Source organism: Euprymna scolopes, chromosome 6 (genome assembly GCF_053919585.1).
Source record: "Euprymna scolopes isolate OS-2025 chromosome 6, ASM5391958v1, whole genome shotgun sequence".
In the NCBI taxonomy this organism is placed as follows: Eukaryota; Metazoa; Mollusca; class Cephalopoda; order Sepiida; family Sepiolidae; genus Euprymna; species Euprymna scolopes.
The window spans coordinates 143,669,031-143,779,677 of NC_136487.1; the positions used below are offsets into that span (position 1 = coordinate 143,669,031).

The 110,647-nt window shown below is 33.9% G+C and overlaps 1 protein-coding gene and 1 pseudogene across 3 annotated transcripts; one reads left to right on the top strand and one right to left on the bottom strand.

Moving 5' to 3' along the window:
- Window positions 1–2,575: 2,575 nt before the first annotated feature.
- LOC145278022 (monocarboxylate transporter 9-like) lies at window positions 2,576–91,795 on the top strand. 3 transcript variants are annotated; one of them, XM_080130226.1, is made up of 10 exons: window positions 2,634–2,691; window positions 30,185–30,565; window positions 35,307–35,578; window positions 38,827–38,973; window positions 60,294–60,560; window positions 66,432–66,517; window positions 70,713–70,899; window positions 80,899–81,168; window positions 83,192–83,317; window positions 90,267–91,795. In XM_080130226.1, exons 3-10 carry the CDS (start codon window positions 35,320–35,322, stop codon window positions 90,392–90,394), a joined length of 1,470 nt encoding a protein of 489 aa, XP_079986352.1. In that variant the 5' UTR covers window positions 2,634–2,691; window positions 30,185–30,565; window positions 35,307–35,319; the 3' UTR covers window positions 90,395–91,795. The 3 variants fall into 3 exon arrangements, with proteins under 3 accessions (XP_079986351.1, XP_079986352.1, XP_079986350.1); XM_080130225.1 differs by lacking the exon at window positions 30,185–30,565 and having other exon boundaries at window positions 2,576–2,691; XM_080130224.1 differs by lacking the exons at window positions 2,634–2,691; window positions 30,185–30,565 and adding an exon at window positions 6,105–6,247.
- An 8,735-nt stretch (window positions 91,796–100,530) lies between these two features.
- Window positions 100,531–100,649, bottom strand: LOC145278602 (5S ribosomal RNA; annotated as a pseudogene).
- Between the last annotated feature and the right edge of the window lie 9,998 nt (window positions 100,650–110,647).

Below are 110,647 nucleotides of genomic sequence, written 5' to 3' on the forward strand. Positions count from 1 at the left end.
TTTTGTTTTTCTTACCACTTTCCGGCAGCCCACTTTTTTCCAGATACATTTATACTTATTTGTGCTAACTATAGCATTCATTTTTTCCCCATAAAAATTAATTTGCTGTTTCCTTTTTTTTTTTTTTGCGGTCAATCTTATTTCTACATTTTTCTCCCAATAAATTTTCTTTTTTCAACTTTCACATGCATTTAGAAATTGTACGATTATACTTTAACAATTCAAATAGTTTTTACACATAAATCCTTCTTTCAACGTTGTCCAACAATATTTATTCCTTACCGTTTTCCGGTGTTTTGTGGGGGCATTACTATATTGCTATTGCAATTATTTCAATTTTTTGATTCCTGCTTTTTCTACAGATTTTTCAAACGATTTATTAATTATTCTTAAAATCTTATAACATTACAATAAAGATTACATCTTCTTACAAATGATTTTTGCTTTTTGTGTTATGGAAATCAATACCATTTTCTTACTCACATGCATATAGCGTACGCTCCATCTGTTTACTAAAAACACTTGGCCTTACATAATGATACAGCTGTTGACTGGCCAAACAATTGATTATATTGCGATATCTATCAAGCATATGTTTTTCTTCAGTCTCCTCTTTTTTCAGATTGCTTAATTAAAAACTTGCAGAAACAAAGAATCAAACTTACTTGGATGCAAACAAAATTACAGAATTACCATAAAAAGAATTGGCATTACTCGGCCATACAGGCAAATAAATTGAGAAATCACTCAAGCAAATATTTTTTAGACTTCTCTTTCTTCAGATTCCTCAATTAAAAACAGGCATTAAAACATAAAACAATTTTAAAACTAAATCCATTTCTCCAAATCTATTTGGACACAAAGAAAACTACAGAACAACATCGAAATCTAAATTGGCCCTAATTGACCATACAGCTCAATTACCAATAAGCAAAAAAAAAAAAATATATAACAAAATAAAATTGCTCCAAATCTACTTTGAAGCAAAGAAAGGATTTTCAGATTCCTCAATTGAAAATAAGCAAAAAAAATAAAAAGAAAATATTTCTACAAATCTATTTGTAAGCAAGGAAAATTACTGGACCATATGCAAAAAAGGCCTTAATTGACCATACAGATCCCGACAGATAAATAAATTGAGAAATCAATCAAGCCAATACTTTTTTGCAAACTTCTCTTTTTTCAGATTCTTCAATTAAAAATCTATTTGACCGCAAATAAAAAATTGGCCTTATTTGACCATACATTTGTCGACAGGCCAATACATTGAGTAATAAATCAAACAAATATCTTTTTCAGATTTCTCTTTTTTCAGATTCCTAAATTAACAATAAGCAAAAAGAAAATTTAGGAAAAAATTATTTCCAAATCTATTTGGATACAAGAAGTACAGAACTACTAATTGGCCTTATTTGACGTTACAGCTCAATTAAAAATAAGCACAAAAAGGAAAATTTTAAAAAATATTTCTACCCATTGTGCTTATTTGAACATAAGTTCTCAATAGGCTAATTATTTGAGAAAACAATCGAGCAAATATTTTTTCATACTTCTCTTTTTTCAAATTCCTCAAATTAAAATAAGCAAAAAATTACAAAAAATCATTTCTACAAATCTATTTTGACGCAAAGATAACTACAGGACTAAAAACAAAGAAAAAGGAATTGCTCTTAATTGACCGTACAGCTCAATTAACAATAAGCAAAAGAAATAAGAAAAAAAAAACAAATAAAAAAAATATTGCTTCAAATCTATTTTGAAGCTATATAAGGAGTTTTAGATTCCTCAATTGAAGATAAGCAAAAAAAAAAAAAATTACAAAAAAATCATTATTTCTTCAAATCTATTTTGACACAAGGAAAACTACATGACTACAAACAAAGACAAAGAAATTTCTCTTAATTGACCATACATCTCAATTACCAATAAGTTAAAAAAAAAATATATATATAACAAATTTTAAAAAAAAAGTTGTTCCAAATCTATTTTTAAGCAAAGAAAGGATTTTCAGATTTCTCAATTGAAAATAAGCAAAACAAAAAAAGAAAACATTTCTACAAATCTATTTGTAAGCAAGGAAAATTACTGAACCATATGCAAAAAAAGGCCTTAATTGACCATACTCATTAATCATTTCATCAAACAGAACCACAGCAATGCGTGGCTGGGTACAGCTAGTATATATATATATATATATATATATATATATATATATATATATATATATATATTAAGTTATGAAATTAAGCTATACAGAATTTTCTGCATTTCATCCTCATAAGGATGCGTCAGGCTAAAATTCTGTGTAGCTTAAATGCCATATATATTTTTACTGACTTTTTTTTAACAAACATGCTGTATAGAAATGGTGTGTTTAATGTCTCTGGTGTTATTAAAATATACCTGAAACACAAATTTGTTGCACTTTTATTTTTCACACAATAAAAATAGTTTATCTTTAGGTGACATGCAGCTGTTTCCATTTTAGGTCAACGGATGGAAGAAAAGATATGCGAGCTACATTGTCAGATGAACGGGCTAATTGGATAGTTATAAGTTATAAGGCGTGTCTATCACTCCCATAAAATAAACACCTCAGATTTCATGACATCACTAATGTTATTCTACATAAGCTTGGATGATGTAAGCGTTTCAAACTGCAACTCGGACAAAAACATCTTTAATCACATTGTGAGTACAACAATTCCTTTTTATCTAGATTATTATTAGTTATATAATATATTATATAATACAGCCTTGTTCATTTACACTTAACCTATTGTATGATTATGTCTTATCTCTACAATTATATAAATACAACTTTGTGTGTGTGTGTGTGTGTGTGTGTGTGTGTGTGTGTGTGTGTGTGTGTGTGTGAGAGAGAGAGTTCGTTCCTTATAGACTCTGAAACGGCTGAACAGATTTAAGTCTGGGAGTGATCTTAGTTAAGTCATGTCCCAGAATACCTCCGATAATTACCAATAATCGATAATCTAAACTGTTATTTTAATTTATCTATCATCGGTAAACCCATTTTTTTCCATGTCATTGCTTAGCAACAATGATAGAAAAACGTGCCTTGAAAATTCTACTTTTTTTAAAAATATCACAAAAATGTACTTCATGCGTCTGGGAGTGTTCTTAGTTGATAGCGTGTTGTTTTGTTTTTGGCATGACGTGGTCTGTAGGTTCAAACTTCGCACATAAATTTCTTAATATTTTTTTTGTTAACCGGAAAAAAGTTTATATAAGATAATTTTATGAAAGAAACAGTAGGTTCTCTAGAGTGCAATGTAGAATAACATATATTTTGGACTAAGTCACTGCATGGAGGCATGTGAAGCTTCCTCCCGGGCAATTTCACGGATTTCAGGAGTATAAAATATTCGGTGATCATCATTCAATCCCAGGTAACATCGGATCACCCTGCTAGTAATGTTATAATGCAGCCTTTTTCATTTACACTTAACTTACTGAATAAAATATCATCATCATCATCATCATCATCGCCTTGAGCCCTTGGAGGGGCATAAGCCATCCACAACAGTCCACCAGCATCCACAATCCTGAGCGATTCCTTTCAGCTCCCTCCGGGACTAGCCGGTCTACTTGGCATCTGCCTTCAGGTCTCTTCTCCAGGTGTTGACCCCAACATGTCTAACCTTCTTCAGGTGTAGGACCTTCCTCTCCCAGAACCAGAGCCTCTTGGGTTTTTGTGGATGGTTTTTTGTTTTTGTTAATTTTTTTTTTTACATAGGCATCACCAGTTATCAAGGCCCAGAGACCACTTGAGGATAAGGGTTAAGAGTGTAGAGTAGTCAATCGAACAATATAGTAATTGGTAGTAATAGAAATTCGGTAATTTGGAACGGTTCATCAAGAATTTGTTTACGTTGGACTTGAAGACAATCAAATTATAGTCAGCTGGAAAGCAGGAGAATGGAAGACAGTTCCACAGGCGTACAGTTCTAAGAAAAAAGCTTACGTTTAGGTTTAGGCACAGATAAAGAGTGGGGAGAATTATTGATAGTGTTTTCAGCTAGACGAGTGTTTCTTGTGAAAGTTTGGTGAGGGGGACCATAGATTGAAGCTCAGTCGAGCACTTGCCATGAAAATAACGATAAAGCAGAGACAAACTCGCAACATCTCTTCTGTGAGATAGAGGTTGCAGAGAAGAGAAAAGGACATCTCCTACGAGGCTACGAAGTCTATTTTGAACTCTATCAAGGCAGGACAAGTCCTTTCTAGCAGCTCCTGCCCAGATGTGGCAACAGTACTCCATCCTTGGACGTACCTGGCTCTTATATAGATAGAGAATTGCATCAGCAGTGAGATATCTACTGGATCGATAGAAGGATCCCACCATTTTTCCAGTGGCCTTGGCAACAGATTTAATGTACGTGTTCCATTTCAGGTCAGAAGTAAAGGTCAAGCTCAGAAGCTTGTCAAAACATGACACCTCCTCAAGACGAGAGCCATTCATTTTAATTGATGCCAGATGTGGATCAGAATGTTTATGATGTAAAGATAGAAGTTCGGTTTCAGATGCATTAAAAATAACCAGCTACTCCTTTCCCCATTGTAACACGTGCTCAAGATCAGAGGAGAGAGAATCGGAGAGAACTTGGTCATTTATGGTCTTAGATGTGCTACCATAGATAGTAGTGTCATCAGCATAAATGTCTACAAATGATGTAAGGATGTGATTTGGAAGATCATTAATGTAAATCAGGAAGAGAGTTGAGCCCAGGATGGAACCCTGAGGGACTTCAGCATTAATACTGTGAGCTTCTGATTTCTGCCCATCAACCACTACTCTTATGAATCTATCAGTGAGAAATGATTTAATAATTGAGAAGACATTTCCAGCTATACTATAGCTGGAGATCTTGTGAAGTAAACCTTTATGCCATACTCTATCAAAGGCCTTTGATATATTAAGAGCAATTGCCCTAGAAAGGTTGTCCGCTGTCGAGCGATTCAATAATTAAATTTCATATAACTGTAAGCACATCTGCTGTAGATCTAGCAGAACGGAAACCATATTGTGTGTCACTAAGAAGGTTATTTTTGCTGAGATGGTTGATTACTTCTCCATTTAACACAGATTCCACTAACTTACTCATGACACACAGGAGACATATTGGCCTGTACTGAGAGGGAGATGAGCGATCACCTGAATTCTTAAATACAGGGCATACTGATGAGATTTTCCAGGGTGATGGGAAGCTATTCTCTTTAAGACAACGTTTAAACAGTTTTGTAAGTATGGGTGCTAGTTCTGGTTGAAGTTTTTTGTAGTGAGGAGTTCTTTTTTCGGGGTGAGGGTGCTGGCGCCATGCCCAACCTTCCCAGAAGATAGGCAGAATGCTCTTAATCTGGTCCCTAACCGTTGATCTGTTTGGCATGGGTGGCCCTACCAGGACATGAATCTCCCGCTGGCCTAGCTCTTGGGATCACTAAGATGCACAAGCTTCCCAACCTGTTCCTGTACTTTAATGGAATGTGGTCTGATGAACTCACAGCACTTGTGCCCCCTCGACATGCATACCCCTGAAAAACCTGTTTAGCAGCAAAATCGCGACCCTTCATTGTAAAAGTCTCTAGATGCTGCAAAATCTTTTATTCTAATAGTTTCTTCCCTCAGACTGCAAAAGTTTGGAATTCCCTCTCTCCTTCCTGCTTCCCTGACTGTACTATCATGCAGAAGTTTAAATGTAATGTGAACAAACATCTCGCACATTTCCTAACATAGTCTTCTGTAGACATGGTCCCAAGTAGTAACTCCTTATGTACGAGTAGCAATATGCCATGTTCGAGGTTAAGAGTAAAATTAAAGAAAAATCATAATAGAAATATTTATCTTAATTCAAAAAGTTAATTCATTAAACTGATGAAATGGATAGTTTACGACTAACCTATTGTAACAAAGATGCTGCCTATTAAAATGTTTAATGTCTCTGATATTAATAACATAGTGTATTTTAAATACAAATTTGTTTCAGTTTTATTTTCCACACGGTAAAAATAGTTTAGTTTTAGGTTATATGAACCTTCTGCCAGAAGGTCAGCAGATCAAAGAAGAGAAATACAAGCTATCTTGCCAGAAGTGACGGACTAAATACTTTATCATGCATTGCAAGGCGTATCTTTCACTCAGAAAATAAATTCATTAAATTTCATGACATCACTAAAGTTACTCCATGCCTCAAGCTGCAACTTGGGTCAAAACATTTGTATTTATACTGTAAGTATCACAATTCACTTTTTCTATATAATTACTAGCTGGCAACTCGGTGTTGCCTGGTCATACATTACGCTTAAACATGATATTTTAATTCATGCAGATTGCATATGTATTATTATAGAATCACCTCTCTAATGATTATTATATATTACTAGGAATAATTTGCATGGGGGACTAATTTGCAATCACCAGACAAAAATAATAATTCCAATGTCGTTCATGAAATTCTGTCTGTGTTTGTTTACAATATCACGTCAGCTGATATTTGGGCTTGACGGTGAATGCCCTGGAAAAGTCACTTCTGATTAATGTTTTGTTTTAAAATATGCAAACGAAGAAATGATTTGTGGCGATTTTAAAGAGGACCTCTTTTAACATAAATTGAACTCATTAATAAGAAAAAAATTAGAATCAAATAATGAGGTACACTCGGGCTTGTACAGGGGATCATTTAATCTGTAGTCAAATGCTCTACCACTAAGTTATATCTCTCCAGATTATAATAAATCTGTCTTTTTTTTAAAGAAGAAATGATTTGCTGAAATTTTATTATCTCCCTTTGCTGGTGTAGCGTAAAATATTCCCCAGTAAAATTTTTTTTTATCTATAAGAGAAAAAGACTATTTTTAAGATAGGATCCTTCCAATTTTCTATACTTATTGGATGAATTTCTCTACAAAACATATCTAAGAACACCGCCAGGCATGTAAATTAGCTTTGTGTAAAATTTGCAAAAGATAGGCTCCGCTGTTTCGAAATCTATGAGGAAGGAATTCACACACACACACACACACACACACACACACACACACACACACACACACACAAAGTGATTTTTATATAATAGTTGAGATCAGTGGCGGCTCGTGCCTAAGATTAGTGGGGGTGCTGTTTTAAAGAAAACACCTATTGTTTTAATATTGTGTAAAAATAAAACAAACATAAAAATATAATTTATACGTATGCACACGTATAAAAATACAATAACTTAAAGGAATCCTAAATAGATGTAAATATTTTAAATATTTTATTACATTCATTTGAAAGTAAACTTCATTCTCCTTGTTTTAATTTGTGAGAAAAGATTGGTAATTTTCTCCTTAACTTCTGAATGACTGCTGAAGAACTTTTTTATCAATTGAAAGCACTGCAAGTTCATTTAGTCTTTCGCAACCCATGGTGTTCCTTAGAAAAGTTTTTATTCTTTTCAGAGTTGAAAAACAACGTTCTATCTCTTATGTAGTCATGGGAATTTTCAAGATAATTTTTATGAGTTTTGTGATTTCACTAAGAACATCGTTTAAATTGTTTTCCAAAATAAATTTCAGGATATCAATTACTTTGCAATATTCATGGATATCTGACCTACTATAAAATATTTCTAGCTCAGTTTCAAACTTTTCTTTGTCAATCATGAGATATGCTTCAGTTGTCAAGGATATCTCTTCTGTAGGCAGTTTTTTTTCTTAAAACTAGCAAAGCTTATCGTGTAAAACAATTTAGCAAGTATTAAATGTTTAGTTGAAGAATATCTGTCCGTTATATCAGCAGATATATAGTCACACAGTTGTTTAGCTTCGCCCTTGAGTGTTTGTGAAGGATTTTCACAGTATTTGGTGTTTTTATCTCTAAAATAGCAGTTTTGAAATTTGTTATGCATTCATTGACTTTATATATGCTAATTTCCCGAGAAATAATTTCAACATAAGACATAATTTTATGAAATAGCTCAAACCAAAATATGAAATTTTCATCGTTCAAATATTTCAGAATTCCTGTCGCTTCTGCAACGGTTTCATCTACATATGATGTTGACTGAATTTCAGTGACAATTTTTTTATGCTTGAACATTTTCATGAACTCTATTTATGTATGTTAAAGTTCCACCTTGTGGCGGATACACGTAGAGTGCTTACATCTAGATGCTTCTTGAAAAATGGACAGACGCTGTGGTGATCTAGAAAAGAAAGTCGGAATAGCCAAAATGTTAGAGATAAATATTCTAGCATTTCGTGTAATGCTTGCTGCATTCCTTATTAAATTAAGTTGATGCGCATAACAGTGAGTGAAATGCGCATTACTATAAACTGCTTTTATTTTCGCCTGAGCACCAGCTTTTTTGGCTTTTATGACATTTGCATCATCAAATGTCTGAGCTACCAGTTTTTGGCGATTCCCTTGAAGGATTATATCTAATTGTTGTAGAATACATTTTGATATCCCATCAGCGGTTTGGTTTTCTGGAATAAAGAATCTCCAAATGCGTTCAAGTATTTTTTCATCCAAGACGTACTGTAAAACAATGATCATTTGTGTATGTTCAGACACATCTGTTGCATCGTCAGCCATGACAGCTACAAAGGAAGCTTTGCTAATTTCTGCCCTTATTTCATCACGGTATATTTATAAAAGACAGTCAAGTATGTCATTCTGAATAGTCTTCGAAACACCTTTGAAGACATTACTGGTTTCTAAGTGATTCTTTAAATCTGGATCTAATTAAGATGCAAAATTTAAAAATCCTCTAAATACACTTGGATTTACTAAATCATCTTTTTCATCATGTCCTCGTAAGGGAGTTTCAAAGTTCCCACAAAAGAAAATACTATCTATTATTTTAGATAAAATTTCACGGTTCTTCTTAACATTCATGTTATGATGATTGATTGAAAGTCTGTAAGCCTCACTAAGTTTTTCTTTAACATTTATGGTCCCCAAAATTGATAGGGAAACTACGCTGTCAACGTGCTTCTCATGCTTTTCAGTTCTATATTTCATTTTGCTAATAGTTCTGAAACTATCTTTTTTCTATATTATATCACCCCTTAACAACAAACAAGGAAAGCAGTTCACAGTCACAAAGACAACTTTTCCGTTGGTACCATTAAAGCTACGAATATACACTTTGTTGTTGCTAATGCCTGGCTGAGATATTTGAATATCAGGCGTTGAACGGCTTCTTTTATTAATTTCAACTTTATCATGGAGAGACTGCTGTGAAAACTCAATCTGTTGAAGTTATTTCTTGGGGATGCAATTCTTTTTATATCAATTGTATTGGGAAAGGTAAGTACTAGGTAGTCTATTAGTAGAATATCAATTAGGGTAGAAGGAATACAATGTTTACGTGATCCTCTTGCGATTCAACTGAACCGGAAGTTTTAACTGAGTTGAATCATACCTTTATAACTTTTAGGTCACAGATTTTTATTAACGAAAAAAGTTTTATTATTTAACAACGGTTTTATTTATAAAAAGCTTTTTGTTAATTAAAAATAGGCGTATAACAAAATAAGCTTGTCATTAAAATTGCTTTTTTTATACAAATATTTTTAACTTTGCCATTATAAGCCGTCGAAAAGGGGGTAATATGTAAAAACATTTTAATTTAAAAACACTATTTTAAATTGTGTACACTTTACAGAGTAATAAAAAAATATACAAATATATTTCTTTTAAACTTTACAGATTAAATAAAATTTTACGGGCTTTTTCCGCAGGCAAACAAACGAAAAACATTTTTTAAATATATTTTATTTACAATTTTTTAATAATTTTTTTTTTTCATAAAAACAAAATCTTTGAAATTTTCTTGCCTGCAAACGATGGTAAAATTAGGAGTTTACCATTTAAAAATAGTTTTATTGGATAACAGTTTTATTTAAAATTTAAAAATGTGCGTTCATAACAAAAATTGTAAATAAAATATGGAATAAAAAAGTTTACATGTTTGTACTATGAGCAAACAAAAAAAATTTAAAGATACATAATTTTATTTACAAATCTTTTTACAACTTTTTATATAAAAATAAAAGCAAACTTTGCTATTTACTAAGCTTATTATAAAAACGGTTTTACATACTCGTCTTGTTATTGCACATTTTAATTAAAAAAAACTTTGTTCAAAGTGTAAAACTTCTTGCTTTGTCCTCGTGGGAGGTTAATAAATGCTAAAGCTTATATATGTATATATATATATATATATATATATATATATAATGTGTGTGCATATATATGTGTATATATATATATATGTGTGTGTGTATATATATATGTGTGTGTGTGTGTATATATATATGTGTGTGTATATACATATGTGTGTATATATATCGTGTGTGTACATATATATATAGGTGTGTGTGTATATATATGTGTGTGTGTATATATATGTGTGTATATATATGTGTGTGTGTATATATGTCTGTGTGCGTATATATGTGCATATACATATGTGTGTATATATATATATATATATATATATATATATATATATATATATATATATATACTAGTTGTACCTGGCCACGCGTTGCTGTGGTTCCGTTTGGTGAAATGATTAATGAGTATGGTCAATTAAGGCCTTTTTTTTGCATATGGTTCAGTAATTTTCCTTGCTTACAAATAGATTTGTAGAAATATTTTCTTTTTTTTTTTTGCTTATTTTCAATTGAGGAATCTGAAAATCCTTTCTTTGCTTCAAAATAGATTTGGAACAACTTTTTTTTTTAATTTGTTATATATATATATTTTTTTAACTTATTGGTAATTGAGCTGTATGGTCAATTAAGAGCAATTTCTTTGTCTTTGTTTGTAGTCATGTAGTTTTCCTTGTGTCAAAATAGATTTGTAGAAATAATGATTTTTTGTAATTTATTATTATTTTTTGCTTATTTTCAATTGAGGAATCTGAAATTCCTTATATAGTTTTAAAATAGATTTGAAGCAATATTTTTTTTAATTTGTTTTTTTTTCTTATTTCTTTTGCTTATTGTTAATTGAGCTGTACGGTCAATTAAAAGCAATTTCTTTTTCTTTGTTTGTAGTCCTGTAGTTATCTTTGCATCAAAATAGATTTGTAGAAATGATTTTTTGTAATTTTTTGCTTATTTTGATTTGAGGAATCTGAAAAAAGAGAAGTATGAAAAAGTATTTGCTCGATTGTTTTCTCAAATAATTAGCCTATTGAGAACTTATGTTCAAATAAGCACAATGGGTAGAAATATTTTTTAAAATTTTCCTTTTTGTGCTTATTTTTAATTGAGCTGTAACGTCAAATAAGGCCAATTAGTAGTTCTGTACTTCTTGTATCCAAATAGATTTGGAAATAATTTTTTCCTAAATTTTCTTTTTGCTTATTGTTAATTTAGGAATCTGAAAAAAGAGAAATCTGAAAAAGATATTTGTTTGATTTATTTCTCAATGTATTGGCCTGTCGACAAATGTATGGTCAAATAAGGCCAATTTTTTATTTGCGGCCAAATAGATTTGGAGAAATATATTTTAAAAAAAAGTGTTTTGTTGTTTATTTTTAATTGAAGAATTTGAAAAAAGAGAAGTCTGAAAGAAAAGTATTGGCTTGATTGATTTCTCAATTTATTTATCTGTCGGGATCTGTATGGTCAATTAAGGCCTTTTTTTGCATATGGTTCAGTAATTTTCCTTGCTGACAAATAGATTTGTAGAAATATTTTCTTTTTTTTTTGCTTATTTTCAATTGAGGAATCTGAAAATCCTTTCTTTGCTTCAAAATAGATTTGGAGCAATTTTATTTTTAATTTGTTATATTTTTCTTTTTTTTTGCTTATTGGTAATTGAGGTGCATGGTCAATTAAGGCCAATTTAGATTTCTATGTTGTTCTGTAGTTTTCTTTGTGTCCAAATAGATTTGGAGAAATGAATTTAGTTTTAAAATTGTTTTATGTTTTAATGCTTGTTTTTAATAGAGGAATCTGAAGAAAGAGAAGTCTAAAAATATTTGCTTGAGTGATTTCTCAATTTATTTGCCTGTATGGCCGAGTAATGCCAATTTTTTTTATGGTAATTCTGTAATTTTGTTTGTGTCCAAGTAAGTTTGATTCTTTGTTTCTGCAAGTTTTTAATTAAGCAATCTGAAAAAAGAGGAGACTGAGGAAAAACATATGCTTGATAGATATCGCAATATAATCAATTGTTTGGCCAGTCAACAGCTGTATCGTTATGTAAGGCCAAGTGTTTTTTAGTAAACAGATGGCTCGTACGCTATATGCACGTGAGTAAGAAAATGGTATTGATTTCCATAACACAAAAAGCGAAAATCATTTGTAAGAAGATGTAATCTTTATTGTAATGTTATAAGATTTTAAGAATAATTAATAAATCATTTTAAAAATCTGTAGAAAAAGCAGGAATCAAAAAATTGAAATAATTGCAATAGCAATATAGTAATGCCCCCACAAAACACCGGAAAACGGTAAAGAATAAATATTGTTGGACAACGTTGAAAAAAAGGATTTATGTGTAAAAACTATTTGAATTGTTAAAGTATAATCGTACAATTTCTAAATGCATGTGAAAGTTTAAAAAAGAAAATTTATTGGGAGAAAAATGTAGAAATAAGATTGACTGCAAAAAAAAAAAAAAAAAGGAAAGAGCAAATTAATTTTTATGGGGAAAAAATGAATGCTATAGTTAGCACAAATAAGTATAAATGTATCTGGAAAAAAGTGGGCTGCCGGAAAGTGGTAAGAAAAACAAAATAATTTTTAACTCGTATAATTTGAGATAAGTTCAAATATGAAGTTATTTAGACAGATTTACCGAAAGAAACTTACCAAAGAATTTGTTGAACAATATCCATCCAGAATCAGTTATAATTCGTAATGGATGTAATCTTGGAATTTAACTAAAAAAAATCGAATATTGGAATGCGAGATGCCGTAAAAAAAAAAAAAATGTAGAAATAAGATTGACTGCAAAAAAAACAGCAAATGAACTTTTATGGAAAAGAAAGAAACTTACCAAGGAATTTGTTGAATATCCAGAATCAGTAATAATTCGTAAAAAAAAAAAAATAAATAAATAAAAAATAAACGGAAAGAAACGCCTGAAACACGTGAGGAAGAAAAAAAATCAGCGGGGGACAAAAAATGCGGTAAGTTTTTACAGCAAATGAATTCTATCGAAAAAAAATGGATGCTATTTTTTATTTATTAATATTTTTAAAAATTAAACAAATTTATTTTAGGTAGGCTTGGTTTTAATCAAAACATTTGGAATTTAAATTTAAAAAAAAAAATGTAATCTTGGAATTTAAATAAAACAAATGGAATTTTGGAATGCAAGATGCCGCAAAAAAAATGTACAAATAAGATTGACTGCAAAAAAACAGCAAATGAATTTTTATGGAAAAAAAAGAAACTTACCAAGAAATTTGTTGAATATCAGAATAAAAATAAAAAATAAATAAAAAATAACGGAAAAAACACGTGAGGAAGAAAAAATGCGGTAAGTTTTTACAGCAAATGAATTCAGTCGAAACAATTTTTAAGAATTAAACAAATATATTTTAGGTAGGCTCGGCTTTAATCAAAACACTTGTAATTTAAATTTAAAAAAAGATGGAATTTTGGAATGTGAGATGCCGTAAAAAAAAAAAATGTAGAAATAAGATTGACTGCAAAAAAAAAAAAAAAAAAAAAAAGAAACAGCAAATGAATTAGCACAAATTGCCGGAAAGTGGTAAGAAAAACAAAATAATTTTTAAATCCTGTAATTCGAGATAAGTTCAAATATGAAGTTATTTAGACAGATTTACCGAAAGAAACTTACCAAGAATCACCTGTAACACGTGAGGAAGAATAAAATTGGGAGGGAGGGGGCAAAAAATGCGGTAAGTTTTTTCAGCAAATGAAATCGATCGAAGCAAATGGATGCTATTTTTTATTTATTAATATTTTTAAGAATTAAACAAATTTATTTTAGGTAGGCTTGGATTCAATCTAAACACTTGAAATTTAAATTTAAAAATAAATGTAATCTTGGAATTTAAATTTAAAAAAAATGGAATTTTGGAATGCGAGATGCCGTAAAAACAAAACGAATAAAACTTATTTTTTGATGGATGAAATAAACAAATGAATTATAAATGTAAGTTTTGGATAAACAAATGAAATAAAAAATGTAAAAATAGGAGCTGCCTTATATTTAGCGATGTAACACTGAAAATGTTGTCATGCGAAATCGTCAAATCGTAGTGAAATCATTCCAACGTGCATTCTACCAGAAATAAAATTTGACCACAGGTTCGCATTTAAGAAAAATATTTTTATTTTATTTTATATATTTTTATAATTTGGGATGTTAATTTATTTTAATAACATATAGACTGTCTGAAGCTTTCAAATAAATTGGTAATGTACAAATATGGTTTTATTGATAATGAATGAACCAATAATTACATTTTTAATTCGACATTCGAAATCGTCAAATCGTCGTGAATTGACTGCCAACCGGAAATAAAATGGAACATAGTTTTGCATTTACGAAAAATATTTTTATTTTATTTAATATATTTTTATAATTTGCGATGTTAATTTATTTTAATAACATGCAAACATTCCTTGACTTTACAGATAAATATTCTGAAAATTTCAATTAAACTGGTAACATAGAAATATGGTTTTATTCACTTTGAACGAACCAAGAATTATATATATATATATATATATATATATATATATATATATATATATATATATATATATATATATATATATATATATAAGGTAAAAAATTTCTAACTAAAATGTATTTTAAAAATAAAATTTTCTTCGCTTTTCTATAGAAAAAAATGTAAATATTTTTTATTCTGTAAAGTTTAACTACTACAAAATAAATAGATTTCAAACTACTTAAAAACACAAACAAAATAAGCCATATAGGTAAAAAAATAAATAACATTAGTCGCGTAATTAAAAAAAAAAGTTTGGCATATTTTATATTTTTGTCTGCTTAAATCGCATTTTGAAGTGTGGGAATTTTTTTTTTTAAGTTGGAGATTTTATTTACAATAACACGTTACACTTTTTAATAATAATAAAAAGAAAACATTTATAAACAAGCCTCTTAAAAAAAAAATAAGCGAAAACGTGCAAACACTGCGTTTGGAACTGCGAAAACTACAGTTCCAAATTGGCTCATATCGGCCGTTCTAGATCGGGCATGTGCACAAGCGAACTTCACTAAGAATGTGTAACTGTGAATTTCGCAGCTCCAAGCAAAGTATTGCTTTTATGCTTATATGAGTATGGGGACAATTATCGACATTAAGCTTCAGGATTATATATATATATATATATATATATATATATATATATATATATATATAGTTATTAGAGATTATGTTTCACGGTTTATATGTCTTTTTCGCATCCATGTTCAGATATTTTCGTTATTCTCATCTTTTGTCATTCTCATGAATCTTCCGTGGAGTTGTTTCTCTTCCCATTTCTCTTTTCTCATTTTGTCGTTTGTCTCTCTGTTTTCTGTTTTGTTGTTTTTTTCGGTGTCTCTCGCTGCCATAATTATCCTTTCAGTGTTTTGCATTATGTATTTTTCTAGTTCTTTTTTCGTATCCTTCACACAGTCTTCTATAGAGATCAGTCCCCTCCCACTGTCTTTCCTTTTCACATAGAGTCTGTCAGTATCGTCCTTTGGGTGTAGTGCATTATGCATGGTCATGAGTTTCCTGGTTTTCTGATCGAGTTGTCTCAGTTCTTCTTTTGTCCACCCTATAAACGGTCCAGAGTATCTTACTGGTGATACTGCCCATGTATTTATACCTTTTATTAGGTTTCTGCTATATAATTTCGTTTCCAGGAGTTTTCTTGTTCTCCTGAGGTATTCCTTTCCAATTTTCTCTTCCATTTCTGTTGCTTTGATGGTGTCCGCTTTCAAAATTCCCAAGTATTTATAGTCGTCTTCTTCCCCTAGTGCCCTCATTTCTGTTTGGTTGGGTAGTTCCATGCCTTCTGTCGTTTCCAGTTTTCCCTTTCTTATAACTAGTTGTGCACACTTCTCCATTCCAAATTCCATTTGGATATCTTGGCTGAAGATTCTGGTAGTGTTAATTAGTGTCTCTAGCTCCTTTTCGGTCCTTGCAAATAGTTTCAGATCGTCCATGTACATCAGGTGGTTCATTTTTTCTTGTGTATTGGAGAACTTGTAACCGGCTTGGCACTTTCTCAGAATACTGTTCAAGGGCATCATGGCTATGATGAACAGTAGTGGTGATAGTGAGTCTCCTTGAAAGATTCCTCTTTGTATGTTAATTTCTGTTATGTGTTATCCATCGGCTATCAATTCCAGTCTCCATGTTTTCATTGCCTTTTCTATTACGTTGGTGATCCCGCTTGGTATTTTATACATTATCCATGCTTGGGTGATCCTGTTGTACGCTTTTTTGTAGTCGATCCATGCAATGGCTAAATTCTTTCTCCTCCTTTTTACCTCCTTTAGGATCTTTTGATCTATATATAACAGGTCATGTGTTCCCCTTTTTCCTTGTTAGCATCCTTTCTGCTCCTCGGGAATGAGTCCACGGTTATTCAGGGAGTGGTAGATTTGTTCCCTCAGTTGCGCTGTCATTATCTTCCACATAGTTGGTAAGCACGTGATTGGCCTATAGTTGGTAGGGACGGTTCCTTTCTCCGTGTCCTTCTGTAGCAGTGTGGTTCTGTCTTTTGTCATCCAGTCTGGTACGCTTGCTTCCTATATACATCTTCTCAGGTTTTGGGCTAGCCTTTCGTGTAAGGTTGTGAATTTTTTGAACCAGTATGCATGTATCCCGTCGTGCCTTGGTGTTCTCCAGTTTGACATTTTTTCTATGGTTTTCTTTAGGGTTTCCTTGTTGATTTCATTCACTGTTCCTTCTTCTATTTGTTCTAACTCTTCTTTTATGTCTTTCAGCCATTCGGCATTTCTATTGTGATCTCGTCGCTCTTCCCATATTTTACTCCAATAGAGTTTTGTTTCTGTCGGATTTGGTTGTTCTATTTTTGTTTTTCCTCCGATCACATTTTGGTAGAATTGGCTTTCATTAATTTCAAATGTTCTGTTTTGTTTGCATTGTCCAGGTTTATACCTATATCGTCTCAATCTCGCTTCTTTTGCTTTTATTTTTTGGTCCAGTTCTTCATGTTTCTTGTTTAGCCTCTCCCTGTCAGTTACATTTCCAATGTTCAGTTTTCTACACATTGCTTTCTTCCTGTTGATCTTTTTGGCTTCTTTTTTATGTTTGTGTATTTGGGTTTCTAGTTTTATTTCCCATCCAGGTTTTGTCAGTCCGCTTGTCCCCGATTGTTTTTCTGATTTGAGATTCATACTTACCATTTTGGTGCCCGCGTAAATTAGGTTGTTTAAGTCTGTGATTGCATTTGTTGGGATATGTGGGAGGAGCGTGTTAACCTTCTCTGTTTCTGTTTTTAATCTCTTCTGTTCTTGGTTCCGTAACGATGGGAGCTTTGTTTTTTCCTCGTTCATGAACGGTGTTATTTTATTTATTTCATTTGCTTCATTCTCTGTTAGTTCTGTTTCATTGTTCTCGGTTTCCACGTTTGTGGACTTCGTTCTTTGTTGGTCGTTGGCCTTTGGTGTTTTTACTTGTTGGGCTTCAACTTGTGGTGTTGCTTTACGTGCGGTTCCGTTGGGGGATGCTTCTTGTTCAGTTTCATCATTTATTTTTCGCTGTATTTCTGTTAGTTCTAGTTTAGAGAGCCAACCTTTCTTGAGTATTAGTCTTGCTTGGTCCGCAATTCTTTGTTCTGTCATATGGAAGTCACTGGATAGGTCCCATAGTTCTTTCATTCGTTTCCGATAACCTCCATATCTATATTAAGGATGACTTCTATAGTAGCATTCCATTATGAGTCTATTCTCTTTCGTTGTCAATTTCTTTCTTCGGATTTTTTCCTTTGATGATTATCATGGCTGTGCTGTCTTTGTTCGGTATCTTTTTGTTTTCTGAAATTAGAGGTTATACTTACCTGTTCAGCGTCTATGTTATTTGAGTTTCTGAAATTAGAAAGTTGGCCAACATTCGCAGGATGATGACCGAGTCCCCCATGCTGGCTACCGAAGGAGCACCTGCTGATCATGACACCCAGATCTTTCTTCTGGGTCCCACGGTTTGGATTATTTGTAAGTGACATTTTTCATATTTTGATGTTTGTAGCAACACCGGGCCCAGAGTTGTTTTACCCGTGGTTCTGCTGCAGGGATAGTGTAACGCTCCCATATATACATGACGTATCGTGCACTATCACACATACATATGGGACATGAACAAAAAAAATATTTAAAAAAAATAAAGAAAAATAGATAAAAAATAAAAAATAAAAACATGAAATAAAATAAAATGAAAAAAAAAAAATGAAATTAAAATTTGAAAAATAAAAATAAAAAATTAAGGAAAGAGGTTCAAAGGACTTATTAATATTTACTTAGTATAAGTTCGTGGTTGTAATTCGAAATTAGAGATATTTGAAGATAGATTCCCCTCCCATATTTACAAGTGCATTTGTATTGTGGATTCGTCGTAATACCGTTAGATATAGTTACCGATTTTTTTTTCCCCTTTCTTCTTTCTTGGGCCGGGGGTGATATTTGAGGTCCATTTGCATTTGACCACTGACTGGAATTAATATTATATTTGGCAGAGATTTAGTCAAGATAAAGAATTTTAATAAATCGACAATTTAGCACCAAAAAAATACCGCTGGGAAAATACTTTCTTGGCAGGATATTTTTCTCCAAACGTGTCAACTCGAAAGACGAGAAAACCTTACAGAAGCGGCGGTTGGTTTGACTTCCTTGTCAGTGAAAAAATAAAAAAAAAATACAGTAAAAACAGGGATATGTTACTATAATTTGTCGTTTAAAAGGTATCAAACATACATTTTTCTACTTATCTGACACGTATCCAACGCGTTGAAGGCTTCCATTTATTGAACACGTTTGCCGGGGTGGCTGTGCTGTTACAGGCGGAAGTGGAACCAATGTGGCAGTTGGGCCCGATTATACTTAAAGATATACTGATAGTCCTTACTTTTTATTTATTTTTTATTTATTTATTTTTTCCCCACCTTCCTTTCTTCTTTCTTGGGCCGGGGGGGGGGTATTATAGGTCCATTTGCATTTGACCACTGACTGGAATTAATATTATATTTGGCAGAGATTTAGTCAAGATAAAGAATTTTAATAAATCGACAATTTAGCACCAAAAAAAAAAAAAAAAAAAAAATACCGGTGGGAAAATACTCTCTTGGCAGGATATTTTTCCCCGAACATGTCAACTCGAAAGACGAGAAAACCTTACAGAAGCGGCTGTTGGTAATGCTATTATTGTTAATATTATCATTATCATCAATTAATCTATAATATAAAGCTGAACATCTGTGTGTGTATCTGCTTGAGAATAGGCTCCTCTATGGTTGACTATTATAGAAAACTGATCACATATAATGATAGAAGATGCATCGAGACACAGGAATGGGTATGTTTGATCTGGCATAATGATGATTCATTTAAATTGTGGGGTCTGCGTTCGCGCCTGGTCCACAAAGTATGGAAATAAAAAATTAAAAAATTAAAAAAAAACAAAACGTTTACAAGTGTTTTTGATATAGATGTACATAATAATACTTTGATAAGTATGTTTTAACTTAAATAGGGATGGTATAATAAAATTGTGGGGTCTACATTCGCACCTGGCCTCCATAGAATGGAAATAGGCACAAACTTTAATAAAGACTTTTCATATCTATCTGCGTAAGTATACTTTGATAATTATGTTTCAGTTTGAAGAAATATGGTATAATAAAATTATGGGGTATTCGTTCGCGCCTGACCTCCATAAAATGGAAATATGTCACAAAGTTTAACAAGGTTTTTTAATATAGATCCACAGAATATTGTGATAAGTGTTTCAGTGTGAACACGTATAGTATAATAAATTAGTGGGTTTATCTATTTTATTTTTACTTTCATCATATTTTGCTTTGGTTTTGATACCCCCAAATTCGAAGCTATCTCTTTACAACCCTTCCTTTTCATAATATATCATACTTTCATACATCAGAGTCCATTTTCTGTAGGCTGTTTTTAAACCCAGTCAACGACAGGTACTTTTGCTAGTTAATATATATCTTTATATATATATCTTTAAACTTTTTTTTTTATCCCTAACAAGCCATAATTCATAATGCATATCTGGATTAGACATTGCATTAAATCCAGCCTTCAGTTTTGTTTCATCCAAGTTCAGCTCTAAAATCTACGATAAAAATTACTCCCCCCCCCGTCCCTTTGTGATGGCTTAATAATATGCTAGATATTTTTATTACCCAATCAGTTATAAGTAGGCACCGCCAAAACTGGGGGGGGGGGCAGGTCAGTACTTTTTGACGGACCGTCTTTTTAAAAATCTACCAAAAATCAGGTAATTATCCGATCAATACGAGATTTTCAGCGATTATTAAGAGAAGAATGAACTTTATAACAGTGTCCTTATTTTTCATAAACGATATTTATATATATATATTTTTATGCTTACAACCCCCCCCCCTTGTTTTGAAGTGGGAACAAATATGCTTAAAATAATCATCTGAAACTGAACTCAACATATTGTGTTGTTGTAAGGGACAGAATAATAGATTAAAAAAAAAAAAAAGATTGTTTGCATACCTTATTTTGACGTCTGAATATCAGAACTTCGATTGTGTTTAATTATCCCGCTTTTGAGTTTTGAAGTGTGAAATTCGGTGAATATGGTAAGTAAAATAATTAATTTAAGTTAAGCAAAACAAAAAAACAATTTTTTTTAATATTTATACGAAAAAAGCCATTTTAAAATCTTTGATAAATAAATTAACAATTTTTTTTTAGCGAGCCGAATAATGCATGACCATTATTAAACAGGGCATGCTTTGAAGAATCGATACAAAAAAAAATTCGATAAATATTGTGCCCTTTGTGTTAAAAATAGCATCATTTTTTTTCGATCCCGTTTGAAAACGTTTGCCGCCTTTGGACTACGGTGGACCAAACGCGCTGAAATAATTTGTTTTTATTCTGCTTTAAATTGCCCCCCCCCATTTTGGGGAGCCTGGCCCCCACACACATACACATTAAAAACCAAACTCATACAAATGGTCACCCATCTGGTACTGGCAAGCCTCAGCTTAAAAATACATTGAAATTTTCGTCACTGAAAAATAAGTTATTTTGGCCTGTTTGGTCTTCCATAGTTTGCTTCTTATCAAACGCAAACGTAAACAGTGTCGATCTAGACTCTAGATCGACGCGAAATATCTGGTTACCTATATGAATAAGTGGAATTATTTGAAATTCAGGTACTTATATTATAATATTTTTGCATATTCTCTTAGAAAATCATCCTAAATCTTAGTTAGACAATAAATAAATAAATTAATTATTCCAAAAACCTTTTTTTTTTAAATATTTATGTACGTTTTTTGTGCAAGACAAAAAATGTCAATTGTTAACTTTTTGGGAAAATTTAACATTTAAAATTTAATTAAAAATAGTAGAAAAAGTTTTACGTTATTCTGTTTTCTATATGATAAAATTCAGGGTTTTATCTTTCTGGAAAAAAAAAAGTTACTCAGAAATAATGGATTTTAATAAATGTAATTTCGTTTAAAAAAAACAACAACTTGATTTTGCGGCCATTTTTGGCGGTGCCTAGTTATAAGGAAGTTGGGGAAAAATAAAAAAATGTAGGCTGCCATTTTTACTATATTGCATGATACAGCTTTTTCGTTTTTGTCGGAAATTTATCTTTTAATAATAACCTGCAGAAAATAAAAGAATGAAATAAGGGGGGGGGCTAAAGAATAAAATAAAAAGGTCTTGTTTTAAAACGAAGAAGAGATTTTATTTACAATAAGTTTCAAATTTTTCCCTTTGCAGGCATTAAATACAAAAACAAAGAACGCTAGGTAATATAATATAATACAAAAAACGCTGGTTCTTATATCGAAAATGTGTCAATGAACGAATACAGTATTAAAAAGTTTAAATAACAGTACTTCCTAATCACTTTCTCAATATTCAATACATTTTAAGGAAGATACTCACAAAGTTGATGACAAACAGCACATATGCCTTTTTGGTCTATTTAAAGTCTTTGAACTTATTCGAAAATTACTTTCCTTCAATATATGTGCATACTGTAACCATGTATATAACGTTCAAAGAAGTTCACCTCATTGCAACCGGATATTCTGTTGCCGGGTTGTACTTCTTAGAAGGAAAGGCTCGAGAAATCCCTCATTCATGCCAGGCAATGAATCCACGTCCAATCTCCTCGCCGTAGGAACCTAAAAGAGCTGATTTTCGCGCTGGAACCAGTGATGTCATTATGGGATAGCTAGCATTGCCCATTTATTCAAATTAAAGGGTGTTTCGTATAAACCCAAAATATACGAAACTAAGTTCAATAAAATACAGAAAATACAGAAAATCAAAGATGAGAACCAAAATAAAAAATATAACAAATGTGTACAGGGGGATGCACAATTGTTGGTAAAAAAAAAATCTAATATTTTCGCTTCACTACTGTTTAATATAACGCGTATCACTTACTCAAAGAAAAAAGAACCTCCAGATTTTATAACATTGTCAAAGTTACTCGATATACGTTTAGGTTATGCAAGCATTTTAACATACAACCTGGAGGTAACCATTTTTAAATCCAGTGGTACCTCGGTACTCGACCATAATTCATTCCAGATATTTATTCGAACACTGAAATGTTCAACAACCGAAGCGATATTTCCCCTTTTAATTAACTGAAATAGAATTAATTGGTTCCAGAGTTTAAAAGCCCTTTTATGTCTGTAAACTTTGATGAGGATTTTTACATTTAATTGCACTGCAAATCACCATTAAACATATATTAAGATGATTACAAGAATATAATCTATACATGCACTAAAAGAGTAAAATGTATGTAATTCCAATGAAACTGTTTTCATTTCTTAGCTGATCAGCTGATGGCGTAAGTGGGTGGATGAAGGGAGGGTTAGGGTTACTGCTTGAAAGGAGAACCCGCTTCCATCAAAACAGAAGGCAAATCGTAATCTGGGATTCTCTCTTTGGCAAATTTCTTCGATGAAGATGATTCCTGGACGGGATGTTTTTTACATTTAAAATATTCATCCAATGAAACTTGTCTTTTTTTTGTTTTTTATTATTGTCCATCACTTTGCGAAAATGGCACATTGATACATGAAAGCTCAAAAAGAAAAGCACTGCAAGTGTCAGAAAGACATTTTTTTTTCAGAACATAGAAGTTTCCAATTTTTTTTTTTTCATTGGCGCACAATATAAAATTAGAAGAAATAGTTGTCTAAAACAAAAATAAAACAAAATTCATTATAGCACTTTTTTGGAGGATTTTATTTTTTTGTCTTAAGTAGTTTTTAATGCATTTTAATTGATCTAAAACAAAGTTTTCATAAGCGGTTTACAAAAACATAAGCACCAAACATTTTTATGTTTTTCGTTCTTTTTGGGGGGGATTCAATTATAGAACTTGTGTGGCTTAATAGGTGCTTCTGCAGTTTAATTTATCGTTTTTCCATAAGTAACACGCCAACATTTACCAATTAGAATACTATTTAACATTTTTAGGAGATTTTACTGTTTTCTGTTTACATTGGGGAAGAAAGCGAGGGGGGGGGGGAACGCAAAACATACAATTTAGTCGTCTTCAAGTCCAACGTAAACAAGTTCTTGATGAGTCGTTCCCGTTAAGTAATCCAACTTATCAAATTAACACTACTAACGATTTCTACATTTTCTCATTGACTACTGTACACTCATTAACCTCTATCCTCAAGTGGGCTCTGGGCCTTGGTAAATAGTGATTCCTATGTAAAAAAAGAAAAGATGTCTGTTTACATTACATTTAAACTTCTGCAGGTTAGTAGAGTCAGGAAAGCAGAAAACAGGGAGGGTATTCCAAAGTCTAGCAGTCCAAGGGAAGAAATTTTGGAGGTTTTCCAGCATTTAGAGACCTCAACAATTACTGCGTTTGTATCACCGATATATAAATACACTTTACAAACAAAACTAGAAGCAAATTTCCACCTCTTCACTCTATCTATCTATCTATCTATCTATCTATCTATAAAAGTGAACGTGTCTGTGTGTATTTGTACATTTCCCTACGCAATAACTCTGTCTATTTTAAGTCTACAGACTCGAAATTTGATATATAGTGTACTGAGATTTTGAGAAAATCTTTGGGATCGGTTTTTGGACAGAAATTTGGCTGTTAAAGGATCAAAGTTCAACAATTTGACTTTTGAGAACTCTACCAAACTCCTCCGACAATTTTGGATCTAAACACTTTAAATTTTAGATATAGGTTACTTGGACATGGATCTAACTTAATAACTTGATTTGAGCTCAAAACAATAAATTTTAAGGGGTTATAATAGGGGTCAAAGTTTTAAAAAAAATTGACCTCTGCGGTCTCTACCAAATTACTCCAACATTTTCTGGTCTAAATATTTGAAATTTTACATAAAGGGTATTCAGAGATAGGACAAGCTTTTTAATCAGTTTGGGCCGAAAATTTTTAATTACCAATATATAAATGTATGTATGTATGTTTGCATGTCTGCCTAAAACTTTTGACAGAGCTAATGGATTTTACCAAGATCAGTATCGTTTTAAAGTTCGACCTTTCAGACGATAAATATAAAAAAATTGGCTAAAACTATTAATATCTTCACCAACTGGGAACTTTTCTACAAGGGGGGTCGCTTTTTTCGACGATATTTTTGAAAGTCATCCTCTCCTTTCGATTGTCTAGCCGTAATTAAAAACTACGTCACTTCTGGTTTGGCAATGGTCGTAACAGCAAAGACGTCACATTTTTTTCCCATTCTTTTCCTCCTTCGTGGTACGGGTTCGAGCCTGCCTTCCTACTACCACTTTTTTTTTTATTTATTTTTTATTTTGCTCAACACACACCTCCAAACAACCGGGCAAGGCCGGCTGAAATGCTAGTATATCTATAAAAATAAGAATGTGTGTGTGTGTGTGTGTGTGTGTGTGTGTGTGTGAGGACACTCCTCAACTTATATACTCAACGAATTTTTATCTACAGACTTGAAATTTGGTATATAGGGTATTCAGATATGTGGAAAACTTTTGAACTGGTTTTTATCCAGAAAAAAGGTCTTCGAAGTGGTCAAAATTGAAAAATTGATACATGAAAGCTCATTGGATTTTTATCTGTTTGTCAACTGTTTCACGAGTGCGCATGCGTAAATCGTTCATGTAACAGATTACTTATGTTAAGAATAAGTAGATTTGAAAACACTTTTTAAAGATCGTGTAAAGCTGGCCTAATGATTATCGTACTTAACTCACTATCTTTAGGTTTTGATTTCAATCTCAGCCTGAGTATCTTTTTACTTAAAAGAAGTGAACTGTTTAAAAAAAAACATAAAATTGCATGCACATGTTTCAGTTTATTTATTTATTTTTTCTTTTACTTCATTTTTTTAAAAGGAATTTAACGTTACGTTTAATACCTATAGTAATTCTGTTTATAATAAATAAGAAAGCCACATAATTAAAATATGATATTTATGTGTCTTTTACGACCGGGCAATGTCGGGCGACTTGATAGTAGGTCTGCAAATGCAGGAAAACTTAACTCTGTTTCTTTCCCTTGATCGCTTGCCCTTGGAATTCTCTCCTCACTTCCTGCTTGCCTGACTGTACCAACATGCAGAAGTTTAAATGTAACGAGAACAAACATCCATCTGCAAACTTATTGACGGCACCTCATATTAATTAAATTAATAATAAAATTGCTCTTAATGAATAATATATCTCTGAATATCTGCCTATCTTTCACTATTCTAATAAACAAGTAGGGACGAACTAATAAGTTTTATTACGTTGTGTGACTTGTTTGATTTGAAAGTTAATTTGCATACTTGTGTAAATGTGATAGGTCTTGAGGATGTATACTTTTTGATGCATGTAAGTGAATATGAGCTGACTTCAATAAGTTTCCAGACTGTTTTTATATGAGCACTTTTATCTATTTATTTTTTTTTTTTTTACATAGACGTCACCACTTATCAAGGCCGATAGGCCACTCAAGGATAAGGGTTAAAGAGTGTAGAGTAGTCAAAAGGCCAATATAGTAATCAATAGTAATGGAAGTTCGTCGGTAAATTTGTTAACTTAAGTGGAACGGCTCATCAGAAACTTGTTCATGTTGGACTTGAAGACAACCATATTATAGAAAGCTGGAAAGCAGGAAAACGGAAGAGAATTCCACAGGCGTGCAGTTCTAAGAAAGAAGCTTTGATCATGGAATCTATGTTTAGGTTTAGGTACAGATAAAGAGTGGGGAAAATTATTGATAATATTTTCAGCTAGTCTAGTGTTTCTTGTGAAAGTTTGGCGAGGGGGGACCATAGATTGAAGCTCAGTTGAACACTTTCCATGAAAATAACGATAAAGCAGAGACAAACTCGCAACATCTCTTCTGTGAGACAGAGGTTGCAGCGAAGAGAAAAGGACATCTCCCACCAGGCCACAAAGTCTATTTTGAACCCTATCAAGGCAGGACAAGTCTTTTCTAGCAGCTCCTGCCCATATGTGGCAACAGTACTCCATCCTTGGACGTATCTGGCTCTTATATAGATAGAGAATTGCATCAGCAGTGAGATATCTACTGGATCGATAGAAGGATCCCACCATTTTTCCAGCGGCCTTGGCAACAGATTTGATGTACACATTCCATTTAAGATCAGGAGTAACGGTCAAGCCCAGAAGCCTGTCAAAACTTGAGGCCTCCCCAAGACGAGAGCCATTCATTTTAATTGATGCCAGATGGGGATCAGAACGTTGATGATGTAAAGATAGAAGCTTGGTTTTAGATGCATTAAAAGTAACCAGCCACTCCTATCCCCATTGTACAACATGATCAAGATCAGAGGAGAGAGAATCGGAGAGAACTTGGTCGTTTACTGTCTTAGATGTGCTACCATAGATGGTAGTGCCATCAGCAAAAATGTCTACGAATGATGTAAGGATGTGATTTGGAAGATCATTAATGTAGATCAGGAAAAGAGTTGGGCCTAGGATGGACCCCTGAGGGACTCCAGCATTTATACTGTGAGCTTCTGATTTTTGCCCCTCAACTACTACTCTTATGAATCCATCAGAGAGAAATGATTTAATAATTGAGAAGACATTTCCAGCAATACCATAGCTGGAGATCTTGTGAAGTAAACCTTTATGCCATACCCTATCAAAGGCCTTTGATATGTCAAGAGCAATTGCCCTAGAAAGGTTGCCTCTGTCGAGAGATTCGCTAATCCTATGAGATATAACTGTAAGCACATCTGCTGTAGATCTAGCAGAACGGAAACCATATTGTGTGTCACTAAGAAGGTTATTTTTGCTGAGATGGTTGATTACTTCTCTATTTAACACAGATTCCAGCAACTTATTCATGACGCACAGGAGACTTATTGGCCTGTACTGAGAGGGGGATGAACGATCACCTGAATTCTTAAATACAAGGCATACTGATGAGATTTTCCAGGGTGATGGGAAGCAATTCTCCTTAAGACAATGTGTAAACAGTTTTGTAAGTATGGGTGCTAGTTCTGGTTGAAGTTTTTTGAGTACTATAATTGGAATATCGTCAGGGCCGGTTGCTTTACTGGAATCAAGGTTTTTGATTAGCTTAGCAACATCACATACAGATATACGTATATCACATAGTGTGTTTTCTGATACAGGAGGAAATATTGGGGGTTGGCAGTCTTGGTCGCAAAGGGTAGAATTGGCTGCAAAGTTCTTGGCAAAGAGTTTGGCTTTGTCTGATGCTGACGAGATTAACTCAGGTCCATTGATTGATAGTACACACATGAAAATCTGGATCCTTTTGAAGTAATCGACTCCAGCTGCAATGCACTTGTACCGTTCTAACAACTTCTAGGTCTCATGGAAATCCTCTTGTGTGATTGTGTCGATGATTCTCGTCACAGCCTCTTTCATTTCCTCAACTGTCTGATAACGACAGCCTCTAAGGTTTTCCTTGAGTTTAGGGAATAAGCAAAAGTCACAGGGAGCAAGCTCTGGACTATATGGAGGGTGAGGAACTGTTTTGATGCCTATCTTGGTCAAATAGTCTTTGACAATGATGGAGTTGTGGACTGGTACATTTGCACAAATCTTCAGTTCCTTGTGAATAATTGTGTATACAGTTCCCACACTGACATCAAACTGTGCACTTATTGTCTCTATAGACACACTATGATTCTTATCTTTGAAATTCTTTATTTGGCCAATCAACTCTGGTGTTCTTTCCTTCACACCTCTCATCCTCCCTCACAAACTTCCTGCCTTCCTTGAATTTCTTATGCCACTTAAAAACTGATGTTCGATGCATGCACAATGGTCCAAAAGCAGTCTAAAGTATTCTATACGTTTTTGTGGCTTATTTTCTAAGTTTAAAATAGAATTTTATTGCATTTCTAAACTTCTAAAGTGTCCTCACGTCCAGATTGCATTTTTTAAAATTCACCAGCTGTGACAATCAGGCTTTAGTAGGGTGTATTCCAATTTCTGCTGTAGCTGTTCATTTGAATCTGAAATCATAAAATTTTTTATAGCAATAAGATACTGAATTTTCAAGAGTCTACGACAATTTTAAATACCTGTACAAAAACAGTCTGGAAAATTATTTAAGCCACTGTGGTAGGTGTTAAGGTTCAAACAAAACTACCTACCACCATAAATAAATAGTAAATTTAACACAAATACAATAGACAAATATTTATTGACAAACATGAACAAATGACAACACTGCAATACCGAACAGCACAATTAAACATTACTTACTTCAATAGTGGGTTTACCGGCTGAGTGGGGGGAATCACTCAGTCTAGAGTTCTACTCTGGTTTGTCCGACATTGTTTCACGAGGGGAGAATTTACGTGCAGGCTCTACACGTGTCCAAACTTTGTCTCTCCCGTGGGCGTTATGCCCACGGGGGTTAACACGTGTTCTCTTGTCGATGCTCAAACTCGTTCTCTCCCGTCTCTTTTCAAGGGATATCACTCCTTACTCCACACCGTAACCCTTGTTGTTCCTTTTATCCCCCCTACACCGCCTTATAGGTCGGGAGACAATGCGACACATTGAGTTAGATTAAGTAATAAAAGAATGAAGTATAAAACCAATAAGTTTACTTAACACTAATTAAATCTCCTAATGTACATGAATTTATTTATTAAACTGAAGTAATAATATAATAAAAATTCAAATTGTTTTAACCGATTGTGTAATTTGAGATATAATTTCATCAATTTGAAAGCATAATTAAGTAAATGTGGTGTGTGCATTATTGCAAATTGTTTCTCTATAATCTATGTATGTAAACAATTAATACATGGTGCGATGTATGTGTATCATTGTCTACCCATGCTTGGCCAATAAAAAAATGTGTGTGAATGCAAGTTACGGTTCCTTGCTTGCGTAATGTCTAGATGTGCTAGGGTAGGTTGGTAGTAGAGCGTTGCGCACGTATATGAGTTTTGCAATGTGTATGGGCTGTGGGTAGAGGTTGATGTCAATTATTTTCAGTAAATGATGCTTTTAAAAGAGGCCACAGTTGTATAGATACGACCTTATAAAAGGTTGATTTTAAAAGTGAAAATGTTTTTATTTTCTATGTTGGCCAATTTATTTCAGTCGATTATTTTGTGAACACTTTAAAATTTTATATCCAGTTGACTTTTGGGGGAGGGGTTGAATTTTACTTGGGATAATGATGCGTTTAGAATAGTCTTAACTCAATAATAGTTAGGACCTTGTAAAAAGTTTTCATACTGGTTAATTTTTATTAGCCAATTTTTTTTTCTTTCTGATTTCTTTTGAAAAAGTGTAATATTTAGTTAATCTTGCAATCCTGTAGCGATCTACTAACATCGAAACATAATTAACTAACAGAGCATGTTTTAATCTCTCTCTTTCTCTCTCTCTTTACATATATATATATATGTCTGTCTGTCTGTCAGTTCCACTCAATATGTTTTTTCGAAACTACAGGCCGATCTGACTGAAATTTTGAAGACGAGAAGACAAAGATTCCATGGTGAGCACCGCCAAACGATAACTTCAACCGCACATACATGAACTTTCCTTCTCCCACAGAACTATCTAATCTTTTGTCACCGTCCATATTTAACATAGTGCATATGAACGTGTGTATAAAATATCAGCAGCAGTGAAGGATGGCTGGCTTGTGAAGAGATTAGCAGCAGCAGAAAACCGCACATATGCAAATTAGGAAGATTGCGCGAGAAAAAAAAGGAAACAAAGGAGAAAAAAATGCACCACGTGGTGGGGAGAAACGAAGTCAGCATAAAAGAAAATGGACATAAAGTCGAAGACGAGAATGGGCCGGCTGTGACTGGCATGTGGTCAGAGGTAAAATGAACTTTTTTTTAAATGGTGCCAAAAATAAGGTAATGAATGTTTTTTGTTAAAAAAGAAAAATGCTGTCCCGGATTTTTATTTATTTCTTGATGTTTTCTTTTTTTTGTTTTTCTATTTTCTTTTGCAAAACTTAATTATGTTCTGCAAAACAAAAAACCAAAACAAAAACACCGGACCACCTTTCCCTCCTTTTCCCTTTTCTCTCTCTCTCCCTCCCCCACTTTCTGACTGGTTTCCTAACTTAAAATATACCAAACATTAATACTATAACCCTTTTCCCTCTCCCATTGCAAAACTCGTCCATGTTCTGGAGGGCAGGAAACAAAAACAACAAAATCCACTACAAGACAACCAAACCAAACCAAACACTACAAACTAGTAATTGAAGACACAAAGAGCTTGAAGAATAAAAACCTACAAAATAACTGGATGCAACATGAATAACCCAAAGGGGTTGATGTACTATACTGGATTCGACATTAAGTAACCCAAAAAGGGTTGATATGCCAATAAACAAAACAACCAACCAAACTCCCCCCACCCAAAGATAATACTTGAGAGGTGGCATCATTAATACACTACCCTCCCTAAATTAAGCATTGAAAGATAGTACTATAGTATATAGTATTAATCAAAGTAATGGTAGACTCTATCCACTTCCCAACTCCTCCACCACTTTCTTTTCACCCACACTTGGATCCCACTCCCATTTAGAGATTGACCTGCTTGTTTTTGGCAAACCGAAAAACAGTGGGTGGTCTATTATTTAATAACGGTTGGGAGGGCTTTATTGACCAGTTTTTGTTTCTTCTTGTTTATTCCCTACCATTCCCTCCACCAATGAAATGTTATTACTGTAAATAATTCAATAAAAAATTTTTTCCAAATGGGTTTACTTTAAGTAGGACAGCCCCCTCCCCCAGGGTGAATGTGGTATTGTGGTAACTGAGATTCTAGTTAAGAATAGGTTGGTTGGTTGTTTTTGTTTTATGGCTTATCAACCATTTTCAGGTTATTTAATGGTGAATCTAGTGATTTTGAAGAACAATTTTTAATAGAATATATTTGTTTTTTTCAAGTCAGTTTCTAATTAACCCATAGTTGGGACCCTAACAGGTACTACCACTCCGGGTCAGAGTGGACCTAGGAGCAATGGTAATTAAAGGGTGGCTCCACACTCTCCAAAGCCTGCAAGCTTGGGCCTCACCATCGGATATAGTTTAAGGTCATATCCAGGACCCAGTTAAGAATAGGGCAGACAATTTTAAGTATTGGAGACCAAGGATGACCAACGAAATTCATTACTCCCAGACTTTTGAATGGCCGTGTGCCTAGTTTGTTCATAATGTGTTTTTATATTTTGTACAAATAAATATTTTAAAGTAATTGTATTCGATGGAAGCTTTCTCAATTTGGATCTCTGGACTTTGAAATAGACTTCCAAGAGAGGTAATAAGTGCACCAACAATTTAGACAGATACTGGGCGACTGTATTCTCTTCTGCGTAAATTTCTACAAAATTTTTCTACATGGCAACTGAAGCATGTTTGTTTCATTTTGTTTGTATAGGGGTACATATTTAAAGATGGCCGGAGTTCATATTGGGGCACACATATATATATAACGATGATGATGACAATTCTGATGGGAAGACATTTATATATGTTACATCATGACGACGACTGTGACAATTCTTGGAGGTTTCATATTAATACGGACTGGGAGATATTGATACAACAGTTCTTAACACAGAAGAGGGGAGGACACATAATCTTGGAAGGGGTTACAATTGTTCGTTAGAAGATGATGATAAAAACACATTTACCTTTTTGTTGTAAGGAATGACGATACGAGACAAACAGTTACAAACATGGTTGGTTTCTTTATTCTTTAATCGACCAATCGCTGATGTCAGCAATTAAAACTTTGATTTACATGGTTTATTTTCCTCCCTTCGCTTCTCCTCTCCAACTGACTATCACCGTTTGTGATCTACCCTGAATATCTGATCCTCATCAACTCTTGACTGACTCTAACTTCGACCCCTCAGATTCCTATATTAAGAAATCTCCTTTGTTTATGACGTCAGAAGTGTGTTTTCCAATGTGACTATATCACGTTTTCTCCACATGTCCGTCCAATACACTTTTGGCAAACAAAGAATCCTCAATTCTAATTCTAACCTATTTTTGAACAGTATATTTTAACTTGCATAGTTCATTCATTTAAATGACATATTTAATATCCAGATTTCTAAAAGAATGGACAATTGACTCTTTTTTTCGATATAAAACAATATTTAAATATTTCTAATAGAATTAACAATGGACTTAATTTCTAACATTCCATTTTCCCATTATCTTTAACACTTTCCTACAGGGTTCGATTCTAACCTTTTCCTAATATCATTTTCACTTATCTAGTATATCTTCTTACTTACATGAAAAGGGGAGAGCTCTTTCATGCAACACTTTTTGTCAAATTAATTGAATTGATATAATGAAGTGGAATTTGGGTTTATTTTCGATAAATCTCTCACTTCCCTTATTTTTGTGGTGTACCCACGGTGAATGCTGGTAGTTTTTTGTCAGCCAGAAACAACTTGCAACACAAAATTCATTTATTATAGAAATATTTTTTTTTTTTGTGCCTCGTGTGCGGGCGTGCCGAAGCTGTAGATGGAGAGGAAAAGCAGAAGGGGGCGGATTCAGTCTAATGTCGCTTTCTTGCTGCTTCTGACTGCGAGCTTATGGTTCGCTTCTAGTATGTATATGACCTGTTCTCTAACAGTTGTTTGGATCATGGCAGCTAGGGAGGGGGGATTTAATTACTTGACTTTTTCATTTTCAGTGACATCAGTTTTGATAGCTCCATCCCCATATCTCGGTGTGTTTTTGGCTACCGACTGTCATGCATGCGTGTGCACAGTTTCAACGAGCAACGTTTTGTCCTTTGACCCTCACATTCCATGAGTGATGTTTCTGACAAAGGGGGAAGAATTACTGTTTTCTGGGTTAGAATCTATCCATATAACATTTAGCGTTGGGTAGTTGGTAACCTTGAAGTCGTATATATATATATATATATATATATATATATATATATATATATGTTTTAAGAAAAATAGAAAAACCGAATGAAATTATTAAAAAATCAACGTTTCGTCCTTATTTCAGAGGACATCTTCAGGATAATTGAAATAAAAATGTAAGAAAAGAAAAAGTCATAGATCATGCAAAAAAGACAGTTTTTGAATCCTACCCATGTCGGGAAGGACAAATATATATATATATATATATTTTAACTCCTTATATAAAGACTTCATTCTTTGTCTGGAGCGATTTCCATAAAAATAATTGAATCTCTAACCTTTATTAATTATAGATTATCTATATATCAATATCATAGTACCTTTAACGTATGTATGTGTGTCATGGTTTCCAGATTATAAATTATTTCATCGGGAGATCCTATTTATTAAAAAGGAGGATAAAGTGATGACATACTATGAATATAAAATTAGTATATAGATATGCTAATTTAATGTTCATAGTATTTTATCGCTTTCTATCCTCCTTTTTAATAAATAAGATCCCCCGATCACCGAAGACGCAATGTAAAAAAAAAAAGATTAAATTAAAAGAAAAAAAGTTGTTGCTTTTCGGCTGTACGTGAAACTAAAATCTTGGTCTTCTGGCTAGGATCCAAGAATAGTATCTATTCTGTCTAAAGATGGTATAATGATATCGTGGGGTTTCTGTTTGCACCAGATGTCCATACAATGGAAATATGTCACAGACTCCTATAAGGTTATTGGCGATAAACCATAATAACCAGATATATTCTGACACTCGATTAACCAGATTACTTAGATAAATACTTTTACAGTGTTAACAAAAAGGCTACAATAATCAAAGTGTAGTATCTGTTCTTCAGATGCTGCACTTCTATTTCTTGTTCTCTTTCAGTGGAGGAGAAATCCTTCACGACTGAGACAATTTTTATTTTTGTACCTTTTCTCCACGTTAAAAAACGACCCTGGTGTCTAACTCTGTCCCGTGGGGAGGCATAGTAAATAGGTACAATAATATGGCAGGGTCTCTATTCACACTGAGCGTCCACAGAATGCTCTGGAGTAATACCACTGTGTAATTTCCACAGGTCCTGCTAGTTATTATTATTATTATTAATATTGTTAATATTATTATTATTATTATTATTAGTAGTAGTAGTATTGTTTTCTCCATATCATACATTGCACGTTGTCAATGATACTTCATGACAATTGTGATGCAATTCTGTCATATAGTTTTGAAACCTATACTTGTCCAATAGACAAACAAGAGATAATGAAGAATCATATGGATTAATAAGTCCTATCATGGTATTTATTTGCTTCCCCACCAAAGCAAAATATGTCCCAAGGTCTTTTTTAATGTGGGGGGAAAAACAGCTCCCCTGAAAAGGGGCACTCTGGTAGTTGCAAAAAATACAAATTGCTTTAAAATAAAAGGGTTTCCCCTAAATTGGCTAAGGACAAATTAAATTAAGTGTAGTATCAGAACAGCTACTACACTTGGATCTTAACCCGAAAGCCAGATATCTTATTTCTTATTTCGGCATCTCCTATTATTCTTGAACTTTCTCCCAACAAAAGTTTAAAGAAAATCGACTTGTTTAGCTAACCCTTTTTCCACTTTTTAAAAATTGTTTTCTTATTATCTCTTACCAGGTATACATACAAGATGCTTTTTTGGAGGAAAAAAACAGATATGGAGCCACCGGAAGTTGAAGCTTTTACCCAACCGGAAACAGAAATATGGCCTCCAGATGGTGGTTGGGGATGGGTAATATGCCTTGCAGCTTTTCTGACAAATTTTACAGTCCTGGGAATGGTTGGAATAGGCGGCATTTTACTCATAGAACTGCTCGATCTTTTCAACAAGTCACTTTCTAAAACCACGATTATTTTTTCAGTTTTTAATGGTGCGACAATGTTTGGTGGTAAGTATTTTTGCCAACTATACAACATAACATAGTATAGACACGACACACGGACATAACAAAAAACAATTACCAGCTGAACGTTATGTGAATTGACGAAGGAAAAAGCTTACCAGGCATGTGTACGCTGTGTAATCATGAATGGAAGTGAAACTTGGCTAGTGAGGGTTGAGGGCATGCGTTGCATGGAGAGAAATTATATGACAATTTGTTGCAACATTTTTTATAAAATGAGGGCATGATTAAAAAAAAAATCGAAGGTTTTATTTATAGACACTGGTGATAAGGAACTGACCAATCAAATGAAGCCATGTTCTGCTAGCAACCAACCAGAAACTAGAATGCTCCATAAAAATATTGGATCTTTTAGAATTCCTGCACATAATTTTTTGTTTCCACACAAAGAAAAATCTTTGATCTTTGCCTGCAATATTTTAAAGTTCAAAACTTATACAGATCAGCTACTCACTGAAAACGCTTTTTCATCTCCAATATACTCTCTTATACAGATCAGCTACCTACTGAAGACTTTTCATCTTCAAGAATTATATAGATTAGTTACCTACTGCATCTCCATTACGTATAAAGAAGTTTGCTCTATTATCTAGGAAATATTGTCATTGGCTCACCTGTTATATTTAAGTGCCAGACCCCTCCATATAAGTGATAGGAATTGAACCTGAAATGTAATACAGTTTCTTTAAGAGAAAAATAAATTGAATTGGAGAGAAAGAAAGAAAAAAGAAAAAGAGGATTAAAGAGAGATATAGTTAAGATAGAGAAAGAAGAGATTTACAAGAAAAGAAAAAAAATATAAAATAATGGGATAGAGAAAGTAAAGAGTAATCTCTGGAGAGGAGAAATAGTCGTCCCAAAAAGATGGGAGGGGAAGAAGCTGATTTAATAAAAACTATTGTGTTCTGAGAAACAGAGATTTGGTTGGCCGGCATTGAAGAGAACACATCACCCTGGGCTCTTGCCTAAGGGCAGAAACCCCATAAGAGCTAAGTTGAAAGGCTCTTGTTCCTAGTTGGGAAATTGTCAAAATAAACTTAAGTGAAAACGTCCTGCATCAGAAAGCTGTTAACAACCCAAAGAACTTAGCTTTCCTTGTACAAAGTTTACCGTGATGATTTTTATGCAATAATTATTGTTGTTCATTAGAAATGATCTCCAGAGTTATTATTGATTGCATATTGGTTTGAGAGTAACCGAGTTGATTTCAGTTCTATTCTGAACCCAACGCCAAGTTGTAGCTGAGAAAATCAGTATGCCAGCCAGTTACCAGAGCACCTACAAGGGATGAACTCAACCGTAGTATCTGACAATGAATGGCCAGCTTGAAATAAAAGTGTTTCCACGCAGACTTAAGGTTTGCCCAGAGTATCAGAGCGGTAGTTTCCAATAACCAGTAAGCGTCTGGTTACATTTTAAGGGGTCCACCACTAGACAGTTAAGAGTGTAGCCACTGGGACTTAGGGTTAGTGCACATACTTTTTTTTTCGTGTGTATGCCTTAGTCCTGCTGTGTTACATCTTTGGTCTTTTGAGCACGGGATCAACAAACACGACCAGGGTTATATCACAAAATAGCAAACTCGCCAAATGATCAATAGGAAAAATATAAGTCCTATTAACACAGTTATTCAGTTAAGAATTCTAAGAGCTCACATTACCTAGAAAGGCACATAGGCTCACTATGAGCACTCAAAAAAAACCCCATTTACCTGTGTCTTGCTCAGTATGTGCAGTCAGCACCAACCCTATTCGGGTTTAACCAGCTTCCTCTGAAGGAGGAAGTTTCATGGGAGTATGAAATTCACAAGCGGTCCACAGTCGCATGTATATCCCCATTTAGGGGAGATGACGACATTAGGTTTTTGCAACTTTTGCAGGGAGGTGTCGATGTCCTCCTACATACAGCACCTGTAATTGCCAAATTGGTCACCCATTTTAGCAATGGCCAGGCTCAACGTTGCTTAACTTTGGTGATCTAACAAAAACCGGTGTGTCAACATGATTATGCCATGTCTTGCTCAGTGAGCAGATACTAATTGCCTCTACTTCTCATTTCCTGAAATTTTTCCATCCTTCTCTAGAAATCTTAGACTCTGACCTTTTTTAGTAGATCACCCAGAGGCTGACTACCCGAGTTATCCACTGGAGATGATAATGGCTAGACAATATCCATGCAGATGGGTTTATCTTGAGTTCATTTAGGAAAATTAATTTTCTTCAATCAGGTTGGTTTCCGCATGATTCTCCATTTCATGAGATGTCTATTTTATTTCAAACAACAAAAAAAAAACACCTCTTGGGTGGTCAGACTTCATACAGAGATATTTTCTATTCTCAGTGCCCCTCTTTTTTCCTTATTTCAATGTTTGTCATTCGAATATACTCCTAAAACATGCAGTCCAGCTCATGTTTACACAATGTTGGTACTTCCATAGTGTTCTTAGTGTTCTTCATTTCTTGGGGGGGGGGAATATTTTTTGTCTTATTTCTCTTGAACTTAATACTTGGTACCCCCCCTCCCCAAATATCCCTATTTATCCAAAGTTAAATGCAAAACTGTTCAAAATCATATTTATTTATTTGTGGATCGTTATCCTCCTCTTCATAGTTGTTGTTTCATGACATTTCGACCAATTCTTCCTCAGGCCTTCATCAGGTGGTTGACCGTAATGAGATAGGGATGCTGAGTTTCTTATCTGTATCCTCAGTAATTACTGCCTTCCATAGTTGTTATTGTCTCACCACGTTTTGGCCAGCTTTAGGTAGGATTGAAACGGCTATCCTTAGACAATGCTCATCTGGAACCGTAGAGAGTCAACGCCTCTATCCACTGCACCACGGGCCCCAAAGGGTGATTAAGGGTGGATTTTTTGGTCTCATAAATCCAAGTTTTTCGTTCTTATCTGGTCTTCCATTGCTGAGTCTGTATCGAATGGTATATTATTTTATTATTGGAATCCTAATTACTGAGGATACAGTTAATTCCTATCCTATCATGGTTAACCACCTGATGAAGGCCAGAGAAATAGTTAGGTGAAACGTTGTGAAACAACAAGTATAAAAATGAGCATAACAGTCTGCGACTAACTAAATATACAAATTACTCATCTCAAAGGATTGCAATATTAAAATAATGTTTGAAATCAACTTACGATATTTCTTAAAAGAAAATTTGTGAAATTATAGTCTAATACCAATTTTTTAAAAGAGATAATCTGATATATTTTTCAGGTCTGTTCGTATCAATTGCGCTAAAATTCAAAGCAAGTTATCGTCAGATTATGATGGTCGGAGGAATAATTGCTGCTGTATCAGCTGTTGCCAGTTCTTTTGCTCCAAATATAGAAACGTTGATTTTCACATATGGCATCTTAGTAGGTAAGAAAAACAAAAAGATTATACTTTTTTTCTGTTTTTATTTTTTTTTCACTGTGAAACCATGATTTGTAATTAGTTTTGTAGTAATAGTTATTAGTATAACGGTCTAACACCCGAGACTCGCCACTTCCGGTGAAGAATTTGTTCAGGAGAAAACGGTGAAGGGTGAAAATCAATTTCCTGGAGACTTAGTAGCTAAGTACAACTGATAACAGAAAGTCAAAAACATAAGCAAAACAGGTGCAAAAGGCCAACGAGACACAAAGTCTTGGGAAATAGTTACAATGAAGGAATTCTCTGATTTGTGATTTTTTTTTTATTGTTAACTAGTATACACCCTCGGCATTACACGAAAATGAATGAGGATCTATAACTCAGATTTAAGAAGCAATAAAAAAAAAATCGAATATTGTATAAAGACCGACTCAGGTTTTGAAATATACATATCAATCAGTTAGCGACCTGGGAAATATATGGTATAGCAATGCTCAAGAAAAAAGATGTTGACATAATTCCCACCAATTGCTAGAAGCCAATAAAAACGCCTTATACAGGGTGACCCAAACAAAACGGGCCCAACTCTAATTAGGTCCCCGTTTGTTAGTGTTTTGTTCGAATGAAATGAAACTTTGGTCATGACTAGTTTATTATATTCAAAACATCACATCAAAACACTAGGGTCTTTGGCCGTTTTTCTCCGTTGACTGTAAAATGCTCAGAAAAACAATTGAATGTACTGTTTTTTTTTGAGTCACCCTGTAAACTCAATGCTCACTTGAAAACGTCAGTTTTGTCAAAATATTGTCTGCATAAAAACACACAACCAGTTACTATGGCAGCCATTCAAGACCGGTTGAACTTCTACTTATTTGTCCAACTGAGACGACTTTTTTTTTTTTTTTTTTACATGGGGGTCACCACTTATCAAGGCCTGAAGGCCACTCAGGGATAAGGGTTATTGCGTGTACAGTAATCAATGAGATAGTATTGTAGTAATCATTAGTATTGGGGGGTTTGATAGAGTGTCTTACTTAAGGGGGCGGTTTGTCAGGAGTTTGTTTATGTTGGACTTGAAGACGTCCAAGTTTTAGTTAGGTGGGAAACAGGCAAGCGGCAGAGAGTTCCACTGGCGTGCAGTTCTAAGAAAGAAGCTTTGCTCATGGAATCTACATTTGGATTTAGGCACAGGTAAAGAGTGGGGAAAATTATTGACAGTAATTTCAGTCAGACGGGTGTTTCTCATGAAAGATTGGCGAGGGGGGACGAGGGATTGGAGCTCAGACGAGCACCTGCCAAGGAAATAGCGATAAAACAAAGACAGGCTTGCAACGTCTCTTCTGTGGGAGAGAGGTTGCAGGGAAGAGAAAAGGGCATCCCCCACGACTAATTAGTATTAAACAAATTGAGAGGAATACGTGCACACGAACAATTGGATGCAGATGCATACAGCACAATATATTGCTAGGGCAAAGTATTTTCTTTCAGGGCCAAACAATACGTCTTTTTTCTCTTCAACATGATATCTTTTTAAAAGTTAATGACTAGGGCTGTTACAACAGCATACTCTTTTTATTGTTTTGACTCTTGAGTATATATCTGTTAATATCTTATACGTTTTTATAGAGACTGATGTGGTTCTCGGTTGATTTACTGTGTCTTACTGTGTCGGATATATACTCGAGAGCCAAAACAATGAAAAGAATATGCTGCTGTCATACCTCTATTAATGACATATTCGAAATAAAACTTGTATATATTTTACACTGATTGTCTTTGTCATTTATTTGATTATATGTGCACCCGTCTGCAGATCCATATGTACCCCTGTTCTGAACTTGATTATGTCAGTTAAAAAAATTTGTTTAGAATACAGTAACTGCTAATCAAGATCGTGAGGCAACTCAAGGATAAGTGTTAATATGTAAATGAGACAGCACTGTGATGATGATGGAAATTGGGTAGAAATGAATTATTTAAGAGGACGGCTTAACAAGAACTTGTTTAAGTTGGACTTGAAAACAAACCATGTTGTAGTCAGTTAGAATGCAGCTCTGCAGTATTGTGTTCCACAGACGAGCAGTTCTGGGGGAAAAAAAACTGTGCTCATGGAATTTTCGTTTTTAGTTTTAGGCACAGATAGAAAATAAGGGAAATTGCTGACTGTAGTTGTAGTTAGACAAGTGTGTGTTTTAAAGGAGGGAATCAGAGTGAAGCTCAGTCGAGAACCTGCCATGAAAATAACGATAGAGTAGTGATAGGCTCGCAACGTCTCTTTTGGGAGAAAGAAGTAGCAGGGAGAATAAAAAGACATCGCCCACTAGATTTCGAAGTTGTTTTTTGTTTTACCCTGTCCAGAGAGGAAAAAGTGTTCTGAGCAACTCCTCCCCAGATGTGGCAAGAGTATTTGACTCACATAATTAAATTTTTTTTAAAGTATTAAATAAGTGAACACTTTATATTGACAGAGCAAATGCAAACCACACAATATCATTGTAAGAATATAAAATTTTATTACAAAAGATAAGGCGTTGTTTTTAATCACATTTAGAAACACCACATGTATAATATAAATTCGAATCTAATAAAAACGGAGGCGTTTGTTTGGCATAAAATGAGACCAATAAAGGCGAAATCGCCCATCTCATCTGATAATGGTCAAGCTACATACTTAATGGTTTCTCCTATAAAGTTCAGCAAGTGATATATTATTCAACTAAAAAAGGCACAGATTGAGCTACAAATTAAAAAATTTGAAGTTGGTTCACCATGGTTATTGTCAAATGTTGCAGTTTAGATAGACAAACTCTGTTTGTCCTGAAAGATAAAATAGATCCCCTCTCAGTAGATGCCTAACGTCTTACAATTAAATAGGCGAGTTCATTGCTATAGATTAGGATGTACATGGCGAAGAGAACGTGATGGTAGCTGACACAGTAGCGTGACTGGACCAAATGCGAAGCTTGTACTCATTTGCATATGCGTGAGCCACAGGGGCATAAAAGATAGTAAATTTTCTTGCGTGGGTAGTTTCAGAGTGAAGCAGAAGAGGAAGAAGTAGAAGATGACAAAAAACAAAACAAAAAAAAACAAAACAAAACAAAACAAAAACACAATAACTCCGTATTCACATGTTGTCCAATTTCACCTTGGGTTAGCGATTCCTCCACGACTAGAGACATCTGCACTTAATATTTTGCAACACTAAGTAGAATAAAAAAAGAACCTTTTATTGACCGTATGGTGGACCTTCCTTCCTGCCCAGACTATGGGTTATTGTTTTTTAATTATTATTATGTTGAGAAATTATCAGAATGTTGTAGCCTCAAATTTCCCAGTGACTGTCCCCTTATTCCCTTCCCTAGCTAACGTCACGTTTATTTTCAGAACACGGTAGAGTCGAAATCACTTTTAAATGCACTCGCTGACCTGATGACCTGTGTATGTATTGAAGTCAGAGATGAAAACTAGCAAGCTTACTAACACGTTTTGTATGAATTTCTTACTGCCATATGTGTTGATGTTGACTAACGTTACTAAAGGAGACAGTCCTGGAAAAGAATCAAGCTATACATAACTTTCCTTCTCCTATGTGGTTCAATGGTTATAAATTAATTATTGAATTAATAAAAGAAGTTAAGCTTCAACTTTAATACAAATTGGAATTAAAATTTGCCACCGTTGCGGTAGAGTAGTCACAGTTCAGATACACAATATCTTGCTAGAAGTTCTGACACAGGTCATCATCACTGGCAATAACCAACGGCGTTCCCTGGAGTTTGAGTGACAAGTTTCCACAAATTTCCAGTAATTTCCAGCTCTTTTGATCACCATTGCAAATGATTTTGCATTATCACAACAGCCGCTTACCATTGATTATTCACTGGTAATGATTAGTGGTCATCTCTTAGGTTTGAGTGTCAATAAATCTTCATTGAATCTCAATACTCTCTACATTTTCCAGTTAAAGTCTGGTTAATACTATCTTTGTTCGTCTTTCCATCCTCTTTGATCCTTCATGATTTTTCGGTGTAGGGCAAGGTCAGCTTATGAGATTTTGTGTACTTTTAGTTCTCTTGGGTTCATGTGGTGCTTCTTCTTTGTTTTTGCTTTATTCTGATTCCTTCCCTGTGACTGGTTAGAGTTCATATTTATGTGGGTTGTTTTCCGCATTATTATCGTGTACTGACTAGGAGTTCACATATAGATGTTCATTTGTGATTCTTCACTGATAACCCATAGTTTTTCCTGGAGTTTAAGTGATAGTATTATTATTATTATTATTATTATTATTATCATTATTGTTGTTATTATTATTATTATTATTATTATTATTTTTATTATTATTGTTGTTATTATTATTACTGTTGTTGTTATTATTTTTATTATTATTATTAGTATTATTATTATTGTTATTATTATTGTTGTTGTTATTATTATTATTATTGTTGTTGTTGTTATTATTGTGTTATTATTATTATTGTTGTTGTTGTTATTTTTATTATTGTAAGTATTATTATTATTGTTATTATTATTATTGTTGTTGTTATTGTTGTTGTTGTTATTATTATTATTATTATTGTTGTTATTATTGTGTTATTAGTATTATTATTATTGTTGTTATTATTATTATTGTTATTATTGTCTGGTGCTACCAGATCAGGCGGCCTATTGGCTTTCTGAGACGACATGCACCTCCATCGATATCTGTTTTTGTTTTCTATTCTCTTTTGTAAAACTTAATTATGTTCTACAAAAACAAAACAAAATCAACAGCCCCTTCCCCTCCCCCCTTCTTTTTCCTTCCCTACTTCCCGGTCCTGGATATGACCTTAAACTATATCTGATGGTGAGGCCCCAGTTTTCGGGCTTTGGGGAGCGTGGAGCCACCCTTTAATTGCCATTGCTCCCAGGTCCACTCTGACCTGGAGTGGTAGTACCTGTTAGGGTCTCAACTATGGGCAAAATAGGAAAAAAAAATACATTCTATTAAAAAATTATTCTTCAAAATCTGATCAGATTCCACTTGGCCTTGTCGGCAGGGCATCAGAACATGCCGACTACCCCCCTGCAGAGAGTGGAAGTCCCTCAATGGGGCTACTTGTTGGCCGTAGGCAGCAATCTGTAATACCTTTAGGACGGGATCCTGGTGGTTGAGAGACTTGGAGGTCAGGTTTTAGTACCCCCACTTCCCAACACACCACTTTGGCCCTTACTGGGCTAGACGGGCGGTTGGAGGGGCCCGATCTGATCAATTGGCTGGTCACATCAAGCCCCACCATATATTGCCCACCCCATAAACATATCATTAACACAATATGCCTATCCCTTCCCTACAAATAACTATTTCCTAATATATGATGGAAAGCGGTGGCTGAGGGTCAATCGACAAAGTGAAATATCTATGACATGGCTGCAAACCCTTTAAATTACTACGTATCCCAGAGTAAGATCAAAGGAAAACAGGTGCTCATGAATGATATCACGTAAATCGAGTATATCATCTTTGTATCTTTGTTGAGCCTGGGCGAATGGGTTTCCCCCCAGGCACTTCCCAGATAGGGTTCCGAGGTGGGTGGGAAACAAAGATGATGAAAAACAATCTTATTTTGATTATGGCTTTTATTACCCCCAAAACCTCCCCAAAAAGAAGCTTTTCAGATGTTTCCGACATTTCAAGTTCAGAGAATGAACAGAAATGCTCAATCAAAGAAAACTCAATATTTTTAGTAATGGGAACACTGGAAAAAAATAAATAAAATTTCACCTTTTACAATGGAAAAAATTTTCTCTCAAAAAATAAAACCCAAAATGATAAAACGACTGCAAAATAACACCATACTTATCAAATTGAAACAAAAAACACAAGCTAAAGAAATTCTCAAAGGGCAAACCTTTAACAATATCAAAATTAAAACTTATCCCCACCCACACATAAACTTCTCAAAAGGAGTCATTAGATGCTGTGAACTATCAAATTGCTCGACTGAGGAAATTTTATCTAATCTATCATCCCAAAGTGTTACAGAAGTAAAAAGAATAAGAATAAAACGAAATGGAGAAACTATATTGACAAGATAGGCTCATAAGAGTAGTGGTTGATGGCAGAAATCAGAGGCCCACAGTATTAATGCTGGAGTCCTTCAGGGGTCCATACTGGGCCCAACTCTCTTCCTGATCTACATCAATGATCTCCCAAAACACATACTAAAATCTTTCGTTGACATCTATGCTGACGACACGACCATCTATGGCAACACATCAAAGGCTGTAAATGATGATGTTCTCTCTGATTCACTCTCCTGTGATCTTGAGCACGTGGTACAGTGGGTAAAGAGGTGGCTGGTTACCTTTAATGCATCTAAGACCAAGCTCCTATCTCTATATCATAAACGCTCTGATCCCCATCTGGCATCAATTGAAATGGATGGCTCTCGTCTAAGGGAGGCCCCAGGCTTTGATAAGCTCCTGGGTTTGACCTTTACACCTGATCTTAAATGGAACACATACATCAGTCTGTGGCCAAGGTTGCTGGGAAAATGGTGGGATCCTTCTACCACCCCAGAAGATATCTCACTAATGATGCAGTACTGCTGCCACATCTTGGCGGGGGCTGCTAAAAACAGCCTATCTTGCCTTGACAGAGTACAAAATAGACTCCGTGGCTTGGTGGGGGATGCCCTTTTCTCTACCCTGCAACCTCTTTCCCACAGAAGAGACGTAGCGAGCCTGTCATTGTTCTATCGTTATTTCCATGGCAGGTGCTCGTCTGAGCTCCATTCTCTGGTCCCCCCTCGCCAATATTTTTTCAATAAACACCCGACTAGCTGAAGCCACCGTCAATAATTTTCCCCACTCCCTATCTGTGCCTAAATCAAAATGTAGATACCATGAGCAAAGCTTCTTTCTTAGAACTGCACGCCTGTGTAACTCTGTTCCGCTTGCCTGTTTCTCTCCCAACTTCAACCTGGATGTCTTCAAGTCCAACACAAACAAATTCCTGATGAACCGCCCCCCCCTAAGTAATGACACCTCACAATTTCTCCAATACTATTGCTACACTATCTCTTTGATTACTGTACACACAATAACCCTTATCCCTGAGTGCCCAGTGGGCCTTGATAAGCGGTGAACTCCATGTAAAAAAAAAAAAATACATGTATACTCTCCTTTGACTCCACAAATCCCCCAAGTGAGATTAAAATTGGATACCTAAAAGTGAACGTTGAAAAATACATCTCAAACCCTCTAAGGTGCTACAATTGTCAACAATTTGGGCATCACCAATCCAAATGCACCAAATCACCAATCTGTGTAAGATGTGGTGAAAACTCAAAACATAGTGACGGCGAAAAAGACCCCAAATGCTCAAACTGTAGTGAAAACCATTCAGCTGACTTCAAAGGATGCAAAACATGGCTGGCTAAAAGAAAAAGAAATAACAACAAAGTACACAAAAAATATAACCTTCTTGGAAGCCAGGAAAATTATGAACGCAAGATACTCAGAAGTAACCAAGAATGCTAAAATAAACACAAATCAAAGTTGTCAAAGCTATACAAAAAATCCTCCAGAAATAAAAACTGAAGAACTATCTCAATTGATAAAAGAGATGAAAGACCTAATGAAAGAAATTAAAACCCCAACCTGAACTCTGGAAATAATCAATCTATAAAAGAGAGTATAACGAAAAAAAAACAGAACAACAAACCAAAAAACTCAAATTAAATCAAACAAAGAAAAAAAAAACTCACCAAATGAAAACAACCTTATAAACAAATCAAATGAAACAACACCATCACCCAATAAAACGAAAACTAAAGAAAAAACAAACAAACCAAGATCTAGATCCCAATCAACCTCAAGAGGAAACAAAATAGGAACACTGGAGGAGATGGAGGTAGAACACAAAACACCCCCAGACAAATAAAATGACAGACCACAATAAAAAAAACTCAAACTATCATTCAATGGGACTGCCGAGGACCTAAGGCAAACATAAAGATAACTAAACCCAAAACACCCAAATAACAAACTAAAATACAAAACATGACACACAGAATCATACCGGATAGAAATGAAACAAATATAATCCAGTGGAATTGTCATGGTTTAAAGGCAAACCTAAATGAGCTCACTATTCTACTCGATAACTTTCTTCCAGTAGTAGCCTGTCTCCAAAGAAACCTTTATGAAATCGGATGACAGTATAAAAATTAAAAATTACAATCAATTACAATTATAACTATATACACAATACTGGACTCAGAGTCTGTGGAGGTACATCAATCCTTATTAGAAATGACATACCCCAAAGTTAAATACAACTTAATACTAAACTGCAGGCTACTGTAATAAAAGTAACACTCCACAAAATCATCAACATTTGCTCACTATACATACCCCCCAATGAAAGCATCTCAGAAACAGATCTGAGCAAACTAATACAGCAACTTCCAAATCATACATCATTATGGGAGACTTAAACAGCCATAATGAGATATGGGAAGTGAAAAAAAAAACAAGCAAGAGGGGAAAAATAGAAAATATAATAAATAACGAAAATTTAATGATAAAACACACACTTATTTACACTCAGGAACTGGTACATTCACATCAATTGATTTAACATTGTATGATCCAACACTTGCCTTTGATTATAAATGGAATGTACTAGAAGAGCCATATGGAAGTGACCACTTTCCCATTACACTTGAAAACAATGATCCAATGCCAGTAAATAAAATACCCCAATGGAACTTACAGAAGGCTGATTGGAAAAAATTCCAAAATTTATGCCGGACTAAATTAACATCTGATAATAACCCAAACCAAAATAATATCACACATTTTACTAATACACTGTATAATATTGCAGAGGAATGCATTCCAAAAAGCTCTACCTCCCCAAAACATAATAAACCCTGGTTTGATGAAAAATGCAAAGTAGCCATCAGAACTCGTCGAGCTATGCTGAGGAAATTCAAAAAAGAACCAACTAAAGAAAATCTCGATAAATATAAAAACAGTAGAGCTAAAGCTCGTAAAACCATTAAGGAATCAAAGCGAACATCATGGAGAAACTATGTATCAAAAATAAATACAAAAAGTAAAAAGGTCTGGGACATGATCCATAAAATCTCAGGGAAAAGTAACAGCAACCCTACTAAACACCTGATCTATAATAACCAAAAAATTACTAGCAAGAAAGAAATAGTAGATTGTCCTGCTGAAACTTTTGCAAAACACTCCTCCTCCAAAAACTCTAACCAAAAATTCCAAATTATTAAGGAAAAAGCAGAAAAGGAAAAACTCTAGTTTCAGACAAATAATACAGAAAAATACAACCAGATATTCTCTAAAAATGAATTGAAAGTATCCCTAGGCAAAGCTCATGACTCAGCTGTTGGCCCTGATCAAATCCATTATCAATTTATAAAACAACTTCCTGATACGTCTACAGATTACCTACTACAAATATTCAATGATATTTGGGAAAGTGGCAACGTCCCTGAAATATGGAGGCAGGCCATAGTAATCCCTATACCTAAATCATCAAAGGACTCTACAAATCCCATGAATTACCGACCTATAGCACTCACTAGCTGTATTTCCAAAATAATGGAAAGAATGATTAACAGCAGATTAATATGGTACCTTGAGACAAATAATCTGATTACAGATTATCAGTCAGGATTTAGGAATGAAAGAAGCCCCATGGACCACCTGATCCGGCTAGAAACCTTCATCAGAGAAGCCTTTATCAAGAAAGAACATCTTACGGCAGTCTTTTTCGATATTGAAAAAGCATACGACTCTGCATGGAGGCATGGCATTATAAAAGATCTACAAGAACTTGAATTAAAAGGCAGAATGCCCATTTTCATCACAAATTTTATTAATAATAGACAATTATCCATCAGTAAAAAACAAGAAACGGGGGTATCACAAGGAAGCATCCTGTCTGTCACACTTTTTAGCATTAAAATAAATAACATCGTTAAAAATATAAATGTAGGAACAGAATGTGCCCTCTATGTGGATGACTTCCTGATCTGTTATAGATCAAAATATATTACAAGAATAGAATGCCATTTACAACTGTGTCTAAACAAAATAAATGAATGGACAACAAAAAATGGTTTTAAATTTTCAAAAGAAAAAACAAAAGCCATTCATTTCTGCCAAATCCGGAAAATGCACCATGACCCAATACTGAAACTGGATAATGAAATTATACCTATAGTTGATCAGTATAAATATCTGGGCATCATCTTCGATAAAAAGCTAACATTCATTCCCCGTATTAAATACCTCAAATAAAAATGCAACAAAGCCATCCAACTCTTAAAAGTAGTAGCTCATACAGACTGGGGTGCAGACAAAGACTCAATAATTAAATTATACAGATTCCTTGTCAGATCCAAGTTGGATCATGGATGCTCTATCTATGGATCCGCAAGAAAGTCCTACATAAAGGAATTAGACACAATACATCACCAAAGGCTAAGATTGGCTCTAGGAAAAAAAAAAAAAAGGAGCTTTCCCCACCTCCCGTGGAAAGTTTATATGTAGAAACAGATGAACCCTCATTATCACTTAGAAGAGAAAAACTAGGACTACAATATTATACAAAATTGGCTTCATGTCCAACTAATCCTGCCTACAAATGTGTCTTCCACCCCAATACAAAAACCTCTTTGATAGAAAAGAAAATTCTATGAAACCATTTAGCCTACGTATGGAAGAATCCATAAATAAAGCCCAGATGGATATTGCAACAATACACGAATCTGTAAAACCTAAATATCCTCCCTGGCTGACAAAACAACAAAATCTTGTATCAGACCTAATCAAATACCCTAAAACAAAAACCAATCCAATCATCTATCAAGAAAAATTCCAAATAATTAAAGTTAAGTATTCCAAACACTCAAAAATTTATACAGACGGTTCAAAAGATGGAGATAACGTTGGATGTGCAGCCATACACAATAAAACAATCCTAATCAAAAGATTACCAGACAAAGCATCGATCTACAGTGCCGAAGTATCAGCCATTGGTATGGCACTCAATTTTATAGAATCTTCTAAAGATAAACAATTCATTATCTGCTCAGATGCCAAATTAGTACTCGAAACACTGGAAAACAGGAAACCAACGAACCCGATAATCACCAACACCCTAAATAGATTTGATGATATTCCTAATGATAAAAACATTCTCTTTTGTTGGATACGCAGTCATATCAACATAAAAGGTAACGACAGAGCTGACAAAGCAGCAAAAGCAGCACTAAATTTGACCATAACCAATGATAAGATTCCTCATTCCGATCTAAAACAAATCATTAACAAATATATTAGAAACACATGGCAAGAGTCGTGGAACTCCTGCACTAAAAACAAGCTATACCAAATCAAGGAAACCATAGGAAAACAGAAACCAAACAGAAGAATGACCAGAAAGGAGGAAGTTATAATAACAAGACTCCAAATAGGTCATACCTCTATAACACACTCCTACCTTCTCAAAAAAGAAGAAGCCCCACTTTGCACACCCTGCCAGGAACCATACACAGTAAATCACATATTAACAAGATGCGAAGACTTGAAAAGAAACCGACTGAATCTATATAATGAAAAAACTGTAAAAGACATATTTACTCATGTAGACCAAACTACTCTTCTCAAATATCTGAAGAAAACAGGGTTACTCAACAAAATTAAAAACAAAACAAAACCCAAAAACCTTATCTAACTATATAAACATAGACACTGAACACCAGATACATACATAAAACCTATAACTATTAATGTATATAAACGACTCTGGCATTAAATGACCACATAGATTGATATGCCATAAAACCAATCAATCAATCAATCAATCAATCATATTTTTATTATTATTATTATTATTATTGTTATTATTATTATTATTGGTGGCGGCTATATTTATGTTATTTTTCTAAACAATTATTTTAAAAATGTTTTTTTCTTGATGGAAAAGATTACATGTCATCCCGAGAAATTTCTGCTTTTAAAAATTATCTGTAAAAATATTTCTTCATATAGAAGAATATTATAATCTTCAAAAAACCTAGTTCGTCCCATAGAACCAAATATATAAGCATTTTAATATTAAATTTGGCTGCCAGTATAGATATATTCATATATATATATAGATATAAATATACCACCTTTTTAAGCAATTCTATAAGTTCCACATCTCAGCGACTATTGATCAGAATTAAACAAATGAAGGCTCGTTGGAAAGGTAATAACCTGCATTGTGTAGTCGGTTATGTGACATTTGCCCTTAATATCGCACATTAAAAGGATCATTCATTTTTGACGCTTTTTTTACAGCCATAAAATGTTTCAATCATAGTCAAATGTTTTCCTAGTTTTACATATGATTTACAAAATATCTGATATTCCCCAAAACGAGCAAAGTGAGACTTGATTTCAAATATTTCTCATATGTTATACAAGTTAGAAAAGCATTTCATCGAAGGCATGAAAATTGTTAAACAAAATGTTTTTACTATAGGCTTTAAAAATAAAGGTACAAGATTCAATTTGAAATTCATTTACCCTCAAAGTGCACTTTTATAAATTTTACAAAGTAAGGTATAAAAATTTAATTTAAATTAAATAAAAAAATTACCTTGGATTTATTTTATGTAATGTTCATTCTGTTGCACTTTTAAAAAAAATCATTGATTGCTAGATGAAAGATAATGTTTTTAAATTGCAACAATGATCCCCCAAACAGTAGGACTTGGAGAGCCGAGGTTGCACCCATCCAGGGAAGAGATTGTTGACTGGGGTGCGTCAGATAAGAGAGTAGGGGCGGGAGTGAGTGAAACCACAACCCCCTGAATCTTTTTGAGTACTCTGGTATTGAAAGTGTGTATGATAATTTTTACAAGAGTCTAAGGTGAATTGTTCTGATGCTTGAGATGATGTTAAGAGTAATTTTGTAGTAAATAAAATGGAAAATGTTGTTTTGAGAGTGTGTTCGAAATGCAATGGGGAGTGGTTAAATTGAGTTTTAATTAAGTAGTTATGGTAACACTCCTGTGAAGTTGTAAATTGGCTTTTCTGATTTGGAAAACCCTGGAGTTGTCTGCATGTGATGTCGTTTCTTATGAATAATATATGTTATTATAGATACGTTCTAAGCTGTTCCGCCTTGGCAATGAATTAGAAAAGATTAAGAAAGGGGTTAGAGAGTTTGGTGCGAGTAAATACGGAAAGATACTTGATGGTAACTGAATCAAGCATGTTGCTGCAAGACTTGAAGTTATCTAAAGTCGAGGGAGTGATACTATAATTAACCATTATAGATCCTGAGAAAGCAATGTGAACGTCTTCGGTGAGAAGAGAGACTGAATTATTCAAGGAGATAGTAACTAAACTAATTAAGAAGAATTGCTTCAGAGATACGTCCTCTGAGTTATATGTGTTAATCCGACTAATGCTGATGAAGTAGTCCAGAGTTTTATGGACTGGACACATAGCAAACACCCTGGAGTTGAGACACTTAAGTACCAAGTGTCATGGGACTTAAGCAGTTGTGCCAGAAGTGAGAAACAAAGCGAGCAGGGGTGGCTAGTCGTGTAAGTCGGTGTGTGAGTTTGAAGAAAAGTCGGGATGCAGACTAAGGAAACCCCCTATATTATATTAAACATCTCTGGCTGTGTCTCCACTTCTGTGGACACGCCCAGACGAGATTTGGCATTAAATCACTGAGTAGATTGGGGACGGATAGATAAAGGGGCCTTGAATTGCCAAGAATGAAAGAAGGAGAGTGAGAGTTCAAGAACCTATCGAGTTGATTGAAAAAAAAAAACATCGCAGACTAAGATAGGAGGTAAAGATGTTAATGGGTCATGCGTCAACTTCCATAAAGTAATCATAGTGGGAAACTAGATAAGCTCGATAACAGTTCTAATTGCGATATGGGTGACAGTGAAATGACGTGTGAAGAAGCGAGTGGGAAAGCTTGAGGAAAAAAGAAACTCATATCAAGGTTGCCTGTACCGATAGTATGGGGAGGTAACTCTGGTCAAAGCTCACCTGGAATTAATGTGATCCCAGCCGAAGTGGGCGTGGACATTGATGCCACCCAAGTGAAAGAAGGTGTGCTGATCACCAAAGACCCTGAGATGAATTAATGACGTACTTAACATTGATTAATGTTTTTGTGAATTCTTTTTATAGGCAAGAAATCGAAGATCAATCTGGCTTGAACTTGACTCCAGAGAGAGAGAGAGAGAGAGAGAGAGAGAGAGAGAGAGAGAGAGAGAGAGAGAGAGAGAGAGATTATAAGACCGAGTAAGTTAATTAAAAGTATAAGAAAAAAGTAAAAATAATAATAAATAGAATAAAAGAAAGGCGAACACTCGCCTCTAGTTTCAGAGACAATGAAATATAAGAACTTATTTTGATTATGAAAAAAGAAAGGGAAATGTGTTTACCCCTACCGACAATAGTCAAAGGGAGATAATTGAAAAAAGAAAAATAAGTAGTACACTGCATGTTATTTTTTTTAGAAACAATGAAATATAAGAACTTTTTTTGGTTTTTTTGGGGGGGGGGAAAGAAGAAAAATATGTTTACCCCTGCTGACAATAGTCAAAGGGGAGATAACTGAACATGATATATATATATATATATATATATATATATATATATATATATATATATATATATATATATGTGCTATATATTGTTTTCAGATACATTGAACTATAAGAAATTTATGAAAAAAAAAAAAAAGAAAAATATATTTATGAGTTAGACTGCGTGTTGTTTTCAGAAACAATAGACTATAAGAACACTTTTTTTGTTCAAAAATATATATTGCATGTTGTTTTTTCAAAGACAATGAAACATTAGTATCTTTGTTTAAGTTATGAAAAAAAAAAGAAAAAAAAAGGAAAATGTATTTACTCCCTTCGACACTGATCCAAGGGGAAATACTCTTGAAAAAAAAAAAACTTTTAGTAGAAAGCGAATAATCGCCCCTGATGAGAACTGAACTTTTGTTTTATTTTGTTTCGATGATGAATTATGGGGACATATAACCTTTTCTGCCTTTATGAGAAGGACATATAATCTTCTGCGCTCTGCAGTGACTATACTCAAGGACTTGTATAACTTTTTCTGCCTTTATAGAAGGACATATAATCTTCTGTGCCCGTAGTGAATTATGGTAATCGTGAAGAAAGACAGAGCCTGTTTCCTCCGTTTGACTATAGGTGGCGTTATTTTCTGTCCACCCAGCTACGGAAGCACAAAATGTGCCACCCGTGAAATAAAAATAAATGTTTTTGTTATATTTTAATTTTAAACATGTTTTTTTTTTTCTTTTTTGCAAACATATTTAAGTTTGGGGTTTTTTCCTCAAACATATTTACGTTTTTTTTTTTTTTTTGCAAACATATTTAAGTTTTATTTTTCCAAACATTTACGTGGCTTGTTTTTTTTTTTTTTTTTCAAACATTTAAGTTTTTTTTTTTTTTTTTTGCAAGCATAAACTAAATATTTTTGAAATATTTTTCTTTTTGAAAAGTTTGCTTATGCACTTATTGTACCGACCGCGCTATTTTTAAATTGTAGTTTCAAGTAAGATTCAGGTTTTACAATATCCTTTTTCAAATATATATATATATATATATATATATATATATATATATATATATATATATATATATATATAAACTACTCGCGGAAAAGGTAAAATAAGTGCAGAAAAGTAAGAAAAAAAGGGAGGGGTCCATAAAAAAAAAGATTTAAAAAAAAAACGTTGATTTTTTTTTTTTTTAATCATAAGAGCGTAAAAAATACTCGCGGAAAAACGGTTGTACCCATAAATATGTTTAAAAGAAAAATATAGCAAAAACATTTAGTTTATGCTTGCAAAAAAACAAAAAAAAAAAGTAAATGTTTGAAAAAAATAAAACTTATATGTTTGCAAAAACAAAAAAAAACGTAAACATGTTTGAAAAAAAAAAATAAAACTTAAATATGTTTGCAAAAAAAACAAAACAAAAAAAAAAACGTTTAAAATTAAAATATAACCAAAACATTTATTTTTATTTCAAGGGTGGCATTATATACATTTTGTGCTTCCGTAATGGGGTGGACAGACAGTAACGCCACCTATAGTCAAACCGAGGAAACAGGCTCTCTCTTTCTTCACGATTACCGTGAATTATACTTAATGACTCATTAGGTGTATCATCAGAATTTGGAGGGAATTTTTGACACCCCTAACACGAAACTACGAATAAAATATAAAAAAACTCGTAATTTCTCTTTTTAAAGTGGGTTGTTTATTTTCTTTATGGAATATACTTCCAAAATAAACTAATAAAGTTGTTTTAAAAATAATAGAAATATTATTTTTATTATTTATAAAACAGTGTTTACAAAGTACAGGCGCGTAATGAAATCAATTGAAATTTACAAATTAAATATATCTCAATTTTTAAACTTTAAAAATCTATCAAAATTTTTCTAATGGTTCAATTTTTACGATATTTTTAGGATCAATGTAAAATTGTATGCTCTTTCTAATAAACCAAATTTAATATTTTAGACAAACGTTTTTTTTGTGAAATGCACCGCACCCGCACCCCCCCATTTTGAAATGGCTATTAAAATTTATATAATTAATTAACTCACCAAAGTTTTATGTATCACAAATTGAAGATAAAAGATCAATAAATAAAATATTCAAATTTAAAACAACAAAAAAGAAGTGTTTTATTTTTTAAATAAATTTACCTGTAAAGTTCAAATTTTAAAACTTTGTTTTTTTTTCCAAAACCACGTTGATTTTCTCGTTTTTTTTTTCTTGTGTGGAAGCTTATTTTTAGGTTTACATAATTCACTTAATATTGGCCGATGACAACATTTTTTCCTATTTTATCCAATGTTTTTTTTTTTCGAGATTAAAAAAAAAAAAAATCCAGTCGCTAAATAAGAATTTAAATATATTAAATCAAGAATTCATGTATTTCTTTAAGAGATTAAAAAAAAAAAATGGAAAAGTTGTTGATCCACGGAGCTATGAGTGGTCAAAATTCATGAATGAAATGTATGTATTTCGTATGTATGGCAGCCTGGTAGCAGCAGCAAACAATTCTACTCAGAGTGGAAATCAAATATAAAAAAAAAAAAAAAAAAAAAAAAAAATAGCTAAAGAGAATTAATGTTTAGCAATTATCAAAGGGAGATAACCGAAGCTCAGGAACATGATTCTAGTTTCGACAATAAAGTAGTGGGTTGGTTGGGTTTCTATTATTGCTGTCTGTACACATAGATTCAAAGAAGTTGTCAAAAATCAAATATATAACAAATAAATGTTATCAAAGACAACATAAGTTACTTTTCTACCTACCTGGATAATTTTCTAATGTTTTTGGTAATGTAACATGTTTATTCAGCTCGAAAAACATACTGTGTTTACCGATGTAAAATTTACGGTTTGTGTACACATAGATTCGAAAAAGTTGTAAAAAAAAATATATAACAAATAAATGTTATCAAAAGCAAGATAAGTTACTTTTCTACCAAACTAGATATATTTTTTTGTGTTTTCATTCAATGTAACATGTTTATTCAGCTCGAAAAACATACAGTGTTTATCGATCAGAATTTTTGTAGGAATTTTTGACACCCTAACACGAAACTGCGAATAAAATATAAAAAAACTCGTAATTTTTAAATGAAACCTTGGTCCTTGCTCCTTTAATTGAAGAATAATTAGGGTTTGAATTACATTTTTTGAGTAGTTATAAGCTTGGAAAAACAGGGGGTCGAAATATTAAATATTTTTCACAAAGTTTCTTTTATTCTGAATTCAAAACATTCATTTATTTTATACACAACTGAATAAAAAACTTATGTAAAAAAAAACGTGTTTTTGTTCGTTATTATTGCATTAAATGTTCGTATAATATTCATATAGGTTAAATATGAAGAATTACTCCACCCTCGAAAATTCCTTCAAAATTTCCACTTTTAATGGTTTTCGGAGGCGCTGAAAACGGGAATAACCTTTAAAATTACGGCAAACGAGTAGTTTCCAAGCTATGAAGAAATATTAGTGGTAAAAAAGTGGGGGGTCACCTGTCTATTATAATTTAACGTAAAATGGGCACCCACTTTATGGCCACACGGGGGCAACGTACAATGAACACAATTTAACAGAAAATACTTTTAATGATTTAACATTCCAGGGAACAAGTAGCTTCCATGAAGAAATGCACAGTTAATATCGGCGCGCTAACAGTTAATTAAGCAACGTTTGGGAAATAGTTATTTTTTTTCCACTTACATGCTTCCATAGTTAACAAAGTGAGACTTCCTTTAACATCTGGGTTCTTTAATGGACAAAAAAGTATTATCGAAGACGCAACAAGCCATTAATTTGGTTGTAAAATCCTTTCATTTAAAAAATACATGGATTATAATATATAAATATTGATAAATTCTCATACAGGAAGAATCGGAGCAAGCCAATCTTAGTAAAAATGGAACCGGAAAGTGATTTTTTGGCAGTTATATATTTATATAAGAATTCGACTAGTGTTTGTTTTTGGCTTTCCGTGAAAACTTTCTCAAACAAAATCGAGGAAAAAAAATTGTATATTTCTCGATTAAATCTTTCATGATATTAAAATTGGGTCTTTGCTCATTTTATTGAAATAAAAATTAAGGTTTGAAATTACATTCTCATTTTGTTATAAGCTTCTATACATTGGGGGGGGGTCTATTTGAACAGTCCTTTGTTATGGCAGATCGGCTACAATTCTGATACACTTAATGACTCATATAACCTTTATTGCAGGAATATATAACTCAATAGAATAGTGGATGATTTGGATTCTTTTACAGATGAACTGGTGCTTAAAGCGATGGTCAGTATGAATATATCTATACTTGCAGTCGAATTGAATATTGAAATGATTTGGTTCTATGGAACGAAACCACATGGAAATTCACAGGCTTTTTGAAGATTATAATACTATTCTATGATTAAAATTTTATGATAATTGGTAAAAAAGGAACCTATATTTTAAACCAATAAAATATGCCCACATTTACCTACATTTGTTTATATAGTGTCCTGGCAGGCTAGCTTCAGTTCTGCTGCTTTGGGATGAATTTTGCTTAGGGTTTTCCTTTGCTTAATTGTCTCCCCTGTGGCCTTGCCAGGCCACTAATATATATATATATATATATATATATATATATATATATATATATATATATATATATATATATATATTATGTATTTATTATTATAGACGCAATTCGTAATTGATTATTATATTGTACCTAACATATAGAGTGATATCAAAAGTAAAAAATAAATGACTTGAGTGCCATCTGCTGGAATCGAAACCAAAATATACAACTCACTAGTTTCATTCACGCCCACATGTATATAAATAGTTTTAAAAAATAACATTTTTTAATGTATGAATATAGATTTGTGCATGTAAATAGATTCGGTTGACTACTTCTGCAATTTTGACGATTTAGCAACGATTATTGTCGGATAAAAACCAAATCGAAAAGTGTGCTACAGGTTCAAATACATTATATATTCAGAGAAGAGTTTGGTAGAGATTTTTTGTACATAGACTGACAAGGCCACTTATATATATGTGTGTGTATGTATGTGTGTGTGTGTGTGTGTGTGTGTAGATAGATGGATAGATTTCTGTGTGATGGAACATTTTCATCCAAAATTCTACATAATGTAGAGACTATGAATAAATAGAATTCATTATAATAGTGAAATGAAACCAATCATTTAATAAGAAACATAAAAAAAATTGATTAATTGATTAATGCTTGTTTTTCAAAGCTATATGCAAATTAGTAAACCTTCATCTAGTCACTTGCATATTTATGACTGAGTACATTAAGAAGTTTGTTTTAATAATATTTGGATAGAAAAAGCAGACTTTTAATATCAATGATAAAGTGAGAAAACAAACTTAACTTTATGAATAAACATTCCAAACCACTTCCAAAATATCTGCTCTGAAAGTGTAAGTTCATTTTTATTGAGCTTAATTAATTGTGATAATTTGGAAAAACATCTTATCGAACATATATATTAAAATTATATATTTCTTTATAATCACACACACACACACGCACATATATGTGTACATACATAAATTTAATATATATATATATATATATATATATATGTATTATATATATTTCTGTGGAAATATACTTTATTTCTTTATAATATATTCCAATCCTTATTTAAGAAGCTCAGTGTAATTACAGAGCAATATAGTGAATAAATGACAAAAGTCTATATTCCAAAGTTCATAGAGTTGACCATCTTCCAATTTATTCCTTTAATTCAGTTGACATTTACAATTCTTTATTTCTTTTTGATGGATTGATTGTTGCTATTTCTTCTGATGAGTTAAGGGCAAAATAGATTCACTAATTGATATAATAATTAAGTTATTGATTTTGTGCTACGAAACAGATACTGTCGAGAATTGTAAATGTCAACTGAATTAAAGGAATAAATTATAAGATGGTCAGCATCATGAACTTTGGAATATAGACTATTGTCATTCATTCACTAACTTTACATATAAATATTAATTAAATGCGAAGTGCTTTCATAATTTATGAATGGAAAAGTATTAATAAAAGACTTGATACTAAATCGGTTTGTCTAAACCGGTTTTGATTTTGTTAAGAAAAGCATAGCATTGTGCGACATCACATATGGTGTCATGTTAAAGCAGTTTTGGCTGTATATTTTATTTTCACTTGTTCTTTTATCTATGCTAGCATTTCAGCCTGGCGTTGCCCGGGTGTTTGGAGGTGTATGTTGAGCAAAAAAAAAAAAAAAAAAAAAAGAAAAAGAAGCAGTCAATTTTTTTTAAACTTTGACCCCTATTATAACCCCTTAACATTTAGTTTTGGACTCAAATTAAGTTATTAAGTTAGATCCATGTCCAAGGAACCTATATCTAAAATCTCAAGTGTTTAGACCCAAAATTGTCGGAGGAGTTTGGTAGAGTTTTCAAAGGTCAAATCGTTGAACTTTGACTCTTAACAGCCAAATTTCTGGCCGAAAACGGATTACAAATGTTTTCCCAAATCTCAATAACCTGTAAATCAAATTTCGAGTCTGTAGACTGAAAATTGACAGTGATTGTGTAGGAAAATGTACACAGACAGAGACACGTTTACTTTTATATATATATATATATCTATATTATTCACTTTTCTTATTTCTTTTTTTCTTCAAGGTTTGTCTTTGGCAGTGAACTATTTTGCTGGAAACGTTATGCTTGGGCACTATTTCTTGAAAAAACGTGCACTTGCACTTGGTATAGCAAACAGTGGTAGTGGATTTGGTATGTTTTCGATGAATTACTTAACGACTAAAATCATCCCCTTCTACAGCGTAAGAGGCACTTTTCTATTACTTGGTGGCCTATTACTAAACTTGACTGTCTATGGTGCTTTGTGTCGCCCGCTCAAACCAGTCATCAAACAAAGTTCGGATATTTCACGTAAGTATTCGTTTCAAATCTCAATTTCTTTTCCAACCTCATAATACTGTAAGGTAACGTGGATACGCATATGTATACGCAGGTGAAGTGAAGTCACCAGTGGGGAAAAAGGACTATAAAAAAAGGAGAGAGTATGATCACAGGAGAGAGGAGATAATGTTTGAGATCTTGTGAGAGATGTGGATAACGTTCGTGATCACATGCAAGGCATGAAGGACGCTCGTCACAGCATTAAAAAGAAAATGCAGAAATAAATGTTTTCGCTACAAAGAACAAGCGAGTTGAATTCATTTCCTATTTTTTTTGTTTTGGTCTCCTTGGAAACTGAAACTGGACACAAAGTGTGTTGGTCTGCAGATAACGTTACAATACTGTCTCATAATAAAATTACTGTTGTGACATAAGAACAGCAGATTTTGTTAAAAAATATTGATCTCAATTGAACAAGAATTCAATCAACATTTTCTTTCAGCTCCGAAATATTTACCTCCACATGTTACAATATTTTGTGTAAAATATAAAACCAGCCTCAGTAAGTACATGACAAATGCAACAAGTAACTGCCACAAATAACTGAACACACAACGACAGCATATACACACATACTCGCGTACACACAAGTTAATGCATATAATCTCATACTGACTAAATAAAAGCAAGCATGCATACACATACTGCCTATTCCTTTTCAATCACACCATTGACTAGATTTTAAAGTAGAGACTAACTGACGTTTCAAGTGTACATGTTGAGCATAACTTTAGAATCACTGATCTCAACTCGCTAATAACATTGCAGCACTTGATGGTATCAGTGGTACAATTTCATAGGTTGGTATGAAAATTAAGATTCTTTTGGCTAACATCCTTCTGCCATATTGAATCACTATGACCCTTAATGGGGAAGTAGTCAAAGCGATTGACGACTTCAAATATCTCGGTGCCACCTTCACAGCCATAGAGCAGGGGAAAGATGAAATCTCAATTTGAATCCACAGGGTTGACTTTGCTTTCTGTCAGCTCCATAATTGCATAGGCTAATGGAAAGAAATCCAGCTAATGATCAAATGTTGCATCTACCAGGCCCTTGCTAGCTTGATTCTTCTCTACAGGTGTGCAACCTGGCCCATGTGAGTAGTAGCTGACATTCAAAGGCTGGAAGTCTTCAATCAGTAACGTCTTTGGGGCATTCTCAGAATGCGTATCTCTGACCATAAACCAAATACCATAATCCATGCATGCTGTAAGCTTCCTAGACTTGAGGAAGTACTTCTTACCAGAAGGCTCAGGCGGTTTGAATATGCCCTTCGTCGTCTGTGAACTAGCCTGATTCACAAGTCAATAGCGCCAGCATCGTTACCAGGATGATGCAAGAAGCTATGACCGACCCTCACATATTCGGTGTGCAATGATGAAATTGCGATTAACTGAAATATGCTGAGGAGTCAGTAGCAGACAAACCTAGATGAACTGCCTTCACTCGTGATGTGGTGAATTCACTTAGAGCTGGCTTAACCCATCCCAGGTGAATGCTGTCACAAGGACAAGTACATGTGAGCACACATGCACATACTGTTTATTACAGGGTGGAACGATAAAATTGTCGCCCTAAAGAAAACAACACTACAGCTTTATTTTAAAACTTTTATTGAAAAAAAAATCAATTCAGGTAACTTGATTACGTAGTAGAGTTGACATATATTCAATGTAGTTGCCTTTAGCCTCATTCACTGTCTCAATGCAGGTTCAGAACTGAGAGCATGCCTTTTCCACAAGCACCGGCAGGAGCTCGACAAATACTCAGTGGATGGCAGTGATCAGGCTGGCTTTGGTATTGCGGGAGGTCATGTTGGTGATGTCCTAGATGTATGACCAAACGAAGTAGTTTAGTGGGTTCAGGTCGGGGAGGAGGAATTTCTAGTGAGAGAAAAATACAAAGTCATAACACTCTTTCTGAAACCAAGCCTGAGTCTCTTTGGACTTGCAGATCGGCACTGAGTCCTGATGCCACACCCAGGGTCTGCCAGCGGCCACCTGATTGCACCAGAGGATCACCACACTCTTCAGCACATCCAGGTACATTTTGGTGTTGACTTTCAAGCCGACTTCGAAGATATGAGGTGGCATTATGTGGCAAAGCCATACCAAAGATCATAACTACAGCCGGAAACTTTGTTTTCATTATTTTGGCCATGCTGTCAAGCATTAAACCATCTTGATTTGCATTTTAAGGATGCTGGCAATGATCCTGTTATCATAACTTGGATCGGTAGAGAGCATGAGTTGTACAGTGGCGCATCTCCGATCTTGCTTCTTGAACAATGTGTCACTTTCAGACGTGATAAAAGGCTCCTATCACTCTTCGGATTTGTTCACAACTGGCCGACTAGTAGATGGTCTGCAACAAAAAAAAGAAAACCGGTTTTCATCAAATGGAAATGGAATCATGTGTCTTTATTAGGGCAAGAATTTTATCGTTCCACCCTGTAGTCTACTGAGCTTGTACATTGTCACACACAAACTCATCGCTTTTGTTTCTTAAGATAAAGTTATTAATTAGTTTAAAAAATACACTATATTTATTGAAAAAATAAAAATCTCTCAAATTTTTCAAAATACTGACTGAAACAGACTTGAATAAATTCTTATGTAAAAATGATTTCTTTCACAATTTTAAAAACTAAAAAAAAGAACCATAACATGAACTTTTCAACTTTTTATTTTAACATTGTTATTAATTAAGGTCATAAAATCACTTCACATTTTAATTAAATACGTTTTTAAACTTACTTTACCTTTCTCTATTGAAAAATAAAAATAACTCCAAAATATTAATGGTAAAATTGTTTATTTTGAGGCACATAGAGACAGAGAAAATATTACGATGCTAAAACGATCTAGTTTGCCTATATGTCGTTGCATCATGCATCACGTGATTCTTCAGTTCATTAGCCTTCTTTTCTCAGTAGTCTCTGCTCAACTTACTCAAGCGGGTGAATGCTGTCACAAGGAAGTACATGTAAGCATGCATGCACATCAAAAATTACCGATCTGTTAGGTTTGTCTCCCTTGGATCGTCTGAAGAGTTAATTCCCTTTCTTTATGCTTTGATGGCGTGTACTTCCTTTTGTTTGTGTATAAACAAGTGAGTTGATGTTGCTCTCTCTCTTCATCTCCAAATGTTAATGAAAACAGCCGTCTCTCTCCTGTTTGTGTGTTAAACAAAAAACATGTTTACATGTTAATTTCTTTTTCTTGTGTATGTCGGTTGCCTTCTACGGTGTGAATCCTCCTAAAAAAACAAAAAAAAAAAAACAAGGTATATTTTATTTGACTCTTAACTTTAATAATCAACTACCAGCATATACTACCTATTAGTCTATTGAATTTGTACATTGTCCCACACAAACGTGCAATAACAGAATAAACATGTCTGCTTAACTTATTACACAGACTAAATTCTACTTCTCTTCACCTGGAACGCTCTAAGGCATTCTGAATTCTTAAATTTTCATTAACTTTGATTTTTATTATTTTTGGTTTTTTGTATCTGTCTTAACTTTTGTTCCAAGAGACAAATTTAGAGATCCACATCTAAAGAATCACTCGGCGATCTGACACTGCACACTACTTATTAGTCAACTGAACTTAAACACTGTCAAATGCAAATTCGCATGGCGACAGCAGAAAAAGAACGTATCTCATCATCTTTTAACACAAACTAAATTCTACATTTTTGTCTACAACCATTATCAATAGTTTCCCATTCTCTCTCTCTCTCTTTCTCTACCTAAAACTAAACGAAACTTCCATGAGCAAAGTTTCTATGTCAGAACTATCCCTCTGTGGAACACAGTACAGCAGGATTGCTTCCCAGCAAACTACAAAATAATGGTTTTCAAGTCCAATGTAGAAAAATTCTTGTTGAGCAATCCTTTTAAGTAATCAAATTCTTACCAATCAACATCATCATTACCAATCATGAAACACAGTACTACAGGGTTGCTTCCCAGCTGACTACAACATAGTCGTTTTCAAATCCAATGTAAACAAATTCTTGTTGAACTGTCCTTTTAAATAATCAAATTCTTCCCAATTGTTTCGAAATAATCCCAGAAACAACACTTAACCCCTGTGGAATATAAGGAAGTCTGAGTTCCCACATAATTGACTCCCTACGAGTGCAGAGTTAGACACAAGGTCAGATTTTTAATGTGGAGGATATCTACCTCCTCATAAAGGGACACTTTTGATTTAAACAAAAATAAAAATTGCCTCCGTCTATAAAGATTTCTTCTTCCCAGTAATAATAAGTGTAGTATCAGAACAGATACTACACTTTGCATTATTTATTTGTAAAAAAGATTAACAAATTACATGTAAAACAAATTAGGTACAAATGTGTGAGGAAAGTGGCTGTCGTTGATCATCTGTGATAAAAATTATCTACCCAATTCGAAACCAGAATCATCTCAGTCACCACAATACCACATTTACACGAGGAATCGTCCTACTGAAGATGACCCAAAATTTGTTTAAAATTTTTATTTTTTCATGAATATATTTATACGAGGTGCCTTCAATAAGTTTCCAGACTTTTGTACAGGCATTTAAAAAAAAAGAAAAATATAATAATAACAAGAGCTGTGCCAACAGCATATTCTTTTCATTGTTTTGACTCTTGAGTATATATTCGTTAAAATCTTATACGTTTATTTTTTATATAGACTGATGTCGTTCTCGGTTGATTGACTGTGCCTTACTGCCTTACTGTGTCGGATATATACTCGAGAGTCAAAAGAATGAAAAGAATATTCTGTTGTCACAGCCCTAGTTATAACATATTTAAATGATCGAATGACGAGAGGAGAATTATGTTCTCAACTTCTTTACTAACTCAGTGTTTGAGAAATAAAGACTTTAGCAGAACAAGTGTGGGGGGGGGGCGTGACTTGATTTCTGAGAACTTCGAACAAGGAAAATGAAACGAAAGTCTAGCCGGAAATAACAACACATAAAAATCTAAATCAAATGAGCCTCATCTAGAATTAAGAATGAACAATCTGAAACCTCCTCTGTTTGAATCTAATGATGAATATTTACGTTAAACTTGTTTGTTTACGTTAAAACCTAGAAGAAAGAAGTGGACTATTATTGAGATTTCTACTAAGAATATAACTTACGATCATTTAGAATTACTATACAACTAAACGTTTGCCGGTTAAAAACGGACAAAAGTTATGGCCCCTTGACTTATGATTGCTTTATACGAAACTGATAGTTTAATATGTTGTGCTCATTATTGCGTTAAATACTTATCCCTATTTATTCATAACAGTACATAGCGAATGATCCCATCATACTTAGTTTGGTGCACCTTATCATAACAAAAGTCCATACAAACTTTTAGCCAGATTGTCGCAGTAGTTTCTGAGAAAATTCTAGAGTAAATATGGCATTGTGTTGACTAACTCCTATTGATCCATAGGTATGCACAAAACTAATATCTAGTTTGCTGAATCTTGTCATAACAAAGATGTTTACAAAATTTCAGTTAAATTGACCCAGCAGTTTCTGAGAAAATGTGGAATGGACAGACAGCCAGACAGTCTAAGAGAAATATAATATTGTTGTAGTGTGCCCACCCTACCAATAATAATGAACTCTTCCACTGACTATAAAGACCTGGAGAATATGTCCTCTAGCATTAACACACAGGTTTGGCAGTCGGACTGACATATAACAACATTTTTTGTTTGTTATAATTACTTTTTTGTTCAATATATTTTGTTTCTATTAAATGTCGAGTTGTGTCTTTGTTCCGGGCCCTTATGGGATCACAACGATTATAAATCCTTTATTGTCTTTTTAGGGGATGAACGAACGTCTGTCGACAATATGGAAGAGGCTGCATGTCTTGCATTTGAACCAAAAGATGAAAAAACAGATGAAAAATATGTAAGTTTACAACTAGTGATAGAATAATTCTAATATTTTCTCAATTCTCATACGATTATCTATTGTCCTAAATCCCTGATTCCAATACAATTACCAATTCTGATTCTTTTAATACATCTAAGTTACTCATTTCTATTTTTGAATTTTCATATTACCGTAAAATCCTACGTAATATGTGTATATATTGTTTGAAAACGTAAAAATAAACTCTAGATCAATCCTTAGAAGTGTATTTTTTAAAGTCTTATTGATAGTTGAAAAAAAAAGTTTTACTGGGAGTTAAAAATTAAGATTTACTGGTGCTGAATAGTGAAGGATACATATAACAGCATACAATGGGGACAACGGTGATGACAATTCTTGAAAATTTCATATTATTCTTAGGAGAATGAGTATCATGATGTAATGAGTAAGCTCTTTGTATTCGTTTGCCATCCACCGAAAAGGTAATGCGATTTTGTCTATCATCTTTGTAAATAAACTTGTATGAAACCTCCGTTCCAAAGTGTTAAATAATAATAATAAATAATGAATCTCTTCACATTATATGAATGTGAAGAGATGTGAAATAAACAGTTCTTTTAAAACTGCAAATGAAAGGATATGCAGTGCTTAGGTATTTTAAAAGGTGAAGTGGTTATAAGATTATTTTAAAAGGTGAAATAGTTATAAGATTATTTTAAAAGGTGAAATGGTTATAAGATTATTTTAAAAGGTGAAATGGTTATAAGATTATTTTAAAAGGTGAAGTGGTTATAAGATTATCTTAAAAGGTGAAATGGTTATAAGTTTATTTTAAAAGGTGAAATGGTTATAAGTTTATTTTAAAAGGTGAAATGGTTATGAGATTATTTTAAAAGGTGAAGTGGTTATAAGTTTATTTTAAAAGGTGAAATGGTTATAAGATAATTTTAAAAGGTGAAATGGTTATAAGATTATTTTAAAAGGTGAAGTGGTTATTAGATTCAATGTTCTCATAAATAGTCGGATTTGTAACGTTGACAAAGAGATCTAAGTTAATGATAAAAAAATGCGTGTAATCCAATTAATGTATAAAATAGTCCAGTGTGTGATCGAGGAAGAAAGATTTTTTCAAAGCATGTAAGTTTTTTTCTATTAGAGATGGAGAAACTGGTGTAAAACTGCAAGAGGTGCTGCTTTTCCCCTATAAATATCAACAATATGTTGCCTCTATTCAACATATGTATCTTCACTTACCAAGAGAGAAGTCTCTTTTAAATGTGTTTAAGCGTTTGCTGAAGAAGGCAACTTCTGCTATCAATGTTGATTTATTCCTCAATAACTTCTTGCACTGACACATGGTCTTAACTAAACCTCCATCTTGGTTTTTCAGTCAAATGAATTATAACAACAAGCAAGGGAAATCACTCTAAGAGCCAAACCTCTTTTATCTAGAGAGAAGGGGAGACAACTTAACAACAGTGCTTCCCAAATGTTTAAAACTTTTTATGTTTTTAACATGCTGACCCAGGGCGAAGAAACTCGATTGTTCTCATTTTCTGCTTAAAAATCTCGGGGTCTTTCAAAAGAAACTTTCAAACTTGTTTAGCCCAATAAATATCATCATCTACATTTCACATGGGATGTGCTCTTGTTATATAGTTGTTGAGCAGAAAAGTAAATTATCTATCTATCTATCTATCTATCTATCTATCTATCTATCTATCTATCTATCTATCTATCTATCTGGCGAAGTAAACAAGAGATTAAGTTATCAAAACATACCAAGAACTTGTCAAACTGTAAAATGGACAAGTTTGCACCGGAAGGTCTAAAACAGCTGCCTGGAAGGAGGTGTCATCTGTCACGTGTTCGAGTTAGCTGAACATATTGTTGAGTTGGAAAGAAGATGCAGAGGAGAGCGGACGGGTGAGAATGCCTCTACCATGATGGGGATGATGTGTCCCAGAATAAGTATAGGAGAAACCCACAAGAAGATATCGACTTCCACCCTTCTGCATTACGACACCTTGGAAGTTGAATAAAATTTTTATAGAAAATCAACATCTTGGTCATGTTCGAGAAGTGTTCTCTGATTAAAAAAAAAAAAAGATCCAGCTCCTCAGGATGGTCGGAATCCTCCAGAGGGTCGGCAGAAGAAAGGTATGTCAGAATACATGTCAGACACACGCATCAACATTAGGCTGCTCAAGTATATACACATCACAAACCTAAATAGGTCACAAAGACAAGTACTGGAGTCTGTGACGTCACTCCCACACAACTCACCTCATCATTAAATTTGAAAATAGTTTCATATGAAATTAAAAGTACAAAACAATAAACACTGTATTATAAAACGCAAAATATACAAATCGAAATATGCAAATATACGGGACACAAAATATATAAAAGTACAGAATAGAGAATATAAATAAAGGGTGTGTGTAATTGGAGGTAAAAAATATTCTGCTCATGGGTGGGAACGAAAGTGGCGACTGATTGTCAATTCCAAAAGCAAGTTTTCACAGTAATGTGTTAACTCTAAGTATTTTCAATCAATGAAAATCATTTCAAATTACAAAAGTAACACGCCTATGTGAATGTAATAAGCCAGTGTGAATGTAGAAAATCCTATAAGACCTGGAAGAAAAGAAACAACATTCTCTCCTGACACACTCGATTTTATTTATTTATTTATTTCTAGTCTGTTATCCCCATCTTCATAGTTGTTGTTTCACTACGTTTCGGTCAACTATTCCCCTCGCCTCCTTCAGGTAATTAACCAGAACGAGATAGGAATGCTGAGTCTCTTAAATGTATCCCTAGTAGTGACTGCCTTCCATTATTGTTGTCTCACCAATTGTTTTGGCCACCTAATTCTCTGGCTTGTTTTGGATAGGATTGAAATCGCTATCTTCAGATAATGCTCACCTGGAACCATAGAGATTCAGCGTCTCTATCCATTGTGCCATGGGTTCCAAAGAAGGCCAGAAGATGAATTGGCCAAAACGTAATGAAACAACGACAGTTATGAAGATGAAGATAACAGTCCGCAAATAAATAAATACACAAATTATTCATCTCAAAGGATTCCAATAAAAAAGTAATCTATAATATAAATCTCATCTGTCTGTTTAACTGTATGTATGTATGTATGTATGTATGTATGTATGTATGTATGTTTATGTCAGGTCATGTCATATGCTACTGGTACCATATAACCCAGTACTACCTGCCTCATGGTCGGGTCACCGGCGACTAAACTGGTTCCCCCACCAGACTTGTTTGGTGAGGAGGGCGGCTAGTCTCCCTGAAGGATTAAAAACAAGACCTTCCAAAGGGCGAATGAACTCTTTTACTGGGTCAACGGCCAACTAGCACCGTGTATATTTGTGTGTGTGTATGTGTGTGTTGGGGTGGAGAGGGCTCCCGTAAGCCCTGGTGAAGGCAACCTTTCTAGGAGAAGCAAATCTATGATTTAAGAAACAATAAAGCGGGAGACCAGTACCCGCATTAAGCTGGTCTGCAGTTTAATTTGTTGCTGGCTATCTTGCTCTTGCTTCTTGCTGGATCTCAACATTTTGAACCGAGAGAGAGACTTAGCTGTCGTACAAAGCTAAGACTCTGTAACATCATGTTTGTATAGATACTCCCTCAGGCATTTGGGCTCATGGATTTTAAATGTCTGAGGGAGTGGCACTTGTCTGACAAGACGTTGCAATCATCATCATGTATGTATGTATGCATGTATGTATGCCTAAAACTTTCGACAGGCGACGGATTTTCACAAAATCGGTATCGTTTTGAAGCTTGACCCTTCGGACGACAAATATCGAAAAATTGGCTAAAAATATTAATTCTTTCACCCTCAACTGAACACTTTTCTACAGGGAGGGGTCGCTTTTTCCGCCGATATTTTCGAAAGTCATTCCCTCTTTTCGATTGATTAGCCTTAATTTAAACCTTCGTCGCTTTCGGTTTGACGATAGATGCAATGGTAAAGACGTCACTTTTTTTCCTCCTTCGCGGTACGGGTTCGAGCCTGCCTGCTTACTACCATTTTTTCTCCCCCCCCCCAAACACTCGGGCAACGCCGGGCACCCTGGCTAGTATATATAATACTCGTGTCTGTATGAAGTTGACACTAGTTAAAACACTACTTTAAAACATATCTGTTTCATTTACACGTTTACATTCCTGTTTTTATGAATTAAAAATGTGTAATTTTTAGGATAACTCCAGCCGACGCATAAGTGAAGATGTTAAGCCGGCACCTAGGATGTTGCAAGTGAGACAGTCAATTGCTTCAGAGATTGTGCCAAGTGATTTTTATAGTCGCAAAACTGGCCATTGCGATGCAACAATATTTAAAAATAAATACTTTTATCTATTGTTGGCTATTTACATATCAAATGCAGGTAAGTTATTACTAAACTATTTCTTAACTAGTAATTAATCGTGATTAGTAACCATTACCTAACTAGTATGCACGTTTCATGAATGTATATTTATTATCTGTCGATTGTCAAATGAACTTAGCAAGACAAAGTTAAATTTTTAAAACCCAGTGCAGGAATAGTAGTGTCAGAAATTTTGTGAAAACTATTGAATAATTCCACCCGCTATCTTTCGAAGCTTATAACTCCTCGAAAAATGTAATTCAAGCCCTAATTTTTTTCAATTAAAGGAGCAAGGACCAAGGTTTCATTAAAAAAAACAAAAAAAAAACAAAAACAAACAACGTGTTTTTTTTTTAAAGAAAAGGTTTTAAACTTCGGACTTTACAGGTAAATTTCTAAAAAACACTACTTTTTTTGTTTTAAATTTGAATATATTATTTATTGATCTTTTATCTTCAATTTGTGATATATAAAACTTTGGTACATAAATTAATTATTTACTTTTTAATAGACATTTGAAAATGGGGGGGGGCGTGAATTAAAAAAAAAACGTTTCTCTAAAATATTATATTCGATTTATTGGAAAGAGCATAAAATTTCACATTGACCCTGAAAATATCGTAAAAATAGAATCAATAGAAAAATTTTGATAGATTTTTAAAGTTTAAAAATTGAAAAATACTGAACTCATAACATTCAATTAATTTCATTACTATTTTTAAAAAAATATTTCTATTACTTTTTATACAATTTTAATAGTTTATTTTGGAAGTATAATCCATAAAGAAAATAAACAACCCACCTTTAAAAGAGAAATTACGAGTTTTTTATATTTTATTTGCAGTTTCGTGTTAGGGGTGTCAAAAATTCCTACAAAAATTCTGATACACCTCGTGCAGGAACACAAGAAGTATTAACTCCAATTAATTAACAACTTTAACTATGTAACCACAAGTTTTAATATATTCTTATTTTTATACTAGCGGGGGAGGAGCGGCTTTGCCCGGGCGTAAAATACGCTTAAATATGATATTTTAATTTGTCCAGAATTTGGATTATAATTATTATAAAGTTGTGATTTCAAAAGTAAAAAAAAGAAAGTATTTATGTACCATCAGTTAGAATCGAAACTGTAGCATTCAAAGTTGGTGACGTTACCACTGTACCAACGTGACACGCATATAAACTGATTAAAAATTAAAAATAAACTAAGATGAATGTACAAAATAACGATTTTTTCAATTTTGGTCCATTTTTTGATCGTTTAAAAGTTATTTTTACTGGCTAAAGACCCATAAAAGAACAGCTCGTAAAAAATCCAATCATTTGAGACCTGTAGCGCCGCGCTGCGACCTTTAGTTTCGGAGGAGATAGAGTTTGAAAATATGGCGACAGACAGACAGACCAACAGACACATAACCGTTTATATATTAGATTTATAGAAAATATAATTATGTTCGGTGTTCTTTGCTTCGGTTTATTGTAGTTCCCATATCTTAGTTTATTTCCATCTTTTACTAACACTAGAACCTGACTACGGATATGATCAATACAGCATGGACAGAGTAAAATCCTGTTTAACGAAGATGCTACAATCACATTAGTTTTCATTCAGGAAGCAGGAACACTTCATCAACTCCAGCATCCCAAGAACTTTGTCAAATTGATGACGTCACATCATCATCATCAACAACAACAACAACAACAGAGGGTTATGCGTTTGATGCATTAAGATGGATTATACATTCAGTCGATCCAGACTAAGATTTATCGAAGGAGAGAGAGAGAGAGAGAGAGAGAGAGAGAGAGAGAGAGAGAGAGATGAACATCTGGTCATCTATGACTAGGATTTAAGCCCCAATAGGGATTGAAGTGTACAAAAGAAACAGTGAATATTTACGAAATATAATTTTCGTTATCAAAACAAATGTTTCGTTTTTAGATCGATCGAAACAATCAACCTTTATTTCCAAAAAGGTTGCCGACTATTCGACTCATTTAATTATGAAAAGCCTACAAAACACTATAATTTCTTCGAATATTTGTAAATTTAATTAACTAAATAATAGTATAAATAATTCTGACAATCAAGACATGTGAAATGTGGAGGACCCAGTTTTGAAAGCCGATTTATCATAATTTTTTTGAAGGTTTCCGACTACTTTTTGATTGTATTTGAAAGATTAAAGACTAAAGTTAATTTCCAAAAGGAAAAAAAAAATATTTGTACACGTGAAAAAAAAAGTTATGAAAATGTTTTCATGACGAGCTAACCAATTCAACTAAATTTTGAAGTTAAATAAATAAATTGTAAAAATCCTTTAAAAGATAAATATTAGTTTTCTGGGTCTATTTCAAAGACAATTAGTGAAGTAAAGTCATAAGATATTGAATTAAATAAAAAAGACACCTTGCTTGTGCAAAAATAACTTAATTAGCCCTTAAAAAGCAAGTAATTTACCGTTTGCTAAAAATGCAACAAACAGTAGTTTTGTAAACATACTTATAAGGAGGCCCAAAATTTCAGCCAATCGAAACGCTGTTTCAAAATGAAGTCATGATAGTAAAAGGAGGTAGTGGTGCCAGATTTCTTTTTTTTTTTTTTCCCAAACGTACATCCATACATTCCTATTCTGAACGTTTGTATCAATTTTTTACCATTTTTTAATTTAATTATTTTTTATGTTTCTGATTTTAAATTAATTAAAAAAAAATTATTTTCAAGATTACATAAAAATTATGTCACGCCGAAAGTTTCACATTCTTGCGAGCAAGGAAATTATTAAAATCTTGCATATAAAAATCTTGCGAAATCTGTAATTTAAAAAAAAGTAAAAATATTTTTGCTACTATAATTTTTTTGTGTGAAAATATTAAATAAACAATGCTTAATTCAATGGTAATATCGGTAGTACGAAAAATTCATTTTTTTCGAGTTATATCGAATTCATTAATACGGACTTTATGGGCTTTTTTTTTGTAATTTTCCTGTAAAAATTATTATTTTTTTATTTTTACAAATTACGATGCTTTATTTATATAAAAAAAGCAAAAGTAAATTCTTGCGTTTTTTATTTACTACTGAAAATCGTAACTTTAGTAAAGGTATTTTTTGTTTAAACAAAATAATATATTTCCCCTAAGATTTAAACAAAAATAATTAGTTCATTATATTCCGCGATCATTATTTGATAAATACTGAAAATTTCATTAAAATTGGTTAATTTCCTGATTTTTGGTGAATTTTTAAATAAAGGGAGGGGTCAAAATGTTTATACATTTTGACCATCGGCATTCATTTTGCTCGTACCTAGTAAAATAAATGGAGCTGTAGAAATATTACAAACTGTCAGTGGATTTGGAGAAAGTATATTAATGTAATGTTATTTTGATAAATAAAGTATCTGTATAAATATACAGATACTTTATTCATTGCAATGCGGCTTCCGCACCGGGCGCTAAACCACGGACATGATATTTTCAGTGCGTCAAATCTAGGAAAAATGCAGAGAACAACGTAGACCTCTCCATATCGCATTTGTGGACCTCAAGAAAGCTTTTGACATAGTAGAGATGGTCTGTTTGCCATCCTACAAAAGTTGGGCTGTCCACCAACTCTTCTTAGTTTGATAAGATCGCTCCATGATAACATGACAGCCGCAGTCTTCTTCGAGGGTGACATGTCTGACAACTTCTTCATGTGCATTGGAGTCAAGCAAGGTTGTGTGTTTGGCTCCCACACTGTTTGGCTTCTCAGTTCTTCTGCACCACGCTTTTGGAAATCACGAGGATGAAGACAGTGTGTTCCTTCATACTCGCTCTGATGGAGAACTTGTTAACTTGGCTCGCCTACACGCCAAAACCAATATTCGAAAAGTCCTAATACTTGAGCTGCTGTTTGCAGACAATACTGCATTGGTCTCGCACTCCGCAAGTGAACTCAAGCGGATGCTTGACAACTTGAGCGCTGCTTGTGCAGAGTTCACACTGGTAATCAGTGTGAAGGAAACAGTTGTGATGCATCAGGGTGACGCATCACCAATCACCATCAATGGCCACGAACTAGAGATTGTCGAGAACTTTGCATATCTTGGATCCAACATCAACAAGGGAGTATTCATTGAACAGGACCTACAAACGCGCATAGGTAGAGTAGCGTCTACTTTCAACCAACTACGGGTAAGAGCATGGTTCAATAAATACCTTACTTCTCGCACAAAATGCCGCATCTACGAATGTTATGTTTTGAGTACCCTATTGTATGGAGCAGAGACTTGGACCACATATGCTCGTCACAAGAAAAGACTTCTTCGATGCTTGCGACATATCATGGGCATCAATTGGTGGGATAGAATCACCAACGAAGAGGTGCTAAGACGTGCCGGCAGCCGCTCCTTGTTCCAGACACTCAAGATACGATGATCGCGCTGGCTTAGACACCTGCGCAGAATGCCCAGCGGCCGTCTCCCTAAGGTTAAGTTACAGTTAAGACGAAGAGGAAGTCTCGAGTACTATCCACACTCACGGTATTTGAGCCCCTCTGGATTTTTCTCTTTTTTGGGGGTGATGTGGGCGGCATGTTAAATCCAGGATTCACACCACGAAACGAGCTACAATGAATGAGTTGAAAGCAACGATTGAAAGATGTGTAAACATACTAATTGAACTTATTAGAAACGTTTTCGATTCAATCAGTGAGCGTTTTCAGCTGTTCATGGACCACAATGGCCAACAATTTGAACACTTTCGATAATTAACTGGTTTCTATATTTGTTAACAGCCTTTTGATATATGAAACTTTTCTTTCTTATAATAAATGTTGGTTTTATGATCAATTAAAGAGTGTATACATTTTATTGGGACACCCTATATATATATATATATATATATATATATATATATATATATATATATATATATATATATATATATATATATGGACACTAACGTAAATGGACACTAACAAATTATAACAAACCAAGTACTTACATAGATTCGTTGCCAATATCGCTGGTGAAATAGATGGCTCATTCTACCACTCCAGAAGGTTTCTCACTCCCAACACAATCATCTACTTGTATAATAGCCAAATACATCCTAAGATGAAGTTCTGGTACCACAAACGGGAAGGAGCTGCTCAGATCACCCATTTCCTGTCTTGGCAAGGTTTAAAGCCGATTTCAAAACCTAGTAGGTGATGCCCTTTTTTCTTATATCCTCTTTTCTACAGAAGAAACATTGTGAGTTAATCCTTGCTTGTTATTTTCACAAGTGCTCAACTGAGATTCAATTTAGTGTCCCTCCTGCAAAACATTCACAGCAAACACTCGTCTAGCTACAACCACTGTCAGCAATTTCCCATACTTTCTACTTGTGCCTAAAACTAAATTCAAATTCCATGAACAAAGTTTCTTTGCTAGAACTGACTACACGTGAAACTTTATACTGCGTGACTTGGCTACTTTCCAGTTGACTACAATGTGATAGTTTTCAAGTCCAATGTAAATAAGTTATCGTTGCGCCGTCCTCTTAATCAAATTCTACCTAATTTCCACCACTTCCGGTCATTATACGATGTTGTCTCATTGACCACCTGGCACTTATTAACTTTTGTCCTTGGGTTGCCTTTGGACCTTGATATGGTGACTCCCATGCAAAAGAAGTTTACAAAAAAAAAAAAAAATAATGGAATATATGTAAACTGTTTGAATCAAGAAGTAAATATTTATATAAAAGAAAAATGAACTTCAATAAAAAAGAAAAAAATGGTATAGTTTAGTGTATATAACTCTTCTTTGCTCCTATAATTTTTTTGTGCATTGATATTCATATTAAAACCCTTTCTTTAATTTATTTAAAAAGGAAATATAACTTTCTTATATATGGATCGTAAGATTGCATTTATCTGCAAAAGATCTAGCTAATTTGCATATTTTTTAAAAATATTCATGTTAGTTAATTCCCTATTAGTTTTCCCGGTTTTTTTATGGGATGATCATCTTTAGTTAACTATTACCCGTAATTATATTAATGCAGATATTCTAAATGATTTATACTTGCGTAATATTTGTGTAAAAAGTTTATAGTAAACACAAACCTGTTTCTATAGGCATTGCCAAACGAATGTGAAAAAAAAAAAAATATGCATGATTCCGTGACGTCAGATTTGTGTTAACTATACGAATTATGGAAAAGCAGAAGCGATTTAATGATTTTTCAAAACCTTTGTTTATCATCTCCAAACTGCAATTAATAATTAATATTTGTTATAATTTTGTTAGGTTTTAAGATTTTCGCAACTTAATGATTAATAATATTATAAACATTTTTATATTAAATATGAAATACGGTTTTACTGAATGTTCATTTGGTTAACTACGGCTTCCATATTTTCAAATGGTTATTTTGTTCGGAAAAAAGAGACAAACAAAATATGAGGGGGTTCCTACAAAATGCTTAATATTTGTGCAATAATATTTTCAAATCCGTTTTAATCTTGGGATAAAATAGCTGACAAGAGCTACGTTTATATTAAAACTTAATATTAAAAATAAATATAAACACAATTAAAAATTTATGTTGTAACGGAACATTTTGAAATAATGGAATTTTAATCTTTTTAATCTTTTAAAAATCAATTAATTTTTAGGAAGTTTCTTTTTCTTATCAAATCAACTGATTATCGTATATATTAAGTCGAAAAAAAAAACGGCATTTAAAAAAACATAATAATATTATTAAATTAATAGAATTTTTTAATTGCAACTTCAAGGTAAATTTTTGTTCAATACGTGTATTTAATTTAAAAAATAAATAAATATGTTTTACTTATTTGAACTCTTATGTTTCATAATAAATAGAAATTTCGATAGATTTAAATATATTTTGTTCAAATTTCGAAAAAAAATAAATATGGGGGGGGGGACGCGCACTTAAAAAAATATTTCCCCTAGTATATTTTATGAAAACTGCATTTTATATGTAATTTCATTTTAAAATGGATAAGTATCGAAAATTTCACGAAAATCTGACCATTAGTTGATTTTTGCTAGATTTATTAAACACGGGTATGTTTTCACGTTCGGAATGGTTACTACATGCGATCGTTATTTTAAAGCGCCAATTATGTAAACACGATTTTCGTCTCGCAATTTCATTATTTTCGTACGATGAAAATTTTTTTTTTTAATTATTACTAGTTTATTTTGCCCTTTTCTTTTAAAATGGAAGAAAAGTTATATTGATAATATTAATTTATTATAAAGTTACATCGTTTTACATATAGGGGGGCTTAATTCTGTGGTGACTTTTGGAGGTGCCTATGTTTCTATATATATTTCTGTATGCGTATACATATATATATTTGTTCAAAAAATTTTGCCTACCAAACTCCTCTGTCAGTTTTTGGTCTACAGACATTAAATTTCATAATCGAACCCATGCGAAGCTTTATATTTGTGTTTTAGTCGGGGAGAATTGGTGCAAAAGTGTGAAAATAAAAGAAATTGAATTTACCAGGTGAAGGTCGAACGACGGCATTACGAATATGCATGCGTAACGTAATAACTATTGGTTTATGTTTTAATTTTTAGCATTAAAGCAAACATGTCTTCATAGCTCAGGCAGTAACGTCAAAGGAAAAACTAAATCGTAGGCTAAACGGTTTGATCCTCAGTAGTGGCGCACGAGTCATTTTTAAAAACTATATATTGGATCCAATATAATATAATAATAAATACGAAATCGGCATTAATCAAAATGTTATATCTAAGCGTATTTTACGACCGGGAAATGCCGGGCAGACTTCTATGAAGATCCTAACAAAGGAACTAAAACTGGAGTTTTAAATTATTGAATTATTATAAGCAGATGCCAACGTATGCAAATGACCGAGCCATGTGCGAAGTAACGTCACAGCAAGGAAGAAGGAAAGAAAAAAATTATAATAAAAAGAAAAACGTGGTCTAAGAAAGAGAGAAATAGACATGTTACACATCTGGCCCGAGAGCGACAGGGAAAGACGTGTTCTAAACATGGCCGGACAAAGACAGAGTACCACATGAACAAGATACGGCAGAGTCTTGTTAAGCACATTGGAGTACAAGAAAACTTTTGAGCAAGACACAAGGCGTTATTCTGAAAGTACCTGTAAATAAATGTCCGTTGTTTTAACTGAAGAGAAAATGAGTCGAATTCTTACCTTGTTGTTTCCTTGCGACTGTCGGCATACAACGCATGGGTCCCGAGTATTAACATGCAACGACTACGTTACATTTTTTTCACTTAAGATCTTAAAATTAAGGAACGTATGCAAGAAGAAAGTGATCAGAAATATCTACGAATGAAAGGATGTAAGAAACTGGGAAGAAACACGATTCTTTGTTTCCGGAATAATCGTATGGATGCGTTATGCTACCCTGAGTAGAAGAATAACACAAGTGGAATGAATACGATGACGTAGTTGAATTTTATTCCCGTTAAGTAAATTATTATTCTTTTTTACATGCTTGAGTTATTGAAATGTAATTACAAGTTATAATAACAACGTTGTTTTTGTTTAGATAATCGCTGACTGCGTTTGTCGATCTGAAAATGAAACATGGAAAACATTTTTCATAAATATTCACCGTTTCTTGTTAAAATTGCGGTTTTTAATTGTATCACCCTGCATTGAAAACAAGAAAAATATATGTATGACTTGTTTTGATTGGACTATTGTTCTCGTCTTGAGTATTATTTGTGCAACGTTTCAGTCGGTATAGCCTCCAGCCTTCATCAAGCATGCTGACTGCCATCTTGGAAAAGAAAGGAGAAATGTTACTGGCTCTGTAGATGGTTTCGTATTCTAGGAGTTGTCTACGGAGCCAGTAAGTTTTCTCCTTTCTTTTCCTAGATGGCGACCAACATGCCTGACGTAGGTCGGTGGCTACACCGACTGAAACGTTGCACAAATAACACTCAAGATAAGAACAATAATCCGATCAATGCAAATAATATTAACAATCAGACCTCATCTAAAAAAATCAAAACTGTAAAAAAAATGTATGACTTATAATACTAAATAACTTTACATTTCCTCAAGATTATTATAATAAGCGAGCAATAACAGTGTACACATAACTGCCAACGTATGCACTGATTATTATAACTAACGACGATTTTATATAGGTTCCTGGTGATATTGAAGCTATTATATATGTATGGAATATTGTTGTCATATTTGGGCTGGTGCATCTGCTACTTGTCTCTCACTCCTAGACAAGATTAAAAAAAGAGTCGCCAACTTGATAGGTCCTGAACTGTCATCTAAGCTTCAGCTTCTGGCACATCGATGAAATGTTGCATCCCTCTGTCTGTTCTACAAGTATTTTAATGGTGAATGCTCCGACGAACTGTAAGCACTTGTACCCCCTCGACGTAAATACCCCCGACAAACCCGACAAACAGCTAACTCCCCCCCCACAGTAGAGATCTCTAGATGTAAGAGAGCTTTCTACTCCAGTAGTTTCTTCCCAAGAACTGATAGACTTTGGAATTCCCTTCCGGATCCCTGCTTCGCCAACTGTACTGACATACAGAAGTTCAAGTGTAACATGAACCGACATCTTGCTGCTCAACTCCCCAATTAGTACCTCTGTAGCTTATGTCTCTGATAGTAGCCCCCATACATCAAAGTGGCAATGTGCCTTGTTTGGGGTGAAAATGTAATTAAAAAAAATTATATACATACAACTAATTTATAACACAACAATATAAATAGCGCGTAAGTCCACACGAAATTCATGAAATTTGAAACACTTAATAAAGAGGTCTTATCTCGAAATATATCATGAAACGCGGTTACACGTACTAGATTACTACGTAGAAATTTAGGCTACATTTTATCATACTGATATACCAATTGTATATAAGTATGTGTTGGTTTTCAATCTATTATATACGTACGATTAATCCGTAAAAAAATTAATATCAATTTATTGTTTTCACTGATAATTATATATTTTTTGTTTTTTTTAGTAGGAGATTCAATGCAGATATATATACCTGTTTACGCTGCAAGTATAGGATTGAATCAAGAGAGAGCCGCTGTGATTATGGCTATCTATGGTATCTCTAGCATTGCCAGTCAACTTTTGGTTGGATTCCTGGCTGATATTATACACATCCCAACAAGTTATCTCTTGCTGGCGACTTTATTCAGCACGGCATTGGGTGAATTACTGATTCCGTTTTGTGAAAGCTTTGAAACACTTGCTTTATGTGCAGTTTTGAATTCCATTGGATATTGTAAGTATTAGCAGGTGTTACTCGAATACTTATTGGAAAGTGTTACGGGAAAAAATAAACAATTACCCTTGAAAAAAATGTTATATAGTTGGTCGATATAACAACAATAATAAGTCTGTTATTTCATTGCTGTGCGCATAGAATGCACGAATAATTTTCCTAGCGTGTTTTTGTACTTGCGAACTATATGTATGCACTTATTGAATGCGTCGTGGTTCAAATAACAGAGGACATTCAGTTATCAAAACAAATGCATTCATTTTAACTTCAGTATCGTGGGTTACAATAGTGAAGAGGCGGGGCGAGAGTGAGTATGTGGGTGGTGTTTGTGTGGTGGCGATGACTGCTAAGAAAATGTGTCATCTGTCTTCTGTCTGTTTGTTCTTTGTTGTGCACATGTTTATACTGACCAAATTTCATTTTCTCTTCGTTTTGGCCATTGACGTAAGAGGTCAAAGTGTGGGTTGTTTTCTTTTTTAACGGACTTTGTATGCCTTGGCTGACGTTATTCTGGTCAACAATTGGAACACAATACCCAGCATCGCCCGGTGTGTATATATGTGTGAATAACATCCGACATTTCCAAAGTTATCTGATTTTAAGAATCCACCCACAATATAACAAAAAATTCAACGTAAATGTCTAACAATTTACGTTATTTACTATATATTTTATTTTACCGAATATATTTCACTGATATTGAATTAAGAAATATCGTTGGTTAAAATCCGGCAGCCAACCACTACGTTCATCATCTTCAAGACCCTCGTCGCCTCCACGAAATTTCTTAAACTACAATTGTACTGTGTGTTCAATAGTGGTTCCTGTGTCAAACGCTTCGTTGATATTGCAAGTGGTTTCAGTAGCTTTTCGCCCTAGCTTGAATTGAAATAAAACAAATTTGTGCGAATTTGCTTTTTCCCACCTTGTATTCAACGTTCTGAAAGAAGATATTGTTTTAAAACGATTAGATAGAATGAAAAATCTTTAAAATGGTATATAAACTAAAGGTATTATAACAAAGACTTATTTGAAAGGATAACATTTGAAATCAAATTTTGAATTATATATATATATATATATATATATATATATATATATATATATATATATAATTCAAAATTTAACGGTTTTAGGACCAAAACTAGTGCAGATATTTTTTTTTTAAATAAATAAACATATTTATTTATTAAAACTAAATTAATATTTCGAATTATAACAAATTCTACATCAGGAAAATTCAGTTTTTTTACGTCACATGGCGGCGATAATGCTTGGGACGTCTTCAGATGTTGTTGCAAGTTTTAATTGTTCGATACAGTGTAAGCATGGTTTAACGCGTGTGTCATATGCAGGAATGCACTGTTTTAAGCACTGTTGATATATGGAATACAAAAATCAAACTTTACCGGTTTTAAGACCAAAACTAGTGCAGACATATTATATATATATATATATATATATATATATATATATATATATATATACACACACATATATATATATATATGCATGTATATACATATATATATATACATATATATACATATATATATACATATATATATATATATATATATATATATATATATATATATATACACACACACACACACACACACACACACACACACATATATATATATATATATGGGTTTGCACGGTACCCAAGATGGCCGACCTGTAAAAACGTGGGAATGGAATTTCTTTTCCCCAAACGAATGCACCAGGTTTATCATGCACAAAATTAACTTTTTGTTGGTAACATCGGATGGAAATCACATCTGACGAGTTGATGAGAAAGAAAATTTTTATGAAAACATAAAATTATAAAATTGTCATCCCATTAACGAAACGGCTGTAATGAAGAGATCCAAGATGAAATAAACGAGAGTTGTATAAAAAATGTAAGTCTTTGAATTTCAACACACTTTTGTACTATATATATATATATATATATATATATATATATATATATATATATATATATATATATATATAATAGTCATTTTTATTCTTGCAGACAGTGGAATATCGCTTCGAATTGTAATGACTGTAGGAATTCTTGGAATAGAGCATATGACGACAGCTTACGGCATTTTAACAACGTTAATTGGAATTCTATATATTATATATCCCATATTGAATGGTATGTAGCAATTCTTACGCTTGTTATTCATTATCGTTTCAGTAAAATGTTGCAAACGTCCTGAATTACTTTGTACTAAATTCGAAAATGCATCATTGTCTATTTCAAGTTTAGGAAAGGTAATCACACAGTTACCTCCCTTCTTGTTATATGGTTAAAATATTGCAGCGGTTTAATTAATGGACTACGAGAGTTGGGGAAGCTCATGTGGTTGTCTGTCTTTCTTTCTAGTGAGTCAAAGTTGAACTTGATTATTTTATCAGAGACGGAACATATTCTGGAATAATTAGGAAAAGAAAACAACTTTATATTAAAACTAGCAGGAAAACTCGACGTTGCTCAGGATTTAATGCAGAACCTTATATTTTGATTTTGCTTCCTTCAGCACAATATTTATTTTTTTCCTTTCCTTTAACCTCATATATATATATATATATATATATATATATATATATATATATATATATATATATATATATATATATATATATATATATTTGGAGGGTGGTGCCCCCCACAAATTTTCTTGCTCTTTACAATATTTTTGTTGGCACACTGATGGGTCTCGGTAAATATGAAACATAATTATATATATACTAGCTGTACCTGGCCACGCGTTGCTGTGGCTCATTTTGTTAAAATGGAACACATGTGAAAGTAGAGAAAAGTTTGATTCTTTTTTTCAAGAGAATGTACAAATTATTTATTTTTTTTAACAGATGTTAAGAAAATAAACAGAAAAATACTTCCATCATTAATTATGCAAAAAATAAATAAAATGTTGATTTAGTGTTTCAATATGCTTATAAATTACGATAAAACTTGCTGAGTATGCACTGTTTTACGGTTGTTGTAAAAATGGAACGGAAACTTAAATTTCGCTTCGTTTTAATCTTTCTTCATTTTTTAATTGTGCCCCTCCTCAAACAGATATAATCAAAACAATAACATTCAACAATTGTACTTTATATATATAAAACACAAAATATTTATTAAAAAAAGTTAATAACGAAAGGGAAATAATTCAATTTTTAAACGAAAAAGTCAGTTTGGTATATCTTTTTGTTATTTTTTACATAAGTCCAGTTTACCATTCACATTGGAAATGTCGGGTACGTTTACAATGAATAAACACTCCATCTAGTAGATGTATCAGAATTTTTGTAGGAATTTTTTACATCCCTATCACGAAACTGCGAATAAAATATAAAAATCTCGTAATTTCTCTTTTAAAAGTGGGTTGTTTATTTGCTTTATGGATTATACTTCCAAAATAAACTATAAAAGTTGTTTTAAAAGTAATAGAAATATTTTTTTATGTTTAAAAAAACAGTAATGAATTTTACGAACTCAATATTTTTCAATTTTTGAACTTTAAAAATCTATCAAAATTTTTCTATTGATTCTATTTTTACGATATTTTTAGGGTCAATGTGAAATTTTATGGTCTTTCTAATAAACCGATTATTATATTTTAAACAAACATTTTTTTTAATTCACGCCCCCCCCCATTTTCAAGTGTCTAGTAAAAAGTAAATAATTAATTTACACACCAAAGTTTATATATCACAAATTGAAGAGAAAAGGTCAATAAGTAATATATTCAAATTTAAAACAAAAAAAGTAGTGTATTTTAGAAATTTACCTGTAAAGTTCGAAGTTTAAAACCTTTTTTTTAAACCACGTTGCTTGTTTTTTCTTTTGTTTTTTTATGAAACCTTGGTCCTTGCTCCTTTAATTGAAAAGAAAATTAGGGCTTGAATTAAATTTTTCGAGTAGTTATAAGCTTGGAAAGACAGGGGGTAGAATAATTCATGCCGCCCATTTTGAAATGTCTATTAAAAAGTAAATAATTTATTCACCAAAGTGTTATATATCACAAATTGAAGAGAAAAGGTCAATAAATAATATATTCAAATTTAAAACAAAAAAGTAGTGTTTTTTAGAAATTTACCTGTAAAGTCCGAAGTTAAAACCTTTTTTTTTTAAACATGTTTTTTTTGTTTTTTTTTAAATGAAACCTTGGTCCTTACTCCTTTAATTGGAAAAAAATTAGGGCTTGAGTTACATTTTTCGAGGAGTTATAAGCTTGGAAAGACGGGGTGGAATTATTCACTATTTTTCACGAAATTTCTTACACACCTACCGATCTACCCATGTTAAGAACGGCTTTCGGAATAGACACCTCTAACCTTGCCGGAATACCCGAACAGCTATATAGTTGACGTGTCGAACGTGAACGATGAGTTGGACGTAATGTAAAAATGTACCGAATTTAAAAGGGAACGAAATTCAAATTTCCGTTCCATTTTTACAACCGTAAAGCAGAGCATTCTATGCAAATTTTACCTAACTTACTGTATTAATGCTATTTTTTTAAGCAAGAAAAAAAAGGTAAATATCCAGATATGCTACTACAGAACACCGACCACTCTAATTTGTTTTTTTTTATAGGTGATTGAGGTCGCTGACAACGAATCTGATAGTCAAACTTAGGGCAAATTTACCGTTTGCATGGTATTTACCCCTGAACTCACGAATTTCTTTGCACCATTTTGCAGCTTCCGTTTATGCTACGCGCATTCACGCTGTAGCATAAACGACAGCTTCACCAAGCAAACTACGTTGGGGGGAGGGGATTTATTTTTCCAGAATTTTCTAATTTTCAAAAATACATTATAGCGCTTTTTGGGTGGAAAATTTAAAATTAGCTGAAAGAGAAATAAAATAAGAAAAGGAAAGCACACCAAGTTGGAGTAGGGGGGTAATTTATCTGTTTTTTTTTTTACCTGGAACATAGAATTTTCAAATTTTCCGTTAGTAACGCACCGACATTTACCAATTAGAACACCATTTAGCATTTTCCGAAGATTTTACTTTGTACATTGGGGGCGCGAGCGGGGTGGGGGTGGGGCGGATGTGATGTTGGGGCGCGCGCGCCCCCCCAACATCACATCCCCCCAAGCAAATTAGAGTGGTCAGTGTTCTGTAGTAGCGTATCTGGATATTTACCAAAAAAAAATATTTAGGTTTGGCTATAAATTCCTAAACTCATTTCACCCTAAATAATTTAGTTGACTGAAATAGGAATCTAATTGAATCTTTAATTTCCTGAATAGTATGCGAGAATTCATTTTTCTTCGAGTTATATCGAATTCATTAATACGGACTTTAGGGGCTTTTTTCGTAATGTTACTGTAAAAATTATTTTTTATTGTTACAAATTACGATGCTTTAAAAAAAGCAAAAATAAATTCTTGCGTTTTTTATTTACTACTGAAAACCATAACTTTATTAAAGGTATTTTTTGTTTAAACAAAATAAAACATTTTCACTAAGAGTTAAGTAAAAATAATTAGTTCATTATATTCTGTGATCATTATTTGATAAATTCTGCAATTTTCATTAAAATTCGTTAATTTCCTGATTTTTGGTGAATTTTTAAGTAAAGGGAGGAGTCAATATGTGTATACACTTTGAGCGTCGGTATTTGTGTGTACGTACCAAGCGACCACGTGTGGTTAATTTAAATTAAATTTCAATCACATGGTTACATTATCAATAATCATGTAATTAAACCCATTGAAAATTTACCGATATTGTAAACACATTCTGTTTACATTAAGCCTGTAGTGTTTTTTTAGTGATGCAATGTTGTCAACTGAGATTTAAAAAAACCCGCGAGATCAGGAGAATCCTACAATAAAAAAATTATAAATATAGTATATTCAATATATGAAATGTTCCGTGTTTTATCACTATATGTTTCTGGAATTATATTGAAGCGGTTAGCTCCCCTGAAGGCTTACATATTTTATCAGTTAGTTTTGCCTGTTTTTTTTCAGAGAGGGTATTTTTTTGCAGGAAAAAAATCATAAACTCAAACTTTTTATAATAAAAGTTAAATTGAAATATACTGCAAATTAAACATCACAATAATGGTGCAACATATTTTGAAATTAGAAAAATAAAAAACAAAAAACTTTGTTTTAGCATAGCAAGCGACAAACTTTTTTTATAATAAAGAAAAGATGTGTAAATTAAAAAATTTGGAAGATAAACAAATGAATTATGTTTTTTTTTGTTTTTTTTTTACTTATCGAGTTAACAGAAAATGAAATCTTTCGTCAATTCGTGGCTGTGAAATGAATCGAACCGGAAGTTCAGTTTTATCAACAGAACAGATTCGCAGTAACGATAAAAAAAATATATATTTATTTTATGTAATATTTTAATAATTCGCGAGGTAAATTTATTTTAATAACATAAAAACATACCTCGACTCTAAAGATGGGTTGTCTGAAAATTTCAAATAAATTGGTAACGTAGAAATGTTGTTTTATTCCTTTGTAATGAACCAAATTTACATTTTTATATATATATATATGTATATATATATATATATATATATAATTATATATATATATATATAATTATATGAAGTTGAAATCCAATGTAAACCAATTCAAAGTCCAATGTGCAAGTCCAATGTAAACCAATTCAAAGTCCAAAGTGCAAGGGACAGGAAGCGGTTCGATCAGTAGACACACAGACCCGGTGACATGCCACCAACACGATCCCACATACACAATTACCAACTGGCCGTTCTTTCCTCCCCTTGCCTTCCAAAACGACCTGAATTTATAGTTGTCGAAGACCAACTGACTTGCATATATGCATGAGATTTTGCGAGAGTTTCCGAGATCATACCATTACAAAACACCGTCGGCGCCATCTTGGAATTCTTTTCGTATCCTAGCTTCGCAGCGATGACAAAGCACATACGCACACCTAGGTCGTTTGAACGGTAAGCCCTCATTTTCACAGCTTTTGCCACAATATATATATATATATATATATATATGAAATTTAACATGGAGGCAGAATATCTTTCAATGACTACTCAACCATCAAATCCTTTCTCTCTGATAGATCTATCAAAGTAGTTTGTGATAGACAGAAATTTGTAGTATCCTAAGTGTATGCAGCAAGATGAGTGTTCACATTACATTTAAATTTCTACATGTTGGTAAAATCAGAGAGCATGGATGGAATTCCAATGGCTAGCAGTTTAAGGAAAAAAGCTATTAGATTAAAAGGGACACTTTTTAATATTTATTTTTTCTAATGTTGGGACCATTAATTGGAAAAGTCAATTTGTTTGAACTTCGCATATGAATTTAATGTAAAAATGTACTCTTTTAGAGGTATGTAACCGGTCCCACCCCCAACCAAATGTATTTTTGAGAGGGAGAGGATAAAACTTTCTTATCCGAATCACTAACTCTGAGTACAGGTGGCAACAAGTCCTCTCACAAAAGACGACAACACTTTTAACGCTATCACTATTCCTAAGTCCTTCAAAGATACATTCTAAGACTTACCTTCTCCTAATTTTCATTAATGAAGTTTAAAACCATATTCTGAGATAATTTATTGGCATGTATGCAGATGGCATAGCTCTCTACTCTGCACTTCAAAGAGCGCTGGTGATCCAAACCTTGCTCATTCTCTTTTCTTTTTTTCGAACTAGAGCCCGTTGTACAATGGGTAAGATGTGGCTTGTTGCATTTAACACTTCCAAAACCAAATCTCTCCTTTCACCATTAATGTTCATATTCTTGTTTTGTGCCAACAAAATGAACGGCGCTCTTTTTTTCTTGAGGAGAATCAATCAGATCTAAAATGGAAGACTTATCTTCTCTTCTGTTCTCTATATAAATAAAACAGTAGATGTATGTCTGTGTGTAAATATCTAACAGGTAAACTCTTTAATTACTGGCCATACAACTCTGAACTTAACAGGAAATAGTAATTATACACCAAGGATGGTTTATAACATTTAAAATCTTTGTCTGGATGGATGAATACCGCGTACACTGGCATATATCGTCATGTTGAAATGCAACATGTTCTTTTCTACTGGGCGACATGTTTATACTGCTTTCTGTGCATGCGCCCATAAAATCAGTTAAAAGTGTATTAATTTTTAGACTCCTTTGTCATTTTCTTGATACTAGCATCTGTAGAGAACGTGGCTGAAACACAAAATGTTTTGGTTTCGATTCTAGATGATGGTAGTAAGTCATTTTTTAAAACTTTTGACATCATGTCTTTGTATTAATAAATGCGAATATCTACAAGATTTAAAATATATTTGAACGTATTTTACGGCAGGAGGAATCAAAATATTTATTTACTGGTTTGGAGAATAAAATTTTTCTTTTTAATTTCTTATAGATATTATTTTTTTGCCAGAAATCAGATAATTATGTATGAGGACGGAATATTCAAATATATCAAATACAACCTAGTAACGCCGTATACTTCAGCTAGTATGCAATGTATTGCTAAGCTTGCTATAAATATGGCTGGCTCATTCTATCATTCCAGAAAGTACCTGACTCCTTATGCAGGATGACCCATAAAAAACGGAACCCAGCTCTAATTAGGCTCCATTTCTTACTGTTTTGTCCGAATGAAATGAAACTTTGCTCATAACTAGTTATTATTATATTCAAAACATCACATTAAAACACTAGGGTCTTTGGCCTTTTTTTTCTTTTTTTCTCCGTTCTACAGCATATGTTCTAGATGGCCTCTTTTGTTTTTTTTTTGGGTCACCCTGTATAACTCTTTACGAGTCATATATGTCCTAAGATAGAGTATTGTTGTCACATCTCAGCAGATGCTATTCAGTACACTCTTTTTTTCCTTCGCAATCTAGTGAGTGAAAATCTCTTCTGTCTCTACAGCTCTTTTTCATGATAGAGCCATTACCAATTTTTCTCTACTTTATTGCTGTTTTCATGAAAAATGTTTGAGTGACTGAGATTCAATCGCTTGTTTCCCCATTCAAAAACAAGATTAGTAAATTTCCTTTCGTATTTCAAAACCCAATCATCAAATTACTTATTATTGTGTAATTATTTACTGTTAATCTTTTCAGGATTGGTCTACGAGGCGACGCAACATTTCTCCACGGTTTTTTATTTGGATTCTGCGATTGCATTCTTGGGAGTTATTTTATCATGTGGAATTGTGTATGCACAGAAGACAGGAAAATTCGTTGAATGAGACACAATAAGGGTTAAACACGACGTTAACGCTGTAAATGCAACAATGGAACTCATCGATATAATTTTAAAAAAATTATTTATATTCAGATGAATATTTTTATCGTTAAACACAATTACAAATGTGACCTCAAGCTAAAATGAATGCATAAGTTCAGTCAAATCCCAGCAGTTAAGCAACGTTGAGCCTGGCCAGTACCATATGGGTGACGTTAAATTTGAACTCAACCTCAGATCAAAAGTCTCAAATCCAAATCCAACTGTTCTCTTCTCTCTGCACTTTCCACACTGACCCCCAAAATAAAGAAGACGTCTCTTTTATAGGGAGACCCAACCACATCTCATTTGCATACCCCTTCCCCCCTCTCGTCACATCACGTGATTTTCAGTCCATAAATACCAGGGGTCGGCCATTTTTATTTTCTCTTTTTTTTTCTTTTCCTAACACGAGCCGCACGATGCATGAGGTAAGGTTCTTCACTTTTAACCACATAAGTTCAGTCATGTACGGCACAATCATGTTGCCAAATCCCAGCAGTTAAGCAATGTTGAGCCTGGCCAGTACCATATGGTTGACCATTTGGGAAGGCTAGGCGCTGTATGTACCTTCTGGGAAGGCTGGGCATAAGGTCAGCACTCTCACCTCCCAAAAAAGAACTCCTTGCTACAAAAGCATCTACAAAGTTGTAGATGGCCTATACATCTCCAGGGGCTCAAGGCTATGAATCTCTCGTCCCCCCTCACCAATCTTTCACAAGAAACACCCGTCTGGCTGAAACTACTGTCAATAATTTTCCCCACTCTTTATCTGTGCCTAAATCCAAACGTAGATTCCATGAGCAGAGCTTCTTTCTCAGAAGTGCACGATTGTGGAACTCTCTTCCGTTCGCCTGTTTCCCACCTGACTACAACTTGGATGTCTTCAAGTCCAACATAAACAAATTCGTGACAAACCGCCCCCTTAAGTAAGACACTCTATCAAATCTCCAATACTAATGATTACTACAATACTATCTCATTGATTACTGTACACGCAATAACCTTTATCCCTGAGTGGCATCCGGGCCTTGATAAGTGGTGAACCCCATGTAAAAAAAAATGGATAAGTTCAGTCATCATAACAATGCAATTTACAGTCTTTTCTGATCCATTTGGATGGGATGCATTACTTTTGGAACACCCTTAATATATTGAGTGGAATATTTGTATTATATATAGTTACAAATCTAAAACGATAATGAATATTTTAGTTGTGCTTGTTTTAATACAAAATTCGAGTATCATTTTAAATTCTTACATTTCAAATCATTTGGACTTTAAAAAAATAATAAATAAATAAAATAATAATGCAGAAAGAAAAAGAAACTGTAAAATTTCCATAGCTTTCTGCTGATCCGATTAATGTGTTTTTTTTTTGTTTTTTTTTCTCATCAGAAATTTATTCAACCATTGAAACTCAGGGTGGAACTAGTTGATGAAAGATGTTATGAAAGAAGACGTCCTTTGCAACCCGCTCCAGTTATGGAGTTATAAGTACTACACTATACAAGTACCTAAGTACCTTATTTCTTAGGTAGAATACTGTACAAGTACATTATTTTTAATTTAAAAATTAAACTACTAGATGATTTTGCATAATTTTTTGTTGTACTAACTTTTCTGTATACCACAGGTAAGAGTTTGTTTTTACATCAGAGTTCTATAGTGAAGAAGCACCTTGTTAATTTTTATAGATGTTACACGTACACACTCAGAGCCTTTACTGAAACATATGTCTAACCGAATACAAGCAATTAATCAGCTTCATACTCAAAGACTGAACTCCAGAAACCCCATAACTCAACTAATCCCATTTATTTATCCTGCTGGAATGTTTAGATACCGGTGTGATTTGTAATAGACCATAAACCATCTACTTAAAAATAATAGTCCAGTTTATATATGGGCAAGAAACAATTACTGTCCAAGCGGTCTTTTATCTAAAGAGGAATTAACTTTTCCAAGATTCAGATGTCTCATAAACACAACATAAACCATCGCTATTTCAAAGGTCAGTCCATTTCTAAGGTGTTCTCTCCTTTCTTTCATAAAAAGCCTGTTGGCCTTATGAATTGCAACAGTGCAACTAAACATGCAGCCATGCTAATGTTTACAGATATAATTCAATGTATTGATGAAGAATTTAGCACATTGCATCTGCATAACAGGAACTTCTGATGTGTTAAAAGCGATGTCATAAGGCTACAAGATAGATATTGTAGATTAAGTTTAGAGGACTCGCTAACAATTTCTTTTTATAAATAACTACACATAATTATATGTTGGTGTCCGAAAGTATCCTGTACCTCTATAAGGCTACCATTCGCCCATGTATGGAGTATTGTTGTCATATTTGGGCTGGTGCATCTGCTACTAGTCTCTCGCTCCTAGACAAGGTTCAAAAGAGTCGCCATCCTGATAGGTCCTAAACTGTCATCTAAGCTTTAGTCTCTGTCTCATCAACAAAATGTTGCATCCCTCTGCCTGTTCTACAAGTACTTTAATGGTGAATGCTCCGACGAACTGCAGGCACTTGTACCCCCTCGACGTAAATATCCCCGACAAACCCGACAAGTAGCAAGATCCCACACCTTCACAGTTGAAATCCCTAGATATAAGAGAGCCTTCTACTCCAGTAGTTTTTTTCCCCAGAACCGCTAGACATGCAGAAGTTCAAGTGTAACGTGAACCGATATCTTGCTGCCCAACTCCCCACATAGTACCCCTGTAGCTTATATCCCTGATAGTAGCCCCCTACACCAAAGTTGCAATGTGCCTTGTTTGGGGTGAAAATGTAATTAAAAAAAAAAAAATTCAATTATCTCGGCATCCCAATAGGCTAACTAGCCAGTCCATTCTAACAGTGTTTGAAGAATTATAGTTTATCATGTGACGGTTGGAAGATTCAGATCTAACATTAATCTTATCTAACGGACTTAAAATAGCATCGTTTAGAATCAGCATCGTTCACTTACCCATCCAAAAACTTGGAAACTTGGATCAGCTGAGGATATTAAAGTGGTAGGGGTAGAAGCTGATTCTCATATGACGAGAAAAGAATGGAAGGGGACTGCGAGAAAAAGTGTTGCAATTAATACTAAATGAAGATAATAAATATAAGTTAGTCTGAAAACGTACGATTGCATTTAAGATAACCCTCATGTGTAAACATGCGCTATACTGCATGTTTTGGTGGTTCGTATGAATCAAAAATGTTGCATGTAATATATAATATATAATAGATGATTTAACAAAAGAATAAGAAGGCACAGATAAATGAAATCTCTGGTTGAAATCCAACAATTCAAGACATTTTCTTTATTTGGAAAAATAAGTGCCTCAGTAAATAGAGAGCCATGCTGGGACCGGCTTTTGTGAGATAAGCAATGTCCAAGATTATCTGCAGATAAGCTTGTTTGAAGAAGGACAGTCTAGCCATAATATTCAGTGGATATCTCGAATGGTAAACCTCCAGGTGGTCGAATATTGACCAATAACAAAGGCATGAATCAATCACAGCTGAAAAGATTTCAGGAGATGGAAAGGGAGGCGGGCACATCCGGCCTTCCAGAGGAAGAATGGGATTTGGATGTTTGAGGCATTCAATTAATTTTTCTGAGGATTGCCGGACAGTGGGGCCGGTGCACCTTTTTGAGTAGATTAGAGTCCTTAGGGCTCTCAACTGAAGGACCGTGTTTTAATGGATATGTATTTCGATTCGATCAGACCAAAATTCTCCATGATTCTATGGGTTCGACAGGTGGTGCCTTTCTGGTGTACCAAAATTTGGCGAAGAAAAAATGGGGAATTATACCTTTATAACAAAATAGAAGTTTTATTTAGAACATACTCATATGCAGACTCTTCTCGACATAAATGGAAAAAATATGCCGTGGATGAAAGCCGGGAAAGGAAATTTACATAGCATCTACACGGACTGATAAAAATACGCCGGAGAGTTGCAAGAATAACGATTTATTGTTTACTGAAGTTTACTGGTGTGGACCCACCCCATCTTTTGCATAGGTGACAGACAGCGTCAAGAAACTATTGGATGTATTGCATACACACAATTACGGATCCGGGCAAAACCAGATGTAAATCGGATTTCTGAGTGATGTCATCAAACCTGCATTCCAATCGAAGAATCAATATTATGAAACAATGAGATAATATATTTTAATTGGATTGGAATTGCTAAAATTGCAAAGCAATAAAACAATCGAAATTTCAAATCAAATATCAAAATAAGCGAACAATTAGATTCTGATCAAGGAATGTGGGTGATGTCAATATATATCATAAACAAAGGCAATCAGTGGGACAGAGCGAGAGAAAAAGTGACACTTCTGCCGTCGCCGCACTGACCAACTACACCAACACACATACCAACCCGAACTCTCTCTTTCTCTCTCTCTCTTTCTTGTCACGCTATCACTGTAATTTAAGTAAAACTTGATGTTGATTTAACAAGATTGTGTTTGTTTGATTATAAAAGCCACGGCTATCAGCATGTATAGCATTTTGTTAAAAGTACGAACCATGAATTATATAGACGATAATATTACAAATCTATAAGTGCATAGATTGAGAAGGCTGAGGTTGTGGTATGTGAAGAAGATGAAATACGTAATCCTATTGGTTCTCTAGGTGATGCCTTCGCGCTGTATGAATAATTGAATGAAGAAAAAAAGGGGGAGAATATATCTCCATAATATAAGCTTTATTTACAACATATGCCCTGGACTTATACAGCATATGCATAGTTTGTGGCACATCGCATGCACCCAAATGAAATCGCAGATGATTTTTGGCAGAGCTGTTGATTCGATGGTATGATGAAGCGAGGCCTAAAAGCAGTCTTTGTCCATGTGTTGCCTGAAATTTCTCATATTCTGGCTCGAGAAATAGCTTTATTAAAATATTATCCATCTCGACTAACATGAATTACGGCAAAAGGCCAGATGAAGAACACTAGGGTAAGGTTTTTCGAATGCAATGGAATTAACCACTTAACTAGAGACTGCTGCGCTTGAAGCGACAGATGGAAAGTTCAGAACTCCCAACTACGTTGTTATCGATGGGAAGTACTAAGCATTACTTCTTTGACTCTTTGACTGAGAAATGTTTTAGAGGGTGACTACTATTCTTCAACTTATTTCTCCAAACAAGATATGAACACGGTGCTTCCAATTGTAAAAATAGCTCTGAACCGGACATAATGCTCCTTTACTAGTTGATTCTGAGTACTCCTGCAAGATGGCGACTAAATAGTGTGCAGGTGCGGCGAAAATAGACCGCCGAGGGGGTTATAATCAGCGGACATGTGGAGTAGCGTTCGTTAACCCCGATTAGAGATTGGGCGTGTGGCGGTAAATGAGATCCCCATAATGATGGAGGACTCGTTTGGATCCGGTTACTTGATAGAGACAGAGTTGTATAATATTGAAATAATGAAAACAATATAGTGTATAATTTACAGGTTTTCTAAATCATCAAGTGTTCAAGCAAGGAATATCAAAAAGCTGGCATTTAATCCATACATATCAAAAAGAAGTTTTTCTCGTCAAAAGAAGAAGAAATTGAAAACTTGAAAACTTGTAACAAAAAATGAAGATGTGTTTTAAACAATATATGAGGGAAAGAGTATAAATGTATAAATTGGAAGAAATTGTTGCACCAATGCTGATATTAAGTAATAAATGATTGATTCCAATAAAGCCCAAAGTCAGAAGTTCGTGAAAATTGAACTGATTAATTTCAATAAAATTCAAGATCAAAAGTTCGTGAAAGGTCAGTAAATGAATGGAAATGCCACGAACAAAGATTCAAATTTTATTTCAACAGATGAATTCAAAATGATATAATTTAAATATGATAAAAAAGAACACAGAAAGAGAAGAAAGGGAGAGATAGATAAAGAGGGGATGAGAACGAGGTTGAAATCTAAGAAAAGAAAAGAGAAGAATGAGAAAAGAAAAAGTAGAAAATGAAAAAAAATTGACAGAGTAGTTTGGTAGAGACCGTTCTGCAGACACAGAGATAAAATCACTATGACATATTGTTATACTGGCCTTCCTTGAACAGAGGAATTTACACCGATTAGCACTATAAAGAGCGCTAGTAATTCCAACACCGGTGAGAGAGATGCGAGTGCACTTCAAGTGCTAGCGGAGTGCCCAGCAGATATACACGCTTTCCTATCGTTGTACATTATTGTTAATACACTTGTTCCTTAACCGAACCCCGACTTGATTGTTCTTATTTTCACTGTTGTTTCACGACACAATAGATTCGCGACAAGGAATTGAAACGACCATCACTGCAGAGAATCACCAAAAGTGATTGAAATAAAGATTCGTAAAATCTTTACGGCAGAACACCTTCGTTATTTCAACAGATATTTGGATACGAAAAGATTAATAGCGAATTAATTACTACAACAGAAGAAAAAATGCTTCAACTACAGAAACGCCTCGAGGAAATATTGATGACAACACAGGAGGAACAAAGAAAAATTCTGGAGGCGACACAGTTAATAAAGCGGACGATAATCATAACGTATTTTCTCAAACAGCTGTGTGGGCCGCTATTGAAAATTTCAATTATAATCCAGAAAATGATGTCACTTTCGTCCAGTACTATGAACGATATGAGGATATTTTATATCAGATTGTGGTACCTTGTCAGACGCGAAAAAAGTTAGGCTTTTGCTAAGGAAATTGAGAACAGCCGAGCATACAAAGTTCGTGAATTTTATTCTCCCAAAAACCCCCAGTAAGTTGAGCTTCCAAGAAACAGTTACGCTACTTACAGAACTGTTTTCTTTAAAAACGTCTCTTTTCCATAGGCGATATAAATGCATGAATGTTACTAAAAGAGAGGAAGACGACTACGCTACTTATGCAAATATAGTGTACAAGCATTGCGACGATTTTAAACTGGAGGAATTATCAGCAGATAATTTTAAATGTTTAATATTTGTGCTAGGGCTGGTCTTAAATAAAGACGCTGAAATCAGGCGTCGTGTTTTAAATAAACTCGAAAACGAACCGAATTTAAAACTACAAAACTTAGCGGAAGACTGTGAACGGTTTATTGCGTTGAACCAAGACAGTCATGACATATAGGAAAGCGGAGTATCGCATATTAAAAAGATCCATCAAAAGAAAAATTCGACTTCAAAAAATAACCAGAGAAAGAAACAGGGAAAAGATCCACCTGGACCATGTTGGAGGTGTGGAAATAAACATTGATACAATGAGCGTTCGTACAAATTCAAACAATGTGACAACTGCCACCAGAAAGGGTATAAAACATCGCATTATAGAAAAAAATCTGGTAGAAAGACATCCATTAAACTTACAAAATTAAATCCGAGGAACAAAATATCCGGAAATATGTACAGGTCAAAATGTTTAAAAAGAAAGTTAGGCTATAGCTTGATAGTGGGTCTGACATTTCCATTATTAATGTACAGACATGGAAGAGGCTTGGGAGACCCACTATGATTAAATCACATAAAACGGCGAGAAGCGTCAGTGGCGAAAAAATTACCTTCCAAGGAGAATTATTGACTAATATTTTTTTCTAGAACAGGGCCGAAAAAGCAAGAATTTTTGTCATGCAAAAATCAAACAACCTCTTTGGAACTCATCTGTTCGAAAAGTTTAGACTATGGGATCTGCATTTTAGCTCATTTTGCCAAAAGGTTGAGGATTCGAATGTGGAGGCAGGAAAACTTAAGAGGGATTTAAGAGAAATTTACCAGACGTATTTTCTGGCGGTTTAGGAAGGTGTACAAAAGCGGTAGTAAAATTTGACGTAAAAGTAAATGAACAGAGAGTGGTCAGAAAGAAAAGAAATGTTCCATACGCCGCTATACCTATTTACTATGCCTCCCCACGGGACAGAGTTAGACACCAGGGTCATTTTTTAACGTGGAGAAAAGGTACAAAAATAAAAATTGTCTCAGTCGTGAAGGATTTCTCCTCAACCGAAAGAGAACAAGAAATAGAAGTGCAGCATACGCCGCTATAGAACAGATAGACGGTGAATTAGAAAGACTCGAAAACATGGGTGTCATCGGAAAAATTGATCACTGCACCAACAGTTTAAATCAAAAAGAAGAGTAAGGAGATTCACTGCTGATGCAATTCTCTATCTATATAAGAGCCAGCTAGTCCAAGGATGGAATACTGTTGCCACATCTGGGCAGGAGCAGCTAGAAAGAACTTGTCCTGCCTTGATAGAGTTCAAAATAGACTTCGTAGCCTCGTAGGAGATGTCCTTTTCTCTTCCCTGCAACCTCTATCTCACAGAAGAGATGTTGCGAGTTTGTCTCTGATGTACCGTTATTTTCATGGAAAGTGTTCGACTGAGCTTCAGTCTATGGTCCCCCCTCGCCAAACTTTCACAAGAAACACTCGTCTAGCTGTAAACACTATCAATAATTCGCCCCACTCTTTATCTGTGCCTAAACCTAAACGTAGATTCCACGAACAAAGCTTTTTTCTTAGAACTGCACGCCTATTGAATTGTCTTATGTTTTCCTGCTTTCCAGCTGACTACAATATGGTTGTCTTCAAGTCTAACGTAAACAAGTTCTTGATGAGCCGTTCCATATAAGTTAACAAATTTACCGAATTTTCATTACTAACGATTACTATATTTTCCAGTTTCTACTGTACACTCTTTAACCCTTATCCTTGAGTGGCCTCTTGGCCTTGATAATGTGGTGATGCCTGTAAAATAAAAAAAAAAGACTTCGCGACAGGCTTAAACAGGGCATTACATGATCACCATTATCCTCTTCCGAGCCCTGAAGAGATATTTGCGAAACTGAACCTCGACTTGATTGTTCTTCTTTTCATTGTGTTTGCACTACACAACACATTTATATTATGTTGACAATCACCTATATGGTAATGCCAGCATGTAGTTTATTATCTTATCTTTGCGAGTTTATCAATACACATACTAATATGGAGTGGTTGAACGATCATCGTGAGGACGCATAAGTGTTTTACATTAACATATCTTATAAAGACAGACGTTGAGATTGGAGAACCAGAGTTCAACAAAACATACAGAGAGAGAGAGAGAGAGAGAGAGAGAGAGAGAGAGAGAGAGAGAGAGAGAGAAAGGAATTGTATCTTTTGTTCAGTGGAAGTTCTAAAAATACACACGAGTCCTCCATCATTGAAACTTTGATTAATAACTCGTGTTTTGTAATGAATTCTATCAATAACTCTTTTACTATCTTGAGTTTTGCTCGCAGAATATTCCCTCAGAAAATCTTAGGAACGATCTATGATGAAAATGGCCTTCCCTTTGTAAAAAGAAGATATGTCTGTTAGGATTATGGCGAATCTTATAGAATCATCTTTATTGGATATATAACAATGTTTTTTTTTTTTAAATTTTAAATACACGCAGATTTTTTTCTCCCTCTTAAAATCCCACGATTTAGCCCTGTTAAGTTAGGGCGAAACCAGACGGCTAGCTTTTTTTCCTTTTTGTGAACATTTTTCCCGATTCCGATACAATTACCGACTCCGTACTAAATTCCCGATTCCGATACAAATACCGATTCCGATTCTTTATAAATCTCTAAATATTTTTTCTATAAAGCTGTTATTTATTCCCGATTGCCGTAAAAAAGCACACACACGTTAAATATGCAGATATTTTCTCAAGCGTAAAAATATAAAAATACACTTGTGGTGGATGATCTATAGATATTAGTTTTATTGATAGTTTAGAATTAATAAATATTTATTATATTTTATTACTACCAGCAGTGAAAGGTTTTGTTTTAAACAAAATCAAATAAACAAGACAAAGAAATCGTTTTTTGACATTGGAAAATATGCTCAAATTTTTCCGATATTCCCAAAAGTGCCGATGTTTCCGATTCTCCGATTGTGCGCAGTCAGCACCAACCCTATTCAGGGTTTAACCGGCCTCCTCCGAAGGAGGAAGTTTCATGGGAGTATGAAATTCACAAGAGGTCCTTAGTCACATGTATATCCCTGGTAGGGGAGATGACGACGTTAGATTTTTGCAACTTTTTGCAGGGAGGTGTCGACGTCCTCCTACATACAGCACCTGGACTTCCCAAATTGGTCACCCATTTTAGTAATGTCCAGGCTCAACATTGCTTAACTTTGGTGATCTGACGGGAACCGGCGTGTCAACGTGATTATGCCGTATATAAATTTCCGATTCCGATTAATTCTCCGATTCCAATTAATCGTCCCAATAATAATAATAATAATAATAATAATAATAATAATAATGAATAAAAACTAAAGCCTGATTGTCACAGCTGGGGAATTTCAAAAATGCAATCTAAACGTGAGGGAACTTTAGAAGAACGATATGCAATAAAATCTGTTTTTAACTTGGAAAAAATACCAGAGGAACGTATGGAATGCTTCAGACTGCTTTTGGATCATCTTGCATGAATGGAGCATCAGTTTTTGAGTGGCATGAGAGATTCAAGAACGGCAGGAAGTCTGAAGGGGAAGATGAGAGATGTGAGAGGGGCAAGAAAATGAGAACACCAGAGTTGATTGGCCAAATAAAGAATTTCATATGTCTATCGAGACAATAAGTGCACAGTTTGTTGTCAGTGTGGGAACTGTATCCACAATTATTCACTGAAGATGAAGAAGATTTGTGTAAATGCATCAGTCCAGAACTCCATCTTTGTCACAGACTATTTAATCAAGATGGACATCAAGACAGTTGCTCATCTTTCCTATAGTTCAGAATTTGCTCTGTGTGATTTTCGTCATTCCCTAAGCTCAAGGAAAACCTTAGAGGCCGTCGTTATGAAAAAAATTGAGGAGATGAAAGAGATTGTGACGAGGGTCATTAACGCACTCACGCAAGAGGACTTACATAGAGCCTTCCAGAAGCTGTTGAAACAGTACAAGTGCATTGTATCCGGAGGAGATTACTTCCAAGAGGACTAGAGTTTCATGACTGCGTTATTAATAATATCGCCCATGCGAAAAAAGTCTGAAAACTTATTGAAGGCACCTCGTATTTTTAGCATTAACTTCATTTTGTCTGGTTTAGATATTTTCTGGTCTACGGACGATGTGTCAAAAAAGGTGAGAAGAACAATTCACACACACACACACACACACACACACACACGCACGCACGCACGCACGCACGCACACACACACACACACACACACACACACACACACACACACACACACACACACACACACACACACACATGTACATTGTTGGCAGATTAACATGTGTACTCTTATGCATAACCACGTTACGATGTCGACAAAAACATGCTCTGCAATTAATTAAAAAATTGATTCAAAAATGCATTTTCCTTTTTACGAAAGCATATTTGTTTATGAAATCTCAGATGAAACGTTTCGACGTTAAAACAAGCAAAGGTCGAAATGTTCAAGGACTGACAAAAAAAAAAAAATTAAAATTGTGCATTTATTAATGCAGACGTACCAATACAGAGACGTACCAATATACAGACGTACCAATATACAGACGTACCAATATAGCGTAACATAGAAGTTAAAACCGAACGGAAGTGAAAAGGTAAGTGTAAAATAATCCACATGTCAGCATTGTATGTATTTAAATAGTCACACACACACACACACACACACACACACACGGTAAAAATCTTAAAAAGATCTTTCGGTTGGAGTAACTAAACTAATGACAAAATAATTGGCATCCGGTAGAATGCTCCATCCCCAGGAAAAACAAAGTGATAAGAAAATTAAAACAAAAGAGAGAAACACACACACACACACACACACACGCACGCACACACACACACACACACACACGCGCGCGCGAACACACACATACACACACATTTAAATAGACATATCTTTACTATTATATAAAAAAAATTTTGTGTGCGTGTTTGTGTGTGTGCGTGTTTGTGTGTGTGTGTGTGTGCGTGTGTGAGAGAGAGAGAGAGAGAGAGAGAGAGAGAGAGAGAGAGATTGTTTTTAAATTTCACACAAAGGTACTTCATGTGCCTGTCATTGCCTTTAGATATGTTTTGTATCTGAATGTCTTCGATAAGTACCGATAATCGACAATCGAAATAATCCGATGAAATATGGAACAGTAGATTTTGACCAAAGTAAACACCTTACACAACATTACAAGTGTATGAGAAGTTTGATTATCACACAAGCCGAAAGGCTCGGCATATACAATCAACAGTAGGTTCTTTGATATGACAGCTTTCTGTTTAAAGCACAATTGCACTATGATACTTGATTTCTGCATTTAAACTTAAATTCAAGTCATTATCATCGCACAGCCAGTAAAGCCAAGCATATAAAATCAACAGTAGGGTTTTTGATATAACACGTTCAAAATGAATGTTGAAAATAAATGTTGAAAATAAATGTTGAAAATAAGTGTTCAAAATAAATGTTGAAAATAAATGTTGAAAATAAGTGTTCAAAATAAATGTTCAAAATAAATGTTGAAAATAAGTGTTCAAAATAAATGTTCAAAATAAATGTTGAAAATAAATGTTGAAAATAAATGTTCAAAATAAATGTTGAAAATAAATGTTGAAAATAAATGTTCAAAATAAACGTTCAAAATAAATGTTCAAAATAAATGTTTCTGTCTAGAGGAGAAGTCAACCATGGTACTTGACTTTTACATTAAAACTTTAATTCAAGCCATTATATATAAAAATAATTTTATAAAATCATCAGTAGGTTATATATATATATATATATATATATATATATATATATATATATATATATTTATATATATATATTATTTTCATCCCGTTAAACAAATGTTTGCATACATAAAACACACACACACACACACACACACACACACACACACACACACACACACACACACACACACACACACATATATATTTCTTTAATTCTGTGTATCCCTTTTTTTACACACAAACACGAGTTACTAACTGGACAGTTTGAATACGCCACTAGACACAATCTTCATTTTCGGTCAGTAGAAAGAATTTCAGGACAACGTGACACGAGCATATTTCACTCTACAAGTAAAACCTGACAAAATATGTAAAAAAAAATATTCTAAGGCCAAATAAGTTCCCTTCAACATGGCTATATTATGGTTCATACAAAGAATGGTGCACCTTCTCTTAGTGGAGTTACCTCAACTATCAGCACTTTACTGGATACTGCACCAGACTAGATATATTCTTGTCTTTGAAACCTGTAAGACCAAGAGACAAAAAAGGAAGGTATACAATAACATGGTCGATTTGGGAAAGGTACATTAATGTTCTTCACTTGTTTTTCTCACTCAACATTTGTGAGGTAAAAAAATCTTGATTATACAGTCGGATATCTACGTATGTCATAGAAAATTCAAGTGTTAAGCTCAAAAAGAGGCCTCTTGATTTCTAAGAACTTATTGAAATAAATTGGACATAATACATACACATATATATATATATATATATATATATATATATATATATATATATATATATATATATATATTTGTGGGGAGGAGCCGCCCAGATTTACCCAGGCGTAAAATACGCTTAGATATATTTTATTTTGTCCGGATTTCGTATATATTATTAGAGAATCGTGATTTCAAAAGAAAAAAAAGTATTTGGGTGCCATCAGCTAGAATCGAAACCGAAAGCAAAACTGTAGCATTCAAAGCTTGTGACGTTATCATTGTACCAATGTGACATGCGTATGGACAGATTAAAAATTAAAAATAAACTAAGAATATAATGTACAAAATGTGTAACGATTTTTTCAATTTTTCCATTTCTGCCCCCCTCCCCCAACGATTTTAACCGGCTGAAGACGCATAAAAGAACGGCCCATAAAAATACAATCTTTTTAGGCCTCTAATGCTGCTCTGCGATATTTAGTTACAGAGGAGATAGAGTTTGAATATATGGAGGCTGACAGACAGACATCAGACAGACGGACAGACAGGCGTATAGCCTTTTATATATTAAATGAAGAGAAAGAGAGTTCGATGATTAAAAAAAGACACACACATTAAGCTATTATGATAGTTTACAGCTGTTTCAAAGCAAAATTTATTCTTTTATATCAAGTCATACAATGAATTATAAAATTATAAATGATTATTCTCATATATTATTTCTATTGACACTTTATATTCGTAAAATTATTTTTTCTCGGAATAATATCTGAAATAATTTGGTGTTTCACTGTAAATATGAGTATATATTTGTTGATAAAATTCAGACTCTATTTTTAATAATGTTTCGTATTTACATATATGGTTTCTAAAGAAAAAAGCAAAAAAAAACCCCCAATTTTTAATTGTTATCAGGATATATTTTGACAGAATCTAACTCAATTTATAAATCTTTTGAAATCAGTACTATATTAGTTACAATATAATATTCAACAGAGAATTGCCCCTGTAATAATAAATACGAAATCTACATGAATTAAAATATATTTAACGGTATTTGACAAGCAAACAAGGCCGCCACCCCCTCTAGTTAATAATAAACAGAAGTGTTAATACACTTAAGCTGTAACATACATTTATTAATAGCGATAGAACGTTCATGTGTTTCCTCGACAAATGACGTATTTTACTAAACCTTTAATTTCTTTTCGCATAAATGATGCAATTCTAAAACATTGTTTCTGTTTTTTTTTTTGAAATTTTGCTTTTTTTTTTCAATATTGAAACAGAAACTCTTATTAGAGAGCATTTTCGGTTCTGATACTATGTTTATTTTTTATCTTATCATTTAGGCAGGAAGAAATCCTTCTAGACTAAGGCAATTTTATTTTCGTCCTAATAATTCAGTTTTTTCAAGTTGAAACTCTCTCTCACACGCACGCACGCACACACACGCACGCACACACACACACACACACACATACACACACACACACACACACACACACACACACACACACACACACACACAAAAAAAAACTACGAATGATGTAATCATACAAAAACATTTCAGTTAAAATTACAATGATTCTGCAGTTTTAAAACCTTAGTGTCACGTGTTGAGACTGTGCGCACACACAAACACACGTAGGTGGTCGACAGGCTAAGTAACCTGCTGATGAGTGCAAACCTGTCAATGTGAATAGGTCAAATAGTTGATCTCACAGCTGCCGGGGATAGACACCTGCAAGAGAACCGGTCGATATAAACAAGCGAGACGAAAGAAAAGAGAGTCACAAAGCAAGGGTAACCACAAATCGTCGTCACTGCGCTTGTCGCTGAAATCCAATCACATCCTGTTCTCTCTCCTTCTACCAACCGAAGCATGCAGCACAAAGAAAGAAATAAAAGAGTATTTTAGATTCTCTAACAAACGATGTTCATTTTTCTTGTCTAACGAGAAACTACTATTTGTTTAACCGGGCTACGCCACACGAGCACAGTCCGCATATTACAGAAGTAAACAAAACAACTATTAAAAGGTCCCCCACTACATGTAAGTACACGATAATTGATATGTTAACTCTGGTTCACTACATAAGAAAAATATTTTCTGTTGCGTCCGGTTGTTTTTTTTTTTTTTTTATTCTTCCACCGTCTATGTTTTCGGTGAGGTTTATTAATGTGTACTCACTAGGAGTTCTCACACGCAGATAAACTAATCCAAGCAAGGAGACCGAATGTCATAATCGTCAACTAGAAGGAAAAATCATGTTAGATCGTAGATTTTGCTGTCCCAGCAAATCACAGGGCAAAGAAAAACGAAGCAAATACACGGAACTTGCCAGAGAACTGAACGACATACGCGTACACGATGAAAGTCAACATAAAACAAATGATTAAAAAAAAAAAAAAGAAAACTGAGGAAAAGACAGGGAGAAATAGGAAAGTAAAGGTTGAGATACCGGACAGAAATAATAAAATATGTGAAATCTCCAAGAACACCCACGAATGCAGAAACCAACCTAAATAAGCTGCAAAAGCTAACCAATAACTTTAAACTTGTAATACAGTGTGAAACAATAACATTGTCGTCCTAGAAAAGACGACGTGATTCCATTTCCGCTTGATGAAAATCGTTTTTCTTTTTTTTGTTGTTGCAGACCATTTACTAGTTGGCCAGTTGTGTACAAATCCCAAGAGTGATAGGACCTTCTATCATATCTGAAAGTGACACAATGTTCAACGAGCGAGATTGCAAAAATTTAATTTTCCACCTTCTGTCTTTCCTTCTCTCCCCCTCCCCTTCTTTACCCCCTTTTCTTGGTGTATCTTGTGTTGCTACTACTTGTTATATTACGTGTTGAATGCGTACCTTTCGATTGATAAAAGGAGATGTGTGCGCCATTTTGTTGGAAGTTTAAACAAGAAAAAGAGAAGTCGGCTCGCTATCCCGCGTCAAGAGAAAAGACGTTAAAAATCGCAAGTTAAAAGTTTGGTTCCTTTTTCTACAATCGAGATTCGTCAAGGAAGACTACACTGAATTAGCCAGAAAAGACTGTTAAAAAAAAACGAAATTACACCGACCTCTTCACCGAGGAAGAAAGAACTATTTTAAGGCCTAGAATTGGTCTTGTAAAAAAAGAACACTAACTCCAGTAAGGCGTTAGAATTCACAAGTCAAAAGGACTCCAGAAATCTTCTATAGAAATACATTACAACACAGAAGATTTGGATTATTTTCTTGGTTTACAGAACCAAGAGGCTTGGAATTTTCTCGAATGAGAACATTTAAGTTAATGGCGCAAGGGAGGTAATTTATATACACCCTCTTTTAAAAAGATTAAGTGTTGACGTGTTTTATTTAAGTTCTTTGACACGCAGTAAGTCCTGACTACACCTATATTCTTACCCATACTATCCCTTACAATATTGTTAATGGAGTTCTTTGAGAACCGGCAGGGGGTCTAATTTGGCACACAAACTGACTATACCTTTCTTTCCCTATTTACCTTCCTATGTATTAAAAAAATCTTGTTTATCGTGGTATTCTTTTGTTTTTTTCCTTCTTGTTATGCAATGGGATAACCTTCATTAAACGTCATGATAAAATTCCCGTTAAGATCAGAGATGCACGGCTATACAACTCATTCTCTCTACCCATCCAAGTTATTAAACCTCAAATGCAAATCCGGACGATTTAACGCCTGAGGACACAACCAAACACGTCCGAAGATGCCACGATTATGGTCTTTGGTTTGGTATCATCTTCGAAGTCGGTTTGAAAGTCAACACCAAAGTGTACGTGGATGTGCTGAAGAGTGTGGTGATCCTCTGGTGCAATCAGGGGACCGCTAGCAGACCCTGAGTGTGGCAGCAGGACTCGGCTCCGAACCACAAGTCCAAAGAAACCCAGGCTTGTATTTAGGAGTTCTACAACTTTGTAACCTTCTCTCACTGGTCCCTCTCTTCCCCCGACTTAAACTCGTAGAACTCGCTGGATTACTTCGTTTGGACATACGTTGAGAACATCACCAACATGACCCCCCCCTAAACACAAGGCAAGCTTCATCGCTGCCATCCACTGAGTATTCACCGAGCTCCCACCGTCGCTTGTGGAAAAGACATGCTCCCAGTTACGTATCGAGGCGGTGATTGAGGTTGACATTGAATAGATGTCAGCTGTACTGCATAATCAACTTACCTGAATTGATTTTTTTCAATAAACGTTTGAAAATAAAGCTGTAGTGTTATTTTCTTTAGGGCGGCAATTTTATCGTTCCACCCTGTAGAAATAAAACGAAGCAATAAAGATAACACCATCCCATTTATCCAAGCGATCTGCATGCAAAAAAAAAAAAAAAAAAAAAAAAAAAATCAGAAAAAGGGATAATACATAAAATATTTGTAAAATATCAAGGAGGATGGAAAGACTTCCATTTGCATAGTGCGGAGAGCGCTGGGACTCAGAGGAGGCTTGTTGTCACCAAAATCTTAGAGGAGATCACTGTCTCTTGCTTGCAAGAAATCAATTGTAAGGTACTGTTGCGATAACGTCATTAGTGATAGTTATCAAAAGATATAAAAAGTACTTGAAATCTGGGGAGATTTGTTGTTAGTCAGACTTCAGGAGACCCCATCGGTTATTATCAGTGAACAATCTCAGTTAGGTATTGTCCTTCTGCTGTAAGTTCGAGTCTCCAAGTTCCCATTGCTTTCCTTATGAGATTGGCAATCTCGTCAGATAGTTTGTACATTCTAAAAATAATATACGTCATAATCACACTGACACACCGGTTCTCGTCAGATCATCAAAGTTAAGCAACAATGAGCCTGGCCAGTACCAGATGAGTGACCATTTGGGAATTCTAGGTGCTGTATTTACTCTTCACTTATCTCAGCATTGCCACTGGAATTAAGCAATGCCGACTCAACAGAGTTGTGGCTGGAGATTTGAAACTTGCGACAAATTTTCACGCAAACCTATAGTGGGTATCTATAGTCTGTCAAGCTTGAACAGAGAAGAGCAGAGCAGAGAGAAGAGAGAGAAGAGAGAGAGAGAGATATCCTAAAGCAATTAATTACCCACGCTTGAGGGGTTCTGTCTGTCATAGTCGATCCATGTCATGGCTATGTTTTTATTGCTACTTTTTACTTTATTCAGTATCTTTTGTTTTATGTATAACAAGTAACGCGTCTCTCCTTTCCGGGAATTCTTTTCGTTCTCCAAGAAGTAATCCATGATTATTTAATGAGTGGAAGATCTTTCCCTCAGTTGTGCCGTTAGAATTTTCCACATAATTGACAAACACGTTATTGATCTGTAGTTTCTTGAGATCGTTCCCTTTTCAGTGTCTTTTTATATTAATGTGGTTCTTCCTTAGGTCATATTTTCTTGCGTCTATTTTATGGATACATCTCGGTTTTTCTTCTTTTTTATTGGCTCACAAGGCGCTTTCACACAGGTCATCAAAGATCTCATTGAATACAGCCTGTGGTGTCCCCTGGAAGCTGAGTGACAACAAGTCTCCCCATATTTTCCAGTGCTCTCCACCTCTTTCGATAGAATTTGCAAATAAATTTGAATTATCGCTACTGCTTGCCATTGATTTCTCGTTGGCAGCGACCATTGGTCTTTACTGGAATTTGAGTGGCAATAAGCCTCTTCGCACTTTACAGTGGAGGTCTGGGAAGTGTTCACTCCTTGGTTTTTCCTTCCTCCTTGACTACTTAACTATTAGGTTTCAGTCTTTTTTTTGGGGGGTGCAGTGGTAATGGGGGATGGAGATGAGGTTAGAGAACTTATAGGTGTGCAGCTTCAATGTCCTTGATTCCACATAGTGCTTCATGTTTTGCTCTTTAGCAGTTTGTCTGGTTTGCGTTTGTGGTTTGTGTGTGTTAGTCTCCACATTTAAGGGCTTTCCTTAATATTTCAGCCGTTTTCATTAATATTGTTCGTTGTACTTTTCCAGCCATTCCTCTGATTCCAATTTCTCCCATCCTTTTTTCAAAGTTTTTCGGGATTGTTCCTAGTGCTCCTACTAGTATAGGTATTATTTTGATTTTTTTCATCTTCCATATCCTTTTCAGCTCTCTGACTAGCTCTGTGTATTTGCTCCGTTTCTCCTTTTCTTTGATATTCAACCTGTGGTCAGCTGGAATAGCAAAGTCTACGATTTGACAGGATTTTTCTTTCTTGTTAATTATCATGACATCTGGTCCTCTGGCTTGGATGGGCTTATCAGTTTGTATGTCTATGTCCCATAGGAATTTGTGATTCTCGTTTTCAAGTACTGTTGCCGGCTTATGTTTGTACCACTTGTCTGTGCGTTCGAGATGCAGTTGTTTGCATAATTCCCAGTGTACTGCCCTTCCCATTTGGTCATGTCTGTTCTTGTATTCCTTTTGGGCCAGTTTGCTGCATTCATTTACTATATGGTTTATCGTTTCGTCTCTTTGTTCACCAAGTCTGCATTTACTGTTTTTTTTTGTGTTTTATCGATCTTTGCTTTGATGGGGTTGGTTCTTATTAAGTTATCTTGTGCTGCGATTATTATTATTATTATTATTATTATTATTATTATTATTATTATTATTAATAATAATAATAATAATAATAATAATAATATAAACTCACTAAGAGAATCCACGCAATTCATTATCATGATTTCTCTCTGCTGATAAAAAGTTCGTTTAAAATCTGTGACAACATGTAGCCTTAGATTTCTAACGCTCTCCACCTTTTTTTTTTATAACTTGTGCAAAT

Bases quoted from the DNA above. Each gene is read 5' to 3' on its own strand.
- LOC145278022 (XM_080130224.1), top strand. From the start codon at position 6,204: ATGCCTCAAGCTGCAACTTGGGTCAAAACATTTGTATTTATACT. The intron at 66,518-70,712 runs GTAAGTTTACAA...TGTAATTTTTAG, and splicing joins AAAAAACAGATGAAAAATAT to GATAACTCCAGCCGACGCAT. The intron at 83,318-90,266 runs GTATGTAGCAAT...TAATCTTTTCAG, and splicing joins TATATATCCCATATTGAATG to GATTGGTCTACGAGGCGACG.